The sequence below is a fragment of the Pholcus phalangioides genome, unplaced genomic scaffold, assembly GCF_987345545.1.
Source record: "Pholcus phalangioides strain wild (caught in Gottingen) unplaced genomic scaffold, Ppha-v1.0 ptg000010l_1, whole genome shotgun sequence".
In the NCBI taxonomy this organism is placed as follows: Eukaryota; Metazoa; Arthropoda; class Arachnida; order Araneae; family Pholcidae; genus Pholcus; species Pholcus phalangioides.
The window spans coordinates 28,919,689-29,063,867 of NW_028301603.1; the positions used below are offsets into that span (position 1 = coordinate 28,919,689).

Consider the following 144,179-nt stretch of genomic DNA (forward strand, 5'->3'; position numbering starts at 1 on the left):
TTGTTCTGTCATCTTGCTCTACCCAACAATGGGTATGTTTGAAGAAATCACATCCGCTTTTTTCAATGCAGGCGTCCCTTTTTTACTTCAAGTTAAAAGTGTTTTACATTGAATGAAATTCTGCATTGATAGGGTGATCCATACACATAGGCGTATGCAGAATTTTCTCAAGGGGGAGTTTCAATTTTTTTTTTCTTCTGAAGGGGGCGGGTTTACGTTTTTTCCTGCAAAATAACACTATAATCTCTCTCCCCTTGCGTACGCCAATGTCCATACACATGCTTCAGTTGACTAAATGAATGCCTGCAAGAATTTTTTTGAGGAAATTTGTCTCTGTTTATGACTGATACCGGCAGATATAGAATAATTTGCTTATAAGATCTTGACAGTGGCTAGCCCATTTGTGCTTGCGTTTATTTTAGATCAATGGTCTACTAAAATAAACGCCTACTTTAGACCAGCGGTTCTCAACTGGCGCGTCACAGAATCCTTGGAGCTCCATGTGCACTTCTGAAGGGCTCCGCAGCTACTCGAAGAAAATGAAATAAATCATCAAATTTGATAAATAAATAAAAGAGAAAACAGCGGAGCTCTGCCATAGAAATTATGGACTAAAAAATCGAGTATATAAATGTTAAGATCCGCTTTAGACCTCTCATCAAGGCAAATCTTCAATGTTTGGACCTTCTTTTATTTGACACAACTAGATAAACAATAGTTCCATTTATACAATATCAAGTGGTTCTCGAGTGTTTGCAACCACGGATCCCTCGAGATGGCCCCTCCAGGATGTGGGGCCCACAGATCACCCTTTCACTGACCTCTTTATAATGAATTCATAGCGGGGAAAAACAAAAACTGATGAAAATTGTCCCGGCCCCCTTCCCAAAGGGGGGGGGGGCATGCCCTCATGGTTGTAGGTATCGTTTCTCCTCTGCCTTCTGGAAATGCTGAAAGAAACCAATTTAGAGCACGAAACAGGCGCGCATACGCATCAATGTTGCAAACTCAGTACGTTGCAATTCCAGGGAATTGCAACGTACTGAGAGATATCCAAAATTCTTTATGTAAAAAAATTCTTCATATTGATGTATAGCAAAAGACTATATTTGGCAGGGGCAGCTCGCTTACAGGGTTCTAGCCCGGAACGATTCTCTTCTTTTTTTTATACATTACAAATTACACCATAGAAGGGCACATAAAAAGTTTGTTCTGGGGCTCTGCTGCAGGAGGATGCAGGTAATATTTTCCGAAAAATCTTGCTATATTCACCTTAAAAATTACCATTTTAAGGTGAAAGAATTTCATTAAAATATCATGGGTGGTTTCTCTATATACCAATATGATATTTTAATTAAATTATCTTAAATATTTTGAATTTTTTCAATTATCTATTTCCCCCCCCCCCCCTTTTTTTTTATCGGCACGCTCATAATGGAAAATAGAGTTCTTACCACATCACATATATTCCCTAAATTTCGTTATCACAGACTTATGTTCAGTAGTGACTCCAGAAAAATTCTGTACGTGAGAGTTTTGGTCCCTCCAGCGAATCAAAGTGCGGATCCAGAACAATGCGTCAGGAAGGGCCGAATCAAAATGATTTGATTCTCGTGTCTTTGTGCCTCCTGGAATTTTCATGACGTCATCACGCGTAATTGCCAGCTACCAAGTGACTCATCCGTTGCAAAGGCTAAACGCAACATAAATCTTTGAATTCAGAAATGGTTATGGCGCCATGTTTGGTTATGTTATCCGCCATTTAGCCACAATGTATCGTATGTGTTTTGGTGTTTTCTTTCTCGGATCGCCGAATCATAATATTTGGATCACGAAAAGTGACGGTCCATGTTTCGCCGGATGATGTGTTGGTTCCCGCGTCACCGATCCGATCAACGTCAATGATCCAACTCCGACCAGTTTGTTGTGTTGTTGATGCTTTTCTTGTGTGTGCGTGCAAAATAAAACATCCATCCAACCCCCCCCCCCTCCTCTTGGATCAAGATTCAACGAATTTATTTTCTGTTTATAGATTCCACGCAATGGCATTCCGAATGGAGTCGGGCCCGAAATGTGACGGTGTTTGGATAACGTAATCTGTCCTTGGGTATGTGACCTATATTTTTATACAAATCTGAGGTGGTGTGTATGATGCTAGATGGCGCGATAAATTCTGTTTAAACCATACATGCTCAATCCATGGCCCGTGACCACATTAGTAACTTTCTAAAAATGAACTAAACGGCACATCACTTGAGTGATGTGCGATCACAGCGGTACAGTTCCCACATCACATGTTGAGTCCGCGGCACATTTATAGAACACTCGAAGGACCCACGGAAAATTTACAGATTATTTAAGGGACGACTTGCAGTGTCCCAGATTTAATAAGCAACCCATATCACATTCATAGATCACTTGTAAACCCCCCCCCCCCCTCCTACCCGGGCACATCTACAGATCATTCAAGTGATCTGCGGCACAGTTCCAGAGCACTTGAGTGGCCCCACGATGCACTTCTACATTGCTTAAGTTACCCGCGGCACAGTTCCAGATCATTCAAGTGGCCCACGACGCCATTTCAAGATCATTTTAGTGATCAGTGGCATATTTACAGATCGTTTAAGTGGCTCCTACTCTCTTAAAGGTTGAGCACCCTCGGTGTAAACAAAAATATTTTCACACAGTTATTCTCTCCTAATTGGGTTGGGAAAATTCAGATAGTTTCTGACATGTTCGGGACCTGGGCAAATATCAGTTTTTGGGGGCGCCGTATATTTAAATTCAAAAGAAAGCTGATTTAGTGGCACTAAAATTTCCAGGGTCCTGGACATGTGCCCTGTTTGCCCATGTGAGAAACAGGCAAAGGTAGAGGGACCGCAAATGTAAGAAAAAGGTAAATAATGAAATCATTGAATTATGGGGGGAGGGCAAAAGCATGTTTGCTCTCCCCCCCCCCCCCCACTCCACATTTACCAATGTACAAATTTGAATACTTGCTCTCAAACATTGCAGTACCAAAGCTCATTACTATGTGGCCATTCCCAGATGGATTCATTGCATGCTGAAACTCTGCGCTGCTCTTACCAGATGCGCCGCCTCTGCTGTGAATGAATAATTTTCACTGATTCATTATATTATAGTAAACTTTATACTAAAATCTGACCATGCGCTGGTCTAATCGGTTCATTAATCCTGTGTTTTCGGGATGGTCACTTTGTGTGCGGGGCAGGAAATTATTCTACCAAGAGAGGTGTCCAAGGTTTGACATTGATATGAGAGAGGTGGGCACTTGCAACTGAATTCAAAGATGTTTTTTTAGTCAGTGAAAAAAATGTTTGGACGCCCAAAGCATGGCGGTGTGTGTATGTACAGAAGTTTTCGTTATTTGGATTGTTTTTTTTTTTCAACTGCCTTCCAGTAGTGAAGCTATTTCGGTAATCCATCATAACCCTGGTCTAATATGTACCAGATTAACAAGAATCTACTGTAATATTTATAAACATTTTCATAGTTGAAGTTACAGCCATATTTTGCTCATTTGTTATAAAATGTGTATATCACATATACAATCCCGTCCTCAGAATCGCAGGACTCAACATCTGTCAGGCACCCAATTAAAAGCAGTCATGCCGAGACGGCACTGGCATTGTGTTTTTAAAGGTTTCGGAAGACAATGTCCAATTTTTGAATAAATGTTTTCTGTTCGTTAATGTTAATTACTGTATTGATATATATGTTTCAGGATATGCTCTGTGTCCTAGTCATCGTACTGTTGCAAGCTGGTAACCCAGTGAGAAAAGATTATATATATAAGCGTCATGGGTAGGAATCCTCAAGGCAAGCTTGCCAACAAAAGCCGGTGGACCAAAGAAGAGGTGAGTTTTTCCTCCATGAGTATATAACTATATATATGATTGTATTGCCGTCTCTCTTTGTTGTTTCTTATGCACACAAATGAATTTCATTAGTTTGTAAGTAAAATGGATGGGTAAATTTTTGACTACTCATCTTACAGTACACTTCTGCTTAGTAAGGATGTAGGTTTTCCAACAACCTGGGGTCCAGACACCAAGCTGAGTTAAAATAGAGCAAATTCGCTGAGTATGTAATAATTGCAAAATTAATGTTAGCTTTCAGTGAGTGGTTATGGTTTTCGATGGGTCTTTGTTAATAATTTTTTTAATTTTAATAATTTTAAGAAAAGTGCGGAAAACACTATTATGGGAAATTTTCCCACTTGACAGAGTTTCAGATTAAAAACATCCCCCCCCCCCTCTCACCTATTACAATTTTTGTAAATAAATGAATTCCTTTTTCCTATGTGTAATGGGATTTCTTTTCTTTTTTGTTTTTCCTGTAAAGTTAGGAATTTTTTATGCACGACGTTTTCATTATAACGTGGTGATAATCTTTATTGCTGCTAGAATTGCTAAAAATTTGATTTTTTTTATCTATCCCGATTCATTAAGTACAGGAAGATAAGGAGGGGATCTGTGTCATTTTTATTCCGCTTCCTGGGTTATGGGTTTTTTTTAATATATTTTTAGTAGCGCAGTATGAGGGAGAATGGGCAATTTGTGAGTCGTTAGTCTTCCTGTCTCCTGAAGTCTATGCTACTCAAAATCGATTTAAGTGTCTTCTCACATCAAGGGATCACTAACTTCTGGGAAAATTGACACCCCCCCCCCCCCCCCATTTGATATTAAAAAATTTCTTTCGGGGGAAATCGGCTTCTAGGCTGCCGTCTGAAATTTTTTTCAACTTCTCATAAATATTTGCAATTCAAGAAGTATCAGGATTGTTTGCTTTAAACCTTGGTTTTAACCAAGTGGTTTTTTTTCAAAAAATCAAATAAAAGTGGTCTAAATATAATTTTAATATCATATTGGTTCATTACTAGCCAAAATTTTTCATTCTTACCACATTTTATATTCTTGGGGTACATTCTGATAGCATATCTTTAGATGATATAAGTGGTTTTTTTCCAAAAAGTCTCATAAAAGTTTCCTGAATATATATATATATATATATATATTCATATGAATATCTTAATATCTTATTTATTTAAAGTTGTATACAGAAGCCAAAATGTCTCATTCTTACCACATTTTTTAAAATTTGGCTAAATTCTGATGCTCTATCTTTAGCAAATTCATTAATAAGGATTGCATCCATGGGACACAGACCAGTGTACTAGTAGTTATATTACCTCACAGACATTTTCATTTTCTTTCTCATAAGAAGTACACATCTCGCACTATATATCACCCAGTCTTAATATTCAATAGTTTTTATATACTTTCACTGTTAAGCCCAGTTAATCAAGGTTCTACTGTATAGTAGTAACAGACTTATGAAAAATATAAATCTATATACAGGGTGATTATAATTAAAGTTTTGATTCCAAAACTATACAATAAGTACTGGTCAGAATTACTTGAAAATTTGCATGGATAATCCTGAAGCAATGGTTATTTCTTTAGCAAAAGAAAAAAGTGCAAGTAGATGATGCTGTACTTGGCCAGCAGTATAATCTATTTTGTGCAACCATATCATTTCGGCACTTCAACAGCATCAGTGTGTGGATAAAACAATTTTTATCAAGATGCACATTGTAATACCAGCAAAGCAGCTGCTGAAAACTATTTTGACAATAACAGGATGACATGACACCTGGCCGGCAGCCAGTTTATTTAACCTTAACACTTGCAACTTCTAGCTATGGGGGGGGGGGGTACTTCAAAATGTTATGAGCAGTGGTTGGATTGCAAACGTTGGTGAATTGCAAGCTCCAGCACGTCCCCTATATGTTAGAAGTTCCTCAGGAATATTAACGGTGGGGTGCATTTGATTTAATGAAGGTGAATTGCAAATGCATCCACATCATGACCATGGCATACTTTTGATCTGCTGTTGAACAAGCATTTTTATGCTTTCACTTCATAGCCAGAACACGGTGGACAATATATTTAACATTTCTTGAGTAAGTTGTAGTTATTTGTTCAATTACTTCATTTTTTGTGATGTTAAATGAACTAAAATCATGCAATGCTAATTAAGTTATCATTTTGCCCTGACTGGCTATCTTGCCTATTTTGTGAGTAAATTTCCCACGTGTTGGATGCGTACAGTGTTGTTAAATTTACATTTTTAAGTACATTTTTTCCCTTTCCCATATAAAATTCCATTGCTTCAGGAATATTCATATAAATTTTCAAATCATTCTGACAATGGTTCTTTTTTTAGTGTTTTGAAATCAGAACTTAAGTTATAATCACCCTGTATATTAATCATTGCTAATTAATCTGCATTATTTATGCTTCATTAAATATATTATATTCACCTAATTTTTTTAATATAATTTTTGTAAAATAGCTTTCTAATTAAGCATACTGAAAGTAACTGGAGAAAACATCTTTATATTATATGGTTAATAATAACATTAAGAATTTTCAAACACAAAAAGTGTCATTGAGTTACACAAAAAATAATTAAATTTCAAAAGTTGGTTTTTATTAAAATGTAAGAAATATTTATTGATTGATCAATATGGGAATATAGTGTTAATTACATTAACAAACATTTTATTTTTATTAATTATTAGAAGTTTGAATGATTTTTCAGAAATGTTATTGTTTTTAATGTTAATGCTATTTAAACCAAAAAAAAAAATTGGTTCAAAAAAATGTGGTTTTTGGGGTTTTATTTTTTTAAAAAGTCTTTTTAGCACACCCTGAGAAGTATGCATGATAACTCCTGGGGGTAAAGAAAATTAAAATATTTAAATGTACGTGTAAATTTTTAGCAGAATTCTCAAACATTGAGCTGTTTCATTTATTATCTGTTTTATCCTCATTTCTTCTTTGGTAGTCTAACCATCATGGGTATTTTTACTTTTGTCTCACATAGGATGAGCAGCTCAAGAAATTCGTGGAGTTATACGTGGACGAAGGTTGGATAAAAATAGCCAGTCTTATGGGTAACAATCGGACGGACATTCAGTGCCAGCAAAGGTGGCAGAAGGTTGTCAATCCAGACCTTATCAAAGGACCGTGGACAAAAGAAGTAATTATTCATAATATTTTAGGTATCCTAGGCAACGGTAGAATCACTCCATTACACAGCAATAAAGACAAATAATTTTTGACATACGTCAAACATTGATGTATTGTCACTGCATAAAGAGTTGCTGCCTCCACTTATCATAAATTGCTTCCACATTATAAATGAATATCGCCGCTTTAAATTGTTGCTGTCAACATAAAAAAAATAAAAACTTGCACTTTATTTTTTTTCTAGAGTTTGTGATTTTTCTTTATGAAAGCAATCACTCCATCCCTTGGTAAAAGAGCTCTTGTGACATCACACTACATTGACTCTAGGCATATTGCTCGGTGTAGACAGTGGTCAAAGCCTTCCAAACATACATCATTTGAATATAAACTATATATGGTCGCCCGTTCGCAATTACAGAAAATTGGGATCCATATAGGAAAACCGGACACGACTCCATGTAAGGATCCATATACCAGTAAATATGCGGTTATGCCAATTGCAGCCTAAATTTCCAATTTATGTGTCGCTAAAAATTGCTGACGGAGATAAAGGGCTTTGGAGAACCTCATTAGAATAATTCCATGGAAAAAAAATTTATCATGACAAATTTGATAATAAGGAAAAAAATACATAAATATTCTGCAAAATTTTGGTCACCCTTGTGACCATGTGACTTTATTAGGGAAAAACACTAACGTAAATATACCCAAAATGGAAGAAATATCAGCTAGACGCATTCCGAAACGCGTCTAGCTGATATTTCTTCCATTTTGGGTATATTTAGGTTAGTGTTTTTCCCTAATATATTGTCTCACCCAAAAGGTAATTAATTTCCATATGACTTATGTTGGTCTTATTGTATCCATAAAAAATGTTATACGTGCAAAAGAGAATGCTTGCCAGATATTTAAAAAAAATTGCAGGATTTTCGTGAAGAATTTACCCGACTTTTATTTTCTGGATGTTTACCCTATTAGTTTCTTTTCGTGTGATTCAGCATTTTTTTTAAAGTGGTTTATTGAGTGCTTTCTTGTTGTAGGTTACGATTAGCTCATGTGTACTTATACTATTTCCTTATTTTTTAGGAGGATGAAAAAGTTGTGGATTTGGTGAAAACCTATGGACCTCAAAAATGGACTTTGATAGCCCGACATTTGAATGGACGTATTGGCAAGCAGTGCCGTGAAAGGTGATTTAAACTTTTTCGATCGCAGTAGTGTAATAACTGATCTTCACTGTTTTTATTGGCAAGTTTCAGGATGTTTGTAAAATTATAAATGCAAACCAGTGCTCAAACCTTGTATTTTTTTTTAAGGTGGCATAATCATCTTAATCCCGGAATCAAGAAGACAGCTTGGACGGCTGAAGAGGAACAGGTCATCATAAAAGCTCACCAAGAATGGGGAAACCAATGGGCAAAAATATCCAAGCTCCTTCCTGGGAGGTAAATTGTTTTTAAAGAGTGCGTGGGCAGAAGTTGCCTGGATTTCTCTCTCAAGTCTGTACTGTATCAGATGTATTTCTTCTTTCTTTGTTCATGCTTAACCAGCGCTTTTGGGGACATACCACCTTCTGATTCTTAATAAGAATCTGCTTCTTAACTATGGATTTCATCTGTTAAGAATCGAGAGGGAATTTTGCTATCACATTCTTAACTAAGAAATGTTTTTCTTCTGTAGTTTAGAACCGAGGCTACCCACTTCTTAGCTCGACTCTTAGTGAATAATTTTTCCTTGCATGCAAGATTTAAAAAAAACTTCTATTAAAGAAAGATTTTGTTATGATTCATATTTTTAAAAATGAAGAAAAAAATTTTACAGATGCATTTTTATTATTAGGAATTCGTCAGACTTTTTAAAAGTTATCGAAAAGTTATCTGAAGGTTGTGTGGGAAAGTTGAAAACAGTGTTGAAGTCTATATACAGCATATATATGTTGATAATAGTGATAAAATATCAGATCATTTCGATAAAGTTTGATAAATTGTGCTATTTTTATCTCATTTACCAGTGATTATGCATAATTCTCAAGTTTTTTATCCATAAATATCATGATCAATGGGTTGTGCTTTTTTCATATTATGGGGAAAAATTTAATCTCTGCCTCAAAATATGTGAGATAAAGCTCTAATCGGCCGAAATATATTAAAAATCATTATTAACCTGCTGCTTCGTTTACTTTTTTCACACGCTTCGGTGTATGTAAAAAAGCCAACATTACAGAAGTGATGTCCATTTTTAATATTAATGTATTATCTAATGACTAGAGCCCGATTATATGCACTAAAAAAGTGGCAAAATATGCAAATATGCACTTAAAAATTCAAAAATATGCAATTAAAATTTCATAATATGCATTAAACACCCCAGAATATGCACTAGAAATCTTTAAAAAGAAATCCAAAATATGTACAAAAAATTAGAAAATATGCATTAAAAAAAGCAGATGTGTTTTTAAAAGGCATCTTTTCTATTTCTTAGTGCATATGTATTCATTTACAAAAAAATATCCCCTTATATATATATATATATACTGCATATGCAAATAACTTCTACATATTTTTTATTCAGCATTTTTTTTAAGTTTTAGTTTGTTGTAGCTGCTCAATAATGAAAATACCAGTAACAAAAGAATTTCGACACTATTTCTAAAAAGCAAATTAAACACTTTGACATATCTCTAGAAATAACCTTACAATAAAACAGTTAGTATTCATAAAATACTTTATAAATTAATTAATTCACTAAATTTCACCTGTGGGGAAAAAGAACCAATGTTATGAGAATATTATGAACAATATTTATTTGAAAAATTATAAAAAAAATTGAGAGCTTAAATAAACCTTCAAAAATATGCACTTACACTGAAAATTCATTGATTTTATGCATTTATATGTATTAATGCTGAAAAAGGCCAAAATAATCCGGGCTCTACTGATGACTTTACTGCAACATTTTAAAAAATATGTATTTATCATTTTTCCTCAACCCTATTCATATTCGCTTAAATAATGTCCACCATTTTTTCAGGCTAGCGTCGCTCTAAAATTTCTTTTCCTCTCCAACATCTTGTCAACAGCGCGTTGTTGTTGATTTATAGCTGGGTGCTGATTGGTCAATGTCGAAATTTCCTAAAAAGGGAAATTTTTCGGTCTGTCCATGGTCAGATGACGTTAAGAATAACTTTTAACAATCACGCCGTGGTTGCATTCGGAGCTTGATTCTTAACGTGATTTTTATGTATGGATGATTGGTTATTAAGAATCAGAAGGTGGTACACCCCGCTTGTGAAGTAATTTCTCCTTTTCTTTTTTGGAAGCTTGAAGCTAATAAACTATATTTTTTTATGAACGCATTGAAACTGCATTCATCATGTTTTTTGCTCTTTCTCCTAATCATTAACAAAAACAAAGTTAATAATTAGTTGAATGACTGGTTATAAGAAGAGGCTTTATTAGACCCTTAAATAGTCGATTGGAGTTTTCTATCTACAAATTTCAGATGTGTTTGGTTTAGTGCTAATTTTGTGAGATATCGGATTTAATTAATGCAATTTGATTGAAGATTTCTGTTTTATTTAGGACTGATAATGCCATAAAAAATCACTGGAACTCGACCTTGAAGAAAAAAGCAGAGATGTACGAACGGGAGCTACAGAAAATCGAACCAAATAAGAGCCGATCGTCTTCTGCGTCTGATGATACATCTTGTGTAAGTTGGTCTATGAGCAGTTGAATATTTTTACCATCTTATGTGTTATATTTTCACATCTAATGTCAATATTGCTCCTGTCGAGTTTCTTGCCTTTCCTATTATTCTGTGATTATTGCTTACCCTTACTTCATCTGTTATGAAAAGATGATAGTTTCTCACTATCAATCACTTAAACTGGTCATCTATGAGAATTGACTGTGTGTAGCAACAACATGAGCAATTGTAGCTGACCTCATTTAGTTGGAGGACTAGAGGCAAATCTCAACATACCATAATTGTACTTTGTCTCAAGAAAAAATGAGATTGTGGACAACTAAATATGGATGATAACAGGAAACAAATGACTGATCCTACAGGAATGTTATATGCATGTTGCTTCTTTTCACAGTTGTTTAGTTTACAAAAAAAAGCTGCTTGCATTATTAAACAAAAACACGGCTACCAATATTTTATCAGAAAAATTTTCTCAACAAAATATCAACTGCATATGGGTGGCTGCGCATGCACATCTTATTCATAACTTGCAGTCATTTTCAGTGGGGGGGGGGGGGGGGATAAATCTTAATACACTGTATTCTTGGATGATCTTTAGCATGTTTTTTTTTTATTCTTTTTGCTCTTTGGCTTGAAACATTTCCTGTCAACTTTTTTCAGGTATATCCAGTAAATGAAGAATTTTCACCGATGATACAGTCTCAGGTGATGCCATCGAATTGCAGTACTCCATCCTATCAAAGTAAAATATATAAAATTTATCTGTTCAATAGAATTTTTACTTTTTTTGCAAATCATAATTGAATTCATTTATTTATGTACGTATTATGCCGTCGACCATTTTCAAGTTGGTGCAGATTTAGCCAAACTTGTCGAAATGTGGTTGAAAATCAATATCATGTGATAAAGTTGATACTTGCACATAGCCAAGTAAAAGTTCACTTTTGTACTGAAAGCCTGTTAACGATCCGACATGGTGAGTTATGATGCACTTGCTGCATACAGTGACAAATGAACACAAGCAGCAAGCTGTTCTAATAAAATAAAAGCAAAATTGCATTGCCCATCCATTATTGGTACTAAATCACTCCATTTGACAATGCCAAAAATGGCTGATGGCGTAACTCATAAGTACCATTTATTTCTCAACTGGAGTTTCCTTGGGGCTTTGTGAGAGATGGTGATGTATCACAATGACATAAGTTTAGCAGTGTTCTGGGGAACTTCCTCAGGGATTCCTTAGAGCATGCAGGGTTTTGTGTTTGCAAAAAAAAATAAAAAAAATGCTAGTGTGAATATTTACTACAAATAAATATAGCTTAAGAAAACTTTAATTGACTAACTTTTTTTTTTGCAGCATCACCGTCTATACCCACCCCACCTGATAGCCAATCAAATTATTCATTGGCTCTTTCCAATGAAAGTGTGGCTAACCCGCAAGACAGTGAAGTTGCGTGGTACAATCAAAACATGCTGTCTTACAGTTGCACCACTGAAGACGTACGTAAAGCAGCCCATCCTTTGACACCAGAAGCAAATGAGCATTTCATTCAGTCACCGCTGCATTCTCGGTGAGTAAACACATTAATTTTGTTATGTATATAGATTTTTCAAACTACTTTTACCCAGAAGTCCACAAAGATGGAACTTGTTAATCAAGAAAGAAATGGAAGTTTGGTATGAAGTTTTCATTTGGGGAACTTTTCAAGGAATATCAGCTGGGTTTTTAAGCTAGATGAAAACTTCCTTTACCAAAAAAGTGAAAATGGGAAAAAAGGCTTTAGCAAAATACTACAGTGCTAATGATCTATGTCTACTCGTTTCATATCTCCTGTACGCATATTTGCAAAAGTGGCTACTACCTCTTTTGCATTTTGCAAAAAATTTGACCATAGCTTCAACCCTTAATATCAGTTTCATTGCACTACTTCATATCTCCAAAGCAAAATGTTTTACATTGTTTTGCAATGAGCCCGGGGCTGACTGGAAATGTTCTGCAGTAAAAATTCTTATGATAGTGTTTTCTATACTTTTCTTAAAATTCTTCCAGATTGTTCTGAAATAGCACTATTTGTTCTGCAACATACGTCACCGATATTGGCACATTCTGCTTTAGGGCTTCATATATTTATATCTACTAAAAATAATAACTCATGGCAGAGAATGATCTGCCATTTTCCTTTGCATGGTGACAAAGAAAATGCTAACTATTTGAATGTCTTTATTTCAGGATTGAAGAGTCGGTAATGGAGCCAGTGGAAACACAGTTTTACCAAGGTTCATTGTGCTTCTCCCCGCAATTTCCTGGTGTTGCACCTATCAAGCAAGAGAATGTTATTCAGTCTCATGGTAAGTGTTTAATATTGTAAAGAGATTGTGTGTTACTAGGAATGATCTGAAAATGAAATGCTTGAAACCAAATTGCAGTCAACGCTCTTTGTTGTCTCTTCACACACACATTATAGCAACTAATTTTATTAGTACTTTGCACATGGGAGCCATTATTTTGTAATGTGGAAACCCCTTCTTAAATCTGGCTCCTGGATGATGCAACATTTGTTTTTGATTCAAAAGCTTATGGTTATCTAGTAACAAGTGCTTTAATGCTGATCCAACTAACATATACTCTCTGAGCTGCTGCATTAATAATATATAGATGCAGTAACTTTAACTATCTTAGATGCAGTAACACCTTGACTTACATCAACCAGCATTTACATTGTCTTATTCTAAAAATGTTTTTTTTTTAATTGCACTCACTTTGAGCAAATCTTTAAGGCTTTTGACATTGCGGTCTTAGAAGGGAAATACTTCCCATCTAGAGTTACATTGAAAAGACAAATATACAAGAAGAAAAAAAAAATCTCTGTGTTTACCTCCTCTCATCTTCAGGAAAGACTGTTGTTATCAGTGAAAACATTTACCTCTATTTGAGTCGCTCATGGCATTAGTCCTGCAATAAATTACTGACTGGGTCAGTCGGTATTGCTGTGCTGCATACTGAAGCATCAGAGAAAAAAAGTCATGCATGATTTAGCTGAAAGCAATCTCATAAACAGCATAGTTTATGTGCATTTGAAGACTTTTTTACATTTAACAATTCATAATTAGTTCTTCCCCCCCCCCCCCCCCCACCCCCGATAATAATGTTATTCCACCAGTTTTATAAGCATGTAAAAAAATTAGGAAAAATTGTTTCACTAGATCCTTAATTATTATTATTATTTTTTTTTTTTTTTGTATTGCAGAATCAGGAGAAAGGTCTATTGATAGTTGTTATGCAGACATAGAATCTCCTGCAAGTGCTGCTGTCCTACAAAAGGGTTCTAAAAGAACTGTATCCTTCATTTTGAATTTTATTCAGAGTATTTCATGTTTTTTCATATGAGGGTTGCTCAAAAAGACCGAAGGGGAAAATTAAGACTACATAACATTTCCAACATTTTCTTTTGAGATCTTTTACATTTAGTCTAACCATTCCTAAGAATAGTCTCATCATTTGACAAAGATCCTTCTCCAGCAAGCTAGTTTTAAATGTTCTGAAACATAATTGTGTAAGAGGGTCTAGTTTTTTGGAGGGGAGTTTGATCAAGTTTGGTCTTTGCAATGCAGTGAAAAAATGCACATTAATCCCATTTTTCATATTGTTATTTTCTAAAAAAAATCTGTGACGAGATTATGTCTTGTATATCCTAGACTTGCTTGGTCTCAAACAATGTTCAATATGATGCAGAATGTTCTTTACACAGGTATCTGTGATACAGACAACCATTTTTGATTTCCCTCATTTTCACTTTTGTATCATCTATCATGATATCTCGGAATTATTTTAACCATTTCTGAAATAATGACCTTTACAGACTTTCCAAAATGTTGAGTGTGACTTGAGATGAGATATAACTAATGTGGAAGAGTTGCCATGAACCCTTCTAATTTGAGGTGCTGAGTGCTGACTTACCATGCATCGGGTTTAGTTTTGGTACAAAAATAATTTTTGATTCCAACAGACATGCCTTCCCTTCTCCTCTTACTACTACTACTACTACTTGAACATACACGCACCTCGCAAACATTCCTCTGAGGAATTTTTAACTATTCTTTGTTTACCAGAACGTGGTGCTTGTGTTGGGTGCATGTGTATGGCCCTTAACAAATTTATGTGCTCAGAATTATGCATATTTCCTGTGCTAGTGGTGCTATTACTACATTTACCGCTTAACCAAACATTCACCTCTGAGGAATTTCTAATGAATTGGTACATGTCGGAACATGTTGTGCGAGTGTATGTTTTTGCATGGCCCTAACGTATTTATGTTATTGTGCTTGTAGATAAAAAATTCCTTTAGCAAAAAAGTGAAAATGGGGGGGGGGGGGAAGGCTTTAGCAAAATGTTAAAATGTTAATGATTGATGAATGGATGGCTACTCGTTTCATACCTCCTGCACACATTTTTGCGAAAGCGGCTACTACTTCGTATTCTACGACTTTCTTTTGCATTTTGCATAAAATGTGACTGTAGCTTCAACCCTGTTCCATACTTTGAAGTGAAGATAGATTACAGCACCTGTTTGTATATATTTACTATCTTCAATATCAGAAATGAACATGGCAGATGCGTGAATTCTTACACTTGTTGAACAAAACTCGGGCCCACTACAAAAAAATTGTACTTCTCTCCTGGTTGCTATCCATTTCCCGCAAAACATCTTATTTCGCCTCTGGTTGCTATCCATTTTCTGCAAAAAAAATCTGGCTTTGCTATCCATTTTTCATGAGTTGGGGTACTTGATCGATCCAATTAACAAACCTAACTTACCTACTGTATAAATGTTTTGATTAGGAGACAGAATAATGACAGTTTTACATGAAAAGTGTTTGTATATTTCTTCTTTTGATTTTGTAATGAAATCAAATGCGGATTGCACGCATTATGCATTGTGAAATGTGAGCATCACATTTTACAATGCATAATGTGTTTGATATTCCATCAACAGTTTTCTTTAATACAGTTTTTCAGAAATTATTGCATTCAGTTTCAGAAGACAATATACCAAATGATAAGAGATATTCCTGTGATTTAATGCCTGGTTATAATGCTACTGTGATGAGTCAGCAGAACCTTATTGATATGAGATATGCATGTGATCAACGCCCAATGGTCTCCCCCAACAATAATGAGCAAAACGAAGTGATACATGACATGAAGGAAGCTGCAGATTTCTTTGAAGACCTTGAGTCCATCATATCGTCGGACCCAGTGTATTCGACTTCTGATACTCTGCCGTGGCAGTGTGCTTCTAAGACTGTGCCGACGTCCCTGCCGGAGCGAATGGTGAGAGAACAGTCACAAAATTTGTTCCATTCTTTACCGCCTCAGATGTCTGTGGAATCGATTGGGTCGGTCCTTGAAGTTTTGGTTCAAGTAGGCCATGCTGAGAACATGGCTTCTCACGGTTATGAACGAATCGATGCGAAAAACTTTTCACAGGTTAGCCTTGTTCTTGTTTTATATGATTTTTGATCAAATGCTATTCGTATTTAGGATGTCAAAATCTTGAAAATTCAAGCTTCAGAAATCCTTGCAACTTGATCTCGGGGGGGGGGGGGGGAAGCTCAAGAATAAGAGCGGTCACAAATATGATTTTTCTGTGTCCTCCTTTGTTAAAACTGTCTCAAAGTGACGTTTTGAAGGAGCATGTACTATAGCAAAGAATAAAAATGGAAAAACTGATGTTTTCAAGAATTTGTTGTTATGGCAAATGTTTTCTCATTTTTAACTCGCCATAAACTATTTTTATTTTGTATCTTTAATATTAGCTCTTTGAAAATCACCCACAATTCTGTTTCCTCTTTATAGAAAGATTTTTATGAGCCATTCTTGTTATATCTGACTCTTACTGTATTTTAAACATTAAAAAAAATGTATACACTGTATTCCCTGCATTATCTGGCATGCTGCCAAACTCTAGGGACACCAGATTTTTTAATGTTGGGGTCATCTATTTCCAGCATGCCGGGGAAAGGCAAGGCTTAAGAAGGATCACCATATGCATTCAGCCAATTCAATGGATTTTTATAGTAAAGATGTTTAAGAATTTTCCAGAATCTGATTTATATTTACTTGGGAAATACAGTACCTTTATTCTAACGAATATTCAAATTTAGCTTCTTTCCTGGAAGAATAACTGATTGTGGAAAAATTTCCCTCCCATCAAACATTACTGATTGTACAACAGTTTTCGATGTTCACTGTCTCATTCTCTAATTTCTTCATTCGCTCTCATTCTATTGTATAGGCCTCGGCCAAGCAATATTGAATAAATTAACAAATAGCATTGTGATCTCGTTCATAGGGGCTCAGTCCAGTCTTGTGCGTACCTGATGAGATTTCTAGCAGTCTTAGAAATTTCTCAAATGTTCCTACTCTTTACACTGAAGCCTCTCCCGAAATGTTTAAGACAAGGTGAGTGCAATTTAGAAATTAGTTTCATTTCATGTTATGTTTTTGTGTAGTTTTTACTATAATGTGATGAATTCAATATATTGGTTTTTTTTTTAATGTGTGCAGTCCAATCAGAAAGAGACCAGCACAAGAGGAAAAAATGCCACGAACGCCAACTCCACTAAAGAAAGCATTGGCGGAACTGGAGAAGAATCAAGGGCTGATCAGAAATGTAATTTTTTTACATTTTTCCCCCCATGTTTAAGTGAAATACTTGAGTAGAGTTTTTTTTCCCTGAACATGATAATTTTCTGAACATTAATTGTTTGGTTTCTAAGTCAGATGGTGAAAATTTTTTCTGTGAATAAATATACTGAACAACAAATTTTCACAAAGTTTCTGCATCCGAAACAAAAATAGTAATTGCTTGTGTAATTTCGTGTGCTGAACATGAATTTGACCATAAAAAGAGCTGCATTGGCTGTGGTTTTCCCTGAAATTACATATTTCATACACATATAAATATATAGAAAACAAAATAAAAATACACAGAAAAAACAACGCAAATACAGTGAATCCTGTATTTGTGTTATTAAAATTACGTTACTTGATACAATGATATCCCTTTACATCATAGACATTTCCAATTATCTATATTCTAATGTTGAACTGCTGTCTCTCAATGTAACGATAATCTTTCTACAACAATGTTTTTTCTTGGTCTGCAGAGTATCCTTATATTGAGGCTCTACTGTATATAGAAACTTCAGTATATAGAGGGTACAGCTTTGGCATGCTTAAAACATAATACCAATACATAGATACGCAAATGTATTATAGCACAATAGTTCATTTATCTGCATCGGACACATACTTTATCACAGGGTTGCACCAGGTTGCAATGGCAAATAAAAAATTGGTATTGGCGCCTAAAATTTTCTTAGTGTTGTTACTAAATTGCAGGCTGAGAGCAGTCCAAAATGTTTAGAATTTATAGCAGCATACCTGCCAACATGAATGAAAGGTCACTGTGCCCTGAAATTTTTTTTTCAATAAAAAACACCAGTTTTATTTATAAATTGATGAATTAAAATAAAATTGATATTCGGCCGAAACGTTAGCCAAATATTCGATATTCAGCCAAAACACTATTCGTCTCATCCCTAGAATTTTATATTTCCACATAGACGTGCTGAACACAATTTCATTGTTGTCTTGCATTATGCGATCAATACAATAATGTAGAAATTGGGACAGAAAAAACAAGTCATGAATATATTATTTCTATGCTAAAAATAGTATGATTGTATATATATAGTAATATCAGTATATAACTGAAACTTGCTAAAATTATTATTGCCCGTTAACACAAGCTTCTGTGATTCTATGGAACATTCGGTATGAACTGTTTTTCTTTGGAAAGATAGACCTGGATTTTTTTTGGATTTGTCATGCACCAAGGCAGGGTAAATTAATATAGCTTATAAACATGCAATTGACTTTGTGACCCATACTGCATGAAAGGTTGAAATTTCTCCTAGCTTAACATATAGATTCAATTCAACTTGTTTTTTCCTTGTTGCAGTTTCATTCATCGAATTCACACTTGGAAGATGTACAAGACATCATAGAGAAGGAAAATTGCCAGAATGTGATAAATATCAGTAGAGGTCAGCATACTTTCATTGACACCTTTACTGGGCTGCCCGAAATGAAAAGGCATCCACACAAACAGGTGAACTTCCCTGTCATTCTTAAGTTAGGATTCTCTTATATGCTCTTTTTATCTATAATGGTTTAGTGAAGAATCTTGGACGTGTGTAATCTTATGGGAGGAAGTTTGAGTTATTTCATGATGAAATAACTCAAGTAAAAGCTACATTATATCCTCAGCTTTCTCTCTCTGCATGTTAATCTACATTCACTAATGGCACCCATCATGTCGCCTAAACATGGCATGGTTTTTCTTTCGTCGTTTTATTTCATTTGCCTTGAAGAACCTTGGAACATTATTACAATTATTTCATCAAAGAGTGCAGAACTGATCTGTCGCATAGCCGCCAAATCTCCTGAATTTCGCTTGTGATTGTAAAAGAATTCCCTACTTTTGGGGAAATGATTCCCAAAGAATATTTAAACTTGGGGTGGCTTACTTTCCTTTTCAATCCTTGAAATAACATCACAAGTGTTATGTGAATTGTCACCATTGCATTGAATCACAAAAAATATTTCATTTTCAGGGGAGAAAAGACAAAATTCGCCAAACAGCCAGCATCAATTCAGCCTTTCAACATCCAAAATTGTCTAGATAACTTGTATCTGCTCTGACCATATGTCCTGTTTTGGGGCTGATGGCAATTTTTTTGTTGGCATGATTTGATTTGAGAGTAGTAATGACAGGTAATTCAACACTTTGATTGGCGACTTGGTGCTAAACTGTGATGGCTTACACAATGTCATGGTTTTTGCAGAGTGGAAAAATCCCAACAGTTTTACTTCTGCTAATGAAAAATCAATTTTATAATTGTCTCTGAACTGAATTTGGATCTGAGCGAAAATCTTAATTCTTATTCTTCAAAGTTGGGTGTTATGCTGTTGGGACGGTTGTCAGTTGGCTGCGAAAACCTCATATAGGTATAGATAATATCTGGAATTTTTTACTGATGCTGTTCAGAAAGCTGGGTAGTAATTTTTTTTTAAGTGGGGAAAGGAAAGTTTTCTTAATTTTCACAATTGCACTGCTTATTCACAAATAAATGTTTCAGTAGTCAAAATATGTTTTTGTTTTTATTCTCTTTACTTAATTTGAGATTATTCTCAATATAGAAAAGTTTTATAGAAAATTGTGGATCGAAATACTTTTGCATTTGTAAGTGATGGAATACAGAATTGTTCAATTGCCATTGCATACATGCAACTCAAATTAAACCTAGCTAACTAATAAACACTTCCGCTTGGGGGTGACAGGTTATCAAGAAATTCCCCATTGAGGACAGTTATGATTTCTCTTAGCTTGTGAAGCTAATGACATAACAATCAATTATATTAAATACTGCTAAAATGCTATTAATTAGTATATTTTTCATATTTATGTGTGATTGTTATTGAGTAGAAGAAATCTGAATGAAATATTTTTTTGATTCAACAGAAGAGTGCTCGTAAAGCCCTAAATAAATCCTGGAGCTCGTCAGCTTCGAAAAAAGCTGATTCATCCTCTAGTGAAACCTTGAGATTCGGCTCTACAGATGTATTTCCTTTGCATAGGGTGAGTATCTGCCTTATGATGATCCATCATTGTATATTTCAGGGCATGACAAATCCTGGGTGCCAGGTCACTATGGCAGCTAGAAAATCAGTACTGGCACCTAAAATTTTCTATTTGTAATTACTAAATTGGAGTCTCAGGCCGGGATTACACCATATAAAAGTCTGATAAAAGATCTTTTACTAAACTTGAAAAAAATAAAACAACCAATAAGGCTTTTAGTTACATTTGTTCAATTTTAACCAATATATTATTGATTGAATTTTTTAAGTTTTATAAAAGAACTTTTCTGAAACTTTTATATTGTAATCCCAGCGTAAGAATGGCACGAATGCCTTAATTGTATTGCAGTTTGTCGTAAAAAATTGTCTCGAAGTCCCATAAAAGTTTTAAAAAATTATAGATTGACCGTTTTTCATAAGTAGAAAACCCATGCTTGGTTCCTAGAAAATTTAACTGCTGTCTAAATATTTTTTGATTTGTCAAGTCCTGGTATATTTTAATTTCTGTAAATGTCTATTGGGTTAATTTTATTTTGCATATTATCAGTGCTGCTTTTGTTTTGGCTTTTAATCGACAATTTACAGTTTATTTATGATTATTTTTATTTTTCCAGGGGAAAAAATGTGTTATATATCATAATCATTTTATATGACAAAAATTATTTTGCAGTTTCCCACCAATTACCTTTCCGCCACCCAGTGTATGAGGTTTGAAGAACAGAGCAGCTATCTCGGTATTCTTCCAGGGGTAAGCAATGATTTAATGATTTCACCCTAGATAATTTAACAAATTTAACAATACGGTGAAACCTTTTTATACTGCACCTTAATATATATGTATATACCAGGATGTCTACCATCGTGGAAAAGTCATGAAATGAGAAAAGGTCAAGGACTAAGAAAGAAAGTCACAGATTTCTTTATAAATGGATTTTCAGATATTTCGCGGCAAGTTTCTGTGTTCAACTTTATTGCTAGAAAGTTATAACCACTTATCAGGCTTCCTATTGCGAAACCCCCAATAGATACCCAATTATGCAGTGATTGAGTGAACTGACTCAATCACTCTCGACTCAGTCACCCGATCAAGTCAGTTTTCATTTAAAAAAAAATCTCAACAAGCAGCAGGAACAACCGGAGTTTCTATTGCCTATCATCGTTATGCCAAATTGTGATGAAATGTGTCATTTTTTGCGAGCAAAGGAGCTACTTCGCCAAATATCGGGTGCTAAATTGCCAATGATCTCACTAAATAATGACTTGTGAAGTGCCAAACAAGTCAAGGAAAAGTAAATTTCCTTTTGAGTATGTGGTAGACACCACCCTGATTTAGATTCATCACTGTCACTTGTCACTGATATTTTAAACCCTTAGGATGGGACAGCAACATTTTATGTGCAAACATCATCCATATTCGCTAAGAAGATAGTTTTTTCCCCCCCTTTCCTCTCAGGTTTGGAAGAAGAATTTTTCCTCCATTTTCCCATCTTGGGCCTGAGGATCTCATCAGCCTCGCATGGTTGTAGCAAGAAAAGCTCTGTCATGACCATGATGTCCATGTATTATTGTCTAGTAACAATAGACGGAGTACCGAAAGAAATCAGGACTTTGGAAATAAAGCTCTTAATTGGGAAATATCTTACGTGGGGATTTTTTTTTAAAACAGGGTCCACTGTATTTGCTTCACTAATAACAACACTGCTACTCACAATTTTTGACAACGTTCAACTTTTTAATCTCGAATTTACATTGGAATTGGGTAATTACATATTCTCGAGTTATTCATTTTTATAATTTCTTTTGCAGTTATCTCAACAGTGATTTACCAAAGAAAAAGGTTCAGAGTGGCCGCTGAGTTTTCCTCATCTTATGTATAATCAAGCATATGCATTAATTCATGATCGTGCAGCTTATTTGGTTAGTCGCAGGGGGCATTCGTAGTGTCTGCTGATTAGTCTTAATCAGTGTCTGTTGCCTGTATATCATCATATGTAAATGTACTTTGTATTACCAGAGCTTTCAGCTTCCAAATCATTTGATATTTAGCTCATCAATGATGAGAACATATGGTCATGGTTTTCTTATTAAAAGTTTGGCAATATTGGCATTAGATACATTGGCATTCAATGTCATTTTGTCAGGGTCAATAGAAAATGGTTTTTTTTTTCAATGTCATATAACATCTGTGTGTTTAACAGTGAACTTGAGATGTTTTGAGATGTATTTATTTATTTTCATTATAACATTTGAGACGCTAAACATGACTTATATTTTATGGTCAATGTCTAACATCGAAGAGATGTTCATCTATTGGAATTCGAGAAAGAACACGAAACATTGAATCAATTTTTCCCCCGTTGAACGAAGCCTGTAAAAAAAGTATAATTGATTGCTCTGTGTTTTAAAATGGTTTTAACCTTATATTGATCATGATGATTTGTCTCCAAAATGAAATAATCAAATATTATCACAGTCATAATTTTTGTCGAATATTATTTAGAACTTTTTGATGTTCTAATAGTGAAAATCGCGGGATCGTCAAATGAAAAATTCACGAATGTACAATTAATTCAACACAGTGGATTTTTTTGAAGTAATATGTATAATGTGATTTATTTGACATAGTCCGTAGGTGATAAAATAGTCCTACGGCTTCCGTAGTAATCAATATCTTGTGCAGCGATGTGTCTGTATAGGCTTCTATTGAATATAGTGGTGCATGGTTCAGGGGGTGCACAACCTTCTCAATCCGAGTGCCAGATGTGCGATATTGTTAATGCTTGCAGAGAACAAACTGCCCAAATATATAGGATGAACATATGACCATACTTTTGGCATCCAGACTGTTTTATACAAATGTCTTACTTGAATAATTGCATCAAGAATTATATATATAATCATTATCAAATAAATATTCAAATCACATGCAGTATTTATCAAATTAAACTTTTTTTTGTGAATTACATTTTAATCAGAACTTCATTTCTCGCCATTAGCGATCTCTGTGATAAATTACAATTTCTTGTTGTTAGTTGGATCCCCATATTCTCCCTTAGGGATAATGATTTACCGTATTTTTATCGAGGAAATGTGGTTAACCAAAGAACAGGGTGGTCATAAAACAACTTTGCCTATGTACAAGCCCCTAGCGGCTACAAAAATCAGTAAATGCAAATGAAATTTTACAAAGTTGTTTCAAAATAAAATTTTGAAAAATTCAAATGGCAGCATTCGTTTTTATACTTTTATGCATAGCTAAGTGATTGGCAGAGTGAAAAAAAAACATGAGTGGTGTTGAAATGGTACCTGTAGCACCATAATTCAGACAAAGAAAATCTCACTAAGGAGTTGTTTGATCAGTGGAGGATTTCCTACAGTAATATGATTAGTATTGGTTGTTTCCTCATGTTCCTGTGTCTGTATCCTCTATGGGCATTATAGTGCCACAGAGGACAAGGGAACACGTGGGCGTTATAGTGCTACAGGTAGCATTCCAATACCATTCGTGAATTTTTACTGCACTAATCACTTAGCAATGCATAAAAGTGAGTGTTGCCATTTGAATTTTTCAAAATTTTGTTCCTGTGACCGTTACTGCAAGAGCTGGGGTTTTGTTTCTTTTTATTCTCGAGCGCATACTTTGAAACAACTTTATCTCAAATTTCATTTCCATTCATCAATTTTCTTTTTAGCTTCAAGGGGCTCATAGACGAAGTTATTTTATGACCACCATGTATTTATTGTGTTGATACTTTCTTTACCTGTACACCTTTCGCGAACAAGAGGTTGTGCACCCTTTCCCTAATTTTTTTTATGGCAGTAACTCAATGAACCATTCGAAGAAAAAAAAACTGGCGGTACATTGACCTATAAGTGCCTCTTCTTGCAGGTAATCTTAGTTATGTTGCAAGTCTAAAATATTCAATGAAATGTATAAAATTGCAGTCTAAAACCATGAAATATATGAGAGGAACCTCATTTGGCACGCATAAGCTCAAGCTGTTTGAATATTCGTTCAAAATCAACAGCATGGTCTGGGGATGCACTGTATTTTTATCATATAGGGAAAATTTGTCTTTGTTACAGGCATAACTTTGTATCCTGTTACCCAATTTTTACAGTCGAACTCGCATAACTCTAATTTCAAACGTCCCGATGTAGTTTTGATCTCCCGTGTAATATATTTTCTCTATAAATCGAAAATATCGAAATTATACCGTGTACGAATATAGATATGTTGGAGGCGCAGAATGACCTAATGGGCTCTCCATAAAGTGAAAACTTGTCATTATGTATAATATGCGCACAGAGTATTCTTTGTAGACGAGGATTTATATATTTTTTTAAGATTTATTTAGTTATATTCGATGGGAAAATGTATTACAGAAATTCACGTTATTCTCATGATAGTCTCATATATTCCCAAATTCCGCTACTGGTGACATTTCAGAATTTTTTTAAGCATATACAATATAATCTAGTCTTATTTACTTCTAGGTGACCAAAATTATCATTAAATTTTCTTTTGTAATGATCGCTGGTGATTTTATATGTGATAATTGGCTTCTATATCGGTTTCGTATGTACATTTAAAATTTCTTTGTGTGTGTGTTTTGGACACCAATAGTTTACAAACACAAATCATACAAGGTGTGACCATGAAGTAGGGTGAATCATGCCCTCCTTTCGAAAATGTGAACAGCCAGAAGCGCTGCCACATGAGCATTACATAATCCTCTTACCTAACAACTGCACATATTTTCCAAAATTTCTTTGCAGGTGTTTGTTCACGCTGTAGTTGTTAGTGCATTGCATAATGGCGCAGGGAATAAATATGAAATTCTGTTTCAAATTGGGTAAAACTGCAAACGAAACCCACAAAATGCTGCGAAATGTGTATGGAGATGAAGCTGTATCTCGCAAGACAATATTTCAGTGGTTCATACGTTTCTGTGAAAATCATTAAAGTTTTGAAAATGAACATCTCTCTCTCTCTTGTTGTGAGACCTGCGACGAGCATAATGAAGACAAACGTTGACAAAGTTTGCCAGTTATTTTTATGAGATCTGCATTTGCCTGTCTGAATTTCAGCAGACAAATTGAATCTTCTGTGTGAAATCATTCGAACCATTGTTATTTGGGTAAATGCAAACTTTGTGCAAGGTTTGTTGTTCATCACCTGAGTGATGAGTGGAGTTGTGCAGCAACTTCATCAGTATAGCAGATAATGATGCCATGTTTTTATAGTTAATATTTACTGGAGATGAAACTTTGTGTTTCCAGTTTGATCCAGAAACTAAAATACTGTTTTACAGGATACAGTTTCATCTCCATATATTTTGAAGCATTTTGCAGGCTTCCGTTGCAGTTTTACCGAATTTGTAACAGAATTTCATATTTATTCTCTGCTCCATTATGCAATGCACAAACACTTACATTACAGCAATTGTATAAGCAAATACTTGTAGAAATTTTGAAAAACAAGCGCAGATGTTAAGTAACGTAGGGAAGAACATGAAACTCATGTGACCGCGCGTCGACTGTTCACATTTTCAAAAGGAGGGGGTGATTCACCCTACTTACCAGTCACACCTTGTATATTATGATGGATTACTGTTTATGCTGGTGCTTTCCGGCCTCTGGTCTAGCATTTTGTGAATTCATGCAGTTGCTACACTATGCAAAAGGTGCTTTTGAACTTCCTAGTTGAATAGAGAGGCTTCTTCAGTCATATGTCAGAAATCAAATGAAAGTTGATGCGACTATACATTAAAATTCAATTTAAATGTAATTGTTTTCAATCACTTCATGGGCCAGATCAGTCCATGGACCCACTTTTTGCCGCATGATCTGACTCGATTATATCTCACGCCGTGATATGTCAAAATCTTACTAGTATATGGATTGTGTAATGATTTGGTAATGATATAGAGTAATTTTGTTGTGAATCATCGAAATAGTTGAAGTATAAATTGGCAAAGTGCCAATCATGCTGTGTTATGTGAATAGTTATAAGTATTTGATACAAAATTATATTGAGAATGTAGAAGTCATAAGTTTTCTGAACAAATTTATATCTATTCAAAGAAAAATTCTAGCATTTAAATTGAGAATTTCCGTTCATTTGTTGTATGTCCTTCGAATCGGGCTTGATTCAGAAAATACCGGTTAAAAAAAATCTACAGGGTGATTCCATAATTCCCCAGCTTCATTTTACTGTCGCACTGTTGATCCTAGAGGCGTACTTCCAATTACAGAAAGTATTGAAATAGCGTGAGGGGAACTCAGATATGTCATTCATATTGCAAGGGGTTGTATAGTTTAAAAATTAAAAAAATTCGACACTCCTCAAAAACCCAATTAGATACCTTGTCTCTCCTGAGGCAAAAAAAAGAAAAAATACATTCTAAGGCCAGTATTTGCTGAGATATTCAAAATCTGAGAAAGAAGTGTGTGTTAGTTTAAAATTCTGTTCTTTCCCAACTTTTCTCCATTTTTTTAAAATTCAAATATTGAGAATATTGCACTTAGAAACATGGGATTTTCTTGTTGGCCTCAGAAGAGACAGGGCAAGCAACAACTTTCTGCTATGGTTTTGGTGCATATGGTGTCCGTATAAAAAGTTGTTTTTTTTTGTTTTAATAATTATATAACCCTTTACAATATGAATGACATATTTGAAGTGTACATGTTATTTGGATACTTTTTCTAACTAAGAGCATGCCACGGTTCATCAGTGAAATGTGACAAAGAAAGGTATGGAATCACCCCCATATATAAATACTGTGTATAGCATTATCATCGTCGAATACATCAATCATATTTGTATTGTACAGTTTAGAGATTCAGTTCCAGAAAATGAATTTTTTTTTTAAACGGTAATTAAAGCCAAAGAAATTGGATGTGATGCTTTTTGATATGATATTCCTTTCTGTAAATACGATGAATAAAAATACGAAGTAAAATTTGTAATACATAATTTAGCCCTCCATTAGATACTCGAGGAAGTGCCACCACAAGAACTTTCCCAGGAATTATTACATGATCCACAGTAGCTTATTCAGCTTTTATGATTTCAATTCTCGCGGATTAATGCATTGGTAGATTTCATCATTTGTTTTTTTTTTAATGGACTCATATTTCTCTGAGATCATAGGTTTACAATAATCAAAAGTTGTGAACGGGAAAGTTCATGTTCATATGTGTTGAATTGTCCCGACTACAGCGAAATTTCACTGTGGAAATACCAGATTAGAGCGAGTCTGCTGTACTTTAGAACAGTGTTTCTCAACCAAGGTTTTGCTAGAAATAACAAACAGCAATGCTGTCCCCTTCAAACATGGATATTTTAATAAGTATTGACTCCAAGATGTTCAGAAGGAAAATTTAATTTTAGTTGGATTAAAAAGATATTTAATTAAATTAGAATCGCCTCCACGAGACAGATGCGTATCAGTTCGAGTGTGTCAAAATAATGTTTAGCCGTTGAGTTGTATACTTTGTACCAAAATAAAAAAAATATACTATGTGGATGGAACTACATCTAACGAGTGAAAAATTAACTGTGAATGTTTGCTGAGAGCATCAGCGCACCACAGTATTATTTGAAGAGCAAAAAGAGGCTGAGAAATTCTGGTCGAATCGATCTGTATAAACCTAGATATAGTTTTATTTTCCTAATTAATCTATACATAGTAAAAGTTATCTTTGTGTTATTTGGAAGATTTTTCTTCCCTTGTCCATTGGTGATTATGCGATTGCTTTGACTGATCGCATTAAAGTGAGACAATTTTTGTACTTTTGGTGTATAGTGTACAGTTTTGTAAATATTAAAAACATGATGCTTTCATTTTTATTAATAGGAGTATCAAAAAAGGGGAAAAACAAATATTTTGCTTTTATTTAGTGATGTTATATTCAAGTATATGATGTAGAAATGAGTTTTGTGATGCCTATGTATTATAGAAATATATATAAATTGTATGTATCTCATACAAAGGTAAGTAGGGCTTGGCGCTTCACAATATCCTGATCTGATTAAGCCACACCATGCTGGATTTCACATTTACAGCGCTCCCGGATAGGGTTTAAGCTGGATAAAAAATTCCTTTCGCAAAAAAGCGAAAATGGGGAAAAAGCTTCAGCAAAATGCTACAATGCTAATGTAATGATTTATGGTTGGATGTGTACTTGTTTCGTACCCCCTGTACGTATTTTTGCGAAAGTGGCTACTACTTTTTTCGCATTCTACGATTTTCTTTAGCATTTTGCAAAAAATACGACTGTAGCTTAAACCCTGCTCCCGGATTATGAAATCATATTGGCAATTTCCCATTACAGTCGTCCTTCCATAGTTGCAGGGGTAACTGCGAATACGGAAAATCTGCAAACAACCCAAACCTTAAAATTTTGTTCTTTAGGCATCTCATTTTTATAGTATCTGCTTTGTGTGGAAGGAGGTGGTGGGGGAATCATGATTTAAAAGGCAATGCTTTCTGGAAAGAACAATATAATGTCTGCCAGTCGTTTCTTTTAAATTCCAGTTAATTTGATCTCTACAAATCAGTGAACTCTTTTCCATTAACGATCCAGAAAAAGCATTTTCATAGTCCAAGCTTTCTGTCTCTCTCTCTCTCCTTTGTTAATATAAAATACTGGGAGATGCAACTTATTTTCTTCCATCAATATCTCAGATTTGCAGATTAAATAATGATGTTTATAGTGTGCAAGAGAGTTATGCAATACATAACTTGCGTATCTTTCTTATTGTCAATATTTCAAATTTTCCTAGCAAGTTTTTAAAACATTTAAACAAGTCTTAAATAAATATTATTAGATGCACTAGAAAAATCTTCAAGAGGGTTTTTTTTAAACATTTATTTAATACGTACAACTTACATTCTGTTCCAATACAACAAAGCAGTGTTTTCCAAAGAACTGGGAAAGAGATCGCAAATATGAAAACTGTAAACATGAAATCCATGAATACCAAGGGCCGACTGTACAACAATCTACATGAAAATGAAGAAAAATATTGCGTTTGTGATTTTCTGCTGCCACTTCTGCTTTTATTTAGAAATCAACGGCCTGCCTCAAGTGAATAGGCTATTGTGACACCACTTTACCTGAACTCCAGGCACGGTATGAACAGTGATTTAAAAGTCCTGGGAATCTATGAACTTAGTCTCCTGAATTTCTGGGCCATCTCTTGCACTTGTATCTTTCAAATTTAGACGGTGATTGTAAAAGAAATCTCAAAGAATTTTTAACCGGAAAAAAGACTTGTTTTAATTTTTAATCCCCAAAACGATGTTGCAACGTAATGTAAATTGCCATCATTGCATCAAATCATAAAAAAATATTTCATTTGGGGGGGGGGCAAAATTTGCCAAGCACCCAGCATTAATTCTGCCTCTAAAAATAAATCTGAAACTGGCAGGATGTCCTGTTTCGGTTGTGATAATTTTTTTTTGTTGGCTAGATTTGAATTTGAAAGTAGTAATGGCAGGTGATTTAACCTACTGGTTGGTGATTTGGCGCTATTTGGCAATGGCAAGTTTCTGCAAAGAGGAAAAACCTATACAATTTTTGGTTTTAAAAAAAAAAAGTTCATTCACATTTTCTGGGGGGGGGGGGAACAGCGGACATTGACTGGGATGTTTCTTAAAGACCATAATTCAATTATGATTTTGGACAAGAGTCTGTATCAGAATTCAGTTTGTGACACACACACGTCCAAAAAAAGTGTTCTCTAATCTCAGGCAGCAAGCATAGTCTCAATATTTTACACTTATACAACATTGTACCATTTATTTGTAAAAAAAAATTCAACCGGAAAAAGACAGTTGCTTTCGTTCTTTATCGCCAAAATGACATCACAAGCGCAAAGTAAATTGCTGCCATTGCATCAAAAATCACAAAAATATTTCATTTTGGGGGGAAGGTAGGCAAAATTTGCCACAGAGCCAGCGTTAATTCGACACCTGCAATGTGCAGGAAGACTCATCTGTTTTGACCATTTGTCCCGTTGAGTCTGTGTCCTGTTTCGGGCATGATGGCAAGTTTTTTTTGTTGGTTAGATTTGATTTGAGAGTGGTGGTGACAAAATTAAACCTACTGGTTGGCGATTATTTGTGCTAATCTGCAATGACTTGTGTATCACATTTTTACAAAGGGGAAAATCCCCTTTCTTTGTTAGTTTTAAATAAAAAAAAACACTTAATTGTGTTTTATACAGAATATTTGGACCTGTGTAAAAACCTCATTCTCCGAAGTTGGCAGCTAATGAGTAAGAGAGGGACAAATTTTGCAGTGACTGTTTTTCATGTGACCAGACCAAACTCATTGGTATGAAATGTTATGCTCATTCAGACACACCAAATCTAATAACCCAGTCGAACCCTGATGTAACGCGACCATTTATTTCTTCGAATTTTGGCTCTATAACAAGTTTGTCTTTATATCTTATCACAGTTTAGCTCCCTAGAAATGGAAGATTCATTCACAAAAAAATTTTTGGTGCTAAGCTGGGATAGGCATGACATTGGGCGGCTGTAACCGGATTCAATTGTATTTCGGAAATAGAAAAAAAATTGGAAAGAAATCCAGGCAGCTTTGTACGATCTTATGATAGCGATTCGATAACAGATAGTTACTTTATTTGAGTACAAGATAGAATCATTCCTATACAAGTAGCGCCAAGCCCTCTATTTATGCTTTCGATAATTGTGTGATTTGTGTCAGCATTCCCGTTTTACTAATGAATAATGTGATATATATAAATAACTCATTAGTAAGCTTTTTTTTTTTATTAAAAAAAAAATTATTCATTCGTTCACGCCGCATAATCAAAAACTCAGGTTTGTCTGTGAGGAGAAAAAGAATACATATTATATATTTGTATAATGTGGAGGTTTATTGAAGCACTAAAAACATTGTTCAGAGAAAATGTGTCGCAACAGCATTTTTTTAACACAAATAATTTTTTTTTTCCTCCCGCACTTTAATGCCACTAGTCTATTTTTTAGCTGTGAAGATGAATATACATATTCGCTTTTTTTTTTCTCATCATTCATATATACAGTTTATATATTATACAGCACTTTTTTTTTTAATAATTTATGGAAGCTGTATTATCCTGTAGTACAAAATATATCACTTGTTGCTAATAAAATTTTTTTTTTACTGAATATGTGTTACACTTTACTTAAGTACACTTCAGCGATATCGTAGAGAAACTTGTACTGCTCCTGAAATGAAGGAAAAGAAAGGATTAAATCGATGCTAAATCAATAAACAAGTGAAATACTGAACATTATCAATAATCATCTACACTAGGGGTTGCACAACCTTTTCCATTCTCGGGCTGGATATGCAGTAATTCTGACGCTTGTTGGCCAGAAAACTTGCATGTATGGGGTGACCATGTCAGGCTCGTATCCAGAAATTTTGTTCGGGGAGACCAAAATGATAGATTTGGCCCTTTTTTTCCAGTCATTTTCTCACATTTCGGAGGGACCATATGACCTGTATTTTACAGGACACATTACCATATTTTTTTTATGAAATGTTCAGTTTTTCCCTTATTTTCAATGAGGCTTACCTGAACTTTTCAAATTAAGAATTAACATTATTTTTGTTACACATTATATTACGACTCTATCATAATTATAGCCGTATAAATATTGTACATCTATCTTACATATTTGTCAAAAATATAATTTTTTTTTTTATTGAATAACATTTTTGCCCATTGCAACTTGCAATAGCCCTCTAATTCCCATCATTGGCAATATTTGGCAACTTAAATTGCTGTTTACAATTTCTCTCGCTACAATTGGTAACTCACATTTCACAATTATTTTTTATGATACAGTCGATGTTTCATTATAGCGACCATTCCATTACAATGACTGGCAGGAAAAGTACCAAATGTTTTTCTTCCAATGTAACGACCTCCCAATATAATGTCTGTCTTCCATGGAATGATGGGGGGTCATAACGAGCGTCGACTGTTGGATACATTCCGTATGGATCCTCTATTTCTATATTTTTTATGAAGTAAATATGGTCAGCCTAGGTATTTATCACATGTTATTGATAGTTCTCTACCGGAACACCCTTCAGAGGCCTACTACTTCACCAAATACCAACTCTGACCATATCGCTATATTGCAATTTACTGCCATTAATGAAATGAAGGTGGGTGTCTATCTGTGGTTGCCTCAAGTTCGTTAGGGAAAATACCTTATCTATATCCTCCCTTGGGTTCCAAAATCGGAACCATAACAGCAACCTTCACAGTGATAGACACACATCTTACCACCACGCCATTCAGGGGCCCATTGGTGGGCAGCTTCATTTGGCCTGCAGGCCAGAGGTTGTGCACCCCTGATCTACACCATGGTCTCTTAACCAGGGGTCCTTGAAGATGCTTGTGTGTCTGAGATTGGATGAGGAAACAATTCACAAACTGTTTTTACATGTGCCAAATATTCTGTAAAGGGGTCAGTGGCCTTCACATTGATTGGGGGTGTCCGTAGCCTTATTGGCACAATGGGCCCATGGAACGAATGATTAAGAACCCCTGATATAAAGGGTCCCATAGCCTTCATCATATTGATGGAAGAGTCGCTGGTCTTTCTGTTATTAGCAAAAAGCGTTAGAAACCCCTAATGTAAATGGGTTTTTTTGGCCTTCATCTTATTGACAGAGTCACTGGCCTTTATCTTATTGGCACAAAAGGTTGTCACATCAAAAAGAATGGGTGGGAAACACTGTCCTAAAGCGTTGCATCATGCCATTTGAGAATTACTGAGTTAGGTACTCATCAGTGACCTTCCAAATTATGTATAAGAGTATCCAACTGGTGTACGAGATGGATGATATTAGTAAATCAGGGCTGTACACTTCAGTAAATCAGGCGGTACATTCATTTTCTTTGAAGGAATTGCATTTCCATTGCCATAGAAGCAATATTTCAATGTACCGTTTCACTCCCAACGAGCCTGGATATTTAACAAGTTTAGCTCAGGAAATGTATAATTGGATGAATTTTCACCAATAAGAGCAGTAATTGAGCAGCGATTGAATTATTTACCAGTGTTTGAATGAATTGCGGCCTATTGATCCTGGCAGTTTTTACAGCTTCAAAAATGTTGACGATATCTTCGGCTTTGATTTCATCAAGTACATTCAGTGCCGTGCAGAACAGGCCACAAGCTGATGCTCCATCCCTAAAAACAAAAAAAAATTTTTTTTTTGTGTAAATACAAAATATTAATAGAATGCATTCAATCATTATATACCAAGGGTGTTAAACATTTGTGAGAGAGTGGGCCACTTCACTGATTTGAAAATGTGTTGTGGACTACTTAATTAAGTAATCTGGAACAGCACCACAGGTCACTGAAGTGATCTTTGAATATGCCATGAGTCACTGAAGTGATCTTTGAATATGCCATGAGTCACTGAAATGATCTTTGAATATGCTGGGGATCACTCAAGTGATCTTTGAATATTCTGGGGATCACTCAAGTGATCTTTGAATACGCTGGGGATCACTCAAGTGATCTTTTAAATGTGCCGTGGGTCACTTAAGTAATCTGGAAATGTGCCATGGGCTAGTTAAGTGATCAAAGGGAATACATCATGGCCACTCAAGTGTTGTGGAACTGCACCATGAGTCACATAACCCCTTAACTGCCAACAAAATTGTACACGATCTGCTCGCCAGTGCCACCCTTTTTCAATCACAAAGAGTTAAACGCAGCAGTTAAGGGTTTATTATTAAGTAATCTGGAAATGTGTCGATTAGTTAATTTTTGCAAGATTGGGTTTGAGGTTGCGGGCCACATCAGATGACTCTGAGGGCCATGTGTTGATCATGTATGTTATATATAATGGATCCTCCCTTATAACTTTTCTCAAAAAACCATCTTGAAAAATTTTGCAAGCCCAAAAATGCTTTAAAACAGGATATTTCTATGAGTAATAAAGTAAACTTTCCCAAGTCTTCTTATTGGTCACAGGCTGTACTTTTATGATTCGGGGACGAAATAACTGGGTTCTAGACTCCCAAAAGAAAAAAACACTATTTCATTTATTATCCGACATCCCAACGAACCGTCATGTCTCTTCGGTACAAATGTTCACACTCTCACCTTTTCGAATGTCTCAATTCGTTCTCTTTTCTCTCTCTCGCGACTCCTATTTCTCCTATGCCTTCTTCACACTTTTTTTTCTCCTGAACCTTACAATTAGTAAGAATTGAGAACACAAAAATAAGTCACTTAGCGGGGGAAAATGTTTTGAATGGGAATGTAAGCAGGATTCACTGTAAAATGCTGATAATGCCACAGAATTCAAAGTTATGGTATTCTTCAGACTATCGTTTACCAAAGCACAAGCGTTAATAAGCGATTATCCTCCCTTATAAATTGGTGGGTAACTGATTTGGTTGTCAGTAAGCCGAAGAGTAGGGCTAAGCAGCCGAAAAAGTTTTGGATCTTTAGGCTAAACAGTTATAGAAAATTTTTATTTTTAAATGTTTCATCCATACAATTGGACACATTCAGCAATGTCAATTTGATCTCAGATGTTTATAGATAACAGAGATCAGGACTAAAATTATCAGCAAGAGTTGCCCCGACTTCCCTTGCATAGGCAAATGCACAGTGATGCATTTCAAAGTTATAACGAGTAACAATTAGTGTCAGCAAATGCATGAGTTTTCAAGTTTTTTTGTACAATAGAGCTTCACTTGGAATTACAATGTGTCATATCACTACAGCGCAAATGTGGTTTCAATCATAAAATGTATGTTTGTTATTTTTTAGTGAAAACCCATCAATCAGGACTTACAAACATTGCACGCAAAGCAAACTGCTCTCGTTTTTCTTGGTATTTTTCTCGATTGTGTTGACCAAATTCAGAAACTGAAACACAGACATCTCTGGGAGCTGTTCTCCTAGTTTCCAACTATGCACGTGAAACAGGGAAATGTCACGATCACTCTGTACATAAAGAGAAATGAGAGAAACAATAGTTACTTTTAAGACTTGATGTCATACTGTTTTGCTTTATTTTTACAAAGCTATATCAACTAGTTCCACAGAGAACCAACTGATGGCTGCTCTGGAATGTATATGCCACGGTAAAAATGTGGTAAATCAGTTATTATACACCCAGTAGCCAAAAAATTAGGAACACCCTGGTACTCACTCACTAATATCGTGTGGGACCTCCTCTGGCTTTAATGACAGCAGATATTCTTCTAGGTACGGACACATTCATCAAGTGTCTAATTTTGGCATTCTCTAACCCACAAAAGCCATTTTCTTTGGTTTTGCAGTGAAATCAAAGGGACTCTTGTTGGTCACCTATTAAAACCAATTCGTTTTAAGATCCACCTTGTAGAGCGCACAGATATGCTTTGAGATGATCCTGAGTTGTATTGACGCTGCATGTAGCTCTTCTGTTGCTGCACACAATGTGTGTCAGTCACCTAGCACCTCTTTCGTTCACAAGTGATTTCCGCCCACTATTTTGCTTTCCGCTTGAAGTTTTTTTGACTTAGCTGCCATTCTTTGAAGATTCAAGATAATGTATGATAAAAGAAAAGAAGGCTAGCGGCTTCAGAGATATTGCAACCACCCCCTTCTGATGCCCACAATCATGCCTCGTTCAAAGTCATTCAAATCTCTTGTTTTTCCCCATGAACAGGTAAATTGCAACCTCAACTGATGTTTCTGACCAGCAGAAAACTTTTCATCAGTAAATCCTGTTTATTACGTCAGCACACGAACGAGTCAAAGTATGAGTGAAAGGTGTTTCTAATTTATTGGCCACTGAATGTACACAATAACTAGTTATTATGAGTACTTACCAATCATCTTAGTAAGCTTTGTGAATTTATCACTTTTATTAGTTAAATATGCATAATATAAACACGTCATTGGTAAATTTGATAACTACTGAAAAATTATCACTTTTACTGGAGATTATGCATTAGACCCAGGATGACATTGTTTTAGTGACCTCTACCTTTCTTGTACATGAGTTTAGAATCAACCAGTGTATGAAGTTAGAATAGAAAATTTCTTACCTTAGTAGTGACAGTCAGTGTCAGGTTATAGGTTGTCAAACTGATTTCTTGTACAGCAGAATCGCAGATCAATTGGTAGCCTTTTCCGCAAAATATATTTCCTTCAGTTGGCCAATATGGTAGACTTGTCTGCATTAATTTAAAAAAAGTACTGAATAAGTACAAATAGAACCCTATATACCAGAAGTTCTTGAACTTTTTTCACACGCGGTGTCCCTTTTCCCTATTCAATGCTTATGTGCAAGCTCCGCCTGCTTCCCAGAGCTGTGTAACAAAGAATATTTTCGAAAAAACCTTTGTCAAAAACCTCCAAAAAAAGCTGGAGGAGCACAGTTTGAGAACCCCTGTTATGTACAGTAGACTCGATAATTCAGTTAGTCAGGCCTGTCCAGTAATCTAATGTTTTAAGCAGGTTTTCTTTGAGCATGAAGAGAAAAACATGTCACTGCATGCGTGTGCACAGAAGTTTATATTATTCTAAATTGATTTTTTCAATTAACTTCCAGTAATCTTTCAATTTCGGTGATCTGGTACACCCTGGTCTGATGGGATCCGGAAATTTTGCAGCTGACATTTTGTCCCCTGTACCTTTTACCCTCAAAAATTTTACACATAACATTTCACCTGCCCCACAGTATGAGTGACCATATGAGTGAGTGAGTGTGCGATTGGCTGTATTAGTGAGTGCCTGTATGAATGATTGAGTGTGCAATTGACTGTATGAATGAGTGTCTAAGTGAGGTACCAATAATCATATGCAGTAGCCTCCTATGAATGTCCAAGAGAGTAACTATATGAGTATGTGAGTGTGAATGACTGTGTGGTTGAGTGGGTGACCAAGTGCAGGACTATAATTGGCCGAGTGAGTCCCGGTATGAGTGACCAAGTGAGTTACCGGAAGAGTATGTGAGTGACTATGGTTTAGTACTCACTTAGTCACTCATGTGGCCATGCACTTGGTCACTCATACAGTCACTTACTTAGTCACTCATACGATCAGGGGTAGGCAGAATGTCGGGTTGAAACATGTGGAGGTAAATGTCCAACTCATTTGATCACTCAAACGGTCATCCACTTGGTTGTTGAGACAGCCAGAGACGAAATTTCTTTGGGTTAAATGTCAGAGGGTAAAGTTTCTGTAAATTGGATTGATATGTGCCAGATTAGCGAGCGTCTACTGTATATGATTTTAGTCTCAGACATTAGTTTAATAAGTTTTTTTTTTGCACAAAAAGTTATTGATTACAGTACGCAAAATAGCCTTAGTGATATTACCATTTGATATTAGAGATAACACAGTAAAGATTAAAAACGCAAAATGAGTTATGAGTAAAAAAATGTCTTGATAAGTTATGTGCAAACAAAGATCGCTCAATAAAAATTTCTACATGACGTAGCGAAGGACAAAATTAAACATGAAACAACAATAAATATTACAAAAACATAGCAGAAAGGTGCTTACTGGATCAGAAAAATTTATATCTTGAAGAAGAACGATTGTCTGACATCTTGTTTGGCCAATTATCGACCAAAAATCATCCACTGTACCTGGTAAAGGATACTGCGTTGCAATGACAGCATTTTTGTCCCTGTAACGCTGGAAAAAAATTATGCGAGTTTGATTAATCAAAGTTCCACAGTACAATGCCATGTATTTCTGAATTGTATGTTCATTAGTTTTTAAACATTTAAAGATTATTTTAGATTATTTATAACACTTAAACATTAAAAGACTTGTCTTTGCTCTGGTCGAACTTTATCTTGTGTGGAAACAGCACTTGTGCAGAAAATATGACTAACTGGAAATCCATATTAACTTTTCAAGAATGACAATGTATGTTAAAGTAATATAATGCTTATGACAATATATGAACTTGTATTATTAATTTATTTATCGATTTCTTTATTGATTTACTACTGATTTTGCACGCGATTGCTTTTATTTGACACGTTTCATTTTTATTTGCTAGAACTCACTGGTGATGTACATGATTGCACCTGCCCATGTATAAAAACTTGTATTTGCTGCCAGTGATGGCTGGCAATTTTAATAACCAATAAATCCCAGAGGCACCCATGTTCCCATGGGACAGTGTGCTTAAATCACCTTAAGCAATAGAACCCTGGGTGTCTCTCGGCCAAACTTAATCGACCACAGCAGAGACAAAGCTTTTCACACTCTTCCTCCTCACCATATTATGGCCTGCCACTCTGTCTCAATTAAGAGATATAAACAAGTGGTCAAAAAGGACCTGGGTCATGCTGGGAAGCTGTGCGTGTGTGAGTTATGAACCTTACGTGAAGTTTGTTGCTGTGCAATACTTGTTATAGTGCTGCCATCAATATTCCGAACTACGAGTAAAGTTGATTAAAAATTGTACCATTTGTAGGCCTGTTGCTCTCTGTGGGAAGACTTTTTAACAGGGAGATTGGCTCGCATTTGCACCTCAGAGTTAGGAACCACAGAAAACCACCACTGTGGCGACGGTAAAGCTCGAACCCAGGTGGCATTCCCACATCACTATCAAAAACCAAACAAACTCATGTAACACAAAGGGAAACATCCATACAATGAATATTATCCCCCTTTTCAACAGCCTTATTTCTTTGTTTTTCAGATTCTTTAAAGATGGCTCCCATTCCAGGGCCAAAATACATAAAAGGGTGAAAAAAATTGTGTCAAGAATGTCTGTGAATTAAAACTAGACAATGTTGCTTTTAACGACTAAATAAATCTAACAAACAAAATTGTGTTCAAGAATTTTTTAACTATTTTAAAAAAAGCCCTACTTACATCAATATATACAGCATTGACATAAGCACAATCTGGATACTCTAAGCAGGGACATGCTCTATCAGCTTCAAAAAAATGAAATAAAATGCTTTCAGGAAAAATAAACACGAAAAATAAGCAATAAAAACAATATTGGCTTATACACTACACTGATACCTCAGTTTTAGTTTTTCGACCAATGAAGATTTTCAACATGATTTCTCTGCCTCGGCTAATGAATATGGATTTAGCTAGCGATTATTTGTTATGATATGGATGCACACGCTAAAACAGCAGCGTTGTGAGCTGAATTTTAGTGCCTATCACCATCGCAATAACTGTCACTCGAACCCAATTAACCCATGCTCATCTTACAATCTTTTTCCAGGTGCAACCCCCCCCCCCCTTCTCTTTCTAAAAAATTTTGAACCCCACGCACACATTTCATGTAAACTGATAAATTTGGCTAACAGAGAATGCATTGAAAAAAAAAACACTTTTTTTTTCAGTGCAAGACTTTTTCTTAGCATCAAACTGAACAGTGTAGACATTCTAGGAGCCTATATTTTCCATCTGCATGTATCAGACACAAGAATGAATTGACCAAATCACAAATGAATGGGGACATAAGCATGCACAACTGAGGGGTGTTGAATCATCCCCTAACAAATCAAATTTTTATTTCTAGAAAACGCTCTTCACGCTTGCAAGATTAAGCAAACCAATGTTAATCGCATCAGTTAAATGAAGCTAATGCAGGTTAGTCAAGGAAAACTTTGATTATCACAAGAGAAATGAAAGAAAACATGAAAATTTATTGAAATAAATAACGTACGAGGTAGAATTGACTGATCCCTGTTCTTGTTCAAATACTCAGGAAGGGAAGCTGCTTTTGTCTCGATCCATGACAGTTTATTACATTGCTTATTTAGTACCTATAATTAAAATAATGTTGAATAGTGTAAAACCTGAAGTTTATAAAAACTGAAGCAAAATCACAGTAGAAAAAAAAAACTGTGACACTAAGTTGATGTTCAACATTAACCCAAAATATTCATACATTTAAACCGATATAGTTTTGGGATAAACTCTAGCCCTTTATGATGAATCAATAAAAAAACAAATGACGACTAGTACAGTCGACTCTCATTATAACGACTCTATGTTATAGCAACCATTCCATAACTAAAACCAATAGGAAAAGTCCCAAATGTCCTCAGATAACGACTATTCTATATATTTTCCTTTCGATATAATGACCACCCGATAATGTCCATTTTTGATGGAATGATTAAGAGTCATTGTAACAAGCGTCAACAGTATTAAAGTGATTAACCCTTATAGTTGCAATCCGGAGATTTCATCGAACTCAATCTGCTTTTTATTTCCATCACCCCAAAATATCTCGGGTTCTTAGCACGCTTTTATTTCCACTGTAGAAGTTATAATTGCAGATCAGGAAAATTTTAAAACCACTTAGAGCTAAACAGCTCACTCTTGTTAACATACTTTACTTTAATGACTACTTGATTCAAGAAAATGCTTTTTAAAATAAAAACTTACTTTCATATACATCCAGACTCTCCCAAACTTTTTTCCCTATCAACCCTCTTTTTCAGGATCTTTTCTCACCACCCCGAAACTCAAGTCAGCTCATATAGCTTCTACTCCCCATGAATCGTTCTATCACTCACCCCCCCCCCCCCCATGGGGCAATGCCACCCCCTTTGGGAAACATGGATAAAAAATTTTACCTCAAATTCCTTTTTGATTTGCATTGCTCCAGTTTCATCAGATAAGTCTTTCAATTTTGACAGAAACTCAGAAGAAGGAATGCGGGAATCAATTCCACAATACATTTCTGATAAAGCTCTATACGCAAAGATATACTGATCCTGTAACAGACACACAATCGAATAATTATATAGCAGGTGCTTTTAGAATTTGGATTGATGAAACAATGCATAAAAAAATGTCAGTGCAAACGTGCATCTTTAGTGTCAGTGAGTGAGCAAATTCGAGAGCAAATCTCATTTTTGGCTAAAGTAGGGAAAAATTTCAAAAAATTACAGAGAGTGGGAGGAAAGGTAAAAAATCTGGAGTCTTCTGCTTGAAACGGGAGAGTTTGAAGGTCTCCTACATGTTTTGATATTAGTAGCTTTGTGTTCACAATGAAAAGAAAGGACAAGAGAGTCCCAAGGTGAAAAAAACAACAAATAGAGAGAGCAACTTTATAGTCAAATTGACTAGCAACAAAAATATTAGACCTGTCTCAATGGAAGCGGCAGAACGATTGGCTACTCATCAGAGGTAACCCTTTGCATCTTTTAAATAAAAGTTAGGCATTTAGTGTATATATACCAACCATATTTTCTACAATATTGCTGCGCTGACAACGCATTGAGTACAAATGAGCCAGTAGGTCAACTTTTTTTTCTGCTTCAATCATATCAATCATTGTATCAAGCAATATAAGAGTTCCTGTCCTTCCGATTCCTGCACTTTAAAAGAAGAAAACAGACATAACATGCAGTAAATAACTGAGTAAAAATTGGAATTGAGCATTTTATGTATGGTGATGCCACTTTGCTTTGGGACTGTTGAATTACAGTGGAATCCTGTTTTAACGAATACCGTTATAGTGAGGAAAAATCTTGTTTAATGATCACTTTTCTAATCCCCCAGATAAGTTTCCATAGGAATAATGAAAAAACTTGGAATTCCTTTATAACGAAATTTTGTTATAATGAAGTGATTTCTCCGGTCTCTTGGAGTTCGTTATTATGGGATTTGACTGTATATCTATACTTTCAAGAAGAGAATAAAGTAGAGCAAACACTAACAATATCCACAATATCGAACAAAATATTATGAATTCTTCTCAAAAAAAATTTTGGACCAACTAAATTTTGCTTAAAATACACTTTTATTTGTCAATTTACAATGGAACCTCAGCTTATGTACATCCCTTTTTTTATAAGTAAGGGGTCATTCAAGTATTATGTCAGCATCGAGGGGGGGAGGGTTTCGGATTTGCTGACTTTTGATGACAAGGAGGAGGAGGGGGGGGGGGGTTTGAAGGTTGCTTACGTCATCAATCACCCTTTTTGAAGATATGAAATATTCTAAGCTGCTGACGAAATTTTGCTGACAAGGGGGGGGGGGGAGAAGGGTCAGTGTTTTGCTGATAAGGAGAGGGGGGGGGGTGCCAAAAATGGATAAAAATCTGCTTACATAATACTTGAATGGCTCCTAATCTAAGTTATAAGCAACAAATATTCTTTAAAAATACATTAACTCAGAAGAGAATATTGTACTAAAAATCATGAAACATATGAGGAAATATCATAATTAAAGTAATTATTGAACATAAGCCAGTTCAGGTGCTTTGAGAAAGTCGGCAAATCAAAGCTGACTGTATTGTGCACTATATGTTGGATTCTTTTTTTTACATCTCTTCTTCAAAGAGAAAAAAAAACTGTTCTTTTTTCCCCTTTCTTAACCCTTAAAGTATCAATCCTGTGAGATATCACTTCTTAAAACCCTTCTTATTTCAACAATCCTGAGCCAGCTAGCTCTGCAGAGAGAGTTTTGATCCTGTCAATCAACTGCTCTAGCGGGGCCAAGTCAGCTTTTCCCAGCTTTTTTTCCTCGTACTTGTTTTTTTATTATTATTTGGGGAGCATTTATAAGCTCAGGCATTCACAAAAAATATTCTTCTTGAAAATAAGTAGCAATTTTTCTAGATCGTTGTGATTTCCACTGCGGAAGTTACAATGCTGTTCAGAAAATTTTTTAAGCTTCTTATAAAGAGTTAAGAGAATCCATATAGGATCCTATTTTGCCCCTACAACTATAACTACTGTATCTAGTCTTTTCTACTACCTTACTCCCTACCCAGGGGAAGTTTCATTCAATTCCCTTTGTGAGACCCTGAGTAAAGCTATTTTTATTCTTCAACAAATACATTTCACTGTAACCTATTTTTTGTTTTTGTTTTGTTCGAGTATTGTTATTTTGCGGATGTGGAAAAGATGGACAGGATCTACATATGCCATTTATTTATTGATGTACATGTGGAATCGTCCCCGTTTCTTAATAAGCAGCATTAGGTTTACCTGCAATGTACTATGATTCGGGCATTGGAATCTTGACGAAACTGCCGGCTCTTACGTATAAATTTCATCACTGGTGTAGTGCATGGAGGTACGCCATGGTCGGGCCACGTTTGGAAATGGAACTGCTCTACTATCCTGACCTCGTTAGTTTCATTCTGTAGAAAGAATATTAAATGCAATTAGAATGTTTAATTTGTGGTTCTCTGCTCATCATCATCATATAGGCCTGTCATTTTATTTAATGAGAAAAAAAATTGAAGATAATTTTTGTAAGATGTGTTTCCACTTTATATACAGTGGATCCCACTCACAACGTTTATCACAAAGCATGAAAAAAATGTTTCAAAAGCAGGAAAATGTTTCAAAAGGGAAATCTTGATGAGTATTATTGAAAGTTGGGACCATAAAAATAAGTCTTACTAAGCAGGAAAACATAATAGGTGGGATCCACTATATATTAAATGTCTTAAATTTATTAATTCAAGAATTATATCTATAAGGTCTGAATGAATTACTAGATACTTGCACAAATATCTGACAGTTACTCACATTCTGCACCTGGAATGTTCTAATAGTGAAATTTGCATATTTCTGAGTTCCGCGAAAGGTAACAGCCAAATTTCTGTGTAACATTGTTTCATTATCGATTGAATCAGGCCAATATTTATCACACTTTGGCTGAAAAAAATTAACAAATAACTTAAACTTCTAACTGACTGCTAGCTTATGTTATAAAAAATACATATTTTAATCAACTAATATTGAAAAATACTAACATGGCAAAGAATTCATAGCACTATGGTTATAATATATACATCACTAAATTAATTTTATATTTAATTAATATTAAATTATTTTTATTAGTGACTAGCTATAATACCCGGCGCTGCCCAGGTTTTCTTCAATGAGGCTTTTTGGATCACGTGATATCTCCCTCTTTCTTTGAGGGGCATGCAAACCCTGTCTAAGTTAAACCTTATGGCGACTTCATGAAATAAACAAATCTAGATTTAAAGAAACATAGAAACAAATATATTTTTTTCATTTTTTAAGAGGCGCTAAGTATTTTGATCCCCCCCCCCCCCCGAACTTCAAGTTATCTATTTCTGCCTGTTTCTGTTTCCAAAAATGCTTAATCAAAGCATTTCTACGGTAAAATCTGCAATTTTAACACTGATTGCTATGGGGATCATCCTTTGCCTTACCCTCAAAGTGATACTGATAATGGCGTCTATTCAAAAAGCTCTCATTACTGAGAGGATTGAAAAAAGTGGCAAACCATTACAAAGGCACAAACTATTATACATACATTTGCAACATTAAAGAAGTGACAAACCATTGTAAAGGTATATACATGTCTGAAACGCATTGCTAGGAAACCACGGTAACAAAAGTAAACGTTCCGAAAGTGATTATTGAGGCCCAAAAACCATTGTTACCTGACAGTTTTTTGCCCGTTTGGGGCATTTGCCCTGCTCTGACGAAATTTTAAAGTAGCCTATCGTTCAAGTCGGGTCCCATTTGGTATATATGTAAAATTTTGCGACTATCGATCCAAAATTGCAGATTTGTATAGAGAAAATACATACAGACAGATAGAAAATCAATTTTATATATATAGATAATAAAATATTAAATTATATGCATACTCTGCCTCCTTCCACTATGTTAGTGGCCATGAAAATTTTGTAAGCTTTCTCTTGCCACACCATACGCCAAAAATCGACCATTGTAGAAAGTTTCGGTCCTTCAAAGTGAAAATTTCATTTAGAGAAAATGTCATTTCTTCTACAGTTCAGAAATTAAGAACAATTCTGAATATTATGCAATTACATAGGATCTCATTCACTTTTATATTCTTGCACAAAATCTATTTCTATTCAAATTTTTCTTAAAATTCTCACTCCAAATAGGCCCATTCTGGCTTTAAAAAAAAATTAATCTGCACCAATGATGTGGGTCGCCATGTCTTATATTAATTTTTTAATTGCAACTGGGAGTCAAGATTTTGTAACTACCCCAAAGTGGGATCCTTGCAGACCACACCATATTGCATATTCTCCTTTGCTGCATGATAAATTATTGTTCATCATGGCTAGGGCCAGATTTAGACATTAAAAGGCCAGGTGCAAGAACAGTTTTGCAGCACTCTTCAGTATCATGAAAGCTAAAAATCTTGGAATTTGCATCTATCAAAAAAAGCTTGTCCAAGGAGGTTCCAGAAAACAGGGTCATCTCAACACATAGGCATACTGAATAGTGCAGATGATTAAGGAACAAACATTAACAAGACATATAGAAAAAAAAGTCATGCTTTGAAATAAGATTTTTAGTTGGGGAGATTGGCACTTCAAATCTGATAGAGGGATCTCTTTTACCCTCTGCCCAGAGGGTCTCTTTTACGCCATAGCCTTTTCATGAAGAAAGGCTGACAGGGCATTTGGGCATCATTCTTATATTTTTTAAATATGTAAAAATATAAATTTTCTTGAAAATCAATGTAAGGATTCAGTTATATGATCAGATCAATTTCTGGGTTTTTAAAAGCAGTCATAAATATTATAAGTAAACGATGCAAAAAATCCACTTTTATGGCCCCTAATATTTTGCGGCCCGGTGCAATAGCACCCTATGCACCTGCCCCAATCCGGCCCTGGAAATGGCAAAGTATTTCAGGAACAAATCTCTCAAGTCAACAAACTAATGCACATCTTCGTCTCTCTTCTATGATACTCAGTTCAATTCTTTCAATGACTTAATTTGAGCTAAAATGTTTAATACAAAAAAATCACAACAACAGTAGAAAATTTCCATAGGGCCACTTTTCTGCAGGGCAGGGGGATTCTTACCCCCAAAGGGTCTGCAGGTGATCATACACATATATTTTATACTTATGCATTCACACAGTACATAAAATAATCTGATTATTGATCAACTAATTATTAATCAAATAATATTAATTACCTTGAGTAGCTATGTACTTTCTAGCGCATCTGTAACCCTGAAAAAAAATTATGAAAAAATTATCTTCAACTTCACTTTATACGTCAAAATAATCTTTAATATCACATTAATAAATATATACATGGTGTTCTTTGTACAGTTCATGGGATCATGGTGAATGAGTGTATTTAAGTGGGGGGAAGAGATAGAAACACACATAGTGCAGGGCAAAGGTGAACTAAGTTGATATTTTGCAAAAAATGTTCATTTTACTTACATCAATGTAATTAGCATTTATATAATCAGAATTGGGCTGATCCTTCAGCGGTTGCAAAATCACTCTGCTGTGGTCATCTGTAAAAATATGAGAATGTTAATAATTTGCAACCTGCTAAAAGCGTACTCGGTCAAGCTGCTAAATGGGACGGTGCAATGAACAGTCTGACCTGACTCTGTGTTCTTATTTTGACTCGTCGTTTTTAGTTGTCTTGTAATGCCCACTTAAACGGGGATGTGATGACCCGCTCGTCACAGTATAAGTGATTTCAAAATGGTGTAATTGTTTGTTGTTGTACAAAATAACAATAATTTTGATATTGGATCAAACTTGTAGAAAAATGCCAACAGTTAATTAAACCAGATGGAGAAGTATACTCATTAATGATACATACATTTTTCATTCAAAAATGCTAATGTTCTACTTCAGTGAAAAAAAACAAGTCTTGTTCATTGCTTTTGGTAATAATGTACCGTATAAAAAATGAAAGACATAATTAGAATACGTACAAGGAAGCTGATTTCCATATCTGTTTTTTCCCTTGTTTTCAGGCAATTTAGCTGTTTCGCAAGGAAATTTTTGGCCTCTTGGTAAGGTCTAGAAAAATGAAACTAATAAATCACACATTGAATTTATTGAATCATTAAATTTCTTTACGAAATACAGTCGATGCTGCTTATTAGAATCACAGATAATGTTATAATTTGGTTATTGGTGGCCTTTTGCAAAGTACGGTACCAATCAATATTGTAACATGGAAAAAAAATTTATAATTACCTGGATTGGAGTTTATGTATGTGTTATCAATTTTTTTTGTCGAAAGATTTTTTCTTTCTACATATTTTGAAGCTAAGTTTGCACCAGACTCATTTTTTTCTCTATAAGTAATCTCGTTACAAACCTGCAAGACTATGTAAGAAGTTAGGAAGTCAGAAGGATCTCTTGTTGACAAAAATGTCTGTACTCAGTTCACAACGTCATAATTGGGCAGTAATAGTCGTTATGATCCATTCACCTGTAGTGCTTCTTATGTTGTCGTTATGCCCTATGTCTTCACTATGGCAAAGAACATAATGACAACATAAGGTTAAAAAAAGTCCCTTTCTTTGGTTTTTGGTGAGTTTCTTTCAGTTGACCATACGTTTACAGTTTTTTGGCCGGAAGACTTTCATAAGGAATTTCTTGAACATAGGTTATAAAAATATTGTAATTCTTGATGCACATTAAACAGATGCATTCCAACTCCTCACAGTTTCTAAATAAAAAGGATTTCAACTTAAAGGGAAAAAATACCCTGCTTTAGAATAATAAGACAAAAAAAAGGCCACAATTAAATATTTTGAAACCTGTTGCGTGCAAAAGAAAAACCGAATTGTCCCATCGATCAAACAGGACATATGATTGTCATACTTACTACCTGGGTCTTTTCCGATACAGTTATCAATCGGTTATTGTTATCAGAAACTCAGAGTCCTGATGAAATTACATCAAGTGATGAGCACTGTATATTTCATTTTTATACTGTATAATTATATTTATTTTTTAATACACTTATAGTCCGCCAACCACAAGATGAATTTTCGCTGCGTCATGTCACGTCGGATGATTTTATTCAATTTGTTTTTGGTAAAATGATTGCACATCGAGAAAAGTTCATCAGTGACTGAGCTTTCACGATTGGCATGTCCTTCTAGGATAAAATAGAATCGTTTCACATGACATGACGTGCCATAGCCAAATCTCATCTCGTGGTAGGAGGACTATACTACTTATCCGAGGATGACGTCACTCTCCGCTATCCAATACGAAGGTTTTTAACAGCTGGCTGATACAAAGATATATTTAGGAAAGAGAGAAAATTCAACTGTCCTGGTGGGGAATCGAACACAAGTTTGTTCACTTTCCAGGTGAATGCCCTAGACCACTAGACTACAAATACAACGAATATCTCAATCTTTCCCTTGGAGCTCGTGTGCACTGAGCACACATATTTGCATCAGTCAGCTGTTAAAAGTCTTTGTACTGGATAGTGGAAAGTGACACCATCCTCAGATACGTCACCATCTGGTGGCAGTGTCAGCAATTGTGAGCTTTCGCCTGAGTTAGGTCCGACTGTCCATGCTCGGTCAGTTCAGTGCATGTGAGCTCCAAGGGAAAGATTGAGGTACTCGTTGCCTTTGTGGTCTAGTGGTCTAGGGCGTTCACCTAGAAAGTGAAAGGACGTGGGTTCGATTCCCCGCAAGGGCAGTTGAATTTTTTGTCTTTTCTAAATATATCTTTGCATCAGTCAGCTGTTAAAAAAACGTTTGTACTTACTACTTAACATATAAATATTGAAGGAGCAGACACAGCCCGATTCCTATCTCAGAGAGATATCAAAGCGTTCCCAGAGGATGAGTGTCCAGAAATTTATTAATTTATGTGAAGATGACAAACAATGATATTTCATATGTACATTTATATATACAATAAGGAATCTGGAATAAACTTAACATATAAACAAGAAAAAATATTTTACCATATACTCCTGCTTTATCCAATTGTTTTTTGAACTTCTCTCAACAAAATCTTCCAGTTCACTTATGGATATACAGTTGGAAAAGCCTTCACTAAGTGACTCTGTATCCAGTTCTTCATTTTCATCCAAAGCAGCATTTGTGATAGCAAAAACTGGATCATCTGGCGAAGTGACAGAACATTATTCAGAAAGAAAAAAACACCATCCCTTAAATTAAATGTTTTCTGTAATTTTTCTTTAAGAATTTGCTAAAACGTGAAGATGATTCTAATGAATCATACATTGTTTTGCCACCTGTTACGAATTCGGTGAGGAAATCCTGATTTCTAAGAAACTTTTCAGCGTATTGAATCACTTACAAGCAGAACTTATTATGTGTGACCAACATTTCCCAAAAGGCTTGAAATAGATGCAAAAGATAGACCCTTACAGAGGAGCAGTAATTAATCTATATATACAGGGTGCCACTTTTGGCAAAAACTGTAATTCTGAAGAGTCACATGCCATTATGCCTGAAAAGAAAAGTTTTTAACCAGTGTGTGCTACCAACACTGACTTATGGAGCTGAAACATGGCAATTTGGGTTGCAATATACTACTTATTTATTGCATGGTCTTATTATTAATTATTCAGAAAATCAGTACTTGGTATGTAATGAAAGTATTTTAGTCCAGTCATAAAATCATATTTCTATCATAAAATTCTGTTGAACTTACTTGATAACTGCCATATAAATTATCTCATTAGTTATAACTAGAGATACGTAAATTTTGCAAAAAAATTGCAAATAGGAAATTTTGCATTTATTCACAAAAATGATAAAAGAAAAACTTTTTTGCATTAAAAATTCAAATTTTGAATCGAAAATTCATTCACAAAAAAATTTTCGATAAAAAAATTTAGCATTAATTTAAAAAATAAAAGAAATTCAAATCAAAAATTTTTCATTCACACAAAAATTTCGCATTCATCTTCAAAAATTTTCCAATCAATCACAAAAAAAAATTAAAATTAAAAAATTTTGTATTCATCTGCAAAAACATTTTTCAAATCAAAAACTAACTAAACTAACAACACAATTTTTGTTGTAGTTTAATTAGGAAACCAAGTGTTAATTAAAGTGTTGTACTAAGTTGAAAGTTGTATAATTTGAAGTGACAGAGTACACTACTGGATGGCGCTGTCTGAGTGATAGGAAAAGGGCGTGCCTTCACAATGGGGAACGGGGACTTTAGGTTTTGCCACTAAAACAAGACAGTCACGCGGCCTGCTTGTTCTTGTATAGGTTCTGTAAATTTGATTGTATAATAAATGTTAATTATCTATGAATTGTGAAAGAAGTATTTGTCTTCAACTGCCTCATTCCTTTGCAAAACGGTTAATTTTGTATTTATTGCAACTATACACAAATACAAAAATTACATATTCCTAGTTATAACTTATTCAATTTCTTACCTGGTTGTGGAAGGATCTTCATTTTCAAAGCTCTGTCGTACCGCTTATGAATGAATGCTGGTTTTTTGCTAAAAAAAAAAAAAAAAAAAGCCATAGTTTTTAAATATCAATCTTTGAAAAATTTATATAAATATTACTTAGAAAAATTCTTTTTAATTACCAATAACATGAAATGTGAACAGTTCAGAAGGAACCTCTTACTTTTAGGTTAAAACAATTTTCAGCATAGAAATCTGTGAAATTCTTATTTGAACATGAGAGGAATCTCTGAAATAATTTCTATCGACTTTGCAGACCAGCCCATACTATGTTAATTTAGATCAGGGGTAGTCTTAACTCTTTTTGCCTTACTGCAACCCCTTTTCTTGGATAAAGATTTTATAATGCCGGGGGCCCAAGGAATTTTTTCCAGAGAAATTTTGAGTTACCAACCTTCAAAAGGCATTTAAATTAACAGAAATTGAATAAAGCAGCACATATAAAAGATATTTTCTTTAAATATTTTAATTTTTACAATAAGATGAAAAAAGAATAGTTTCTGGTTGCCTTGGGGGGGGGGGGGGAGCATGAGCCAGGGCCATAGCATACCTTCTCGGGGCCCTAGGGCAGACATTTTCTTGGGGAGCCTCCTTAAAAAGGAAATATTATGCAAAATAAGTGTCAATTTTTTTTGTGAGACCCCTATCTGCATGAGCCCTCTATGCCTCTGCTTCCTGCATGCCCCTATACAACGTTATCAACATAAACTCTCGCATCTCAGAGTGCTCTAGGTGTTCTAATAGTCATCCACAATAGCATGAAATTTGGACAGCACACACATCAAATAATGTGCTCCTCATTTATCAAACAAAAAGTCTGATAATTGGCGGAATTATTCCACAAATCATTTTTGAATGTTTATTGAACTCTTCTTGGTTTTTAAACAAAGCTTTTCATTCATAGTTCTACCAAGAGCAGTGCATAATAATGTCACATCTGAAAGACAGTATTTGTCAACATGTTCTAGGGATACATGCTTACTGCGATCAGGTTGCAAAAGTCAAGATTTTGTGAAGGGAAAGCATTGTAGATTTGCAATTGATTACCTGTAGAATTATTTTTTGAATAATAATGGTGCCTTTCAGCAAAAATTCTTGTTTTGTCCCCATCTAATAAATGGCAATGTTTGGAGTCTATCTACAGCATCAGTCACATTTGCTGTAAGCATTACATGGAAAAATAGAAAAATCAAAAGTAAAAACTACACCAACTAGCCCGGTCTTCCCTAATGAATAAAGATAAACCAAACAGTAAACTCACTAATAAACGTAGACAACAAAAATTATAATGACAAACAGAAATGGCACCAAGAATCCAAATAAGGCACCAGCATCTTGAGGTTTCATTTGAATTATCAGACTGGGAACTGAAACGACGAAAAAAAAAAGTTGAAGTAAATATTTTATGCATATTAATTACTGCAATAAACTCCATAAAAAAGTATATCATCTGTTTTTTAATCAACTTTCTCTCTCTCTCTCTCACTTGTTGCCAAATTCCCTACTTCCGCAAAAAAATTTAAAAATTTTCCAACTTTGTTTAAATTTTAAAAAAATTGAATTATACAATTGCATTGAAAGAACAAAGATTCCTTGCTTGATCATTTTGTTATCATTTTTTGCACATGATGGATAACATTGGATAACAATAAAACTATGTCCAACATGAAAATTTACAATTTCAAGTGGTTTTAACCTGATGAACATGAATATCAGTTTTATTGGCTCTCATTCTGGAGATACAGTCCACACTGCTTAATGCACACTGGAACTCGGGTTTCTAATAACAATAATAGAATGATAACTATACCCGAAGCAAGTAACACGGTCATAAATCCTGTTTGTTCAAACAAGTATTGATAAACGGGATAATTCTGATTTTCTTTACCATATAATTGATTGCAATGTTCAATCATCCCATTTTTTTCCCCCTTTAAGCAAGAATCGTGAATTTTCATTATTCAGCCATTATGAGGCATTTTTTAGGAAGAAACTGTCCTAATTTATATTATGAAGTACTATATATATATTTTTTTAATGTACAATACGTTTTATTGATCTCTTGAGAAAGTCTCTCAGAAAAAGAAATTTGAATAAAGTCAACCTTCTACACAGTCTCGCAGATTGATGATAACTTACAGGGAAAAAGTTTGGTTAAACCTTAGCTTCAGAATGCACAAAAAACCTCTTTCAGTGAAGAAAAAAACTGATAACATTATCCAAAGTCCTGTTTGCTATAAACAAATTTTTGCCCATGTTATGATAATGGTTCGTTCTGTTCCTTGCAAAAGTTGCACTGTTAAATGTTAAAAAAAAGTGCTTTATAAGCAATATAACTGGACAAAAATGAAATTGCATCCTGTTAACAGTTAAAAAGTGTTTTACGAGCGTTATTGTATGGTGAAAAGTTAAGGACCACAGAACAATGTTACCAGTAAAAACAGTGAACCTCAATGCTGGCTGATGACTGTTGGACCATTGTGAGATGCCCCTTATGTCCGGTACAAGTGCAATGTAAAACAAAGTACATATCAGACATGATAAATAAACTATTGCGTTGTAATGCATTTGCGTTTCTGTGTATTTTTGTCACAATTCTATGTTTTTAAAAATTAAAAAAAAGTCCTCAGAATCCAGAGGATAATTGGAAGCGTACTGTATGCTGCAATGCATACCATTTATCAAAGGTGCTCTTGAAAAAAACCCTTAATGTGAAATATGATTGACAAAATGACAGAATGAATCTTACTTATAATGGATCTTGTTATGTATTTTATCTCACTGTACTTGTAATCCTAGGAATGAAAGATACGTTCGTTATATATATATGTATCCCATCAGCTCATTTTAATAATTGAAATGCAGTAGGCCAAAGCAAAAAGAGAAGCAATATCAGGAACAGCAAGCGAACATGACTATTACATAGTGACTATAGTAAAAAGTGTGAATGCATAATTTGTATATCTTGATAAGGGATGAACATAAAAGTGAAAGCTTGCAAGAGGCAGGTAGATTAAATTAATTGTGATTCGCTGAAAAGGGCAACTGCAACTTGGAGAGGTATGCATCAAAGAGGAGTGGACAGTAAAGACGGGGCTTTTTTAGAGCAACTGCTCCGAGATAGATAATAAAAAAAAAATTTAAGTTTGAAATATTAAATTTATAAGAATATTATCACATATTGATACCATATCTAAATTCTATTTTAAAATTTAGCACAATCATAAAATAACAAAAGCTACATAAAACATAAAATGATTTGATGGCAATTAAGATCAGCCTAATCAATATTCAGTTTCAAACATAAAAGGATTTAGAAGTTAAAACTGAAGATTATCTACAGCAGCAGTGAAGAACCTTTTCAGTCCACAGGCCAGATATGCAGTATTCCCAGGGCCACCCTTACCAGACGTGGGTATAGGTGCGCAAAATAATAGTGGGGTCCCTTGGCCCAATTTTTTTTTCTTTTGTGAGTGGGAGGAAAATTAAAATCATGAAAATAATAATTTCAGAATTGGTAAAAATTCAAAATAAAAGAAAGAAATAGTTTTAGAATTGATAAAAATTTTCAGGATTCCAGAGTTCACGAAAACTCACAATTTGAAAATTGACAAAAATAGAATTTATTGAAAAAACATTCCCAGATCTGGTGGAAATTCAGAAGGCAGCTTTGGGTATTCCTACCTCTTGTGGGCCAGAAATTTGTATGTAAAGAGTGGCCATATGACCCATATTTTACAGACATTCCTGTAATTTTGACTATTCGAACTTTTATAAAATGTCCACTTTCAACCAGGTTTGATTGAATTTTTGAAATCAAGAATTAAGATATATTATTTCCCTGACTTATAAATTAAATTATGACTCCAATTATCATAATTAATTATAGGCACATAAATATATTCATCTCGCATGTTTGTCAAAGATAGGTGAATTATATTTTGTGAGATTTGCACTACCCATCATTTTCTGTGATTGGCAATTTTTCAGCAATTTTATTATAACTCAAATGCCTTTAGTAAATTTTGTGGTTGTAATTTATAACTTTACTTGCCTTTGACAAAATTTTCAGCTAAATGGCACCTTTATTTACGTTTGACAAATTTTTCGGCAGTAAATAGCAACTTCACTTGCCCTGGACAATTTGTTTTAACTTTAAATTACAACTTTACTTGCCTTTGACAATTTGTTTCAGGTGTAAATGGCAACTTTACTTGCCCTTGATAATTTTTTGACGATTCCATATTTTTATGAAAGAAATATGGCCTAGGTATTTATTGTCTTGTGTGAATTGATAATTTTCTATTGGGAGAACAATAATTTTCTATTGTGGGCTGAATGGGTTCTCTTGGGCATGAGATATAGATAGCACTGAAAAATCAGACACAACATTAGATACATACTCAGACTGTTAGGTCTGAGTACTTAGACACACACTTACACTTCTGGCACAACTCACTAGATAGTAAAGTGCCCACGGCGATAGACTTGGGTTGCGCTCAGTATGAAAAAAAAAATTTGGCCCGCGGGCTGAGGTTGTGCACCTTTACAACAGTATTTTCTCATAATCTAGTATAATCTGAACAGATTATATGTTAAAAAGCATAAACATTTTTTGTGTGGATTATACTACAGGGTGTCCTGTAAGTGCTAATGGAGCCTTTATCTCATCAACTGTCCATTGCAGAGGTATGATTCCACTTTAAAAAATGGTCAAAAGCCGTTTAAAAATTACCCTGCACCAGTTTCTAGGGTGAAGATAGAGTGTCACAAAATTTTTTTTTAATTTTTAAACGGCCCCCTTATCTTTTGAAAATTGTTGCCCTGTCTCTCCTGAGGGTAACAAAAAATTCCATGTTTCGAAATGCAAAATTCATTAAGACATTTGAATTCAAAAATTGGAAAAAATTATGAAAGAACAGCAAAAACTAATCAACAACGTGCCTTTCCCTCACATTTATGCTGTCCTTCCCCAACATTTCTCTAGGTTTTGAATTAGAATATCTAAGTGAATATTACACTTAGAAACTTCATATTCCGTTGGACTCAGGAGAGACAGAACAACAACTTTATAATTAGAGTTAAGAGGACAGGGGACCACATAAAAATTTAGATTTTTTCACACTATTTTCACTCTCAAAACTGTTACAGGGTAATTTTCGAATGCCTTTTGAGCATTTTTTAAATTGAAGCTATACCTCTATGATGGACGATTGATAAGATAAAGGCCCCAAAAGTTGGAATAGAAACAAAAATTTTAAAAATTAATTTGAAAAAAATAATTTTTCCAACATTTTTTTTTACAGGTGGCATATATTAGTAGGAAAACTGAAAATTTTTCCACAAAAACTTGACCCTTCTATTTCTTACAATGTTATTACTGATGAATGAAATTTTCCCATGCAGATTATATGCCACTGCAGATAGAAAAAGATATTTTTTCGTAAAGCAGCAAAGTTTTTACCTGCGCTGCTATGGACTATACATAAAAAATTACTATTTTTTAATTTATCAGCAAAAAGAAAAGGAACTTCTTATATGCATAAATACAAGGCTAAACATAAAATAAAAAAATTCTTACCGATTTATAAACGCTGAGAGCTACCACACCAACTTTATACATGTCTCCAGAAACAAGAGGAGCATTGTAATAACCATTGCTGCAGTTTCCATCGCCAATTATAACATCTTCCCCTGAATGGCTCAGGTGTTCTAGTTTGACGGCAACATACTTTGATGGAATCTCATAATGAGCCAATGTGCAATTGATTGGATCAAATAAATCTTCATCAATATCTCGTTTAGAAATTGATTTCCCAGACATGTGCCTTACTATAACAAAGTAAGCACTAGAAAGGAGCGCAAAAGAAACACAAATTAGGAATAATAACATACCATATATAGTCGTAAGTCAAGTTTTTATGTTGAAAAATTTGTTCCTTAATTGGGGGGGGGGGGGTCGGCTTATGCATGGGTCAGTTTTCGAGGAGAAAATATAGACTCCCACCTTACCAAATCATATAACTACATGGAGTCCGCATGGCTAGCTCGAAGATTCTCCATACTATTGGACTACTTTAAATAGCGTCACAAATCACAAAAGTGATTTTCATAGCTATAAATGGTGTTACCAATCAGCAGAGTGATTTTTGTACCTATAGACAAGGCTACAACTAGATGCTTGGTCAACTGGGACAAGCACACATTTTGGCACCTACTTGTGATGCTGAAGGAGAGGTTAAAGGATAAAATGTGCTCCCCCCTTTTGGTTGGCACCAGGCCCCTACTGCTCCCTTCCTCCCCCCCCCCCAATTCTAAAACAGCAAATACTTTTTTAAATAAAATAAATAACTTTTATTTTAAATAAATAAAATTTTTAAATAACATAAAATCATATACACTGCGTAATATGAATACATGCACTTAAAACCAAACATTAATGTAAAATGCAGGCTTAATTCTTACAAAAAAAAATTATTTAAACTTATTTTACTGTTCATTGATAAATGATTACACAAATGTGAAAAGGTTATATATTGTAACAAAAAAACAAATAAATTGATTGAAACAAACCATATCGGTCCACCGTGAAACATTTCTGGATATAGTCTGACCTTCATGCCATGAGAATTAACTCTTAAAACAATTGGAGCCATCTTGACTGTTGGTACTGAAAATAGAAGACAGAAAGAGAAAAGTTTATACTTTTTAAATTGCATTTAGTCTCTTCTATATACTGCCCCATGAATAGGGCTCAAATTTTTATGACATATCATATTTTTTTCTGAAAATTAATATTTTAGGAATTTTCAAGCGATCTTTTTTTTTTATTTGGTCATTTATCACCAAAAATTTTAATCTGCAGACATTTTCTTCAGAGATGTAGAAAAGGAAAGTACTACACATAACTGAGTCTTATACTCAGCTTTTCTTTCTTTTTGGGGAAAAAAGTGTTTGTATTTCCAGTAAATACTTTTTTGTTCACAGAGGATCCTCTTGCTGTTTTTGAAGGGAAACTCTGATCTTATTCATTGGGACACTCAAAATCTTTACATTCAGTACATTTTTATCATGTCCAAACACAACAAATATTGACATCGTCACCCGGGCAAGTACCCATTTTGGCACCCGCCCCTCCTTGTAACAAACAAAAAGCAAACTTGGCACCACTGCTGATCCAGCCAGTGCCTGAAGCACTAACCCCCCTCCCCCAACTTGTGGTCTTGACTACACCTATATTCAAATAATCAAGCATTAAACTTTGCTCACAATTTGAAATACAGATGGCAGCACTAAATTCACACACAATACTGGATACGCATGCAAATGGTTAGGTGCATTAGGTATAGAGAAACACACACACTTTCGGCACAAATCACTTATCACTGAAAAAGATGAAAATAATGGTAGTAAATTGCCCAATGATGGTAAACTGGAGTAGTGCTTGGTTTGAAAGAAGGACCAATTGTACCACTGTATCCTATTTTATTACACATGTTATAAGTTCCAGCACAAAACCGATTTTATACAGCAACATTGCGTTTCAGAGCTTGAGATGAAACCCTTGGGATTGCAGAAACTAGATGTCTAGACTTCTTCAATATAGACTTCATATATTGCTCCATCAAATCAGGTAATTTTTCCCGAATTTTCAACCAAAAACAACTTTTGCTAAGCAGTTTCTTGAAGAAATTGAACACAATGACAGTTTGTTTTTAAACATTTGAACTGCATCCTATGAAATTCAGTGTGATTCTAGAACGTACCAGTTATTGTGCATGGCGCCCGAGTCGAGCAGTGGTAAGATGCTCATCTTTTACTATGAAGGTTACCATTAAGGTCTACAGGTTCGAATCCGGCCAAAGAACATTATAAAAAAGTTCTTTACCTACCAAACCTGGGGTGATCACCAATAGATGGCACCTTCATTTCCCACCCAACTCCACTGGTTGTAAATTGCAGCATGGCAATATATGACCGGAATTGGTGTGCAGTCAAATAGTTATTGTACAGTTAAAGTCGGCATTTTTTCATTTGCATTTGGTTTGGGAATCCTAATTGAAAAGGTAAACTGATGAATTTTTTGTTCATTTCTTAACTTATTAAGATAAGAAACAATAACTGAAGAAGAAGACTTGAAATAATAAGAAAATTAAAAATGTATACTTTTGAATTTTAAGGTTACATATATTTTTTTGGTCATAAATGCTTGATATTTTTAAGATTTTAAGTCATAAAAATCAGAGCCCTATCATGAATAATGAAAGATATGAGACAGATACATAAAGCAAACATTTTTGTTAAATCTTCTTAAATCATACACTTTATATACAAATAAGATGAAAGCGATGACAGAAATCTTAACTGATGCATGATTCAATGTGTATGGGTTATTATAATTAATATATAAATTATATATTAAAACATTTTTCCCTCCTCAAATTTAACTGGGCTCACCACTGTTGGTTGTACTGAAATTTGTGCATGACATGGGGCCGAATCCTTCTTTGGTGCTTGCATCAACACAGACTTGGTACACTGTTGAGGACAGAAGATGGTTTAAAGTAAGGTTATTCTCTTCTGATAGCACTGGTTCCATCGATGGGATATTGTGTTTGAAATTCAGAGCAGTATGGATAATAGATATTCCAATCTAGAGGGAAAACCAAACATTAAAAATATAGGCACAAAACTTTGATCAAACAAGTAAAAGACTCTTTGACTTCAAAATAATCGAACATGGTTGATCATTTTTATTGCACCACATTCATTCTATCAGAGATGTCTGAAGTATTTTAGACCCATTAGTGCTCCACTCTATCTCTCTATATATGAAATTTTGATTGCTGAATTAATACTGGAGGGTGCTTAAGCCCATAATAAAAATTTACTGTTGGAGCTTAAGCACCCCTGGATCTCATGCCACTGCATTCTATGAACATTAGGGCTAATTAAACCAGACCTACAGCTCAAAGCCAATTGTGGAAGGTTAAGCTCCAATGTACCTAACCAGGATTCAAGCTTAGTCAATCCAAAAAAATAACCTTTGAATTGGCTTTGAGCTTTAGGCCGGGTTAAATTAGCCCTAATGTCCGTAGAATACAGCAACATCTGCATCGAGAAGTGCTTGAGCACAGTAAGTTTTTAATACCGGCATGAACACCCCCCCCCCACTTCCAGAATTACACTATTTTAATGCATATAAGAAACATCCTGATATTTTGGACTTCAAATTTGGAAAAAAAAGTTGAAAAGATATATCTATATTCTATCCATGTATAAGAAACTCCTCCTATTCTTGGGACCCAATGTTTGGCAAAAAATTATTCCTTATATACTTGAAAAATAATAGATAATTCAGAATCAAGATTTTGTACATACTAATTAAGAACAGCAAAACAACCACACTCACTCTGAAAAACATTATTTTCCCATTAGTAATATGTGGTGCAATCCATCCTATCTGTGCAGATGTATCATTTCTGTTGAAGACCATTACAGATTCTGGAGCTTCCGGGACTGGAAAGATATGAAAAATATTGTATTAGAGTTAATTTTTTTTCCTTATATAAATAGCATAAAATGCTTAGAAACATGCACATCAGTTTCAATAATTTTTCTTGATTCCTTTGAAATACCTCAAAGACAATATATTCAATGTATCGTCCCCTTTATGCCAGAAGCATAAAAATGTGAAAACTCTTTTCCCTTTTTGGATTTATTATTAAATATTTTATCAATTATTATAGTTGAATTAATTATTTTGTTATCTAAGTTTTGCCAGAAACACAAATATTTAAAACCTATTGATATGTTACACCGCATTTTAGGGAAATGACACTCATAGAGTAACGTTGGTAGAGTAAACATTCAAATGTCATTTCCCATGTTTTGAAAATTTGCACATTCATGCTTCTAGCATGAGGGGAACATGTGCATATTATAAGCATAACATCTAAATTTACATGTGCAATAAAACTATTGTATCCAATGTAATTTAAAGGAGCCTACAGTGAACTTAAATTTGTGACAACCTATATGTGCAGTGTTATCTCAGTGTTATCAAAAATAATTATAATACAATCTGATCCTAATATAAAGTACTTTGACTCAACGAGTTTCTCATTTTAACATTTTTTTTTTTTTTTGAGATCCTGACGAAAACAAAGGTCAACTCCCTCCATAACAAATAAAAACCCTTGATATAATAATTTTTTAAACTATCCTTAATTTTTCTTCTTATCTCTTGCCACTCAAAACCACAATCTGAAGATTTGACTTCTCGGGATTTGATCTTCAGCTCTTTGGGAACAAAAAAAAATAAATGGGGGAAGCATAGAAATTGGTTCCTTTGAACAAAGGAGAACAATAAAGTCATTTAGAGTTCACATGGAAAGGTTTTGGTAGCCAATCGGAGTACACCAATATCATAAAACATTGTGCTGTCCACATGTTTAGGTTTCAGTGAAGAAATAAAGTTACTTCAAATTTAAGCTCCATCTCGTCAAGTAAAGAATGGCAAGCCATCTGAAGAACAAGTACTTTTCAGTTAGCAAAAAACATGACAATTCCGACAGAATTCGATAAAAATGTTAGATGCACTGAAAAAACCTCTATCAAGCAATCTTTCATGCATCCTGACTTTATTCTCAAGCTATATTTTTTTTCACAACTGTTGTCAGAAATAAGTAGTAACAGCAACCCAAAGTAATTAGCTTCTAAAATTTGTCGTTGTGAGTGGCGTTATGCTCCTGACAAATTTGACCCTGATTTGACTTTCTTTGATTTAACAAATAAATTGTCAGTTTTGTTAAGTCAGTCAAAATTAATTAAATCTGGGTTCAGCTCTATGTTATACGTTTAACACAAATGAATACAATACGGTCATTCTCTACTTTACAACTGTATCACACAGTTTTCTATCACCATTTTTTTTCTGATGTGCCGTATCAAATGCTGGTTGCTGCTCAACCAAGGAATTCCCCTAAAACATTTGTTGCTTGTTAACACTTACAAATTTGCTCTCTTCTTTCAAAGCGAGCACAACTCCGGTCTATTGCCCTGGGCAATTTACTACTGATTAGTTATGTTGGAAATGTCATATGTACCAAACAGTATAAGTGCATATCTTGTTTAGTGCGTGAATTTTAGTGCTGCCATCTATTTTCTAAAGTATGAATGAAGAGTAATGATTGAATGTTTGCATTGTTATAGATTTGCTGTTCGCTGTGGTGAGACTTTTAAATGGAGAGATCAGTTCGCATTCATGCCTTGAAGTTGAGAACTACAGAAAACCCACTTCAGCAACACGAATGTCTCTGCTTTCATTTTCATCAGCAGGAGAATCAGACAATAATTCTTTTACTTCTGGACTTTGATAATTTCGTTATAGCTGAAGAAAATATCAGTACTAGTAAAACCCATGTTAGTTAACAGAGAATTCGAGATAAATGAGCATCAAAAAAGTTAAAGTTCTAGTGGACATTATAGAAGCAAAATTACCAGATTCAGTAGTGTTTGCTGTCAATAACACAGGATCACTGCCTTTGGATACACCACTATTATAAGCTTCTAACTGAAATAAGAAGTGAAAAAAATTAATCAATAATAGTTAGTAGAAGATGCATTTCATGAATCTATATATATATAAAATTTATTTTGTCTGTCTGTCTGTGTGTGCATGTTCTCTATACAAATCTATAATTTTAGATAGATCGTCGACAAATTTTACATATGTACCAAACAGGACCTTGATTAGACGATATAGGCTATTTTAAAATATCATAACCAGCTGGGCAAATGTCCAAAATAAGCAGAAAACTATCAAGCAACAATGGTTTCTCGACCCCAGCAATGCGTTTTAGACATGTATTATGCCTTTGCAAAGGTTTCTTACTTCTTTAATACTGCCAATATATGAACAAAGGCAGTGTTAGTTAGCTAGTTATTAATAAAGAAATTGACAGAAAACATTACAGTACTTCTCGCATAAAAGGCCTACTTTCTTCTCTTTATGCCCCCTGTTATTAATTTCAAAATTTTTTCAAGGAATAAGACATTTTCTGGATATTATGTTAAGGTGAACTCAGAGAGAAAAATTTACCTGTTTCCACCAGGAATCAAACCCTGTTACTCTTGCAATCCAGGCAAGCGCATTATCCACATACATCCCCAAGTGGTTTCTTCCCAAGTTCAACTCGGCATAATATCAAGAAAAAATTTTTTTCCTCGATGTATACTGAGCAGAAAAAACCATCTCACTCTCTTTATATATACCGCCACTACCTAAGACCCATTTGCTGAAGTTCAAGGAGACTGCTAAGTCTTTATTTCAGCACATCATGTCACAGTGCATGTATAAGGAAAACAAAGGTATCTCTCATGGTATACAGAGTAATTCAGAAAAACATTGCCAAAATGAAAGGGCAATTCAGGCATACAATAACAATCCAAAATCACATAGGAACATGGATACACAAATGCCATCCGAAGCTGCTACAGGGAGTTGTTGCATCATACACTTTTAAAGACATCCTGAACTCACATAAGCCTGTGTACCAGGCAGCAAGCATGCAGTCGCAATTCTGACAACACAAATACGTTAGGGCCACTACAGGAAATAGTGTGGCCCCTTTCCTCCCCAAAAAACTGAGCAGAATCCCCCCAAATCAAGGAACAAATTTTCCAAAAAAGAACCACATTTACTGGCAAAAAAAGCAGAATATCCTGGAAAACTGGAACATATGGTCAGTCTATATAGGGGTCGCTGATAAATTTTTTGGTCCAAAGGGGGTCACGCATTAAAAAGTTAGCGCACCACTGTCATAAATGAATTCATGCCTAATTTTTCACAGTAAATTGTGAGTACAAGTATAGGGTTTAGGACCTACACACAACTAAAATTTCATAATAATTCATCAAGTATTTTTCTAAAAATACAAAAAAAAATCTGAACTTCGAAATCTCTAAACACTGACTTATGGCTATGTAATGTATATCCCCACAGTGAAAAGTCAGTCTAATCTAACCTTACGGAAGAGTAGATGGCTTTGCCTAATAATACTTAAAAAATCTTCAATGAATAAGGCAAAAATACCAGGAAACACTAAAAAATTCCTAATGCATTTCAACACCCTATGGGTGTTCTATGGCTTCATTCTTGCCACGACAATGAAGCAAAGCGCCTGCGTGTAAGTCATGCGACGACGTTTGACTTGAACAGATGTATTGTTTTTTCGTTCTGCTGAGCAACCGAGATTGAAGATTTGGTACTTAATGCAAGTGGGAAACTCAGTCAGTGTGATACTCTTATCCTCCGAAGACGACACCCATAGTGTGCCGAAATGCATTAGGAATTTTTTAGTATTTCCTGCCTTATTCGTTGATGATTTTTTGAGTAATCTGACTTTCCTGGATATCTAAAATCGAGGTTATTGGGACTCACCTAGTATTTGTATTGTAGGGAATACCAACTATATACATTGTGTTGAATTTAAGGAATCAGCAACGACAAAACAGACTTTCCAGTCATTATATAAGTAGGGCTACCAAATGCCCTCGTTTTTGATGTCATTTCAAGCATCCTCCTTACATTTTTGAAAATTCACCCTTTTGTCCCCCTTTTCAGGTTTCGGAATTATTTATCTTTTTGGGGGAAAATTTTTTTCTGCCACTTTGAAGCATATCTCTTCATTGATATCAATGTTTTTGTGGTTTTTTCCACACCCATTGACCAACAGTCGTCAAAATTCCCAGAATTTTTTTGTTTTGTTTTTTTTTCTTTTTAGTGGTTCTGTTTAAGCTGGGAAAAATTATTGTAGTAGTTGGTATTAGTGGTCAGAATATTGGGGCCATCTGTTGTTAAAATTAGGAAAGTGGTGTTACTAAGGGGTGTGTATGCAGGCATTCTACTTTCTGAGTTTACGAATCTGGTAACCCTATCTATAAGAGTCTCTTGCTATACCGACTGAGCTAGCTGGACTATGAGTTAGTGCCCGGGTGACGGGGTGCTAAGATGCTCGACCACCACTGTGAAGGCTGCAACCAGGTCTCAGGTCTGAAACAGGAGAAGAAAATAGATATTTAGGGAAAATAAATATTTCCCCCAATGAGCTTGAGGCAACCACCAATAGGTAGCGCCTTATTTCCAACTGAACTTGTTAGCAGCAGTAAATTGTAGTATAGAGATATGGTCAGAGTTGGTGTGTGGTGAAGTAGTAGTCACTACATAAGACAAAAGAAAAAATTGACACTCACTCTTATTTTGTAGATTATATTAGCTTTTAGATTGTTTACAGTGAAACAGCTTCTGTTTTTCCATAATGCTGATAAACAATTTGTACTTGATGCAGGCACGGTTATATAATCAAAATTATCGCTATCGCTGCATTCATAGTGAATGATATAATGATTAAGCTCTCCATTTGGTGGGTACGGTTGATTCCATGACAGTGAAATGCTATTTGATGTCATACTATAAACAACAAGATCAGTTGGTGATGGTGGAGCTGGAAAAGAGATAAACAAAAAGATCAGAGCGAAGTTTATTCTACAAACTTAACTCTTTGAAATGTGAGCCAAACGACGCTTGCTCTTCTATAGATGAAACTCAGTTCCACAAAATAATATATTATAAGGAGACAGTGCAGCTTCTGAAGAAATTTTGGCTACGAATTTTTTCCTAATGCAAGTTTCATTCTAAGGTTTTTAGAATGAAAACCTTATGTACCTATGAGTTTTTTTACAGTTAATAATTATAGTCTTTGCATTCCATAAACTAATACAGGCAGGGAGGGGGAAAAATCCCTGAGGGTGTGTATAGTCATGTGCGGAAAATTCATCGCCTGAAAATTCACATACAGCAATTCACCGAAAGAAAATTCACCACCACACAATTCACTTAATGACAATTCGCCACCAAGAAAAGTTATTGAGAAAGTGGCATAGTCAGTAAGTGGATGAGCAAATGAGAAATCAGGTGGACGAATGAGCAGGTGAGTCACTCATACATTCACTCACTGTAAACTCACTCCATCATTCATACCCTCACTCACTCTGTCATCTACTCACTCAGTTCCTCACATGGTCAGTGACTAGCTCAATTGCTCATCAACTACTATGGCTTATATGAAGCCTTGGTGTTTAACCAGAAAAATTTTTTCCTCCTGCCATTTTTCTGGGTGCAGCTTCTTTACAGGAAAGTATGGTATAATTTTATTTGTATTCCATTGTAAATTAAGTTGCATATTTATACAGAAATAAGCACAATACTAGTTTCACACGCAATCTCTAACTTATGTTATTAATACTGGCTTTTTCTCGAAATGAATATTTTAAAGGCTTCAATAGGAACTTTTTTTTTTTACAGTAACCCCCTCTTTCGCGGTCGAATTTTTTTGTCCCATTGGCATCTGCAAAAGAAGAGTTTTACTGTAATTTACTCGTGCTAAAACATTGTTTTTAAATAGATAAATATAAACAGTAAAACACACACCATCGCTCTTCGTTGTGAACAACAGTTCAGAATAATTATGACTCGGTCCAAAATTATTTGCCGGATATATTCTCAAAACATATCTTGTGTAGGGAATCAATTCTGGAAGTTCTTGAGTCATTCTCGATGTTGTGTGATTCTTTTCATTCTTGTCCCATGGATCAAGACTTGAAAGGCACAGCAAATAAAAAGTGATATCTCCATTTGTTGTATTGCAGTATGGTGCACTCCACGACACCGATTTACTCGAGTCTTGGTATACGATGATTCCTGGAATGCCATATGGAACTGGAAAAGTGAAAAAAAAAATATTTTTATATCTTGAACAGTTTCTAATGCTTCAAGTGCTTGACTGCAATATTTTTAGCAAATAGACTTTTTCTTGATTTTATGCTGAGTTGAACTCTGAAAAAATGTCATCTGGTCTCTGCTGGGAATTAAATCCAGGTTGACCAAAGTAGGGGCATTAGTAGCCTCCTTCAACTTCAGCAAATGGCCCCCAGGTAGGACGGTGCAGAGAATGAGATGGCCTTTTCGACCAATATACGAGGGGGAAAGCCATCTCACTCTCTCCCTCTACTGTCTGGAAGAAACTTAAAGTTAATCCTCTAAGTGGTTAGGAGGGTGTTCAAATGTTATATGGGAGCAATCATTGCTGAATCGAAACCGCTGATGCTATAAATATGAAATTTGGTCAGTATTATATTTTACAATATAAACTCACTAAGACTGGATTCCTGAAAATTTAGTTTGTCTGAAAATTTAGCATTGGGGGGGGGGGGGTTGTCACAAAGGGTTCAAATGAGGAAAATTGCAGGAATTGCGAAAAAATGTAGGAGAAATTGTGGGCGAGCAATTTTAAGATTACCAAGTCCACGTGAGTGAAGCCGCGGGTAATAGCTATTGTAACCATATAACAACTTTTCTTCCTGAGTTCATCTCGCCATAATATCCAGAAAAGATCTATTTTCTTGATATATTGGGCTGAGAAAAAGCTGTCTCACTTTATTTCAAACATTTATTCATAAAGTGCCAAATATTGTTTATGAACTTTTAAATTGATTGATTTGGAGGGGGGTTAACTAAACTCATTCGACAGTAATTCATTCATAAATTTGTCTGATAAAGACATTTTGTTTATAAACTGAAGAGCCAAAAAAACTGGTACAGGCATGCGTATGCAAATAAAGAGATATGGAACCAATCAGAGTACGGCGCTGCGGTCGGCAACGCCTATATAACACAACAAGTGTCTGGCAAAGTTGTTAGATCAGTTACTGCTGCTACAATGGCAGGTTATCGAGATTTAAGTGAGTTTGAATGTGGTGTTATAGTCGGCGCACGAGAGATGGGACATAGCATCTCCGAGGTAGTGATGAAATTTGGATTTTCACGTACGACCATTTCACTAGTGTACCGTGAATATTGGGAATCCGGTAAAAAATTAAATCTACGACATCGCTGTGGCCGGAAAAAGATCATGCAAGAACGGGACTGACGAGAATCATTAAACGTGACAGACGTGCAACCCTTCCGCAAATTGCTGCAGATTTCAATGCTGGGCCATCAACAAGTGTCAGCGTGCGAAACCATTCAACGAAACATCATCGATATGGGCTTCCGGAGCCGAAGGCCCACTCATATACTCTTGATGACTGCACGACACAAAGCTTTAAACCTCCCCTGGGCTCAACAATACTGACATTTGACTATTGAGGACTGGAAACAGGTTGCCTGGTCTGACGAGTCTCAGTTCCAACTGCTTCGAGCTGATGGACGTGTACAGGTATGGAGACAACCTCATAAATCCATGGACCCTATATGTCAACAGGGGACTGTTCAAGCTGGTGGAGGCTCTGTGATGGTATGGGGCATGTGCAGTTGGCGTGATATGGGACCCCTGATACGTCTAGATATGACTCTGACAGGTGACAGGTACGTAAGCATCCTGTCTGATCACCTGCACCCATTCATGTCCATTGTGCATTCCGACGGACTTGGACAACTTCAGCAGGACAATGCGACGCCCCACACGTCCAGAATTGCTACAAAATGGCTCCAGGAACACTCTTCTGACTTTAGACACTTCTGCTGGCCACCAAAATCCCCAGACATGAACATTATTGAACATATCTGGGATGCCTTGCAACGTGCTGTTCAGAAGAGATCTCCACCTCCTCTTACTCCTACGGATTTATGGACAGCCCTGCAGGATTCATGGTGTCAATTACCTCCAGCACTACTTCAGACATTAGTCGAGTCCATGCCACGTCGTGTTGCTGCACTTCTGCGTGCTCGCGGGGGCCCTACACGATATTAGGCAGGTTTACCAGTCATTTTGGCTCTTCAGTGTATATCAATTGAAATATTTTGCATAATATTTCTTTTTTGTCTCACATGAAAAAAATAAAAATATTATTTATTGTACACTCAACCATACTCACCATCACCTTTGGTCTTGAAATTTATTAATTGCATTGGCCCTTCTTCCACGGTCATTGCCACGACTCCACCTATATAAGTAGCAGATGGATTCAGATTTTCCAACTGGATGTAAGTGAAGCTAGTATTGACCACTTTATCACTATCATCAAACAGATGAGAGCAAGTATGGACCCATCCTGTCTGCCAGTAATGAACTATGTAAGAACGAACTATTCCGTTAGTCTCTTCAGGTTCTTTCCATTGCAAACTGGCTGTTTTAGGTGTTGAGGAATCCAAAATCACTTTCTCTATAATACCTGGACCTGCATTCAAATAATAAAACAGATGAAGTATTAAATTTTGTTTTATTAATAAATAAAAGACGTTTTTTTCTGAAACTTCAGTTTTAACCATATCAATACCCCCCCCCCCCCGCGACTAAAGTCAGCCCACACTTCTTGTCTTTGTGTGTGTTGCAGACCATTTACATGTTGCAGACCACTAAATTAAGTGATCTGGAAATGTACTGCGGGTGTGATCAAAACTGTGCTGCTGTGATCTGTAAATATGTTGCAGGTCACCTAAGTGATCTGGGAATTCGTCACCGGACACTTAAGTGATGTGGAACCGCGGCCTGGGTCACTTAAGTGATCTGAAAATGTGCTACGGGTCACTTGAGTGTTCTTGAGCTCAGGTCACTTAAGTGATCTGAAAATGTGCTACGGGTCACTTGAGTGTTCTTGAGCTCAGGTCACTCAAGTGTCTATAAATGAACTGTGGGTCACTCAGGTGATCTGGAAATGTGCCGTAGGTCATTTAAGAGGTGTGGAACTGCATAGCAGGTCACAAGTGATCTGGAAGGGTGGCACATAGTTCATTTTTAAAAATTAGGTTCGAGGTCATCACATGGCGCTACTAAAAAAAAATAGAAGGCCAGAGAGAAACTGTACAAGAGAGTAAAAATGACGAAGTGTGTAAGAGTGTAAAAATGACGCTTCCAAATGACGGTCACCTCTTTATTTCTCTGTACTTTTATGAACTGGGGGTAGGAAGAAATTAAAATTTTTAGCGATTCTTAATAGCGATGAAGATGACATTATGAAAAAAATGTATAAATAATTATCATTCTATTATCTCCACTATAAAAGGATAAATAGAAAAAATTATGGGTACATCCATGCATTCAAAATAACATTCATTGTACAATATTCATTACGGCCAATGGGAATTGGATTGCATTATACAGAATTAGAAATGAGACTTACCTGGAATTAATTAATTAACTAATTACCTCTGAGCCCTGATGAGTGACCTAATGATCTTTGAGGTAAGTCTATTAATTCACATATAGTAATTATCCCTTATTTGTGGGGGGGGGGAGGTAGTAAATCCAAAACATGAAAAAGCCTTATTTCGATAAACTGATTTTCGAAGCTGGCTATGTTGCTACTATACTGAAAGAAAAATATAACTGTGTTTATGTTGGAGGGGGGTACATGGTTTTTCCATGTGCATACTCCCACACGCACCGGTGTGCTTTACTTATATATGCTGTTTCATTACATGCATTCCAGTCAAAGGGAGATGTTACTTTTGTCGTTTACTTTTCAAGTCTTGTTACTTTTGTTGCATTTGACTACCATGCAATGCTGCCAGTAACTCCATTGCATAAGATATTTCATCATCAATATGCCTTTATCCTCGTATGAGGAGCTCCATAGAAATATACGTGTTGCATTGCTTGAATACCAAGTCTTCTATCAGTCATGAAACTTCAGTATCTCTGTGTGAGGAGGCCCTTAGGGGTTCTTTCTATTGAGATAACACTTGCGATACAGATTTTTTTTCCTTCTTGAGCGTAAACAATTTGTCCCACAAAATCTTATGCATTGTTTGAAGATTGTGATTGCTTTCTTTCTAAAAACAAAATTCTATTAAAAATTATGTATCAAAGCAAACTGTGACCATATGGGATCACACAAGCTAGAACTATAAAATTATACACTCGATGCTCATTATAAGATCCAACCCCCTTGTTTCACGAAAAATGGATGTCATATTTGGAGATCATTATATAGGAAGGAAAACATATAGTACAATCATTATACAAAAACATTTCAGACTTTTCCTACTGCCGTTTTAATGGAAGGGTTGCTACAACGTAGGGTCATTATAACGAGCATATAAACAAATCAGAATATTAATAAGAGCTTACTTCCTTCCAAGGTAGTGATACTCCGTACATTTGAGCATTTAGCATCAAATGCATCAGTGTTAGGTGAAAATAAACAAAGAGATATATTCCAGGTTATGAAAGGCTTTGACTCAAACTCATAGAAGGAACCGGTAACTTCAATTCCCTCCGAAGACGTTGCAGAGCTGTACTTTAGGAGGACGTTAACTTCTTGACAGTTCCATTCTTCTTTTGGTGGTAACTGAATTTGAAAATACTGCAATGTATTATCATAAATGCAATATATTTAGCGCAGGAAAAATAACTGAAAATCCCACTCACTTCCCACGAAACATTTACATCACTTCTAGTCACTTCAATATCGACAATAGATGGTGGATTTTCTGGCTCTAAAATAAGAAATAAATTCTAAATCGTTTGAAAATAAAACAACAACAAAAGATATTTACTATCTGACTAACAGAAAATGATTTGAAATTATGGTTAGAAACTTACTATCACACAGCGTATGTTCTTCTCTGGTTTCTAGACCTTCAAGCTGTTGTTCACCACTAGTATCAGCTACAGCTACAGCAATAGCATACAATTGTCCAGGATGCAGACCATGCAATGTATAATTATATGCAGTTTCCCCTTTACTTTCTATGTTACCGTCATGCAGCCATTCTTTGCTACCAGACGGCTAGAAACATAATAATATGAGAGTGTAAAAATTAAAGGCAGAATACTTTTTACAGAAGTCTAGAAAACTGTACACAAATGGCAACAAAATTGCACACACGTACATGTTAGGAATACGGGTAAAAAAATAATTTTCCATCCTTAACTGGTATAAGAATGTGTTAGTGTGTACAAGGCTAGAAACATAACCATTCGAAAACCTTAATAATAAATTGAGTCTAATTCCAAGTTTCAAAAGTTTATATGTAAAATAATTGAAAGAAATTATCTGTTCACATCTTTTTCTATTCTAAATACTAATGCCATAAGTGCAGATTCCCAAACTTGAAAAATCTGTACTTTATTAAGTAATGAAATATTTCGCACTGAGGAAAACATCTCATACAAATGAAAGGGAAAACTGGAAATTTTTAGGGATTGCATGAGGCCCATATGACCCATTTTCCAGGACGTTTCCATATTTTTTTGTCATTCCAATTTTTTAAATTAAAATGTCCTGTTTTATCCACATTTTCAATGAACCACATTTGAATTTTTATCCTTCACTTAAATCACAGATTAAACTTATTTAGCCACCTTATAAAAGAAAATTATGACTATAGGCTTTATAAATATGAATATTGCATCTCATATTTGTCTATATTAAATAGGTTTTTTTCATTTGCTTCTTTTTTTCAAGAATTAATTTTAATCCACTATGATTTGCAGTAGCTTTTTATTTTCAGTTATTGGAGATTCTTCAACGATTTTGGCAATAATTAGCAACTTTGCTTACTTTTGGTCTCATGTGGTGACAAATGCAGATTTCTTGTATTTAAAATTCTAAAATTTCCCATATTTTTCCTGAGAAAACATAATCAGCCTGCGATAGCAATACAAGGACTGAAAGAGTATTTTCTTTAGGGTTTTTCCTCCAAGTGAAGCACAATTTAAAGAATTTTAGGGATTTTTTAAAGAGTGACAAAAATTTAGATTAATCTCGTTTCCAACCAGATTTTAATAAATCTAAAAGATCTGAAGGCTTCCAGGTAAATCGGAAGCATTAGCACCTATGAAATACAGTATAAATAAATACAAATATAAAAAACATGACACATGAAAAACATCACAACACACAACTAAATGCAAGAGCTTGGTCTCCCAAAAGGCCCATGTCAGCCATAAAAAAATACAGAAAATTCACTGCCACACAATTCACAGATGCGAAATTCACTGACATCACCAATGAGTGAGTGACCAAGTAATTTAGCAAGTGAGTGAATGTGTGAGTTAATGAATGAGTTGATGAAAGAGGGTAGCAAATAAGCCAGTGTGTGACAAAGTGAACAAACAAGTGAATGATCATATGAATGACCATATGGGTGATTCATTCACTCAAACATTTGCTCAACTGCTTATTCACCCACTCACTTCCTGAGTCACCAACTTCTTCACTTACCTGCTCACTCACTAACTTACTGACTCACTTGATCACTCACTCATCTGCTCATCCATTCATTCACTATGTCTTTTTTTTGATGAATTGTTTGTTGGTGAACATGTCACGAGCCACTTATAAGTGATCTGTAAATGTGCTGTGTATCACTTATCACTTAAGACTTAAGTGATCTAGAAATGTGTTGCAAGCCACTCAAGTGCTCTGGAACTGTTCCACAGGTCATTTAAGTGACATGTAAATATGCTATGGGCCACCTGAATGATCAGGAAATGTGCCATGGACCACCTAAAATGATGTGGAACTGCACCTTAAGTGCTATGGAACTGTGCCACACGTCACTTAAGTGATTTGTAAATATGTCACGGTCACTTGAGTTATTTGTAAACGTGCTGCGGGTAACTTAAGTGATCTCTCATTGTGCAGTGGGCCACTTGAGTGATATAAAACTGTAGCACTGGACGTACTGTGTTCTGCACTGCCTATAGCAGTTAGGAATTTCTAATACGGTAGACTCTCGATAATCCAGCACATATCAGACCAGGGTGTGCCGAATTACAGAGATCGCTGGATTACTGGAAATCAATCAAAAAACTCATTTGAATAATATAATCTCTTTGCATCTTAGCCAAAACTGACTTTTTAAATTTAAAAAAAAATTGATTGATTTGTGTTTATTGTACGTCAAAATGCCCTTTAAAAAGAAAAAATTAACTGATTGGTTAATTAATTAATTAATTTGGGTGGATATCTTTACTAAGGACCATTTGAGTTAGCTACACATGTGTACCTCAGATCTTAACTTGAAAAAAGAATCATTAAAAACCATTTAAAACTGTTAAGTGAAAAGCTTCAACCTCTGCGCAGACATGTTTTTCTCTTCTATGGTGGAAGAAAACCCACTTAATGATGGATTACTGGATGGGCCGGACTAGCTCATGGACGAATTATATAGAGTCATATGTATTTTATATAGCAGGGTTTTTTTATACCTTAAAAATATAATCAACTACTTATATTCAAATTGTAAACTAATGTCCTCAAATCAAAATGGGATCTGGAAGGAACAAAGCAAAGATGAATCTCTCAAAGGACAAAAAATTATAATTACCTTCAAAAGTATATCGTATGATGCTGGTGTTCCAAATCCCATATCTGTATCTGGCCTCCATTCAGGAAAACTCAATGTGATGCTTGTTTTAGCGATGTTTAAAACAGTTGGTGGATGAGATAAAACTGGATAACCTTTGTGGAAATAAATTTTTTTTAACAAAATAAATTTTTTAAACAAATACATCAAACGGGAAGAGAAAATGAGAAAATAAAATTATAAAAGAACCAAAATTGATTTTCTACGTAGAAATTGGGTTCAAAAGTTTGAAATCAAAATTAAAAACTGAATAAAATAAGTAAAAAAAAGAAAAAAAATAGAATATCAAGTTAAATATAAATAATATTTCCCTCATCTCACATAACAGAGTGTAGTGGCTATAATAGACTTTTCTTCCGATACTACTTTCTTCAAGAATTATCTACCTTTGCGGATGGTACCCATGAAGACAAATAATATTCACGATGGAACCTGTGGTTGCAATCCATTCAAAAAATTGTGTTGGGAAAGCATAGAGTAAATTGTTTATGTTGACATTTCAACAATTAAAAAAACATAATAAAATCATAAGTTGCACAATCTTGCGGGAATCATTGAAAGACTCAAAGGAGATGCTTAGCGTGACGTCCAACGGGATCATTGTATAATGCACATCAGCAAATAAAAAACTGGAAGGCACTCTCTTAGACTCTTTAGTTCACGCCACAGGTTCACCATTTACAATTCCCGTTCATGATATCTGGCATTCAGAATGTGTCGAGCAACAGTGCTAAAGTGTGCTGTGATTGTGGACTGAAAATCCACAAAGAGATTCATAGAAGGAGCTCATTTTAAATGATTCAAAAATAAAGGACAAAAAAAAAAAGTTTCAGTAACTAGGCTCTTAGTAGAAAAATCATTACATCTTGCATGTTTATTAGGTAAAAATGATTTTAACATAAAATATTTAACATTCACAATCATATCAAAAATATTAAGCCGGTATGGTTATAACAAAGTTTGCATATAATGAAGAGTTTTGCTGCTTTTTTCAACTTTGTTACAAGCCGGTCCGACTGTACATTCATTTACTCAGCCTTAAATTACCTTTAACCCTCTCCCAAACAGTCAAGGATGTGAAAACAAATTTCTTACTCAATTCGCAACCATCACCATGCCATCCATCTATACAGCCATTTGGGCATAAGCCTGAGAAAATATTACATGACTGATTCCCTGCACAGTTACACAATCTTTTCTGAGTGCAACCAGCTCCATATTCACCATCTTCACAAACTGAAATTAAATAATTTAGTTCAATGAAAGCTTATGAAAGAGTAAAGATGTTTTGACAAGATTTTTAATTTCAAATAATGAAATACAATTGGTTTATTACAGAAAATATTTTCCCACACCCACAATGTGATTCCTTTCACAAAAAAAGTAAAATTGTACAATCTCGCATGTGTCCCTATAGCGGTACAACCACCAGGAGCATTTCCAGAAACTCCCTCCCCGTAAAGATGGTCTATTTTGATGCTGGGAAAAAAAGGGAAGATTTCTCGGGGGGTGATAGTACATTATTTTGGGACAAATCAGTTTCCGTCGCCAAGTTGTTTATGCTGCTTTATCAGTGTGGTTTTGGTCTTGATATGTGTGCTTTGAACCTTGCATACAAAAAATTCTTTGTACATTTTGAATGTTATTTTCTTTTGTAATTTCAATTACATCGTTAATAATTTATTTATTTCATCAATAATTTTTGTTGTAATTTGAAGCACCTTTTCCCACTTAATTGATTATTATGATTCACATGACAACTGTAAATACGGTGAAACCTGTATGAAACGGAATGCCAACAGACTGAAATAATATTTCGTTATAGACAGATTTCTGTTTTATAAAGGTGCAGATAAAAGCATTAATCATTGAACAGACTATGTTTTGATTCCGTTTAAGACAGGTTTCACTGTATATATTAAACACTATATACATAATATTTACTAAGGTAAAACATTTGGAAATCACAGCAAATATATTTACAATGAAGATTTTCAAAAACCTAGATTTGGAGATGGGTACTGGTCTCAAAGTGTCTTGATTGTCTCCAGTACATTTAATTACTTTATTTCATTTTTGTTCTCTGTTAAGCCAATAGAAGGTGCCAACTTAAATAAAAGTAAAAAATCTGCTTGAATGCCATGGCTTCATGAAATGTCTTCAAATGAAAAGAAAAAAATGAAGAATTTGAGTTTCGGCAACAAATTTAATTATGTGCAGAAAGATTAACATTGGGCCCGGAGCCCTGCAGGATCACATTATAGGTTACTTTCCTGTTAAGCGCATCCGAAGTGGTTTACATTTATGGGTGTTTGACTACAGCTCGATGCATGAAAATCAGATTTTTAAATAAATTCTGGAGTGCTTGATCTTTTCTACAGAATACTGTGAGTGTTCAAGCATCCAATGTTTACATAACAAAAACACTGTGATGATGATGCCATTGAGTCCACTGCCATGGCATTTCAGTGAAATTTCTTGGAGGCCTCAATAGTGCTAAAGATGCCAAATGAGAAAACAGTTACTGATGCATAATTCTTGATGCACAGTCACTTTACCTAAAAGAAAAAATAGAATTGTCTGATGTGACATAACATGGCGTAGCCAATCTGTATCGGGTGCTTGAAGGACCATACATCTGTTTTGTTTTTGGCAAAGTGATTTATTTGTTCTTGGAAAAAATTAATAAAAACCACAGTAATAGCAACTACACCTGCACCACACGAGACTCCCTTGAAACCTGCAGCACAGGAGCATCCATATGGATCAGGAAGGCAGATGAGAAGACTCCGGCAGGATTCATTTTTCATCTGGGAACCCATAGAGCATTCCATCGAGCAAGATTTTCCAAAATGACCCGGTTTACATGCTGACAATGTAATAAATTATTGTGTTAGTAATATTTACCTATTGTATGATCATTATATATTATGTAAAAAAAATTAAACAAAATATATTATCCAAATTATGTACATACAGTCTAACCTTATTATACGCTTGATCCGAGATGCAATAGGTTATAACACTGACACCATTATTTTATGTAATCAATTTTTGGATATCCTGTTACACTTTTGTATTGTGCGGATGAACCATGTTGTCAACACCTATGGTATAGTAAGACTGTAATGTACTTGTAAGACTGTAATGTATGTTCCTGCATACATATGCAAAAAAACATATGCAGGAACCTCCCAACCCTGTGAATTAATGTGTGTGAAGAAGTGGAGCTGTTACTTTGCCTTTAGCAGAGGAGTAATTTGCAGGTGATTGCCAAAGATGCAAAAAACATTAGTGTACAGTGAGCTGAAAATTAGAAAGCATTGTGCTATAGAAGTGTTTCCAAACCTTTCAGATGTCACAGACCTCCTTATAGAAGAGTTGATCCACTTTGCATAAGAATATTTAGAAGACACCAACGAATAAGGCAAATACATGAATGAGGACTTTTATTATTATCATTTTTTGTGTATTTGCCTTATTCGTTGGTGTCTTCTAAATAAATAAATAGACCTCCTTATAGTGAACATCAATGTATCGCAGACCCCGTATGGTACCAGGCTACCATTTACCATTGCAAATCTGTTCATGAACCATAGGTGGAGATAGACTTGAAAGTCTGGGGGGAACGATGGCGATTACTGGGTTACTGGGGAGCAGCACGATGATGTCAATTCATATACATGCATTTTCATCAGATCAGTTGGATTCACCTTTGATGCCCCCGTACCTCCGCTCATGTCACAAACATTATTCTGTGGCACTTCTTATAAAGGATAAACACAGAAAAGTCACATTTGATACCTCCTTTTCATATTCTTATGCCTTCCTAACATACGTGCAGGACATGCAACAACTTTATTCAACATTTTTCACTTCCAGTGCTTATGGTCATTTTGCACTAGCAGGGCTTATTCAACCCAAACTTATTGTTTGAAGTTGTTTCTGAATGACTGGACAAATTATGCTGAGAAAGCCCTTATGATTAGTGGAAGGATATTAACGAGTCCAGAAAACTATGGAACTGAGCAACAAGAATTTTAATTGTTTGGTCAGTTTTCTATGTGGTTTTTAGAGTAGGAAATTTTATGCAAAAAACCTTTTAGAGAATGAACTGCTTTGAGTCCAAAAATCAAGTTTCAAGATGAACTGATATTAGAAAGAAAGAAACTAAAAAGACAATCAACAAACATATAACTGTAATTTTCTACAATTTATTAACTGACAAAGCAAAAATTTGAAAATCACTTATAATGAGAAGTCTATTTAAACCACAATTCCCCCTCCCCCCGATTGTGAGCTCTCATTATAACAGATTTTCACTCTATTTGACTTTTTTTGACATTTTCATTCTTAATAAAAACTGTTACTAAGTCGACCATTTAAGTTGTGTCTTGTGTAGTATATGTGCAAAATTTTGTGATGGGCAATGACTGGTGTGTACGAATAGACTTTTAATGTCGTTAGAACCGAGTTTAACTATATATACAACTTTTCTTTATGAAATTTCATCACAGCAAAATGAGAATAATTCTACTTTCAATACCTTTATCACACAACTCTCCAATAAATCCAGGTGGGCATATACACACCCCAGTGATATCATGACACACTCCCCCATTCAGACATTCTGGACATGTATCTAAACAATCATTGCCATATTTCTTCTCGGGACATGCTGAAAATTAGGATATTATTTTATAATCAGTTCATACAATTATAAAAAAACAGCATACTAGCAGTACACAGGGGTGGGAAGTGACAAAGTCCATTTTAGAGCAGCTTTGGAGCAGCAAAATTGAGGATTCGGAGCAGTTTTGGAGCAACAAATATAGGATTCGGAGCAGTTTTGGAGCAACAAAATATAGGATTCGGAGCAGATATTTATAAATTGGAGCAGCGAAATTAACAAAATTTTCGTTAACCCTCACCCCTTTTCAAAATAAAACAACTGCACTGTCTTTTGTTTTCAAACATCTTTTCATCAGCTTGTTTTTTGTTTTTGGTGTTTCAGGCTTTTGACACCTTGTTTGAAAGCGTGGTATGATAAAATTTTTCCCACCAGTCTATTTAAGATGGTTTTTGCTTACTCAGGGCACTATTTGCTGTCTGGAACAGCAGCCCTTCAAATGGGCTAAACATTTTCTAGTCTTTATAGATATTATAAATTTTTCTATATCAAGTTTTCAATTTTTTTATACTCAGAAAGTAATTGTTGCAAAATGGGAGAGAATTTCGGAAGAATCAACACGATGGATGGCGATTCAGCACTCATTATTTGGCGAGATTGGCGATCTGACACTCGTTATTTGGCAATTTAACGCTTGTTATTCAGCAAAGTTTCTAAATTAGCAATCATAATTCGGCGGACATGCTCTTTTCACTCGCGGAATATTTTTTTTTCACGAAACATCGGGATTTGACGCAATGACGATCAACTACAGTAATTTCTGCTGCTTTTTTTTTTAATGGAAACTGACTCGCATTTGCGCTTTAAAGCTGAAAGACCATTGCAAACCATCCTCAGTTGCACGATCACGGATATTATTGAGGTTTCGCGATGGAAAGCCCGATGATGGGCCGATAGTTTAAATACGGCGATGGTTGAAGTACAGTGGAATAAAACAATCTTTTTTCGTAAAGAATCATTTCGCGGCAAGCAGGTTTTGACGTCCTTTTTTTTTTGACGCAAAAACTTGACGCCAATTTTTTGAAAAAATTGACAACAAAAATTGTAAAATTTTTTGACGTCCTTTCCGAAATTCCGGGCATACTGAAGCAAAATTCGCTATTTGGCGCAGAAAAATACGAAAATACCCTATTGGAGCAGGATGGCGCAAGATGTTAATTTTGGCGCAGTGCGGCGCAATTGGCGCAGAGTTCCCACCCCTGAGTACAAAATAATGTCTTTCTGTAACGTAAAACAGTTCACAAAAGTATCTTCTGTTAACAAAATTTATAATATTCTTGGATATCATGAGTTATGAGGTAGTGGTGGTGGAATTCGAATAATTTAATAACCAGATATTAAATTTGCTGTACCTGACCAAGACGAATGTGCTTCTGTCAAAGCTGAATATGACATTGCAGGCCACACCAGATGATTCTGAAGGCCCCATTTGGCACAAGGGGCATGTTGCTGATTTTGATGTAGAATTCATTGCATGAGCGGAGAATGGAGAGGCAATTCTCTGCTCATCAATGATGGAAGCTAATTCTGATCTAATAAACTGTACAAGGTTATCAAAACTAAACTTCCCCTGCAGCAGTAAGGTTGCCATAAGGCAATAAAAGTTCTTAACTGAGGGTCCTTGGATAGGATTCAGGGCTTCTATGAAGATTTTCATTGTGAGCTTGACAGTTCGGGTGGTATGTGGAGCCAAATGTCATCGAATTCAGACAAAAAGACACTTCAGATCATGCGCTTGCTTGCCATTAATCGAAATTTAAAATATATACATAAGTTTATAATACAAAAGTTCGCTATAGGTGACCACACCTTTGCTTGGCAAAAAAAACTAAAAAATAAAAATTCCACGGATGTCCAATATGTCCACCCACCTTTTTTAACAATGCCTTTCATTCACAAAACAGTGTGGCTATTGAAAGTGGTAAGTCAATGTGGTAACCCAAAGAATGCTGACCCGCAGATGTGACTGGTGCAGGGTCGTCTCAAGAGCAGCATCATAGGCACCCCCAGGTCAAGTGATTTTTCTTGGGGCTTCCTACCTTCAATTTACATAAATTATTCTCAAAAATTGATAGAGATGTGATTATTATGAGGGCCCCCGAGGAAATGTGTTAAGACGGCACTGGGCAGGGCAGGAACTGAAGGGGGACAGTTGCCAGAATGAACCCTATATCTGAAACAGACGTATCCATATCAAGCATAGCTGAGGCACTCATATACAGCATCAAAAACCATTTTTTTGCACGTTAAACACATCACATACAAATTTATAAGTTGAAAAATAAGTGGGGAGAAAACGGATTCAAACCTCTTACAATCAACCTTATGACTCCTCTTCGTTCGATACTATTGGGAGCAGAAGCTGAATATTCTAGAGCATAAATTCCAGCAGATCCCGTCTGAATATTTTCAAGAAAAAGTGAAGTTCTCCCAGCTTGATATCCAATGAAGGCATTCATCGATATGGAATCTTTCAGCCAGAAAGACGACAAATATGGTAGAGACTGAACTTCTTTCATCGATAATGTTACACTCTCGTTCACGTTCGCTGTTATGGTCAACTGATAAGGTAAAAAATAAGCTGAAAATAAAAACCAGCAACAAATAAGGGTGGGGAAGTATCTTGTTCATAATGGAATTACGACAAATAATAATAAATCATTATTAACCGTTTCGCTCACAAGGGATTGGTAAGAAATTTGGATGATCTCTGTTTGACAAACTGGCGATAAATATGATACAAGTTTTTATAATCTTGTTCTAATGTAATGGTATGTAAGAAAAAGGAAGGGAAAAAAGTAAGAAAAAAACAAATGAAAGGAAAACGGTATATTACTATATTCTCTCTTATCTGTAATACTTACTGATACAAATATATACAAATACAAATACAACGCCACAACAGGCAAATTGCCCAACGAGGTGGCTGACTTAAGAACATCATGGATCCCCGAGCCATTTTTTTTGGAGGCCCTACCTACTACTGCTACACCACACATGCACCCCCCCCCCTCCGCGGAACCCCCCAACGAATCGGTACATGCGGGAATGTGCGTGTACGTGTAGTGCAACCTGACGTAAAGTTTGTTTCTGTGTAATGCTTGTTATGTGTAGTGCTGTCATCTGCCCCCAGTTTTTTATCTAACTATGAGTGAAGTGTTATGGTTGAATGATTTACCGTTGTAGGACTGTTGCTCTCTGTGGCGAGACTTTTTAACGGGGAGATCGGCTCGCATTTGCGCCTTGAAGTTGGGAACCACAGAAAACCAACTTCAGCCGACCACCACTGTGGGGTTCGAACCCGGATCCTCGCATCACGAGTCCGGCACTATAACCACTCGACCACCACAGCGGATAAGATATAGTAGAACCTATTTAATCTTAGCATAGAGGCTTTTTACACAGGGCCGACATTTCAACTTTTTCCGGGGGGGGGGGGGCAAAGCACATGTACTCAATGTATGTATATATATATACCATTTTTAGTGTATTTTTAAAAGCCGGGGAGGGGGCAACGGCCCCCCTGCCCCCCCCCTAAATGACGGGCCTGGCTTTTTACCTCTTCATTAAGGAGATGAAAATAACTACTTTTTTATAGGGTTGCAACAAAGTTTTGGTGATGAGGGGGGAGAAGCAAGAAAACAGATAGATTTGTTTGAATTTATTCCACTGGCATTTGGACGTAATATTATGTCCTTGTGAAGTGGTTAAAAAAATAATTTTAACGAATTATTTTTTAGTGGACGACGACGATGTATAAGTGTCGCTGTATATGAGCCTTTACACTAGAGCTAGGACGAATATTTGGGTACTATTACATATTTGGCTCTTTTGCCAAATATTTGGTTTGGCCAAACGTTGCTTAGGTATTCGGCCAAACATCTGTGTAAATCACCAAAACTGATCTTGAAAAATTATATTAATCCTAATTTTCAAATACATAAAAAATTTATACTAATTATATTTTATTGTGCGGTGTATATCCCTTTCTGTGAAAGAGGTTATGTTAGGGCAAATTTCTAGAATAAGGAAAACATGAAACTGAAAATAGAATTATACTGCAATAAGGCGAAAGTGAGCATGAATTACATACATCAAGTTCACTACTGAAGGATGCATATGGACAAGATACAGTGATACCTTGGCTAATAGATGCTTCGACTTATCAATTTTTTGGTTAACAAAGATTTGTTTCAATATTGTTCTGCCCCAGCTTATTTCTGATTCAGTTAACAGACATTTTAGTTAATATGGAGCATCAGCTCCCATAAACCCCCCCCCCCCTCGTCGTGAACTAAATTTTTGCAACAATCAAAATGAACCCAATGAGTAAATCGCTTTTCTTTCAGCAAGATTTTGAGCCATTTCATACAAAATGAATAAGCTAAAAGAAAATGTATTTTTTTTAAAAAAAGCCTTAGACTCGAATGGTTTCAGTGCATGGCAATCCTTGATACCAAACGGAACAGTCTGGATATTCTAGGAAGGAACTCATCTTTTCCATCTGCATGTGTGTGTGAGAGAGAAATGAGCTAAAAGTTATATCATACATCACAACAGCTCATGCACTTTATTTTTTTTTCACTATTTATTTATTAGTTCAGTGATGGAGGCAGAGGATGACCAACAGTCAAGAATGAAGCAGGCGGATTTATTTTGAATAGATTCTAATTTGTCTATATTGGAGAGAGTACAGGAGTTCCAGATTTCACAGGCATATGAGAGTACGGGAAGGATGTAGGTTTGGAAGCAGAGATGTCTGAGGTGACGGGTGGAGTTTTTGAGGTTCCGACAAAGAAAAAAAAAGGTTTTGGAGACACTTATGAAAGACGTAATCAACATGGAGATTGCAACGGAGGTCAGCAGAAATAATTACACCCAGATATTTGGATATAGGCTTATATCTATTGGCTGTGGCTCACAAACTCGACTACATAGCGTAAATTAGGCCAGGGCCACTCTCGTGTCAAGCCTGGCCCAATATATTCCAAGGTCGGTCATGGGCAACTAGTATGGCTGCTCCACTATTGGCAATGATGGTCAAATATTGGAGACTGTAATGTATTGGAAGGGTGGTTGAGCCAAACAACTAGTGCCTTCCAACCCAAGTCAAAGGAGTAGCCTTCTTTCTCTCTCTCCCAATCTGTCTGACCACACATTGGCCAAAGAATGGTAACAGTCACGATACAAAGAATTGTTCTGTAAAAACCGGTTCTGTTCTTGGCAAATATTCTCCAAAGAATATTGGGCCAAGCTGAGCCAGTGTGTAGCCAGCCTATGTCGCTGCTGCTTCTTTGCATCAGGGGAAGGCAAATATTGGAAGAAAATATTTAGGAATGACAATTGGGCCAGGCTTGACACGAGTGTGACCCTGGCTTTAGTGTATAAAATAAGATGTTCAGTTTTTCATATTCCTTTAAATTAGAATTAAAAGGAAGATGAAAAACTGAACATTGGATCAAATGAAAGATATTCACAAATGAACATTCACTACACAATACAATATTCACAAGCATTCACAACTGAATAAAGGATAATTATCCTTTATTCAATTGTGGAGGCTTCTATTTCAGCTTTTGGTCAGTTTAATTTTTCTTTATAGTGCTTTTTGGTGTTTTACAGAAGTTTCTCTGAAATTTTGGGAAAATTCTCAGAATGAATTAAACTACTTTCCATAGAAACCTTGCTAAAATTTGCATTTCGGCTAACGAAAGTGATTCTGGAACGAATTATCTTCATTAGCCAAGGGATCACTGTATTAAGATGCTGAAAAAGGGCAAAAGGAGCAAAGAGCATCTAAAGAGGAAAAACAAGAAAATATGAGTCATAAATTTTATTTGATGCATTACTATAGTTAACAGTGTAAACAACAGGGTCGTCTTAAGAGCATCATGGGCCCCTGGGCCAAGTGGTTTTTCTGAGGCCGTACAAATTCTAGAAAATTTCAACCAAATCTCATTTTTATGAGGCCCCTGGGCCATGCCCGGGTGGGCCCATGCGTTAAAGCGGCACTGGTAAACAATGGTTGAAATGGTTCAATTGGATGCAAAATTGCAACCAGTGTTAAAAAAATTGATTCTTTAAAATACAATATATAGGCCTATCATTGTTAAATTTGATTATCAGTATCATACTTGTATCAATAAAAATCTTCCAATTACTAGTTTTTTTATATTTAATCAAATAATAAATTACATAATCAAAATTCAACATCAATCCTTTGAAAAATTTTCAATTAAAAACACCAATTTTATTTATAACTGTGATGAATTTCAAGAAAATTGATATTTGACCCAACCGCAAACCGAATATTCAGTATTTGGCCAAATCACAATCAATCCCATCCCTACTTTACACAACAAAATTTTAGCAGGTATCGGTGAGCAGAGAACAGATGCTTTTATGTTAGCAAAATGAGTGCCTTTACAACCACGAATCCCACTACAAAAGAATTATTGTCCTGATGGGTTCTACCATCTCTCAAAATTCTGCTCATCATCTTTCTAGAAACAGCCTGTTAAGTTTATAAGGTGAAGGAAAAAATTATTAACTGTTTATAAGTTGAAAGTGAATTACCATCTTTTCTCATTGCTAATGAAGTTATAATCGACAGCATACTTTTCGAAGGGATGCACTGGAATCCGCTACCACCAAGATCTCTCGATCCCGGCCAAGTGATTTGGTACACGGACAAATTACCTTTAGAAAAATATATATGTTAAAAATATATTTTAAAAATATATGTTATAAACCCTAATTTATACAGAAACTATTGTTCGAATAATGTTATGTTTGACGTCAGTTCAAAATCAGACATTTTTTATCAAAAGTAGAGATTATTTATGAACTCGCTAAATTAAACAAGTACCAGCATCGTTGGCATGTGGATGCTTTTCCAGGTAAGGAGGAGTGAGTTCCCTGTTTATGTAGGTATCAAAACGTACTTTGCGACCTTGCGGAAAAATGATACAGGTTTGTGTATGATTATTTCCATCGGTATATAAATAATTTCTGTGCATAGACGAAACATCGAGAATCTTTTCTGTAAAACGAATAGAAAAGAAAATATAGCTGAACATTGTTTACACAAAATTGAGAAAATTCAGAAAATACATTGCATTTAAAAATAGAACTAGATTTCTCATAACTAGAGCCCGGATTATATGCATATACAATAGCATACTTTAGCATTTTTTGTATTAATCGCATTGTGCGATTAATTTTTAAGATTATTTTTGTCTTTTTATTTTCCAAATTTAATTGAATTTCACCATTTGACATTGTTCATTTTAGGGCAAACTTTTAGGCATATTTAAATGCAATTTTTTGCAATTCTATAAATAAACGCATGTTTTCTTCATTTTTTTTTTTGCATACTTTTTAGTTATACTGCATATTTGTTTTCCCCTTAGGGTCCTTCAATACTTTTAATATGCATATTTTTTCAATTTTATTCAGATTTTTCTTCTTTTTGTGAATATTTTTCCATTTTTAGATCACATTTCTTCATTTTTGAATGTACTTCTCTATTTTTTTGCACATATTTTCTCTCTTTAGGGGAAAACTCCAGCATTTTTATATATAAATGCATATTTTTTTTCATTTTATAAGTATATTTTTCTATATCCCCATACAGCAGAGGTCATCAACCTTTTTCTAGTCGTGAGCACTACTTGTACTCATCATCAAAAGAAGAGCACCCTTACGGCAAGATTGACATACCGACAATGCGTGAAATCGGGATGATTTCAATCCTTCAATGCAATTTGTACAAGGTGTTTACGTGAAACATTGATCAAGTGCTCGCGAGAACAAAATCAGATATGAGCGTCGAGCACTCTGGGTGCTTGCAAGCAAGGGGAAGATGCCTGCCATACATGCTTATTGGGCACATTGAAGACTTTTAAGCCCTATTTTCTATTTTATGCATATTTCAGCTTTTTAAATGCATGTTTTGACATTGTTAAATATATATTTCAGTATTTTTAAATGTAGATTTTCACAATTTTTATGAGTTTTTCATTTTTTGGCACTTTCAAATGCATATCTTCATCAGTTTTTCATGTTTAATGCCATACTTCAGCATCATTGTAGAGGGATTTGTTTTCATTCTTCCCACATACTTTGGATTCCATGGCATATCCCAATATTTTTAAGATTTATATTTAGTGAGTATTTCAGCATTGTTTAGTGCATATTTAAACTTTTTTTTTAACACATATAATCCAGGCTCTACTCATAACATTTTTGGAGGGGAGCTTATGACATCATAGGGCAGCAAGACAAATTATTTGGCATTTGTCAGTGAACTTCAGCAAGAAGATGGGTTGTCTCCAAGATACATGTTTTTGGGTATATCATGTAAAAACACAACACTGCGCTCATCATTCCAGAATCCGGTTATTTATGAAACAACATAGACTTTGGCAGTGTCTTACAGTATGTCACTGTCTTACTCTGTACTACTGATGGTAGCAGGGCTTGTTTCTCACATGGGCAAACGGGACACATGACCAGGGCACCAAAATATTGGTTGCTCTCTTTATTATAGGCATGGGCCCTTCCCCCCCCCCCCAATGAACACGGGGGGGGGGGGGATGAGGAATCCCAGGGTCCAAACTTATGAGAAACAGGACCTGGATGGTGGCTTTATGTTTAAGGAACTCCATCAGTATTAAGGCAATGTCTACATGAGAGTAGTCATGTTCTTAGCAGATGGGAGAAACAAATATGCCTGACTTTTGCTTTCCTTTTTTTCATTTCCATCAATGCACAAACCAGTTGCGACTGCATCATCACAGACTTCTACTATATAAGACTTTGGGGGCATGGTACAAGCAGGCCCGTCATTTAGGGACGGGGCGTTGCCCGCCCTGGCTTTTGAAAATACACTAAAAATGGTATATATATATATACATACATTGAGTACATGTGTTCCCCCCCCCTGGAAAAAGTTGAAATGACGGCCTTGGGTACAAGTCTCGTTGATGTGACAATCAAAAATAGATTGTCACAAATACAAGTTTCAATGCTTATCTCTTGAATCACCCTAATCAGTCATCTCTTTGGAGCACAGCAAATTACTGAAGGAAAATACATAGCACACGTATGTACCGTCAAGATGATGACCCATGACAGCTTTTGATTGAGATCCTTTTAAATGAGAAAAGAATAAAGAATTATTCGTTCTATTTTTTACTATCGCAGTACATATCACAAAAAAAATTACTTACCGGATACCCTTGGGTTGAGGAAAATAAAGCTACCTCTATCTTTGTAACCAAGTCCGCCATAACTATCGAAATATAAAATTGAACTATTTTACTAAACACACACACAATAAAAACCAATAATAATAACCAACAAACATTTATAAATAAACGAACATAATTTTGTTAAGGTGTGTTTACATAGGCTTATGCTTATTCAGTTTCTTAGTGGAGAAAAAGAAATACACCACAATTTTACTTTTATTTTATTTTCCAACTCGCACAAACCAATTGCGATGCCATGGTTTTTTTGCTATAAAAAACCCCAACAAGTCACAGCATAAGTCTCTTTAATATACGGGCCATCAAGAGAACATTGCAAGTATGACTTTCGTTGCTCATCTCAAAAATCATTACAACTTCCCATTCACATTATACAAGAGCTTGGCAAATCACTTGAGAGTTTCGACACAGCACGAGTGAGTAGATATACCTCTATAGACTTCAATTGGATGGGAATGATCAAGAACCATGGTTCTCAAAATGTGCTTTGCAGGTCCTAGGGATGTCACCAACTATTGTCAAAAGCATAGGCGCCAGAACCTGGGGACCGAGGCTATTTGAGCCCAAGCGTGGATCCAGAGGGGGGAGCAATGGGGGTGATCATCCATCCCAAGAGCAGAATAATATGGAGGAAATTTATCCCGTAAAATGCAGGATGATTTGATGCACCTACACGAAAAGTCAGAGTGCACACTAGATGAAATTTGCAACTTGGCACGGATTGGTTAAAAAAAACCCCTTGAAATTCAAGTTTTTAACACTTCATTCTGAGCTTCATGCATGGAATTCTGAATTAATTTGGGATGCTCAGACCTGTGCATGCTTGATTGTCTCGTATTTCACAGGACAGACAAATTTCCCCATATTATTCAGCTCTTAGGAAAGGTGGTCGTCGCAAATGTGAGCCGATCTCCCTGTTAAAAAGTCTCGCCACAGAGAGCAACAGTCCTACAACGATAAATCATTCAATCATAACACTTCACTCATAGTTAGAAAAACTTGTGGCAGATGGCAGCACTACACATAACAAGCATTACAGAGAAACAAAAAACTTCGTCAGGTTTCACTACACGTACACGCACATTCCCGCATGTACCGATTCGTTGGGGGGGTGTGGGCGGGGTGAATGTGTGGTGTAGCAGTAGTAGGTAGGGCCTCCAAAAAAATGTCTCGGGGATCCATGATGTTCTCAAGTCAGCCACCTTGTTGGGCAATTTGCCTGTTGTGGCATTGTATTTGTATTTGTACCAACTTCTGGATCCATGTCTCAGTGAAGGCAGACATCTTCAGCTAGAAATGGAGTGGAAACAGGCCTTTTGGCTGTGAATGAAGCTGAGGAGGAGGATATCTTCAGCTGTGACTGGATTGGAGGCAGGTATCTTCTGCATTTGAATGGAGTGGAAGCAGACTACTTCAGATTCCAATGGAGAAAGGGTAGACATCTTCAGCTGCAAATGAACTGAGACAAATACCTTAGGCTCCTATGCCATTGCCCACAAGGGTGGGACTGACAGGGCTCCAGTCCTGTGGCATAGAATGATTTTTTTTTTTCACACTATAAATTCACAACAGAGAAAAAAAGCAGCCCATGAAAAGTCTGGCCTAGGCGCCCTGCTGCAGGATATGGTAGAGGGAGGGGGTGATGGTCACAACCTGCAATTTTCGTTCAACTAATGCATAAGCAGAGACAAGTTTCAAAGGCTGGAGAGGGAAGCGCGATAATCATGATGTCAGCACATAAAGATAGAAATATATTAGATCAGTTGATTCTATCATGAGATATACAGAAAGAGAATCATATAGGCTATATAGACTTAAGTCAAGGGTGCGGGCCACACTTCATTGGTTTGAAATCTTGTCACAGGCCACTTAAATGTGCCGCAGATTGCTTATGTGATCTGGGAATGTGTCGAAGGCCACTCAAGTCACGTGGAAGTGTGCCATGAGTGAGTTGCTTGAGTGATCTGAAACTGTGCCCCAGATAACTTAAGTGGTGTGGAACTGCCCCACTTGCTGCTAAAATGATCTGGAACCAGGGTTGGCAAGAAAACTGGGTTTTTGGTTTAAACCAGTTTTTGTTTAAATAGCATTAACATTAAAAACAATAAAATTTCTGAAAAATCATTAAAACTAATAATTAATTAAAATAAAATGTTTATTAATGCAATTAATGCTATTTCTATATTAATTAAACAATAAATATTTCTTAGATTTTAACAAAAACCAACTTTTGCAATTTAATTATTTTTTGCATAATTCAATGACTTACTTTATGTTTGAAAATTCTTAATGTTATCACTAACCATATAATATAAAGATGTTTTCTCTAGTTATTTTCAGTATGCTTAACACTAGAACTGCAGAGTGGTGCAGTTTGACACAAATCAAACTTAATTTTCATTTATCTCGAAAACTTAGGCGCAGATGTTAAGAACATTTTGTGACTTTTCATGATATCATATGAATATTAATTCGCAAAAATTTTATTATCTTCACATTTTGTGTTTCAGAGCTATAAGCACTTATGCCTAGAAGCACGGTTTGGGTCATTTTGACCCAACATACTATTCTATAGAAAAAAGGGGCGTAGAATTTTTTTGAAAGTGGTTACCCTTTCTAAAATTATTTGTAAATGAAGATAGTGAAGAATAAAGGTCTTTCAAGGTCAAGGCCAATTCATTATCAGAGCAGACTATCTTTTTATCAATGGAGGAATGGCACAAGTAGAACTAAATATTTTTTCCTTTGTAAACTTGAATACACGTATACAGGTCTGGAATTCTGACGGGACTCAATAAAGATCTTGGAAGAGTAAAAGCTTAACTCTAAAAAAAATGTGTTACTAAAATTTCTGTAGGCAAATGATGTCAGAGAAAAAGAATAAAATTCTGGCTTGCACCAAATACATTTTGCACGGATTTTCAAACCTTGGGGAGTATCAACGTCCAATGAATCTCTGTTTCAGAGCACATAGTGATGCAACTGATCAAGCCATTTGAGAACAAGAGTAGAAATGCCTCAACCGACACCTTTTTTTAACTACACTGAAGCTGGCTCAAATGCTAAAAGCCAAAAAATACGAGCTTAGTAGAGACGTTAAGACGAAATTGAAAAGTAATATTATCTGACACAATAAAGATAGTGAAACTACAGTTGTATGGAACAATGATGGAACAATGCCACAGTTACGATTTATCAAAGAAAGAACGATATAAGTTTTTCATTATTCAGCATGCTTCATCTGGCAGTCGATATTGGCAGTTGTAGCCACAAAAAGCTTCCACACACACACAAACTATTTCACACTACAATTCAACAAAGTGTAACGATCGTAGTTGTAGCAATCAAATGCCCAGAAAATATTCAGTGAAGGTTGCATCACAGAAGTTTTCCAGAACATCCCAGATCTCACTATAAAAATATTCCTGGATTTTGTATAGAGCAGTACAGAAGGCCAGAACTATTTTTTGAAAGCAGTTTGTATACGAGTTGCGTTCATCATACATGTTGCCCTTGCGCAAAGGGAAACATTCGTGTGCTCTTGATCATGTAACTGTTGGTGAGAGATCAAAATAATAATAATAATAGTAATAAATAAAAATAAATGAGTCTGATGTCAGGTAACACAAAAATGTAGAAACAAAACTGCTAATTTTTGCATGGGTTGTACGACTTCAACATGCGATGAATGTGCAAGAATAATGAAAAAAAAAATTGCTCCAAACTGCTCATCATAAATTCCACTTATCAATAAGAATTCAATATTTGACAGAATCATATTATAGACTTTTTCATATTCAATTTGACACGCTTATTTTAAATCTTTGTCATATTATGGGATGTTGCGATAAGCAAGCTTCCAAAGCTTGTTTATCGCAAAAATGTCGGGGGAACTGATGGTAATTTTATGCCTATTAGGCTTACCATCATTAGAAACATTTTTGCAGTTTGGAGCAATGTGAGAGGTTCTTTCTTGAGAACGACCTCCTCATTGTTCCATATTTTCCAATTTTTCAATTACTTCTCAATTTTGGCCTTTTCATAATACCTTTTTCATAATTTTGAGTTACGTGTATAAAGCAGCCTTTTTGCGCTGTACTCTAACTTTAAAATTTGAGAAAATAATTAGGGAAATTTAAAAAATTATTTAGTGAATTACTAAATGATAGATAAATGAGGTCATGTAAAAACCCATTGATTTTATGAAGGCTCTTTTGGTTGATTTTTAAAATGTATTAATACCCACTGGGGCCAAAATGACCCAAAGATGGCAGTTACACACAGAATTTTCACAATGTCAGTTAAAGCCGAGTTTTCCTAGGAATAGGTGTTTTGCAACGCGTGGACCAAACTGTATAATTCCACGTCGGCAGAAAAGTGTTACATAATCACGCTACACGTTTGTGTTTTCCTTACGTGGTGAATCAGTTCAGGGCGGCTTTATAGTATATGGCCCTGGCATCAGATACTCTGTTGTCTGCATGCTCCGGTTTGAAGGGAAGGAAAAGAAAACACAACAATGAAGTGAAGATCAGCCAGTGATGGTAACTCGTGGGAAAAATTTGACCGAATTTCTTAGCATTTTCGGCAAATTTTGAGAGTTCACAGAACAGAAGAATTTTTTGAAAAAATAAAGAAATTAATGCAGTGCAATACTTCTCTATTGTAAAATACTTAATTACATATGTTTCCCGCTAGGTGGCAGTACATTTTTTTGAATGAATGGGAGAAATTTAGTCAAAAGAGATATTTTTAGGAAAATTTTGCAGGACGAGGTTATGCAGGGTTTTCTACAGTGCGATGCGTGCAGCATAAAATCACTGATTGGTCAAAGAACCTGAATTGCAGATTTCTAACCAATCAGCACTTTCACACTGTACACGGCACTGAAATTCTACTCCTACGAAAACCCGGCTTTACCATCATTGAGATCAGCAAAACGCTCAGCGCACGAAGCATTTGATTCCTCCAGAAGCAGTCCGTCTATCACGCCCGACCCAAAGTGCCGTCGTTAATGGTATTACGGTATGTAGGAAAAAAATTGCCATACTGCTTTTTTTATTAGTGAGTGGATGGCGTGCTGCACTGGGCGAATCACGTTTCACACGGCACAGGAAACCTGCTCCTAGAAAAATGCGGCTTTAGGGTTAGGTGCTTTTCTTTTACCTGTGTATGATACAGAATGAATCGTATATTCCTCTGGGATGGGCGAATAAGCGTGTTAAAGCAGCGCCATCGTTAAGCCGGGTTTTCCTAGGAGCAAGTTTCCTGTGTCGTGTGCAACGCGATTCGCCCAGAGCGCCACGCTGTCCACTCACCAGTAAGAAAAGTAGCATGACTGTTTTCCTACAGAGCACAATACGCCTCACGACAGCGCTTTACATCGGGCATGATTGGCCGACTGCTTCTGGAGGAGTCAAATGCGTCGTGCACCGCGCGTTTCACCGATCTCCCTTCATTTTTGTTGTGCTTTCTTTCTCTTCCCTTCAAACCGGAGCATGCAGACGACAGAGTAGTTCTCTCTCTCTCTCCCTCTCTGATGCCAGGGCCATATACTTTATATAGCCACCCTGAGCTGATGCGCCACGCTAGGAAAACACAAACGCGTAGCGTGATTATGTAACACGTTTCTGCCGACGCGAAATGATCCAGTTCGGTTCCCGCGGCGCAAGAAGCCTATTTCTAGGAAAACCCGGCTTTAGTCAGGTGTTGGGGTTAAAGCCGGGTTTCCCTAGAAGCAGGTTTTCTGTGCAGCGTTAATCAGGCAGCGCGACACGCCATCCACTCACCAATAAGAAAACCAGTTTGTTCTCCTACAGAGCGCAATACGGCTCACGACAGCACTTTACGTCGGGCGTGATTGGCCGACTGCTTCTAGAGGAGTCAAATGAGTCGTGCACCGCGCGTTTTGCCGATGTTCTCTTCACTCTCGTGTGTTTTATTTCACTTCCCTTCAAATCGGAGCATGCAGACGACAGAGTAGCTGATGCCAAGGCCATATACTATAATATAGCCGCCCTGATCTGATGCACCACTCTAGGAAAACGCGTAGCGTGATTATGTAACACGTTTCTGGCGGCGCAAAATGATCTAATTCGGTTCACGCGGCGCAAAAAACCTAATCCTGGGAAAACCCAGCTTAAGCTTACCTGTTTTTGATTGCGTGATCCGCTTCGCATTTGGTTATACGTCTTGGACAAGTTGAAACAAATGTAAACAAACATTCAAAATGCGTGCTGTAAATATTAGTCGTGAAAACACGACGGGTCTTTACACCATGATTTCCCCCCCCCCCCCCATAACTTTCAAAACTTTTGAGAGGTATGGAAATGAGAAAAATTGATAATAAATACCAGCTTCATTTCTAGTTTTTTGCATAAAGAGTTCTCTACAGAATCATTTTATTTTTTTGTAGTTTTCGTTACCGTATATATAAACTTGTCCAGAATGACCATACATCCCGTATTTACTTTGACAGTCCCGACTTTTTTGCGAAAATGCACCGGTTTCCAAACAAAATTTACTTGAATTCGTTATTTTCACATCAAAAATGTTGACGCAGGTGATTTTCATAGCTCAATATACAATGGCGACTCGCTGCAGCGTTGAACGTGTCGGAATGCGTCATTTTATCAAAAATAGGAATTTCGGGGCCCCAAGAAAGTCTGCCTCGGGGCACCGAGAAGGCTCGCTAAGTCCAGTTTATTTGAGCGAAATCGCTAACCCTTGCGTCTAATGATAAAATGCCAATCATAGAAATATATGACATCCATATTTATTATGGGCATTTTTTTCTCATCCACCTGGTTGGGCATTTTGCCTGTTGTGGCGTTGTATTTGTATAGCAGAACAAAATATTCGTTCAACACTTATTTTAACAGCGAGACTGCCGTGGAAAAAAACAGTAGAGTAGATAAGTATGTAATATAGTACTCTTTCTATCTCACCCTCCCCTATTTCAGCACCGTATTAAAAAGATACACTGTATGTGATAGGGTCCCCAAATCCAGGAGTATAGACAAAACGGGGAGAGAGAAAAAAAGGAACTTCAGTTCATAGGGTTGCAATAAAGCATCACGAAGATGAGGGAAGAGGTAAAAAAGGAAACAGTCAGAGCTGAAATGAAGTTCTTCCACTTGCGTTTGAACGAGATATTTTGTCCGTGATTGTTAAGGGGTTAAAAGTCAGCAAACAAAAACACTTTGCGACATTTCTTTGAAACACAATTCTCTTTATTCACGGGATGTCTGGTAACTCTAATCTAAATTAACAGCAATTTGTTTTCACGAACAGATGATCTATGTTGGAATGATTTTGGTTAAAACCAAACTGCGTGAGTGCGAGATTGTTCTTTCAGCGGGTGCTGCTATGGTGTATATTTGTGTTGTTTGTGAATCTGCTGAAATTATTGGGAATTCCTTTATTTATTTATTTTTTTTTTTGAGCAAGAAATGTACTTACAAAATTAGCATTGATCATGAATAAACAACACTCACTGCGAGCTTGAAAATCCAAATCTTACAGACCCTCGGTAGAACGAATAGAAAGGTGTCCTTCGGAAGATCACGTTCCTTGCGGATGCATTCCAAGTCGATATTCGGAGATCGTGCACAGCTGACTTGCATATAGAGGAATACTAGAAATAAAAGAGCTTACACGTATGGGAAAGAAAAGGTCACCGTCGTAATCAAGTTTCAATACACTGTTTTGCCATTAAGTACACGTGGAGAAACGTATCTTACATATGTGTATGTTGATGTTCCCCAGAGCACGACATGTTTTCTCTCGTGGCAAGGATACAGACAGCGAGCGCTTTATGAAATAAAAATTAAAAATTACAATTGAGAAATTCATATATTTTTTTTTAATTGCCAAATCAATTGCGAAAAGATGGGGGAAAAAACTATCCTCGGATCTCTTCTTCTTGCGCGAATTGATCAACATGCAGGGCCGGAGTTTGACATGAACAATGGGAGGGGCTCTAAGTACAGTAAAGTAAGCATGTTGAACTCCCATGAGTAGACTTACCATATTTCTTCGAGAGAAATACGGGACATTGCCAGTTATTGCCAAAACCAAACAAAGTTGCTAAATATTGTTGAAATTACGGAAAATCACAATGGAGGGAAATGATGCATTACTACAAATAGCAGTGGATTAAAATGTATTCCACGAAAAAAAAAACCGTTCACCAAGTGTGGGAGATTAATATTCTCATATATAGTTGTAATTATCATAAAATAATTTATAAGTTGAAAAATAATTTCAATCTTTGACTTCAATAAAGAATAAAAATTTAAGTAGGCTTCGTGTAAAATACGGGAAAAACCGGGACACTTTTTCCAAAAAGTCGGGACAGCCAAAAAAACAGAAAATACCAGGACTGTCCCGGGAAATACGGGACGTATGAAACTATAAGGCAAAGGTGTTCAAACTTTAGCAGAGTGTGGGCCATTTCATTAATTTGAAAACGTATCGCGTGCCACTTAATTAAGTGATCTGAAACAGCGCTGCAGGCTACTACTACTAAGCCATACATGCGCCTCGTCCATATATATATGGATATATTCTCCCCGGAACTTCTAACGAATTAGTACATGTTGGAATGTGCGTGTATATATAGTAAACCTTCCGTGAAGTTTGTTTCTGTGTAATGCTTGTTATGTGAAGTCCTGCCATCTGCACCCAATTTCTTTAAACTACGAGTTCTTTCAACTCATAGTGAGTGAAGTGTAATGAATGAATAATTATACCGAAGGCGAAGTAGCTCAGTTCGATAAGATACTCGTCTAAAGTACTAAAGGATGTTAAGAGATGTCGCGAGTTCGATACCCGGCTCGTCCTTGTCAGAAAACTTTCCTGACGCAAGGGTACAACAAAAAAACGGCGACTTGACCGCAGCAAAAAAAAGAATTGTTACCGCAGGGATTCCCCCATCGAGGGGTTAGCGCACCAACCTCTCGATGAGTATAAAAACCAAGCCTGTCGTTCGGAATCAGCAATAAATTGTAGGTTTCGGTCTAATTAGCCCTCGGGTGCAGAAAATGACCGTGGTGAGACAAAAATGTACAAATTAATTATACCGTTTTAAGCCTCCTGCGGGGAGATCGGCTCGAAGTTGGGAACCGCAGAAAACCAACTTCAGCCGACCACCACTGCAGCGACGGTGGGGTTTGAATCCGGATCCTCGCGATGCGAGTCCGTCACTATGACCACTCGACCACCACAGCGGCAGCACCACAGGCTACTTTAGTGATGTGGAAATTTCGCGCGGGTCACTTAAAGGATCTGTAAATGTGCCGCCGGCGCTTGAGTGATCTGTAAATATGTCGCGGTGGATTGAGTGATTTGTAAATGTGCCGCAGTGATGTGGGAATAAGTCGCGGATCACTTAAGTGATATGGAACTGCGAGGCGGGACATTAAGTGCAGGGATCTTGAATCCTGGGAACTACACGACAGCAGAAAGGCACCAACTGAAGGGGGGGTCGATTTTTTTTTAGGTGCCAAACTGAAGGGCAAGGACGGTTTTATATCACCAAATATTTTTCGCTTACAATATTATTTTCGCAAGATATTATTATACACTTGAAAAATATCCAGAACAGGCTATGCTTAAGTGATCTGTAAATTCGTCGCGGGCAGTTTGAGTGATCTGTAAATATGCCACTTGGGTGACCTTCCGCGGGCCACTTGACCGATCTTTAAATGTGCCGCAGTGAATTCAGCGCGGATCACTTAATTGATGTGGTGCTGTTTGCGGTTCACTTAAGTGATCTAGAACTGTTTCGCGGGGTACTCGTGATCTGAAAATGCACCGCGTGTCGCTCAAGTCAGGGCCGTAAATAGAGGAGGGTTGGGGGGCAACTGCCCCGGGTAGGAGGCGGAAGTTTTAGGCGGGAACAAAGAACACCGTTACAAAATTATATAATTTTAAAGGTGTTTTTTTGGGGGTGGCAAAATAATGTCTGCCCGGGCGGCAAAAACCCTAGTTACGGCCCTGCTTAAGTGATCTATAAATGAGCCACGGGTGGTTAAAAAATTTTGGAAATGTGTCACGGGCCCTTGAGTGATCCGTAAGTGTGCCGCGGGTCGCTTAAATGATCTGGAAATATGTTACGGACCAATCAAGTAAAGTGGAATCGCACCGCGGATAACTTGAGTGATATGTAAATGTCCCGCAGGTCACTTAAGTGCTCTGAACCTGTGTCACGGGAGTCACTCAATTGCCGCGGTTTGCTTGAGCGATCTAGAAATGAGGCGGGGCCCACTTAAGTGATGTGGAACTACACCGTGGGTCACTTGAGTGATCTGAAAATGTGCCGCTTAGTTCTTTTTTGCAAAATTAGGTTTAAAGTCTCGAGCCACATCAGATTACTCTGAGAGCCATATTTGGCGTGCTGAGCATGTATGCTATAAGGTCAAAGATGCTTAGCTACTCGAGGAACATATGCAAAAACTTAGTTCCGCATTGGGATAGAGGAAACAGATGCGCAAATAATGTCTCGCCAACAGCACACTAGAGGTATAGGTAGTCTCAATATATGGCGGTGCAGTGGCCGCCAAGGTATTCGTCGTGTCGTGGATGAACTCCTTGCACGAGCGGAGAATGGAGAGGCAATTATCTTCCCCCCCCCACCCCCACATCGTCTGTGATGGAAGCTAACTCTGATCTAATAAACTGTACAGGGTTATCAAAATTAAATTTCCCCTACGGCATTAAGGTTGCCGTAAAGCAATAAAAATTCTTAACTATATTGGTCCGTGGATCCAGCCGGGTCGGCCCCCCGGTTAAGGGATTTTTTTTAGCCCCACCTCGCGAGAGATATTTACTATCGAAAATTTCAATCAGGCCTCATTTTCTCAAGGCCCCCCTGGCACGTGTTGAGAAGGCATAGTTTCCTGACAACCCCTCTCCAGCCCTTGAAGACTCGTCAATGGTTAGGAATAAATCCGAATTGTGCAATTGCTACATTTACACATTTCAGTGATGGCAGGCAGAGAAGCCATGAATATTAAAAGTATAACTACATTATCTTGACAGGAAAGGGACACCAGATTAAACAATAAAATAAAAACAGGCCCTGAAATGGTCGCCCCCCTTACGTGCACGTCTCGTTCATGGCGCAGCTCGTCTTGAACCCTTCGGCAGAGCAATCGATGTCACCAAGATTCTTCATGCGGCAAACACCTGTTTAAAAAATACAAATTATTTATTCTGCAAGCAGATACATAAAATACGACAAAAATAGGCTCTTCGGAGTGGCGAAACCCGCCTTTTCAGTTGTTCCACATTGTGGCAGAGGCGAGGCCACAACTAAATGCTTGGTGGGGCACAACGGGGGGGGGGGGGGAAGCAGGCGGGTCTGGTGCAGCGGGCGCTGGACCAGAGGGGGGCATATATTTCACCCTTCAACTTCTTCAACATTACAAGGGGCGCCAAAATTTGTGCTTGCCCAGTTTGAAAAAGCATCCAGTTAAGGCTCTGGTTAGCCGGGTCAAGCCAACACCACCTATAGAACAGGTGGCAATTCTATAAGTGGTGTTGGTCAAGCACGCATTTTGGCGTCCCCTTGTAATATTGAAGAGATGATATCAAAGGGTGAAATCTGCGCCCCTCTTTGATCCGACGCCACTGTCAGCAGACTCGCCTGCCCCCGTTAGTTGCGACCATTTAGAGCAGTGGTTCTCAACCTTTGCAATCCCGCAGCCCGGTTTGATTCATTTTTGTGAGTCGAAGGCCCGGTCAAACACACGACCAACGGAGAATGAAACGGCTAATCACTCGCTGCTCGTTATGACTGATATCAGGGCCCGGCGGTTGAGAAACACTGCTTTAGAAGGCACCAAAGTGTATGTTTGCAAACCAAGTACTGAAATACATAGTTGCGAGCCTGCTTTGGGATAACATTCAGGAATCCACAGTGGTTGTTATTTGTCAGTATAGTTGCACTATATATTACATTACAAATACATATCAATGACATTTCCTAGGGTGCACGCACACATGCGTCCTCATTTCTTAGTTTTGGAATCTGGAAACTCTATGTGAAAGGCCGTGCAGGGCCGGAACCAGCAGCGGTGAGGGTGGAATAGAAATGGTCATGATCCGGGTTGTGTTCAGTTCGATAAAATTGCTGACAGAGCCACAACGGGGGGGGGGGGGGCAGCGGATCTGGTACCCCGGGCGCTGGACCAGAGTGAGCGGAATTCACCTTTCGACTGCCCCTTATACATTACACGGGGCACCCACCAAAATGGCCACGTGTTCCGGCCGAGAATGGTGCCTGGTCATTTCACAAAAGAAGACGCACCAGTGAGGACATACCTATAATCAGGGAGGAGCATTCAATTTATTTCATTCGTTGTGGAAGGCCTTTCTGAGCACTCATCATTCTCGATGCCTCATTATTTCTTCCTAATTCGTTAAGGGTGATCAATTCGAGAACATAGATCTTTCACCGTACGGTGATTTAATTGAAAAGTCTTTCATTGGTTTTCGCAACTATTACAAAATTTATGTTATGAATATTATGATTTGACGAAAAATTGTACTTGTGGCGACATCTCGCGATTATGGGTATGAAACCGTTGTTTTAGTTCTTTTGCGGAAAATAATTTCAGAATTACCACAACAAATGATTACAGAATCATTCAAAGCCATTTCGGATTATAACTAAGCTGTAATTAGAATTAATTAATTTAGCCAGTAATTAATCAAAAAAAATTTCAGAATCAGTGAAAAAATTATTTAATTATTCAAGAACTAATCACAAAAGAAATAATTTCAGATTAAATAAAATTTTTCAATTAGTTTTCGTCCCTGTTTAACTCGGAGCATCATTGGCCCCTTCTATTAAGATGGCATTAAATTAATGTGTTGGTAGCTCTCGGGCTTCATGGAAAGTTTAAATTTGGTCCGCCGAGTCTGAAAATTCTTGACTTGATCTACAGTAATTACGTAAGAACTCAGAAAAGTTTGGACCATTATTATGACTATTTAGCTAGAAATTAGGTCGTCGATTAGCAGGAAAGGAAAAAAGAAACGCCCAGAGAGACTTCGGAGTTTGGTTGCAATCACCATTTCATAAGCACTCACCTGCGTGACTGATGAACAGCACATACACCGTCACTGAATAAATAAACTTGAACGTGAGAATCATATTTTATACCCTTATCAGATTTAAAGCAAAGTTACCGAAAATCTCCATCAATTCAACACGAAATTGATCGCAAATGTAACAGAATGATGTTTTTGAAGAAAAGTAGGGAAACGGAAACGAGGTGAAAAGAGTAGTAAAAAAAAAGAAATAAATGACGGAAATGATTTCCAAGAAGATTTGCCACCGGAACCGATGATGTGTTTAGGCTTCAATTTCAACAATTGCGTGTGCCCTCAAATGTAAGATGCATATTGTTGTTACATTCAAATTAATTTTTTGCTTAGAATTCATCGAGATTGCGTTCTCCCCCAGCCAGAGGCGTACCCACCGATGAGCATAGGGAGAGAGAGAGCGGCCCGTTATTAAATAATTATTATTTCTTCAATTTTAAATGCACTTTTTATTAGGTTAGTAACTCGAAATGTTTCTCTAGAGGGGATTTCCATGTACCCTACCCCCCGAAAAAGTTCTGCGTATGCGCTTGACTAGAGATCAACCGAATGAAGTAACCTCTTCGTCATGCTTAAGATCATAAATTAGCATTTCACAATGAATCCAGTGCCGCCTTAACGCATAGGCTCACCCGGGCGCCTCACACAAATAAGAGATGGTTGATATTTTCAAGAATTTTCCAGGCAGGACCTCAAAAAAAAACAAAAAAAAAAACCACTTGGCTCGGGGGGCCCCATGCTCTTAAGACGGCCCTGAATGAATCAAGGCCTTCAACGCATGACCCGCGGGTCACACTTGGACATCGGAGCTTTTTGTCGTGGCCCGCAGATCATTTTCAGAAAATGAATGAAAATGTTGGAGAACGATTAATTTTAGAAATAATTAAAGCTAAATTTTGAAAAATAATTCCGCAACAAATTTGTGTGTGTGTGTGTGAACTCAGACTTATTGAAAGAAATAATTTTTGAAACGAATAATTTCAGAATAAGTGAAAAAAATAATTGATAAATCATTGAGAGAAATAATTCCGTAATTTCTGATAGAAATGATTTCACAATCAATAAAAGAATAATTGCATAATTATTGAAAGAAATTATTTCAAGATACACTGGTGAAATAAATTAAGAGAATGTGCATATTTTATCGAATTTCATGAAAAGAACTGAACTGAATGTAAAACCACTGCTTCTAGACAAAAATGCAAATCTTGTACGTCAAATACTACGTAAGCGTACACGTGTGTGTAGGCGGAGCCAGTAGAGAAACAGGCTTTATAAGCGCGAGTAAGTTAAGACGCATTTCGTTCGCTAGCACACCTCGGCGAATTTCATGGTGTTAATTTGCAGCAATCGGTTAATTTCAAATTGTAACAGTAAAAATGAGTAACCACCAACGTTTAGATGATGGAATGAGGTGGCGAATGGTGGGGAGGCTAGAAGCAGGCCAATCTCAAGTACAGATTTGTAGAGAGTTCAATTTAACGCCCAGCGTCGTGTGTAACTTATGGAAACAGTTCCAGGATACCGGATCCATCGAGAGAAAGCCTGGGCAAGGTCGTCCAAGAGCCACGACGGCCAGAGAAGATCGACATTTGTCGATTATAGCGAGGCGTAACAGGAGTGCTACAGCTTCTCAGCTCTCTCGTGACTTGTATGCATCCACAGGAACCCGTGTATCAAGGGTGACTGCTTCCAAAAGACTTCATGAGAGAGGGTTGTTTGCAAGAAGACCTGCTGTTTGCGCCCCGCTCACTCCTACGGACAGGAGAATCCGTTTATCATGGTGCAGAGAGCATAGAGATTGGAGTATGGATCAATGGACGACCGTTCTCTTCACTGATGAGTCCCGGTTCAGCCTAAGCACCGATTCTCGCCGTACGTTCATATGGAGAGAACCAGGGACCCGCTACTTACCCTCCAATGTCCGCGAAATCGACCATTATGACGGAGGAGGTTTAATGGTCAGGGCAGGCATCATGTTGGATGGCCGCACACCTCTCCATGTCTTTGAAAGAGCACTGTGACTGGTGTGAGGTATAAGGATGAGGTCTTGGAGCCCTATGTTCGCCTTTTCAGAGGTGCAGTTGGCCCCGAGTTCATTTTAATGGACAATAACGCGAGGCCACATAGAGCTCTTCTGCTCGACGATTTTCTAGAGAGTGAGGATATTCGCCGGATGGATTGGTCAGCCAGATCTCCAGACCTTAACCCTATAGAGCATGTCTGGGACGCTCTGGGAAGGGCAATTGCAACCCCCCTCCGGGAATCATCCAGGGAATGAAAACAGCGTTGCTGAACGAGTGGGACCAATTGCCACAGGAAATGATAAACTGCCTTATTTCAAGTATGAAATCACGCTGCGAGACCTGTATATCTGTAAGAGGGGACCATACCCCCCTATTAACCCATTTTTTTTGTTTATTCTGCAACCGCTGTTTCATACCTTCCGACTCCAACGAGTGTTACGTACGATCATGCGTGTGTATTACAATTATTGATTGGTTATTTGTTTTGTATTGTATCAATGTATGTACATATCAAATTTCATTAAAATTGGTACAGTAGTTCTTGAGATAATCGACCAAGTCTGCAAATTCTCTTAATTTCTTACACCAGTGTATATTGAGAAAGAAATCTTAAAGGTTGAAGACCTCTGAATTAAATCAGAGTGACGTCTTAACGGGAATGCCCACGGGACACGCAACTCATGGTTCGTAAGAAAGATCTATTGAAGACTCACTTCTTTGAATTAATTTGTGTTTTTTTTCATTAAATCTGAATTTTTATTTTTTGAGTAAGAATGTTTTCAGTGCCCCAACTATGTGTGTGCCTTCCAAACAAAATACAGTACTACCAAAGCCTCCTAGATACATACTTCTAGAAGGCTTTGGTATTGCTAAAAACCTGATTTCACGAGCAGGCGCGGATTTAGAGAAGGGAGGACGATCGACCCTCTCAAGAGCCGAATAATACGGGATGATCCAACTTCACAAAAAGGTCACACCAAAGCCGCATTGAATGTTACTTTGAGCAGATTAAGTTTCAAGCTTCTTTGGGTCACACCCTCCCGAAATATTGCCCTGGATCTGCACTTGCTAAAGGTGCCCTTCCTGAAGATAGTCCTGATTGTCAAATGTAAATTTTTAACATAAGAATGAATTCCTCTCCCATCCCCCAAGACAACTGTTTATCAATACGAAATAAATAATTTTAATTTTTTAGAGATGTTCCTGTACTATTTTTTGTACCGAGGGGTAGGCCTATACAGCTGTGTGTGTGGAACAACTTCCTTATTTCTGTTTGTAACTCTAGCAATACAACCTCAATGGTCATGTCGAGAATTCGTATATGTAGCAATCACTTTTCACGGGCATTGTCCTTTATTTCTCCAGCAATTGAGCGAAAGGCAATAGTTATTTTTCAAATTGCACAGAAGCCTTAGGGAAGTGCAACCGATGCGGCCTCAACGTGCCCCCCCGCACTCGAGAATTCAATTATGCGGATGCGATTCAATTATGAAAATCTAAATAGAGTAAGGAGCTACTGTATAGCAAACATTGAGGCCACTATACATGTTCATGTTTGCCTGCGCAGATATACTTGTACAGTTAGGTGCATCCACACCATTTAGGTATATTGAATGAAGAAGACAATATATCCAGGTAAGGCGAACACTGCGTAAATAAGCAACACCTCCTAGAGATAGAAGGCCACCGCACGGGCAGCCATAAACGTCATTCAGACTACCTAGCAAGTTTGCCGCATTTTGAACCACAGCATCCTATTTCGTTTCTTCTCATTTTGGCGTAGAACCTTCCTGATTGGCTCACAAATACCGCATAGTGATTGGATGTGGGGCATAGAAATAGCTAATTCTGAGCCCGATCATTTCTTTTCCGCACAACGATGACACAGTCAGACCAGACGTGACCCGGGTTATGTCCCTTCCGGCATGTAAGCCTTTTATCCACGTGGGTTGGGTCGTGAACACACAACGATAATACTGGCATGAGCAGGGAATTTTTTTCCCTGAATATTCTGAGGGAAAATGGACTACTTACTGACGTCACAAGCAGAGTGTGGAGACCTTCTATCTCTAGGAGGTGCTGAGGTAAGACTGGATGGCTCTACACAAGCTTATGTTTGCGAACGTTTTTCGCCGATGTAGCGAGCCATGCGTCTGGCAAGACAAGAGTGGCCCTGATTGAGTATATCATATCCTGACTAGCTGTTTTTTTCTGAAGCAAAGGCAGAAGCTTCTTTCTGTAAATGAAAAACTTTACCAGTGACCTACTAGGTGTGTCCAAAAAAAAAATTCTGTGATTGGTCTGATATCTCATCGGCTACATGAACCAGAAGCGCAAGCATGTACATGGCTATTCAGACAGATGTTGAGATGCCTTATCTTACATAAAGCACAGGTGCAAGAGGCAGACGTGGCGACATGAGGAAAGCATTGGAAAGAGAGCTAAGGGTTGCCAGATGTACCATAGTACCATATGAAAAGTCTCCACGGAGAGCAATCAGGCTTCAACACTTAAAAAATTCACTCACAACAAACATTAAAAAAAATCAGTTGTTTGCTGCCGAATTCTGAAGACAGATGGCAGCATGTCTTAACCCCATAACAGATATTCCTTAAAAAACATACATCGAAAGGGGAAGATATTCACTCTGTCCTAAAGAACAGAGTAAAAAGTATCAAAACAACGTATAGACGTCAAATAAGTCATTCGTATTGCAAGGGGCTGTATAGTTATAAAAATATATATACACACCCTGTGCCCCTGCATCCCAATGAGAAAGTTATTGCCCTGTATCTCCCAAGGCCAAAAAAAAAAAAAATCCACGTTTCCAAGTGCAAAATTAGACTGAGATATTTGAATTCAAAAACCGATGAATATGAAGGAAGGAACACCATAAAGAGGGAAAGAAAGTTAGTTTACACGGGTCTTTCTCAGATTTTCGAATACAAACGCCTCTGTGAGTTAGTCCACTACACTTGGAAGCGTGGATTTTAAAAAGAAAAAATGTTTTTGGCTTCAGAAAAAAACAGAGCAACAATTTTCTAATTGGGTTTCTTAAGGACACAATGTTCACGTAATCTGAAGTCTTCATGTTATTTGGATAATTTTTCAAATTGGAAGAATGCCTCTAGGATCAACGAGATAAAGGGACTTTCCTACGCGCAGCATAGACATATTAAATTATTCGAGAAGTAACTGCATTTAAAAACTGTCAATAATGTTTATTAATCAAAATGTTAAAAAAAAGAACTGGGTAATGCCCATGCTCAAGAAAGAGACAAAAACTGATTAATAAAAATAATAATTAAACTCTCAAAAATATAAAAGTCAATAAAACACACGCATGTATAAAAAAATAGATTCAAAGTTAGATATGTTAGTATTTTCATAACACATTAGAAATGTTGTTATAATCCAATCATGATGCACATGAACACAAGTTGAGCATGCATAAGATTAAAATGCCCTTTTTTTTTTCACACACAAGCAACTAAAAAGAAAACTCAACATGAAAAAAACAAAAACAAATGCAGAGAAATGAATTTTTTTGCGATTAAAAAAACAATTGTAAGGAACTAAAATTGAGCGAAAACAAGCGAAACAATGCTATTGGTTAACATATTAGTATAAATTGGACAAAAACTTCCATGTAGCAAGAGTATGAACACCATTCTGGGAGGGTGTTAGCAATAGCCTAAGGTCAAGATTACACTATAAAAGTTTGATAAAAGTCCTTTTATAAAACTTGAAAATGCAACCAAAAAGCACATTAGTCACATTCGCTCAAATGTAACTGATGGTTGCATTTGTTGCATTTTTCAAGTTCTATGAAAGAACTTTTACGAAACTTCTATAGTGTAATCTCTGCCTAATTGACAGTATGATCAGCTATTGTTGTATACTCTACCTACCAATAAATGTTCAGATACTTTCATACACTGTACAACAGAAATGATAGTTTTTGATCAGGGTGTTTTCTGATGGCTGTTTCTACCACGACTGGGTGACGAAGATATTTGCAACTCGGAAAATCACATCATTCGACACTGTGGCAATATTACAAAAATGTCTTCACCAGGATGCATCTGTTTGTAGTTAGGCTTGGGTGTGAGAAAAAATGAAACGAGGATCAGAGGGTTGGAATTCAGCAGCTAATTTTCCTTTACTGCTCCTGCAAAGGCCGATGTGAGTTGAGCTGCTGAATTCAAATATTTTGGTTTTGAACTCAACACATCACACAACTGTTCAATTGGATTTGGACGGGAACTCTAAGCTGGCTATAGCATTTGGTGTTTCATCATTGAAATCTTCGTACCACTGCATGACAGCATTTATGTGGAATGCATTGCCATCTTGGTGAAGTTAATTATCAGTTCTGTAACAGTATACGGTGGAGTCCTGATAATACAAAGTAAATGGGACAGAGACCCCCTCAGATTATTGGAATAGTAATAGAAAATGGCTTTCTAAGTGGGGTGGAATGGGGGTTCCTGCACCTACCTATTTTGCCCCTAATTCAACGGTTTAATTCATTCCTGGAGCATATTAATTTTTTTCCACTATAAATTTACTATAGAGTGGGCCTGATGATGCACAGCAGACCACAGTCTAGGTATCAAAACCAACTGCAGGCACTCACATTAATGAGAAAAATCGGACAAAATGGAACAAAACTCATGCTTGAGGAAAAACAGAGAGGTTTTGAAAAGGAATTTTGAAAATTTTCAGTATTTCTGATTTTTCCTAATCTTGTTTCGAGACTCAAATCATGGAGACTACTGTTGAATGATGTGTTTGTTGAATGATTAGCCAAGTTTCAAAATCAAAAGAAATTATAGAAACTCCATATACCCCCTCCCTCTGCAAATGACAATGGAAGATAATTCTACCTTTTACCTTTTTGATCTTTGAAGACCAAACACACTCTGCTTCCCATCTCAGTGAGATATCAAAGCGTTCCCAGAGAATAGGTGTAATGAAATTCTACCACAGTAAAATAGGCTGAATGGGACACCAAAACGACTCTACCACGGCATAACAATCAAAGAAGTTGAATAGTTTGACTACAACATAACTCAGGGGGGTTCTTGGTACCCTGTGTGGTCAGGGACGACTCTTGGGTTCAGCAGAAGGCGACAAATTCAAAAGTGAAAGAGTGGAAAAAAAACTTTATTTTTGTTAGGAATTATTGGCAGGGGCTCCAAAAATAGGTCCTGCAAGGCAGAGATTTTACCTTGGCTCCCTCCCCTTGCATGTAGGTAGGGTAGGTTGTTTGGTAGACTAAAGCAATGTTTATAGTACAATAGACCTCTGGTGGCAGTGCTAGGTTCTGTAGAACCACCCATCCATAAGTCTAAAGTAATGTTTCCCAAACAAGGCAACATTGCCCAGTAGAGGGGGGGGGGGACATTTATCAAATGGCTGGGAAAGCGGTATAATTTGTTGATATAGTATAGGATTTACAAGTAGGCTCAAGAATAGGGGTGATGAGGAAAAAGTTTCTGAAGAGGAAAGCAGTAGAACAAACAAGTTTGGGAAACTCTGGGTAAAAGGGTTTTCAGTTAAGTGCTTATTCATAACAAGGGTTTAGAATGCCTATGTAGTTATCTGCCGTCATCACAGTGGTAGAAACAACCAGTAGGTCAGAGACCATACCTGCTGGAATCCATCCTGATTAAAATCACACACTGTGATATATGGCGGTTGTCAGTACAACTATCAGTAAGTAGAGCAATTGCATGTTTAACCTGAAATCACACACATATTCATACATTTTTCAAGTATAAAAATATATTCACAGACATGATCTTTTCACATGACTGAACCCCACCCTCCCCCACCAGAATGTGCCAAACTCAATTGGCTATTCACACAACAGTGGTTTTCACACACATATTGTCTAACAATAATTTATTATACAACACACATAAAAGAAGTGAGACATGCAAGATCAAAGTAGCTGCTACGGTCAGCACTCGATATAACAACCTCCATCGTTTTATGGAAAATGGACCACCGGGTGGTCATTGCAGTCGGAACCTGCTATAACAAACTCAGATTCAATAAATTCCCTGATTTAACAATTTTTTCTGAAATTTTGATGAAAATAAAGGCCAAACCCTCTATTTAAATGAATAAAAACCCTCAATATAATTTTTTTTTTTTTTTTTTAAAACTATCCTTTTTTTTCTTCTTATTTCTTGATAAGAGAGAAGTTAAATCTCAGGATTTAACCTTTAGCTCTTCAGACATACAAAAAAAAGGGGAGTCTTGACAAGTGAAGAATGGTGGGTCATCTGAAGATGAAGCGTTTTTCAGTTAGCCAAAAACTGATAATTTTGACAGAATTTGATAAAAATGTTGGACATACTGAACAAACTCCAAGTATCAAGGAAACAGTTATTTTCTGGATATTATGCTGAGGTGAACTCGGAAAGAAAAGTCATCACGTCTCCGAGTTCACCTCAGCATAATATCTGGAAAATAACTGTTTCCTTGATATCTTGGGCTGAGAAAAAAAGCCATCAGAAGAAATGGTTTAAAAAGTTTGAATAATTTTCTGTTGTAAATTTCCACAAGCTATTCATTTTGCATGAAAATATAAGAATTTTTTTCCTCTGAAATGCATGGATTTTTTTGGGGTCGGCTTATACACAGGTTTTCAATTTATTGCGCTTTTGGTGGTCCTGAAGTGGGGGGGGGGGTCGGCTTATACACGAGTATATACTGTATCTTTATTGATAATTATTTGGATGAAAAATAACATAGGATGAATAGAAAAGCATTTGGAATTTATCATACCTCTTACTTTTGAACCAAGTCCCAGGCTCTATCGTTTTATCATACTTATCTCATCATATTGGTCATTATAATGCAATGGTAGCTATAATGTGAGGTCGTTATAACGAGTATCAACTGTATTTCACAAATGATCATTTTTTTCTCCTCTCTATGGTCCTTGCATTGAGAACAAGATCCGATAACACATGCAACAGGCTCTTGATATAATCATGCAATTCGAAAAAAATTAAAACAATGTTACGAAAGCAAACTATAATTGATATTATTTTTTGATTACCACAAAGTTTGATGTTGCTATGCAAATGATATTTAAAAAACCTCTTAAATTGAGATGGAACGATAAAGAAATAACCAATTTTTATTTTATAATATATAATATGTATATAGCACACTTGTATTTTTGTAATGTATCACAATAAGAACATGGTGTACATGGATAATGAAGAGTCATGTGAGAATGCTGCTTCCTCTTCTCATACAATACCTTTATTGCCTCTCAACACATTCAAATAGGAGTTTTCACCATTTTCGTGTAAAGAGATTCTATTATACAGGGTGATTCAAAACTATTCGACCAAAACTTGAAAGCACCGTTTCTCGAAGTGCACACGTTATGAATAAATTTAGGAACGTTATTAGGGATGTTAAGGAATTTATGAGTTTATGACGTTGATATGTGCCTTATTTAATGTAATATTTTTGAACTGAGGGCTTATATGGCTCTCTTGCAGTTCTGGGACATTCTAATGGGGCCCATAGGTGAAAATAAAATGGAAGGGGAGCCATGATAGGTTCTTAAAGGGTCACAGAGAGCTGTGAAAAAGTAAAAACTGATGTGAAGGAAATTAAGCTTTCAAGTGAAATATGGTGAAAAATGTAAGTATTTTTAGAATCAAGCAGAACAGAGCTCATAAAGCTGAGGCTCATCTGGGCATGATCCAGGAGTCTCATGTCTGAACGGAGGGCATACATGATGAGATGTAGTACCACGATTTTCAGGAGTAAGTATGTGAGTATGCAAGCTGTTATTTCCATCCAGTTAAGTATGAGGGACCCAGTATCATTATTTTGGGGGGGGGGGGGTGAGCCCAAAATAGTGAGACGCGGGTCCTGTACAGAACCTCCATAGGTGGGAAGTTCACCAAAACCCAGCCAGGGGATGGGAGACTAACCTTATTTCCCTATTTATAAAACTTTTTTGTTGTCTCTAAATTTACTCATAAAATCAATCCAATAAGTAGAAAGGGTCCATATTTACAGGATGGGTGGTAATTGTGCTATAGCTCAGGGCGGCAAGTTCAAAGAATAGGTAGTTAAGAAAATTAGACTAGAAAAATAGGAGGGTAATAAAAATCACAAATTTGTCTTTGCTCCTGGATAGGGGGGGGGGGGCACGAGAAGAAAATATGGTCCAAAGGGAGCCATGGGTAAAAAAAAGGTTGAGGTGGGTAACACTGGTCTATTGGACATGGGTGTCCTGAGAAAATGATAACTAGGGCAGGAGAGTTCATGCACGCATGTGATACCGGAAACAAAAAACCTTGTGAAACCTCTCTTTGCAGACACTGATGGGACAAAAAAATTTGTAGATAAAAGAGGAGTGACAGTTAATAAGGGGTTTGAAATGAATATTTTTATTATACAAAGAGAAACATTATTTCTCCATAAAAAAAAGAGTGACTGTTAAGTGGGTTTCATTGCATTTAAAATACACCAAGATCATTATTTCATGTTTTCTTCACCTAGTAATGGTTATTTGGCTTGGGATCAATGAAAATAGATTCCCGCAGGTGGGAAAAGGGAATGGTAGGTTATGTTATCCATGGCAATCAGATCAGTATAGTATACGTTTTCAAAATAAAATTTGTATCCTTGAATTCCGTATGGGGAAAGCTCGGTGGTTCTCAACTAGTGATATGCATACCATGGTGGGTGGGCACGAGGTATTTGATGGGGGTATGCAAAATAAAATCAATAATAGAAGGGAAATGAGTAAAGTAATAACAATGAAAAACATCACTTGTTGTAAAATATACAGTGATACCCTGACTTATATTCATCAGTAGAGCCAGGAAGTACAGGTAAATTGGCATAAATGCCTATTTTCAAACTTTTTTGTTGTTGCTAAAATGCCTTTTTTGAATTTTTCCTGCCATAAATGCCTTTTTTGAATTTTTCCTGCCATAAATGCCTATTTCAGCATTGTCTTATGTTTATTTGTGAATTTCAGAGGGCAATATTCTGTAGAACTTTATTTTTAGCATTGAGAACTTTTCAAAATCTTCAACCCTTAGTATTAATTCGTATTGGGAAAAAAGCCCCACCCTCATGGCCCTATTTAAATGCAGATGTAAGTGCCTGCAAGATGTGAAAATTGGTGATAGGCATAGAAATGACAGACTTTTCCTTTTCATTTCTGCTATACATAGATTTCAGAGAGCTATTCAACAAACCGTCAGATTTGCATCAAGATTATAAAAGTTCTAGAGGAAAGTAACCCATACAAAAAAAAAACTTAGAATAAATTAGAAAGTTTGTTGCTCCACATGCTTTACATAGCATGTGTTGCTTACGTGTTACATAGTATTGCAGATGCATACTGAACAATGACTGACATTTTTTTACTCCATAAATAACTGCTAACAACCAGGGTAAGTTATTTTACATATGCAAAAACCATCTTGAGAATTAGAGAGATCTTTTTTTTAAATCAAACAGATTAGAAAACTCAATATTTAAAAATTTTGAGTAAAATATGTCGTTGTAATGAAAATGTTTTTAAAATAATAATATGTTAAAATCATTAGTTTCCATATAATTAAATTCTTTAAATTTCAGCAATCACAATTTTGCACGTCAGAAAATTACAAATTTTCGACCACTGACATACACTGCTCAAAACAATTAGGGGAGCACATGGTTTTAACAAAATTACGCAAAGATGTATACCGATAAGTAACATAAAATGAATCATCCATAATTTAAAGCCTAGCAGGAAACGGAAGAAGAAAACTTCATATGCAAATCAAAGTTCATGACGTCAAAAACCAGAAAAATGAGATAAGGGCAGAAATCGGGATGTTGCAGAAACGTCTGTTTTACTGCCGTAACTGTGAAATTCGATTGCGCAGTATTTTTTTTTTTGAGACAAGGTGACTTGAGGATGTCTCAACAACGTGATTTACCGGAATCCATGGCATGGCATGTTATAGGCAGACTGGAATCCGGGCAAACACAACGTAGTGTCGCGGACGCTGTTGGAGTCGCCAGAAGTGTTGTTGCAAGGCTGTGGAATTGATTCCAAGAAACAGGAAATGTTAGACATCGACCAGGGCAAGGTCGGCCACGCGCCACTACAGCAACTGATGACCGGTATATACGGTTAACAGCCCGTCGAAACAGAACAAAGAATGCTATGCAGCTGCAAAGACGGTTGCTCTTGGCAACAGGACGATGGGTGTCCAGCCAAACAGTACGTAATTGGCTTCATGATGGAGGGCTCTATGCCCGTAGGCCAATAGTCTGCATTCCGTTGACCCCACGCCACCGTGCGGCCTGAAGAAGATGGGCTGCTGAACATCGAGATTGGGAGCAACATGATTGGAGCCAAGTGCTGTTTACAGACGAGTCCCGATTCAGTCTGGAGTGTGACACCCGACGTGTTCTGGTATGGAGGGACAGGGGCACTCGAAATAATCCCGCATTCGTTCGTGAAAGGTCACAATACAGACGAGCTGGTTGGATGGTATGGGGCAGAATCAGCATAGGCGGACGTACGGACCTGCATATCATTCGGAATGGCACTTTGACGGCCCGAAGGTATGCAGACGAGATACTGCGACCTCATGTCATCCCTTACGCTGGAGCCATTGGAGATTCCTTTGTTTTTCAGGATGATAATGCCCGACCGCATAGAGCTCGTCTGGTGGAGAACATGCTTGAAGCTGAAAAAATACAGCGTATGGAATGGCCAGCGTGCTCTCCTGACCTGAATCGTCGGGCGTGCGATCCAGCGTGCTCTGGACGACGCATTGCTGCGCGACCAAGGCAGCCTGTTACTGTCTGAGACTTGCAGATTGCACTTCTTGAGGAATGGAACAGTATTCCCCAAAGTCTGATCGATAACCTCATTGCATCCATGGCAAACAGGTGTGCAGCAGTCTTAGCTGTTCGAGGAGACCACACGCCCTATTAAAACTCATGCATCATGTCTAAACAGTACTTTTTTTATCGTTTACATGTAACCAAATTGTTGCCCTAAATCATCTTTTCATGTTTTTTCCATATTTTCAAAGAATTAAAGCTTAATTCCAAATTTTTTTACATCTTTTTTCTGTATTGCGCATTGATACACGTGTACTATCCATTGTATGCCAATACGTGGCTGTCTCGCACGGTTTTCTCCCCTTTTTTGCTTGCTCCCCTAATTGTTTTGAGCAGTGTACTTACAAATTGACCTAACCTTGAAAGACCACAAACACTTTTTTTTGTATAATAATATCAACTTAATAATGCAGTTATTATAATCTATATTGAGTGCAGTCAATTTTTAGACAGTTTTCAGACCCTTAATATCACAGCTTTTAGTTACTTTTCCTTTTTTTTAAATTAATTATGATGCTTTTTTTTAGTGCCTATTTGAAGCATTGCTAGTGCTTAAACTTCTGGGCTCTATTCATCAGTAATTTGTTAAGTCAAAAAGACATAAGTCGAAGTCAACATTTCCACTGATGAGGAAAATAGAGAAAAATTATTAGTTTTCTTTATTGTTTGTAATTTATTTATCTGTCTGATGCTAGATTTTGGGGAAATATTTCCATTCTGAGGATGAATTTGCTCTGTGTCTAATTAAGAAAAAAAACACTTCAAGAATGAGACAATGTAAATGCTGGGTGACATAAGTCAGGGTATTACTATAATGTAACAAAGTAAGCCATATAACACATATATAAGAGTATAACTTGAAGCAAAAAAGGCTGAGGAAAGGTCCTGTAAAGAACTATATCTTTTTTATGAGAAGTAGACTTTCTTCCAAATTCTAGCAGGCACAAAAAAAAGGGAATATGTAAATGTGTTCTGAGAAAAATGTGCTTTACAAAATATCTGATCAGGTCATTGCTAAAATATATGGGTTTTAAGAAAGCAAGATATTTCACTATTGCAGCTAAGAGGGTTAAGTAAATATGCCTGGGACAAGTATTGGTTGTCCAAAATTTTGTTCGAAAAACAACGCCAAACAATCACAATTCTGTTTTCTAAAACAAAAAAAATATCATGATATACAAGAGTCAAAACGTTTCCGTGAATTTAAAAATTAAGAAACTTCAAGAAGTTAATAAAAGATGGCCACTCTAAACACATATATATTGAACTAACAACCATAACATTATAAATGCAAGAAAATTTTACAATTTTAGAGAAAAAAATATTTGGGACAAATATTTGGAAAAGTTAATCAGGAGATTTATGGCTCAGATAATAGCTTCAGCATTAATTGCAAAATCGATGTTTTTAAAATGATAATTAGAATACATTTATTTCATAAAATATCTTCAAGTTTTGATTAAGACAAATTTTGATTAAAAAGTTGATCAATAATACTTATAATTTATATATTATACAATACAATAAAATTTCTATGCTGCTTAAACTATCAATTAGAACATTGTGTATAATCATGTAAATATCAAAATTAAAATAGAATATATATATATAATAAGTATTCTCACAAGTTATTATCAAGTACTATGTCATATTTGTTATGTATATAATAAAAAACCAAGATATTTTTCAATAAACATGACAACTGCTTAAGTTTATAAAAAATTTGCTCTTGAAAATGGCAAGATATGGCGAGGAGTTGGTAACCAAAAAACTAAAACATGTAACGAAATTATTGGACCTTAAAACTTTTCTTTTTACATGATTAACTTGAATAGCACCATCTCAAAAATGTCATGCACACCCATTTAAAAAGTCTAAATAGCTAACGTATGTGTTATGTTTAAATGTGATAAATCAGTGATTATTTATAACAAATCAACTCAGAAAGTTTGATAAATTTCTCTACATTTATCACTTTACCAGCGATTATGCATAGTTCCCAAATGAAGTTGGTAAGCGCTGGGATAATGCCCTAGACCAGGGAACTGATCTGGCAAGTGCGAAGGCATGGGTTCGATTCCCAGCAAGGTCAGTTGAATTTACTTTCCTGGATTTACCTTCTCATTAGCCAGCTGCCAAAATCTTTGTAATAATAACAGAGAGTGACATCATATTCGAATAACCAACAATATTAATCTAATTCAAAATCCTAGACTGAAGTTTCAACCCTATTCCAATGAATTTCAGCAATTTCATTAATGATTTATCATATTTACCAATACCACCTGGGGATTACACATAATCACTGGTGAATGTGATGAATTTGTAATATTTAGCGAAATTCAAGGCCATTTGGCACTTTTTTGGTAATTTTCCCCCCTTTCTCTGTGTGTATATTCTTCATTTCTCACTAATAAAGTGTTGTTGTTGCTAATTTATTGAAAAATAATAAAAAATTTTTTTATCAAACTTGGCAAAATAGGCAGCGAATATATATACTAATCATCAGATTTATCACATTTACCGTAACATATACATGTATGGGTAAATCGTGCTTGTAAGATACACTCGTGTTTCATTCATCCACAATACACTTCAAAATATTTCAGAGCAGTTTTAATCATGTAAAACTGCAATCTTCACATATATTTTTAAAAACAAGTAGATGCATGTATCATATTTACAAAAAAAAAAAGAACACTCAATATAAACTTGTTCCATGGCAGAGGTAGTAACACATTTAAGTTTTCTAAATGTAATAGTATATATCATAACAAAAATATCAAGACCACAAAAATCCTTGATAACAATCATTTCAATAAGCAACATTCACATGGCTTTGTTTATCTGTCTGCATAGCAAAACTTTATAGATAATAACTGGGTATATAAAAAAAACTGATTTCAGTAAAATTACTGGGTCTGATTCGATTGCAGTAATCTTGAGGCTGAATCGAAGCATGATTTTTGACATGGTATTTCTACAAATTTCAATTTAAACTTTTAGAATTTTTTCTAAAGATGCCACAAATTTCATATCTGGATTTGATAAGTTGGTTGTGGAAAAGTCGTTTGGCAATCAACCAAAGATATCTATTTTTTTTTTTTTTCAATTTGATCAACTTTTTCTAAATAACGATGAGTAATGTGAGTCAACACGCGATGAAGTTTGAGTTTCAGCACCATAACCGGATGTGTTCATTTTAGCCAAGTCTCTTGTGACCTGAGCAATGAAACTGTCACTCTTGGCAGGTGGGTGGAGTGACCTATCTTCAGTGTTCTTACCCGGAGACCTAGAAAGCATGGAGTCATGAGAAAATGAAGAAGGAACAATGTTTTGATGAGTGTTAGAGGAGAAATCTATTGAGTTGTCTCGCTTAAAAAGTGGTGGGGAATCATAAAAGTTCATGGAATTTTCTGCATTTTTATTTACGAAACCAGAAGGACAGGACGGAAAATCATATGAAGAGGACAGAGGTTCTAATGCAGTGTTGCCTTTGCCATCAAAGCTGGTGATAGTGTTAGCCATGTGTCTATCAGGTGGTTTATCCTGTTGTTTCTGGGCACCAGTGTGAGATGCCGGATATTTGAAAAAGTATTTTGGATCTTGTTGCAAGCTCTTTATTGATGGGGTACCAGGTAAGGAAAAATTATTTGATGCAGCAACATGGCCTCGAGTCTGTGGACTTCCAGAAGAAATGGGAAATGTGACACTTGATGCAGAAAGTTGTCGTCCAAAAGTCCCATTCATATTGCCTAAATCCTCTGGACGGGTTTGAAAATTTCTACCGAATGACTTGCTGTTCTCTGAGCTTTCTGAAGTCATATGAGACTGTCTTTTTTTCAATGGTTCAACGCTTGATAATGGAAAGGCTGTTGAAAACTCTGAGTTATTAGAATTCGACACTCCCTATTGAAGAGGACAAAAAAGAAAATACTTTTTTTTTAATCACAAAAATTTTATACTGAATATTATTGCACATTAAATCACAGAATAATACAGTATATAGTTAATTAACCAAATTAGGGCTTATGAGAACATAAGCCTTAAAGTTATTGCATAATGACTCCTTGCATCCAGCAATAGCATTTATGATGCATAGGAATTTAAATTTATCATTTATAAATGAAAAATTAGATTGAGGTATAAAAAACAACAAAATTACTTAAGTTACAATGACATTAAGGCTATTCATTTATTGTGAACTACAGTCGAATCCTGTTTTAATGAATACCGTTATAGCAAAATTCTTGTTTTATATAATGAACACCTTTCTAATCCTCCAGATAAGTTTACCTAGGAGCAATGCATAAACTTGGAATTCCTTTATAATGAAATTTTGTTGTAATGAAGTGATTTCTCCTGTCTCTTGGAGCTTGTTATAATAGGATTCGACTGTATAGTTCAAATTTGGAACTCTGCATAGAACTACAGTCTTGGTTGGTCCAATATGCAGCTGCTAACAAAAAAAACTTGGGAGTTATCATTTATTTGCTTATCAGAAACTCTGATTTCAGACTACTGGATATGGAGAAATTATCAATGATGCCAACTCTAATGTCCAATTATTGAATGATGATATTTGGAAATAAAAAAACAGCATGTGAACATATGTATTATCTCTCAGTTATTTATAAACAATATTTGTATAAATTAAACTTATAAATAAAGAGAAAGCAAGATTAGTAAGAAATAAAAAGTTACAAAAAATTCAGTAATTTCTAATTGCCTCTTTTTTCATTCACTTTTGAAAAAACTCTTGCACGAATAATGTCTTTTTTCTTCTTCAAGATCATTGATACAGTATTTGGGATGGGGGAAATGTCCTACTTTTCAACTACAAGTACTGAATACTTACTTTTTTATAGATTATTTTCTTTTTTTTCAAATATAAAACTTTCAAGTCCTGATTCGACACTTTCAAAAAATCTACGCACAATCAAGATTTTTTTCGGATGTTTGAACACTGCATTCACTTGCACTTGTGTGAAAGCAAAATGACAACATTAATGTGATGTGCAACAAAAGATTTTCAAGCACAGGTAATCGAGCTGATTGTGATTGGTCAATTTATCTACAAAACTGGAGAAGGAAAGAGGGAGGGGAGGGGAAGAAACAAATTCCTTCAATTAATGTGTATGCCACACCTTTAATTCCTCACTGGGAGGATAAATACATTTTTCTTTTCAATAAATTCATCTCACACTCAAAAACTTCAAGTAAAACAAAAATTTTAACACTTGAAAGTTCTGGAGCTGAGAAGAGAATTCAACTCAGTGTAAATTGGCTATATTTCTACATATAAATATATAGTACATATTATCATACAGATCATTAGTCTGTATTAATCATCTTGCAGATCATTAGTCTGTATTAATCATCTTGCAGATCATTAGTCTGTATTCATCATCTTGCAGATCATTAGTCTGTATTCATCATCTTGCAGATCATTAGTCTGTATTCATCATCTTGCAGATCATTGGTCATTTCTAATGGTCACTATGATCTATGGTCATTCTATACAGGTGAGGGCTGATTAAATTGTGACCTTTGTAGCAGATTCTGAATGACTTTCCTTCCATGTCTCTAAATGAGAGGTTGTTGAGCTAACTGTTCAGATTTCTGAGTATGAGTTGTGTGTTTGTGCAGTCATCTTGACCTGAGAATATGCTATATCATATCTATTCATCAGTGGAAGTGTTCGCCAGGAAATATTTGCCAAGGACTGAGTTGGTTTCAAGCTCAATAAATAAGTCATTGTAATTTTCATTCGGAATAGTAGGCAAAAGGTTCTACATATCGAACTAAGCTAACTTGACCATCTTACCAGGAAAAATGCAGCATTAACTCAATCAGAATTGATGATAGCAATTAGACAGAATCAGAAAGCAAACATTTTCTCAATAACAGCAAATAAAATTGAATATACCAGTGGTGATAGGAGTGATCCAGGAGAGGCTCTCATATCATTGCTATGATGCCTTTGTTCCATATCATCAAAGCGATGAATCAGTTTTCTTATTTCTTCAAAAAGTTGTCTATTGTCCCTCAACAACTGCTCATTTTGTATCTGAAACAAGAAAAAGATTTGAAATACATCAGAACAATCATTATACATGTATATGACATGTTTATAGCTTTGTGAATATGTATACTATTTTCCCAAAATGCACGCTAACATTGCACAGAGCAAGTAAAATATTTTGTAAAAATCACATAATTTGCCCCTTTTATGATACAAGGTTAATCAAAAATTATCTTAATTTCTTGTTGCTTCCTCCCTAAATTCACTCATAACTTTACTGGAAAGTACGAGTTCAATTATTGTGTTTTACGAAATTTTAGAACAATTCAAGTTTTGTAGAAAAAAAAGGTCTAAATGCCAACTTATACACTGAGACTTATAGCTATAATAATAATAACAACATGATCTTCACATATCCCAAGGGATCAGCATGATCCGTCCAGGGAATTTGTTAGTAGACATCCATGCCCGAACTGGGATTCGAACCCAGACCTGCATAGTGAGAAGCTAGTTCCCTAACCACTCGACTGCCAGGCGGTATATTGTGTACACATTAGTCAAAGAGAGAGAACAATATAAACTAAATCATTACCTGTAAAAGTTGCACTGTGAAAGCAGTTTGATATATATCTGGCTCTTTTTAAATAGGAATTCATTAAACAATCTCAGCAGAAAAATTTATGCAGAAAACTGCATTAAAAAACAAACTAATTACTTGTATCTGGTGCCTAGCCGAAGTTTCAATGGCCAGCTGATCTTTAAGAAGCTGCACTTGAGATGAAACAGTTACAATCTTTTGATTCTGTTGCTCGAGCTGTTCATGGAGGATTTGCATGTCATTATTGACATTGCCATCTGGAGCAGAAATTCTACCATTGGGATAACATAGCTTTGTCACCTTCAAGAGACAAACGAATTGAATCATTAGAAGTAATACATGTGTGTGAGAAATGGCCACTTTGGACCGACTAAAGAAAGATGGCCAAGGGGGTGAGAAGTTTCACAAATTGGGGGGCCTTGGGAGTAATCCTCAGATAAAAAAGAGGAGAGAGGCAGAGAAGAGTGTGAGAGTGACAGTCAAGAGAACTTTGGAGTTGAGGGAGGAGGTAAGTCTTTAGCTTGAAAGACAACAAAGAGCGGAATGCTCAGTCCGCATTTTTGTGATATGTGATGTACCATGGTGTATGAGGAATTATAAATTTATATACACATGACTACATATTATACATAATGTGTGTGTGTTGCGCATAGTTTTAACCGTCAGACCAGACACGACCCAGGCTTTGTCCCTCTCGGGATATAAGCCTTTTACCCATGTGGGGCATAGTTTTAACCAGGAATAAATACATCAGTTAAACAGGGAGGTTTGTGGATTGGACTGATTGATAGTTTTGTCTTCCTGATGTCACTATGCGAAGAGAAAGCCGACGATCGTGCTATGACAATGCACGTAAAAAATAACTACAAGAAACATCTTCTCATTCGTGTACAATAGAATTTATTATGAGCATTAGTGCTATTAACAATGGAAAGATTTTAACTAGGAAACAGTAAGAAAATAACTTATTACTATGCTACCTCGTTTTGACACTTTCTGGTTTCAGCAATGTTATCTGCTGTGTGAGATTGTTGTGAAGATACAGGTTCATGAACTTTGGCTGTGGGAGATTCTTCAACTTGAGTATCGCAACTATTGGGTTCCGAAGAACCATCACCTAAGCAAATGTAAGCAACACTTATGAATAAATGAAACAGAAATCAAAAGAATATACGCTATTTGCTTTAATTGTGTTCAGTTTCATTTTAAGTAAGACAAACAAATTTCACGATCTCAAATGAGAAAAAGATTCAATCATGATTCACCTTTATGAGAAGAGTCTGGTAATTGCCCGCACTCTAGTTCATCTTGCACAATACCACATGCACTCGAGGAACCTCCCAGAGTTAAACTGAGCTTGTGACAAACTTCAAAAGCTTGTCCAACAGTTCTAACTATCCTCATGGCTTGATTCTGTGGGGCGAAAAAGTTCATAATGAAGAAAAAAAAAAAACCTCACATAACGACTATTGTTTTTGTTAACTGAACATATATATTTGGTATGGAGGTAAAAAATGTATTTATATGAAGAAATTATCAATGAAGTCCAAATTTATTTTGCAAATGAAATGAAGATGACAGTGAAAGAGAAGATACTTTGCAAGAACAAATAAGCACCAACAACAACTATGCTTTCTGGGGGAAATTTCTAACAATCTTGTACATACCGAAATGTGTGTTCTGAGTGTATGTGACCCTAATATATTTATGTTGTCAGATTTGTGTTCTGCGTTCTAATGGTGCTGTCATCTGTCGTCCATATTTTGAAGTGTAACAATGGTGGATACTTGAATTTTCATGTCATGTAAGTATCGTGTTGAAGATTTGCTTGCTCTCTGTGGAGAGATGTTTTCAAGCAGGAGCTTCTTCAACTACTACTTAACTGGACATGAACCTAGTAAACATTCCTCTGGGGGAAATTTCTAATGGATTGGTACATGTATGAATGTGGTTGAGTGAGTGTACCAGGTGTACAAGTATGAAATGCGAATTTCAGAAAACAGATGGTGCACCAATGCAGTTTGTGCTATAAAGATTTGACACTGCGCCATTTTGTTGTGTCACCAACAAGTGTCAGATGCGCACGAGTGATAAATTGGAAAAATGCATGCATAGTGTTGTATTGTTGTGTTCAATATGTTGAAAGTTATACTGAACAAAGAGCATTCCGATCACTTCGAGAAGCTTATGGTGAACATGCTCCATCGCAAGATACGTGTGAATGATGGTTTCGGTGTTTCAAAAGTGGCGACTTCGATGTTGCAGACAAAGAACATGGAAAACCGCCAAAAAAAAAAAAAAAAATGTGGAATTAGAAGCATTGTTGGACGAAGATGACACTACACAGACACAAAAACAACTCGCAGAGCAATTGGGCGTTAGTCAACAAGCTGTTTCCAATCGCAATGCCCCATGACAATGTGAAATGTTCCTTGACAATGTTCAATGTGTAATGCTCCATCACATACGGCAAAAGCGGTTCGCGGAAGCACTCAGCTGGAACTTCTACCCCATTACTCACCAGACTTGGCTCCTTCCGATTACCACTTGTTTGCATTGATGGGTCACGCACTTTCTGAGCAGCGCTTTGGTTCGTACTAAGATGTGAAAAAATAGCTCGATGAATAGTTCGCAGCAAAAGGGGAAGATTTTTACTGGCGTGGTATTCACAAATTTCAGGAAAGATGGGGGAAATGTATAACAAGCAATGGAGCATACTTTGAATAAAGCACTTTTTATCATTCTTCCAAATTTAACGTGTTTTTTTTAAACAAAATCCGCATTTCATACTTGTACACCTGGTAAGCATGGTCTTGACTTATTTTGTCAGAGTAATGCTTGTTTCATGTTATACTGATATTGCCATCTGCCTTTTATATTTTAGAGAGAAAATATCAAATGTATGAATTTTCATGTCATGTTAAACAGATAAAGCCGCTAAGTGGTGATTAAGTTTTCTGCATGTCTGTGGAGCGTTTATTCAGATATAATTAGCATAGATAATAGATGTCTGGGAATTTTGATCTACCAACATAAGCTTGCCCTAATTATGCCGAGTGATCAAAGTTTTTCCGCACTTCACATATTTGAGTACCAGTACAGGAAGGGAAAATTTCAGGTTGATAAGAAGTAAAAGTGCAATCTGGTTCTGGAAAAGACTCTGACTCTAATGAATTAATCATGGGAAAGAAAAAAGAAAAGCATACCTTCTTTTTTGATTTGAAAACATTACACTTGAAAGAATTTGATCCCCCTTCTCGAGCAATGTAACTGAATATTTTCAGATCTTGAGAATCATGGGACACATAGAATATTCTGAAAACATAGATCAAGGGTAAAAAAAATCAACAAATATGTTCTACATATTAACATTACATAAAGCAAAATTCACTAAGTCAATTAATCAAATTTATTATTATTTTGAATGTTCAATGGCCGAGCAATTGAGAGAGAAATTGAAAAAATAACAATACGCAGTAAAAATAATTTTACTGTACAAAACTATAAACACAATAATTTTTTAAAATCAATTACCTGTAAATTGGATGGTGCATAAGAGCGAGCTTGTTCTCGTCCCATGGCCACTGATTTGACTGAGGAAAAAGAAGAAAAACAAATTTCTAAAACATAAACAACCATTTCTATCAATAAAAAAACACTGAAATTGAGGGACACCAAGTATCAACTGATTATTTTTTTCGCACCACAGTTTTATTTATGCACATCAAGGATGATTAGACCATGATATAAAGTTTATAGCCCCTTTCAGAACGGTGTTTTTCTGAAAAATCTTTCACTGAAAGCTTGATGACCACTTAATGTAGACTTATGGTGTGGGTAGCTATATGTTACAATAGCTACCTCAAGGTCATTTCTCTTCCACAAACGTTACTGATGTTTCTGATCTGAAAAAGTTCTAAAAAGACCGAGCTGATTTATACTTTTGGAAACTTCCAAGTGTCATTGCACATGTTCAGTAATTTTGACATGAAATATCAACCTATCTGCACCACATGTTTATTCCTTACTTGAGGGGACCAACTAGGAGTAATTACCAATACATACAGCAACAACTATTATTCTAAACTAACAATATCATGGAAATCACTTTGAGAAACTGCCTTTATGAATATGTGCCTTATTTTATTTAAAAATTTAAATTACTTCAAGTAAAGATCATTTCACAAATTTTATTCAATAAACCTGGACTATACCTTCTTCTTTTCCCTCATGATAACTTTCACACCCTCTACAGATACCGTCAGGCTGACTTTTTTCTTTTTCACCGATTTGGCCTTGAATTCATACTGAATAAATAAGAATAAAAATAAATAGCAAAAGTGAGTTATGTATACATATAATAAGAGTGTTTGATATGCTTGGATAAATCGGAAAAAAGCTATAGCATATACATAGCGTGCATAGATAACAGCATGCACCACAATTTACTGGCAAACCGTTGATTCTAGAGGCATACTTCCAATTAGAAAAAGTAACCAAATAAACACATGGACCTCAGATAAGTCATTCATATTTTTAAGGGGTCGTATCACTATTAAAATAAATAAATAAACATGTTTTATCCTGTTTTTTCTTTCGTCCGTTTTTCAAATTCATGTATCCCAACAAATATTGCACTTAGAAACATGGATTTTTTTTGTTCGCCTGAAAAAAGTCAGGGTAACAACTTTCTAATTAGAGTTTTGAGCACAGGGTGTCCATATAAAAGGTTATTTTTTTTCATTTCAATCACTATACAACCCCTTGCAAGATGAATGACATATCTGAGTTCTACACATTATTTGGATACTTTTTCTAACTGGAAGTATGCCTCTAAGATCAACGGTTTGTGCTGTTAGCTATGAACCCTGTATAATACTGATAGCTGAAGAAGTACTACTATGATCCTGCATTGTCCTCAGTCAACCACAATAAAAAAATGTAATGTATTTATACAATTTGTTAAGTTCCTATGTTCATCAAGCATCTGGGAGTTTCCCAGCACCAACTTCAGTATGATAGACCCCTGATTGCAGAAGGTGTTTGGTTTTTTGGAATCATCAGAACATTCAAGTCAAAGTTATACAGTGGTGCCTCTCAAAAATCAATATTAATCCATTGCTAAATCAATGTACAATGTAGAATATTTTTTTCCAAAAAAAAAATATCTAAAAATTTCATGTATGTGCAGTCCCATTTAATAGTAAAACTATCAAACTGTGGGACACTGTATTAGTACTTCAACATTTCAATATAAATATCTATATTATGTAATGCAGTACTCACTCTGATCCTGCGCATTGCTGCAACAATTTCCACTCTACTTGTGGGTCTTGGAACATCCAATGATCCGATATACTGAAATAAATATCAACAACATACTCCTCATTCAAATTTATAAATCAAGCATCACTTGATAAAGGATTGATCTATATGAATACAATAGCACTTAGAACTGGACTAAACTCCAGAAATTTACACGATTGACTTAGAATAATACATGTGCTCGAATCAGTATTTTACATACCAGCATCAGGTATGTGGTAGAAAAAAAATTCAATATTAATTCAAATTAATATTAGTCAAAATTTTTACATGCCTTTGTCAGGTGGCATGTCAGGAAATTCGTTTTTTGGTGAGATGTATTTAATGTTTTATTTCATTGACACAGCAGCACAGATTTTTCCGCCCCCAGCAGAAGTGCGATTTAACAAAGTCTCTTTGTGTATATTAATGCCTTGCCTTCACTATACACAAAGCCTTTGATATATGCCTTCGCATATATTAATACCTTTTAATTTCCTTAGGGAATCACTTTGATATCTTGCAAAATATGTGAGGTAGGGTGATTTTGGTCATGTCTAGCATATATTAATGATCATCCTTTGATCCTAATTTAGCAAATAAAACCGTTGGTCTTCACTTGTAAGTTGAGTTACACTATAAACAATAAATCGATGTATATAAAACTGACTTTCTGTCTGTCTGTCATGTTCTCTATACAAATTTACAATTAAGGAACAACCAATTATCGAATTAACCCTAGAATACTAACTCTACATCTCAGAGACATCGAGGTATAAGCAGTTAACATGCAGTTTTTATCAGCTTTTTTTAATTAGTATTCTAGGGTTAATGCCCGAGTTAGACTGATCTCTGCCACATTTTGCATAGATACCAAACAGGATCCGACTTAAATAATAGGCTTTTTTAAAAGTTTGTCAGAGCTAGACAAATGGTGGCATAAAATGCATAACAATGGTTTATAGTCCTCAACAATGACTTTGGGAATGTTTACTTTGGTTACAGTAGTTCCCTAAGACACGTTTAATTCTTTGCTATGGTTTATCACTTCTCTTGGGGTTTCTGTTCATAATTTTCTTCATAACCATATTCATTCACATTTCCTTAAATAAACTGTGCCATTTTTTCAGGCTAGCGTCATTTTGAAATTCCTTTTTCTCTCCCCCATCTTGTCAACAACATGTTGTTGTTAATTTTTAGTTGGGCGCTGATTGGTCAGTGGCAAAATTCCTCAAAAGGGAAATTTTTCTGCCTGTCCATTGTCACGTGACCTTAAGATTTGCCTTTAATAATCACATCGTGGTTGCATTCGAAGCTCGATTCTTAAAACTCTTCTTATGAATCGATTCTTACATATGGGTGATTGGTTATTAAGAATCAGAAGGGCAACGCCGGGTATTATAACTAGTATAGATAATTAGGTTATACATAATTTTTCTTTCATGAGTAGAGTTTTCCTCTTCGTAGTAGACATTGAAACTTATCTGTAATGGAATGCCAAAAGATCAACTGGTTTCTATTCTATAAAGGTGCACATCAAAGTGTCTATCTTCGAGGTGACTAAATTCATCCAATCGCGAGTAAATGGTATCTTTTGATTCTGTTCATGTTTCTGTCTCACAGAGAGTCAGTCTTCGGTCTCATTGCATAAACTTGCGACACTGTAACTAATCATGCAAAATTAGTTTTGGTATTTGATTTTTTGCCTCATATTAACCACTAAAAAAATAGAAAAAAGGGAAATTTTAATTTTTAAATCCTTCCTTTTGGGGAGAACTTAATTGTTTTATTTTATTTCTTTTTTTCGTTTTAGTTTGTTGATATTGTTCACTAATAAGTAAGTGTTCATTGGTATTCATTATAAACTTGCAATGTATCAACCATTATGAGTCTCTAGACCACTTGGCTGATTTTTTGTCTCATCTTGTATTTTATGTAACAAAATGAAACAATGAATTGAAAAAACCTATATATACATTTTTTGCTTCATTCTAAATTTAAAAATACTGTAATCATCTACATATTTATTACCTTTGCATGAAAAGTGATTCCATGCTGAAAAGCTTCTTCATTATATAAGGGAATTCTACAATCATAAGCATCGTCATTAACTAAATTATACTGCTTTTTTGAAGGCATTATAAGCTCCAATTCATCAGCAAAAAATCACAGAAATAACATTAGAATGCTTGTTATATGAAAAATGCAGCGTAGATATTATAGGCATGATCTTTACTCCTGGTACCTATGTAAAAAAAAAAAGAGAAAACTGTAATTATATTGAATAAACAGGACACAAATTGTCTCAGGATGAAATCATATACTGTATATTACATGAAGTGATTCAACGTGTGAATCACTACAATAAAGTGATGAAATATTAATATTGGTACAATAAAGTGCGATGAAGTACAATATAAAACAAATTTCTTTCAACCTATTAAATTTTTAAAATCGATGCTAATTATAATCAAACCAATTATAGAATCATAACTGATTCTCATGAAATTGGGCCCCCCCTCCACCCCCGGCTTTAAGAAATACAATATACAATAGAAATGGACAAACAAGATGAAATATATACATATATTGAGTACATGTTCTTTGTCCCCCCTCCCTTGGGCCTGTTTATGTTTAATATATTGGGAACAATTTTTTTTTCTCTTCTTTCTATTTATATTCCTATTTCTGATAAGTTGGCACTCAATAATTTTTTCATCAATAGATTTTTAAAATTTGCTTTAACATTTTAATTTCATAAGAAAATCTCCTCTTCTCCTGGCTGTGCCTAGCCCATTTTTCAAATTTTAAAATCATGACTTTCTACCTTAAAACAAAAATATATTTTTTATCTCACACAATAATATATATATTTATACGATCCGTATACTTTTTCATAATTTTAAATATTTTTTATGGTCACACACACACAAATGAAACTTTTCCTCCAGCTTTTTTTTCCCATTTGAGACATTTGGAAAACATTGGCTCAAGTCCTACAGGATCAGTTGCCATCTATCAAATTTTGTGTTGGAAAAGGTTACACAAAGAATGTAGCCACCACTTCATTTTAACTCAATTACTTCACAAATTAGATTTATTCAGGAAAAAAAAAGGTGAGTATTTTAATTGAATGTCCATCTCCTGGCTACTTTTTTTGAGAGAAATACATACCACATATGGGTCATTCCAAAAAAAAAAGTGTATAAACCCTTTTTGAGACTTCATAATTTTGTTTTACAAAATTTCAGACCATTCTGGTAGTAATTTCAATTTTTTTTTCCAGTACTTCATTTAATTCTGTCACACGGTACTTCTTAATCTGTTTCAGATGGTAGCCAATTTTTTTTTAAATCATTGTTTGTAGCAAAACCTCAAAATCTGGCTGTCCCAGCTTGAACAAAGTGTTAAACAATATAGCATAATATATAACATAATTTATTTGTCCCCAGTCAATTATGATAATACTATACAAATTAGAGTTTACAATTAAATTACATATTTTACAATATTTGAAATAAAATGCAAAGAGAAAGAAAAAATATTTGAATGGACATGGTAGAACAGTTAATTCATAATATCATGATGAAAGATGGGACAGGGAAGAAAGCAGTAGTTAAAAGCTAGTAAAATGTTCTCGACCCTATGAGGTATGCTCAAATGCTCTTGCCCCTAAACAAAGACTTGGTGTAAATCTCTGGAGTTTTTTTTTTCTTCAAAAAACTTGGAATCACATTTTATATGCATGCCATAGATGAATAAAACAGACAATAAAATTTAAAAAAACCTATTTTTTTGTTCTGAAAAATTTTCCATTTTAAAATGTCCACTCTGCTACACAGCCATTTGGGAAATATATTTTTATTCCAGATTAAATCTGATGACACATTTGAGCTCATTGAAGGTTCACTTTTAATGAATGCTTGATCGACTCTTTCTTGGATTTGACTTTTGAAAAACAACTTATGATTCATATTATGTCTTTAATACCAGATTTTTCACAGTGGAATGTTCACTCCTTTACATCATTATCATAAATAATTAAGATTTTTTTTTCCATCTATATTATCATCCAGTGATGTTAGAGTATCACATGGAGATATAATTAAAAACACAGGGTGTTTCAAAAAGAATCACCCGATTTGAAATGCGTATATTACGAAAAATATTGAACCTAGACACTTAAGATTAATTTTATATTGCATGGCTCCAATCATAAAGTTTTTTTACAAACCAAATTAAAGGTGCTCAATATGTCCACCTTGAGATGCATGGCATATGTCTATACAGTAGTCAAATTTGTCCCAAACTTTAGTGAGCATGTTTGCATCTACTGCAAGTGGATTTCTGTGGACTACGTGCGAAACTCTGTCGGATGTACTCCACATTTTCGTCTGACATGCAGGGACGGCCGGGGATTTCCCTTAAACACAGACAACTTATGTCTCGGAATTGTTTATACCATCGACTAATGCTCTTGAGCGATAGGAAGTTCAACACCAGGGTATTGTCAACGAAAATCATGATGAACAGTTGTTACACTCACACTTTGCGAAGCTTAGAACACAAAATGATTTCTGGTGTGCAATCACCATCTTGACAAACACTGAAGTGGTGGCCGAAGGAAGAGCATTAGTGCTAACTGTCGGCAACTGCGTGAAACTCGAGATTTCTCCTCTTTCTATATTATTGGATCAAAACAGATTAAAAGCTGAATAGTTATGATTTTTTTAAATCATATGATTCTTTTTGAAACACCCTGTATAATAAAATTTTCATCTCAATCATTTGAATTTATAATGAAAAAAATAATAATTTGGGCTAATTTGTTTACTCTGTTACAGCTTCCGAAAACTCAAGCAACGCAACAGAATGGAAACTATGATTTAAAGTTTCCTTAGTTAACAAATTTTGAAGTTTTAAGTTAACTTGAATAAATTATCTATTCAATTTAAACCCTTTACCACATTCTCCATCATGATATTTTTTCAGTTAAATACTAAAGTTAAGTAGTACAAGGGGTATACCATACCACCTTCTGATTCTTAATAACCAATCATCCATATGTAAGAATCGATTCATAAGAAGAGTTTTAAGAATCGAGCTCCGAATGCAACCACGATGTGATTATTAAAGGCAATTCTTAAGGTCACATGACAATAGACAGGCGGGAAAAATTTCCCTTTTGGGGAATTTTGCCACTGACCAATCAGCGCCCAACTAAAAATTAACAACAACATGTTGTTGACACATTTTTCAATGCTCCCAGTACTGAGACTTTTTGAATAGACATCATAATCATCATCAGCACATGTTGTTGACAAGATGGGGGAGAGAAAAAGGAATTTCCGAATGACGCTAGCCTGAAAAAATGGCGCAGTTTATTTAAGGAAATGTGAATGAATATGGTTATGAAGAAAATGATGAACAGAAATGACAGTTACAAAAACAATTTTTGGCCAAAATAGAATATTAGCAACTGCAGATCTTTTCAGTCCTCCTCACAATATATATTACATTTTTTTTTTGGAATCTTCCACAGCCCAGTCTGTAAACTCTCTTCAACAATGCACACAGCAAATTATAAAGTCATGTAGGCAAATTATAGTAGTCATGTATTGTTAAAGTTTTTTAACAATGATGATCTTTCGAGACCACTATACTATAAGCATGGTGCAAAATGTGTAAATTACAAGGTGTGATATAAATAATTCAAGGGGGACCAGATGGTTTTACCGCGTTGTCCATCCCTTTTTTAAAAGGATTTGTTTAAATTTTAGCACTCAATGCCAGTGTAATCGTTTTTGATAAATGAAGCACTAGCTCATTTCTAGCTCTTTGCTGAGCATTGTAAATATTGTTTATGCTTCTTCATGCCCTAAAAATACAGAAGACAATTGAATGCTATTGGGTATCATCAGAGTCACAAAACCTAGAATAGGCCTATGTACCCAACTGCTTTATTATGCAAACTGTAGTTTGACCTATACAGAAAATGTGCACCATAATGTTGAATGATGAATGTTAGTTACTGTCCAAGACATTGAAGTAGTAAATACAAAATTATTTATTCCATCCCCACAGAAGTTTTTAATGACTACTCTACTCATTGAACCCTCAAACTAAGCAAAAGAAAAATTAATAAACCAAATGGTTATTATACCCCCAAAGAGCCTGAAAAATTATACAATTTCTGCTTTGACAGAATCATTAATTGCAATCTACTACATTTGTATTATTCGCCATTATATCGATAAGTCCATCATCAATTGAAATGAATTAGACAAATTTGTTGATAGGATTTGGTGGAAAAGTAGAACAAAAACTAGAACGTAGGACATTTTACCAAAAAGTAGATCCTCTAAGTTCCCAGGGGAACTTACATGACAAACCCACAACTAAGGGGGAGCAGGCAGGTCTGGTGCCTCAGGCAAATGACCAGAGGGAAGTGTAGATTTTCACCTTTAACCTCTCATGCAACATTACAAGGTGGCACCAAAATGCATTCTTGGTCCGGCTGACCAAGCGTATAGTTGGGGGGGGGGGACGCAAATTGCATCCTTTTGGTAAGTTCCCCAGGGCTAGAGACAAAAACCCACCACAGAATTTGCAGCTGGAACAAGCATGCATCAATGATACTCTGTTCTCCATAATAATGAAAGAGCATAGCAATTGGACGAATCTTGAGCAATGTGTGTGAGGAGGGGGGGGGGGAAATTTACATACTGTGTAGGTTCGTTGTATTGTCCCATATTTTAAAGTATAGACAAATTTTTCCTCATATTATTCAGCTCTTGGCAGGGGAAATCTCCGGCCTGGATAACGGCCCGCTTTTCATAAGTTTGGCCAGGGCCCCCCCCCCCCACGTCCGTGTTCTCTGAGATAGAGACCAGGTGAGAAGACCCGTGGCCTTGAAAATTTGTGGATCTGGCCACTGACCCCAGTTGCCCATGCCTGAAGAGCGGTCAAAATACATTTGATCATGCACCATGATCATTTTCTGCACACAGGGCTAATTAAACTGGGATGATTTATTGCCCATTCCAAATGGCAGCCGTTTTTTTTACACTCACTAACCAATCAGTGCAGGCCCATCGTTTAGGGGGGGAGGGTGCCCTCCTGGCTTTTGAAAATACACTAAAAATGGTATATATATATATATATATATATATGCATACATTGAGTACATGTGCTTTGCCCCCCTTCCCCCTTGGAAAAAGTTGAAATGACGGCCCTGAATCTGTGGTAGCAATATTTTTCTCAGTGGTTATATCGTCGTTTCTGTTGTACTCTCTGTGTCAGGAAAGTTTGACACGAACAAACTGGGTATCAAACTCACGACACCTCTAAGCATCCTTTAGTGTTTTTGGGGTGTAACTGGGACCCAAGGTAATTTTTGTAGCGGAGAGGAGACAGCATGTGCAATTCTACTACCTGTGCCTTATACCCCTCTCCCAACAATAAAAGTCAGCGATTTTTTTACGATTCCCGTTTCTCCTAAAATATGCCACCCACCTAAGATTGCAGCTTGGGCAACTGCCCTTCCCTAGTTGCAGAACTGAGGGCCCCCCGCTTTCAAATCAAAGTCGGGCCTTGCTCCCAACCACTATCGTATCGGAGATATATTTACAAAATTCCGTGCAATTGAAAAATAACTCTTTACAGCACTTGCGCTAATAGCTGCTATGCCCTAGATATCATTGGCAGTATTGCACAATCACACATGGCTCTCTTTTAAAAGACCAATTAAATCATTTCGCATTAAGTATAAATACCTTTTACTAGCTGCTTCATTGATAAAATTATAGCAACTGCAATTTAAAAAAATAAACTGTTAGATCTAGGAAATTACTGGCATTTTTCAAAGGACATAATGATGTAACAGTTGTAGGTAGAAAGCTAAATAAAATATGCGTATCCATTTTACCGCAAAGAATCCTCTCAATATAACATTATAGATGTTCTCGTTTGTCCCGCCATCTCTCGCACAAATCATTCAAGAAACGCGAAAGGTTAAATTTAACATTTTATTCAAAATTTTCGATCGATCGGGGCCTCATTCGCTCATAATATAAAAAAAGTGTAAACAAAAACAGAAAGACTGGGGGAACCACTCCCATCTTCTGGCTCTTCGCCTTCTGGGTGTCTATTTCCCCATATAATTCCGAATCAAACATTTCATACATAAAATACACAAATTTCTTTCTCAACATGAGGTAATTTCGGAATAAGTTCAGAATAGTTTTAAGTTTGTATTTTCAATTTAGATGAGTTAATTTTATGAACCTCAATTGAGTTTCCAGGGGTTCTTCATTTACGTTTTTGTTACCGCGTATGTACTTGACTGCGTAAGACACGCAGTCACCATATGACCCGTACTTTACGGGACATTGTGCTGATGTCATCGAGCTTATAAGTAATACAAGCTCGACGGCTGCAGTACTTTAGTCGATTCCAACAGAAATATCGAGAAGATAATTTTATCAACTTAAGTCTTAGCCAAAAAAAACCACCATTCAAACTTCACGTTTTTCCGCGAAATAAAATTTAATTCACAGCTCTTTACAGTTGTCCAATCTAAAGTCCCTTGGAGATTTCTCACGAGTTCTCTCTCTCTGTTGACCTCTGGCAGAGGCATTTGACGGACGTAATACTCCCCGCGTCATATCTCGGAGATATCGAAGCGTTCCCGAAGGATGGGTGCATCCAGAAAGGCTATCTTAAAAAAAAGTAACAGCAGCTATGACAACAAAAAAATCGATATAATCATGGAAAATCTTCAATCTAAATCCATATAAAAGATAAACATTATGGGGTGATGGCGTATAGCCGTCCATCCTACAACAATCTAGTAATCGTCAATTAATCGAATGATCGTCCGTAATTTTGGTATATAAAATTTCGAATCAAAGTGAATCAGCAACTCAGTCATTCATGTTGTCTAACTTCTACATATCAGTTCAACTGGCGTCATCGAGTTTTCAGCAGTCATGTTCTTGTGACTACTGAAGGACTTATGAATGACTACATTCATGACAATGACTTGCGTCCAGATTTGCTGTTTGCCTCTGCATAAGACCGCGATGCGAAGAAGCGCATCCGTAGGATAATTGCCGCCGAACTACAGAACAAACTTATAGAGCATATTGCCACTGTAGTTCAATGAACCTTGTCAATCTGTTCAAATGTGGCATAAAGTTAAGCTGGTTATCTGTCAGAGGAAGGACAACTCTCTCTATATTGCAGCTACTCCAACATACTCAAATCAGTAACTTTCCATGAAGCTCAGTTAAGGTGGGTTCGATTGGGTTCTTGATGGAATAGCTCACAAGTACAAAATTGGAAATATCCGATAGGAGATAAGTGAAGGTATTTAGTATAAAAAGCGTGAACTTGTATTGGACCCATGGGCCTGAGAACCACCAGTATTTGCAAGCATCTCCATAGGGCTACAATTGTGTCCATCCTGGCACGATAGGTAGTCATTTGCAGGGCCACAACTGGAGGAGGGGGCGGGGAAAGCAGGCAGTTCTTGTACCCCAGACCAGACAGAGCACCAATTTAATCCTTCAACCTTCTCTTCACCATAACAAGGGGGCATCAAAATGTGTGCTTCCCCAGGTTGACGAAACATCCAATTGTGGCCCTGGTCATTTGCAAATATTTGCTTCAAATGTCTGCAACGAGGTACCAGCAGCATAAATTGGCTACACACCGGCCCAATGTTCCTTGGCAAATATTTGCTTCCAATGCGTGGCCAGATGGATTGGAAGGTCCTTCGATGTGAAGATCCTGGTCATCCTTTTCGATCAGCCTCCAACATTTGACCATTTGACAATCATTTACCAATGGTGAAGTGGCCACAATACTCTTATCAGGATGAACCTTGTAACATTGGGTCACGCAGGACACAAGTGGACCCTTGCTAAACACCCATGAAAATAAAAGGTTGAGACGTCTCAAAATTCCAAAAACTTTACACCAAGAATAGTGAACATATCTATGACACAAGCAAAAGAAGTTACCATAGATTCCTGAAAGGTATTGCAATATCTGTCATAAATCTTATTTGGTCACAATTGGGCCATGTATGGAAAAAACATACCAGTATTACTGACAGAATTAGATTTTGGAGTTTTGTTTAGGAAGTTTACATGCTATAACAGGAGAAATTTTAATCAACAGACAGTTTGAAATCTATAGGTGCCAGGATAAAAAATTATTCACGCAAGTGAGACTGCAGTATTTCTATACTTCCTCACAACAGTGCTAATAGCCGAACAATCAACTAAACACTTAGAAATATTGATTCCTTTACTATATTTACCCGAAAGGTCCAAAATAATACTTTTGACCTTTCCTAGGTTCTTTCTTACTCATAAAATCATCTATGAATAAGGAAACTACAAAACTTCTAATGCATTGACACGCTATGGGTGTTGTCTTCAGAGGATAAAAAATATAAAGCTGACCAAGGATCCCCTTTGGGTTGATTATCAAATCTTGACTCTTGGTTGCTCAGTGGAAAGAAAAATATATAAAATAAATCTGTCAAGGCAAACACCATGAAGAACGAGGCCGAGCACCTGCATGTAAGTCTTCTGTAACGCCCCGATTGCTGCTTGCGAAATGAAGTCATCCATCCAATTGGTATATTTGAATTTTCTTACAATTCCTGCTCGTAATGAACTTGAGCCATTGGTGGTGGTGACGACTTATTGTCCTTTACTAATTTATTTTTGAAGGCTCAAATAAATGTGCTTCTGTAGATGTCTACATCAGCCGGGAACTTTGTGGAAAACTTTCGCTCCCTGAAATTTGAATCTATGGCCCCTCTTGCCAGCAGATTTTCGATTTTTAACACAACGAGCACGCTATTTTCACCTAGTTCTTATGGGTCACCTTGTCTTTCCTATTATCCACTGTGATGTGATTTATTAGTAAACAATAAATCAACACCACCAACTGCAGCACTATAGCTTAAGTTCATTATGAGCGCCATTACACAAGACTTATATTTCATTCTGATCACAATGTTTGACTTGGCCAGACATTTTTTTCCCGCTGAGCAACCGAGAGCTAAGATTTTTTGATCCCCGACTTGAGATCCAAGTGGGATGCTCAGTCAGCACGATATTTTTTTTATCCTTTGAAGATGACACATAGCATATCGAAATGCATTAAGAGTATTCCCCAAAGCAGAATATGCCAAAATGTGCGACGTATGTCGCAGAACTACCAGTGCTCTGTTGCAGAAAAATCTGGAAGAATTTTAAGAAAAGTGTAAAAAACGCTATTATGTATATGCAAATTTTTACCGCAGTGACTGTCTGGAAATCTCAATAATATTAACCAAGAATCTCCCTAAAAATAAAAACATCATTATCAATTTAAAAACAAACAAGATTCGTCACAAAGCCTGTTCACAAGAAAAATGTTGACATGAATAGACAAACTACAGACGATTGACTTACTCAGCACGCACAAGAGCACACAAAAAATTATTTCTGTACCCGCTGAAGACTAAATTTCCCAAAACAAATCAGACATTAATTGAAATTTCAAATATGCTACATGACAAAAAAAAAGGGGGGAGGGGGGGAGAGAGAGAATGAAATGATAACAAAACCATTAAAAAGATTCAGTTCATCCATAATATGAATTTCTTTAGGTTAAACAAGTTTATTAACCTTCTACATTAAAAAACAAGATTTTCTTCAAGAAGACAGTTCAATTGCAACAACATTTCCATGAACTAATCTTCCTCCGCCACGATGCTATCATTCATTGATTCGTCCTTCTGCTTCTTCTTTTTCTTCTTCTTCTTGACTACTTCAACGACATCTGAACCATTCATATCCGGTTCTTCGTTGACTTTCATCTTTTTCTTACTTTTCTTCACTTCTGTCTCCTCCTCTATGTCTTCTATGCTATTACTCATTTCCTCCATCTTGCGTTTCTTCTCTTTCTTTTCCTTTTTCTTCCTCTTCTTCAGGACCTGTTCTTGCACAACAGCAGCTTCTGCCACAGCCTGCTCCATGATGTCAACATTTTTCGATGGTGGATTACCGGAATCATAAAACTTGAGGCGATCTTCAACTTGTTGCTTCAGATACTTCCCGAAAACATTTGTCGGTACTTCACTGAAACAATCAACCCTGGAAGCTATGGAGCACTTGTTAGCCAGAAATCGAGATATCCTTCCTTTATTCTGCTTTGCCGCCCTGCCAATGAATGTGGAGTGAAAAATTAAACCATACTTTGGAGTGTTGCTTCTTGTTTTCAGCGCTCTGAATAAGGCTTTTTCAGCACCCAATATCTGAACAGTCGAAGCTGGATACTTTGCGAGGCTGTTCAAGCTTCCAGCATGGGATATTAACCTGGCACCAACAGTTTCCCCAATCAGAGTAGACAAATTCGGAGCAATATCATTCATCTTAGTTTTAACATACTCAAAAAGATCTTTCCTATACTCGACCAATGCACTGACTCTTGAGCAGAACGATTCTATATTCATCAAGTCAATGGGAGAGATATCCATTCCCATCGATGTTCTGGCGACCTCCATTATGTTCTCCACTTTTCCACTGTCTTTCAAGAGCTCCTCCAGCTGTTCGGTGATATCTTCACCCATTTGCTTGCGATCCTTGATCAACGCGACCGCCTGAACGTAAAGAGCATTTTCGGGCACAATTTTGATGAGCTCCGGGAAGTGGTAAGAGTACCATTCACGCACACGCATAGAGAATGTATTGATATCTTTATCCAATTGATCGACAAGACTTATGCTCTGAATGATCATGTTATCAACTAGATTCACGTTGAACTTAATTTTAGCTCTGGAATAGCTGTGTCCTAGCCCAATTTGGGCTTTGGTGGCACTACTAGCATCTATATTATTCACCAAGTGATGAAAGTGAGCCCGGATCCCTCTAATGACTTCAGGAACTACACCAGTGCAAAGACACTGAATTTCCAAGGCTTCAACAATGGAGCCAGCAAGTTTTGCCTCGGCCACACCAAGCACGACAGGTTGCTTCTTCTTTTTCTTAGACTTAGGCACATTGGTTTCAAGAAACAACAGCAGGTCGGGATGAAGAATTCCTTCGGAAACACTGTTCATGTTGTCGAGAGCATTCTCTGAATCTTCGAAGGGCCTGAACGCAGCCAGTTCAATTAAGCTTTTGAATTTTGGTAATTCTTGCAAGCTTCTTTCAACTTGTGGAGAGAGCGCAGTGAGTTCTTCAAACTCCTTGGTATGAAACAGGGCGTAGCCCGTGGCATGTTCAAACAAAACATACAGATTCGACATCTCGAAAACTTTTTGGCTATCTTCAACTGCACGAGGGTAACGCCTATGAAAATAGAAAATAAAATCAACAATTGATATGTTATACAGATATTAAAAAAACCGCAATATCGAAATACAAAAAAAAATATACACAAAACTTTACTCTATCTTTCACAGACAAACCAATATTATTCTATCCTTTAATTTAAATTAGATTTCAAATTTTAGGAAAAAAAAATTTTCCAGCTATCGTTTCACAAGATTAATTTTACATATATATTTTCTCAATTGCTTTAGGGTAGGGGTCTTACACCAGTGGCCTGCCACCAACGTTTTAGTTGCCCACAAAGCAGGGTTGGGTTTCTTCCAGGACAGTGGAAGGAAAAAATAAGAATGTGCACTAATTATTGTTTAATTAAAGTACATATAATTAATGCTTGTTAAATCACCTGATTTGTTGTGAAATAATATCAAATAAGTTTTAAAACAATATATATTTTAAATATTTAGTTATAAATATCTCACCAGGGTATGTGCAATATATGATTTTCCAATAAAACGTGCACATACTAAAACAAATTTCATTTTAAATTGTCCTGCAAATTCAGCAGGAAAGAATTTTATGCATATTTTTGGATTTGTCAACTCAACTTTGGAACAGCCTAATGGCTGCCACAACTGAAAAGGTTTTATTACAATTACACTATGTTGCCCCCAAAGCAGAATGTTTAGCACTGTTCTGCAACGAGCCCTCAGCTGACTGAAAATGTTCTGCGGTAAAAATCCCCATACATGTAATAATGTTCTTTTGCACTTTTTCTTAAAATTCTTCCAAATTGTTCTGCGACGTACGTCGCAGATTCTGACACATTATGCTTTGGCGTATGTTGCCCTGTACAGATAAAATGTCGAATTTCAATTTTAAAACTTATATTTCTTGTTGATAAAAGTAATTTAAGGTTTATACATAAATAACTTTCTGTTTTAATATACAGTGTGGACAAAAACTCTGTAGTAACTTGAAAAAACCGGAAAAAATAACCAAAATAAATGGTTTGCAGCAGAGTTGGGTTTCTGACATGACAAGCGTCAAAAACTGGTTTAAACCGTCAAAAACCTAAATGAATGCCTTTTGATAATGTTTTGTACACAATAGGTATACAAATGGATGAAAAACTTAAGAAAAGTTTAACTCTTATTAAGAAAGAAAAAGAACCCCACAATATATATAAATACAGTATTCTACTCAAGGGATCGCTTGATCCGTCCAGAGCATACAAACATAAAACATATATTTATTACAATAATTAAAACAAAATATTATAATTTACAATTTTTAATTCTTTAACATAAGAGCCTAGAACATATAAAATATAATTTTATGGTTTATTTATCTAAGCTACTCATTACCTGTGTTCAATTTAAGTGGAATAGAGCTGCTTATTCAAAATATGTATGATAGATCATCAGGGTTAGGTTTTGACCCCAGAAACTAACTCTGTATTAAAACTAACAAAATCTTACTGTCAATGTCAAATAGTTTTTATTAACTTGATAGATATGTTAAATAACAAAACACTTCCTTTTATTTACATAACGGGTTTTATATTCAAAATGATAATTACTAAGGAAAAATATCTATTTTGATATTTTAAATTTTCTGATCCGCCCAAAATTTTATTCCATATAAGAATTCTCACGCAGCATCTGTTAATGCACTAATTAATCTCATTGCATATTACCACAGAAGTCTGTTGTACAAGCGCCACCCACCGGCTGTTTTATGAGTTTTTTCCTATCTTAAAAAAATTCCAGTGACCTAGTGATGCTAACCCTGCAAACCATTTTTTATTTCCGTAATTTTTCCAGTTTTTTATTCATTTTTAAAGTTTCTACCCACCCTGTACAACTAATAAAATCTTTCAAAATAGGTGCTATATTAATTAGAGATGTGAGGTGAGAATATTCATTTTTCTTTTAAATAATTTAAGTTTTTTACATCATCAAATATAAATTAGTTTTCATCACCTGAAACATTTAAAACCAAGCAATTTCTGGCATATTCACCCCCTCCACAACAACTTTTAGTTCGAGAATATTCTCAGAATATTATCGTGGTATATTAGAGATTTTAAAAGTTTGGTTATGAAGATTTTAGAAACCTTGAGATTAAAACTTAAAAAATATTTTAAAATCAGATAAATTTTCAGAAATAAGTTCAAAACAAAAGAAATTAAACTAAAGTTGATTGATAAAGGAAGCTATTCTTGTACAGGGTTATTCAGAAAAAATGGCAAAAACTTTGAGAGGTAAACTTTGATAGCACACACCAATGCAAACAATTGTCACCAAAGAATACATGATCTAACATAAATGCAAATGCACATTTCGAAACAGCAGCTCTGTAAATGTTGTTAAAATCGTATTCCTGTTGAAATTTATTGGGAGAAATACACCATGCATGCAAATGTAACCTGGCGAAATACGATAAGTATTTTGCTTATGATATGCATGTCTACTTTTTCAGTATTATTATAAGTGCGCCATTATCCCATACATTATAACTGTTACAGGGGTGGAAAGTGACGAAGTCTATTTCGGAGCAGTATTGGAGCAGATATTTAAAAACTAGAGCAGCGAAATTAACTTACAAGAATATTTTCGTTACCCCCACCAATTTTCAATATAAAACAACTGCACTGTCTTATGTCATCAAACATCTTTTCATCAACTTAAGTTTTCAATTTTTTTATAGCCACTCGGAAAGAAATTCTGAAATTTCCCCCCCCCCCCACGTGAAAAATCTGACCATGGGGTCCAAGATCCCAGCTTTGGGGGAAGGGGCATATCGTAGTATGAAGGGGGGGGGGGGAGCAATGGCCAAGTGATCAAGACCTTAGCGCAATCAGAACTCGCCAATTTGGCGGCAACTGTTTATGAAATCTCAGCCTAATCAAGGACTAGTCTTGCTGAATGTTAAAATAATGCACCGTTATGCTATAAGAAAAAATTCTCATTCAGATTAACTTGAATTAAACGTAAACAAGGATATAGACATTAAAAATAATTTTCTTCTTTAACTGCCATTAAATCAAGAGTAAAAAATGCATATCATGATAGCATTGAAAAAACACATTGTAAAGAGTACATAGCTTTGGGGTTCACGCATTTTTCGACTTAATTAACACAAAAGCACTGAACTACATCACTTATCATTTATATAACAACTTACCGATTGTTTCATCTAATTAATTGAAACGTTGGTAACTAAATCTTTTACTTTCAACATTAATGGTCAACCATCATTCACCTCCGGTAACCGACAAAGAAAAGTGGCCTAATGAACCACGTGTGGTAAACATTGGCGTACAGTTTTATGCCTTTGTAACAGTTTAGCCCTTTGGTCGAGCGATTAAAAGAAAAAAGATCATTAAAAAATTCTAAAAATTAAAGAATAAATTTTGGTCAAAAATACACCATGGGTGGGATTTTATTTTTAGATTTCGATGAAACATAACTTAATTTTCAAATTTTGTCGTATTTTGTACTTTATCTAAGAAACACCTTACTATTTCTTAACAGACAATAATTTATTGAAGAATTTACGGGACATGGGTGCAAATGACACATTTTATAAATTTTATTATTACTTGTAACTTTAAAACGCGTTTAAGGGTGTATTATAGTCTGTTCAGTAAAGGGGAGGGGGTTTCCGATTTGCTGACTTTTGATGACAAGGGACGCCCCCCCCCCCCGTATTTGCGCCCATGTACCTGAACTAACATTCTACCTATTGATAAGTCCCCTACAGTAGGGTTTCCCAACCGGTGTTCCGCGGAACCCTTGGGTTCGTGAAAGCTTTTTTGGAGTTCCGCGGAATCAAAAGGGACGGAACCCCAAAATTCCGGAACCCTGGTAGCTTGAAAAAATTCTCTTGTTACTGTTTCAGCTGAAGCAATTTTCTATTTCTGTTGAGAACGGGTACTCTAAAATAATTCAGAGAAAATATTGGATAATCGATCAGTAGAAGACAAACAATATTTTTGTTGGCTCCTTACTTTCTTTCTTCCTATTGTCGCACACAAGTCCTTCAGACAACAACAGTCAAGATGACTTCCTGGGAATTGGTATTCCCAAAACTCTCAAGACCTACATGAGGATTTTTATGAGGGTCTTCCTTCAAATATTCGGAAATATTAAATTGTTCCTTTGCATTCTGTGCCCCCTCCAGCCTGCCTCTCTTAATTGGAATTTCCAATTGAGATTCATGGCGTCGGATTCTTATCACTTTTCTGACTAACAAATTCTAAATAGCAATCCTTAGACAGAGGGAAAAAGAAAAAGCTTTACTCTCTAACTTGCCTGAGGTTATATTCTCCCATGCTACAGATTCGTTACCACAAATGGAACCTCGTTTACACAATGTTCAAGAGGCCTCGTCAAAACGTCGTATAAGGGTGAAAATCGTACAATTGAAACTTCTTTGAAAATGACCCACCCCCATCCTATAGACCTCTCATAAAATATCGCAAAATCTCAATGGTTTCAATTGCATTTTGTTTTTCCATATCTCAAAGCAGATAATAGTTGGACATCGAGTCCAACTCTCTAAAAGTTGTATAAAAGAGAAGAACCAAAATACTGGATATCAGTGTTTCGCAAAGTCTCTCAGGGGCTGTCGACATTGCTGATTGCTTGTTCAGTCCTTTAAAGGGATTTTTTTTTAAACTATTTTGAGTAGGGCTGTAACCAGAGCGGAACTTGGGAAATCTGGTGACCCGGACCACAGGGGGCGAAAATTTCACTCTCTTAACTTCTCCCACAACATTAAAAGGGGGGGGGGTCTCTTTAATTTGCAAAGCCGCTTGTAAGTAC

The 144,179-nt window shown here is 36.0% G+C and overlaps 4 protein-coding genes and 1 non-coding gene across 5 annotated transcripts; 2 read left to right on the forward strand and 3 right to left on the reverse strand.

Moving 5' to 3' along the window:
* The first annotated feature begins 1,706 nt into the window (after window positions 1-1,706).
* LOC149081233 (uncharacterized) lies at window positions 1,707-31,351 on the forward strand. The gene is made up of 17 exons (XM_089238065.1): window positions 1,707-2,107; window positions 3,746-3,878; window positions 6,913-7,068; window positions 8,145-8,248; window positions 8,375-8,503; window positions 10,640-10,769; window positions 11,427-11,508; window positions 12,124-12,337; window positions 12,997-13,115; window positions 14,015-14,103; window positions 15,784-16,254; window positions 17,120-17,229; window positions 17,335-17,440; window positions 18,794-18,943; window positions 20,357-20,473; window positions 21,146-21,223; window positions 22,282-31,351. Exons 2-17 carry the CDS (start codon window positions 3,822-3,824, stop codon window positions 22,294-22,296), a joined length of 2,127 nt encoding a protein of 708 aa, XP_089094191.1. The 5' UTR covers window positions 1,707-2,107; window positions 3,746-3,821; the 3' UTR covers window positions 22,297-31,351.
* Window positions 31,352-31,456: 105 nt separating this feature from the next.
* On the reverse strand, window positions 31,457-96,496 carry LOC149081234 (receptor-type tyrosine-protein phosphatase T-like). The gene is made up of 40 exons (XM_089238309.1): window positions 96,477-96,496; window positions 94,191-94,277; window positions 88,003-88,064; window positions 85,638-85,811; window positions 85,346-85,468; window positions 81,078-81,350; window positions 78,626-78,757; window positions 76,793-76,948; window positions 75,175-75,315; window positions 74,041-74,174; window positions 71,309-71,495; window positions 71,135-71,202; window positions 70,835-71,054; window positions 68,640-68,942; window positions 66,196-66,483; window positions 64,959-65,209; window positions 62,205-62,277; window positions 60,115-60,221; window positions 59,160-59,355; window positions 57,276-57,372; window positions 56,284-56,551; window positions 53,452-53,497; window positions 51,964-52,069; window positions 50,665-50,732; window positions 49,210-49,370; window positions 47,201-47,288; window positions 46,692-46,768; window positions 46,436-46,472; window positions 45,121-45,218; window positions 44,021-44,149; window positions 43,472-43,626; window positions 41,719-41,854; window positions 41,108-41,248; window positions 40,189-40,288; window positions 39,375-39,439; window positions 38,043-38,177; window positions 36,581-36,709; window positions 35,338-35,489; window positions 33,575-33,710; window positions 31,457-31,724 (listed from the first exon to the last, which is right to left on the reverse strand). The coding sequence occupies exons 1-40, from the start codon at window positions 96,494-96,496 to the stop codon at window positions 31,671-31,673; spliced, it is 5,373 nt and encodes a 1,790-aa protein (XP_089094435.1). The 3' UTR covers window positions 31,457-31,670.
* Window positions 48,865-48,938, forward strand: TRNAS-AGA (transfer RNA serine (anticodon AGA)). Its single transcript has one exon. It is a non-coding gene; the product is annotated as a tRNA-Ser (tRNA).
* A 20,620-nt stretch (window positions 96,497-117,116) lies between the features above and the next one.
* Window positions 117,117-134,106, reverse strand: LOC149081236 (carboxyl-terminal PDZ ligand of neuronal nitric oxide synthase protein-like). Its single transcript, XM_089238066.1, has 11 exons — window positions 133,941-134,106; window positions 128,045-128,258; window positions 125,996-126,067; window positions 124,924-125,016; window positions 124,244-124,302; window positions 123,916-124,024; window positions 121,975-122,122; window positions 121,690-121,826; window positions 120,827-121,009; window positions 120,016-120,156; window positions 117,117-117,995 (listed from the first exon to the last, which is right to left on the reverse strand). Exons 2-11 carry the CDS (start codon window positions 128,150-128,152, stop codon window positions 117,204-117,206), a joined length of 1,842 nt encoding a protein of 613 aa, XP_089094192.1. The 5' UTR covers window positions 128,153-128,258; window positions 133,941-134,106; the 3' UTR covers window positions 117,117-117,203.
* Window positions 134,107-137,671: 3,565 nt separating this feature from the next.
* Window positions 137,672-142,682, reverse strand: Nop56 (Nop56 ribonucleoprotein). Its single transcript, XM_089238067.1, has 2 exons — window positions 142,537-142,682; window positions 137,672-139,368 (listed from the first exon to the last, which is right to left on the reverse strand). Exon 2 carries the CDS (start codon window positions 139,323-139,325, stop codon window positions 137,769-137,771), a length of 1,557 nt encoding a protein of 518 aa, XP_089094193.1. The 5' UTR covers window positions 139,326-139,368; window positions 142,537-142,682; the 3' UTR covers window positions 137,672-137,768.
* Between the last annotated feature and the right edge of the window lie 1,497 nt (window positions 142,683-144,179).

What these genes read in the sequence shown, in the direction of transcription:
- LOC149081234 (XM_089238309.1), bottom strand. Translation starts at nt 96,496, where the DNA reads ATGGCCCACACTCTGCTAAA. An exon ending in TGGTGATGGTTGCGAATTGA is followed by an intron (nt 74,175 to 75,174) that starts GTAAGAAATTTG and finishes ATTTCCACAAAG; the next exon opens with GTTATCCAGTTTTATCTCAT. An exon ending in CATACGATATACTTTTGAAG is followed by an intron (nt 71,496 to 74,040) that starts GTAATTATAATT and finishes TTATGTTTCTAG; the next exon opens with CCGTCTGGTAGCAAAGAATG.
- LOC149081233 (XM_089238065.1), top strand. Translation starts at nt 3,822, where the DNA reads ATGGGTAGGAATCCTCAAGGCAAGCTTGCCAACAAAAGCCGGTGGACC. An exon ending in AAAAGGGTTCTAAAAGAACT is followed by an intron (nt 14,104 to 15,783) that starts GTATCCTTCATT and finishes ACAGTTTTTCAG; the next exon opens with AAATTATTGCATTCAGTTTC. An exon ending in ATGCGAAAAACTTTTCACAG is followed by an intron (nt 16,255 to 17,119) that starts GTTAGCCTTGTT and finishes TCTCGTTCATAG; the next exon opens with GGGCTCAGTCCAGTCTTGTG.
- Nop56 (XM_089238067.1), bottom strand. Translation starts at nt 139,325, where the DNA reads ATGTCGAATCTGTATGTTTTGTTTGAACATGCCACGGGCTACGCCCTG.
- LOC149081236 (XM_089238066.1), bottom strand. Translation starts at nt 128,152, where the DNA reads ATGCCTTCAAAAAAGCAGTATAATTTAGTTAATGACGATGCTTATGAT. An exon ending in GAATCACTTTTCATGCAAAG is followed by an intron (nt 126,068 to 128,044) that starts GTAATAAATATG and finishes TATTTATTTCAG; the next exon opens with TATATCGGATCATTGGATGT. An exon ending in ATGCACCATCCAATTTACAG is followed by an intron (nt 124,025 to 124,243) that starts GTAATTGATTTT and finishes CTATGTTTTCAG; the next exon opens with AATATTCTATGTGTCCCATG.